General features: G+C 39.0%; 3 protein-coding genes and 3 long non-coding RNA genes across 11 annotated transcripts; 3 read left to right on the top strand and 3 right to left on the bottom strand.

The window, feature by feature from the left end:
• The first annotated feature begins 27,386 nt into the window (after positions 1 to 27,386).
• On the top strand, positions 27,387 to 34,008 carry LOC131301314 (cysteine-rich receptor-like protein kinase 43). Of its 2 annotated transcripts, XR_009191251.1 has the most exons (7): positions 27,398 to 27,611; positions 27,758 to 27,891; positions 28,275 to 28,485; positions 30,791 to 31,025; positions 31,127 to 31,277; positions 33,215 to 33,774; positions 33,823 to 34,008. XR_009191251.1 is itself a non-coding variant. In XM_058327515.1 (6 exons), the coding sequence occupies exons 1-6, from the start codon at positions 27,554 to 27,556 to the stop codon at positions 33,614 to 33,616; spliced, it is 1,191 nt and encodes a 396-aa protein (XP_058183498.1). In that variant the 5' UTR covers positions 27,387 to 27,553; the 3' UTR covers positions 33,617 to 34,008. The 2 variants fall into 2 exon arrangements, 1 of the variants encoding a protein (XP_058183498.1); XM_058327515.1 differs by having other exon boundaries at positions 27,387 to 27,611; positions 33,215 to 34,008.
• Positions 28,520 to 31,886, bottom strand: LOC131301315 (uncharacterized). The gene is made up of 2 exons (XR_009191252.1): positions 31,634 to 31,886; positions 28,520 to 31,449 (listed from the first exon to the last, which is right to left on the bottom strand). It is a non-coding gene; the product is annotated as an uncharacterized LOC131301315 (long non-coding RNA).
• Positions 34,009 to 48,373: 14,365 nt separating the features above from the next.
• LOC131301313 (uncharacterized) lies at positions 48,374 to 69,712 on the bottom strand. Of its 3 annotated transcripts, XR_009191249.1 has the most exons (5): positions 69,555 to 69,712; positions 65,411 to 65,506; positions 65,208 to 65,265; positions 64,806 to 64,883; positions 48,374 to 48,721 (listed from the first exon to the last, which is right to left on the bottom strand). It is a non-coding gene; the product is annotated as an uncharacterized LOC131301313 (long non-coding RNA). The 3 variants fall into 3 exon arrangements; XR_009191248.1 differs by lacking the exon at positions 69,555 to 69,712 and having other exon boundaries at positions 65,411 to 66,555; XR_009191250.1 differs by lacking the exons at positions 65,208 to 65,265; positions 69,555 to 69,712 and having other exon boundaries at positions 65,411 to 66,555.
• A 5,962-nt stretch (positions 69,713 to 75,674) lies between these two features.
• On the bottom strand, positions 75,675 to 92,320 carry LOC131301312 (uncharacterized). Its single transcript, XR_009191247.1, has 4 exons — positions 92,174 to 92,320; positions 91,293 to 91,529; positions 89,120 to 90,062; positions 75,675 to 75,924 (listed from the first exon to the last, which is right to left on the bottom strand). It is a non-coding gene; the product is annotated as an uncharacterized LOC131301312 (long non-coding RNA).
• LOC131301311 (uncharacterized) lies at positions 78,662 to 82,203 on the top strand. 3 transcript variants are annotated; one of them, XM_058327514.1, is made up of 3 exons: positions 78,662 to 78,738; positions 80,342 to 81,072; positions 81,827 to 82,203. In XM_058327514.1, the coding sequence occupies exons 2-3, from the start codon at positions 80,745 to 80,747 to the stop codon at positions 81,880 to 81,882; spliced, it is 384 nt and encodes a 127-aa protein (XP_058183497.1). In that variant the 5' UTR covers positions 78,662 to 78,738; positions 80,342 to 80,744; the 3' UTR covers positions 81,883 to 82,203. The 3 variants fall into 3 exon arrangements, 2 of the variants coding, with proteins under 2 accessions (XP_058183497.1, XP_058183496.1); XR_009191246.1 differs by lacking the exon at positions 78,662 to 78,738 and having other exon boundaries at positions 79,105 to 80,623; positions 80,812 to 81,072; positions 81,827 to 82,202; XM_058327513.1 differs by lacking the exon at positions 78,662 to 78,738 and having other exon boundaries at positions 79,105 to 81,072.
• Positions 92,321 to 96,128: 3,808 nt separating the features above from the next.
• LOC131301310 (protein PLANT CADMIUM RESISTANCE 2-like) lies at positions 96,129 to 105,027 on the top strand. Its single transcript, XM_058327512.1, has 4 exons — positions 96,129 to 96,688; positions 96,838 to 96,909; positions 103,019 to 103,231; positions 104,770 to 105,027. The coding sequence occupies exons 1-4, from the start codon at positions 96,472 to 96,474 to the stop codon at positions 104,844 to 104,846; spliced, it is 579 nt and encodes a 192-aa protein (XP_058183495.1). The 5' UTR covers positions 96,129 to 96,471; the 3' UTR covers positions 104,847 to 105,027.
• The last annotated feature ends 39,152 nt before the right edge of the window (positions 105,028 to 144,179 follow it).

Here is a 144,179-nt window from a genome sequence, read left to right as displayed (position 1 = left end):
ATCCTGGCTAGCTCTTCGGCTCCAAAAGCTTCCAAGGTGTAGAGTTCACTCTGTTCATCTACAAGATCTAACACATTATACCGGCGTCACCACCAATATACTATACCAGGGTCACCAAAGGGTAACACCATGAGCTACAAAAGCTCAATAGAATAATCTCATACCCTCTAACCCTTAACTTACAAACTTTAGGGCAAATTCTACTTAACACATGCATATCTGTCAAACAATTAATAATGACACATCCACATTTACTATTGTTGGTGTCCATTATTTTTGAGTTTCTCCTACGCGTCATTTCGTAGACCGTGTCACTAGTTTCACTTTTCATTAACCAAATCAATATTTTCAAAATTGATATCTTAACACACCCAATCTCGGTTCCGCCGTTCTGGTCTCCCAAGTATCCTCACAATGGTTCCGCCGCACCGGGTTTCCATTGGCACACTTTGCATTAGCTCCTCTCCGCGGATAACCAAGCCACACACCCAACCTCGGTTCCGCCGTTCCGATCTCCCGAGTATCCTCACAATGGTTACGCCGCACCGGGTTCCCATTGGCACACAAAACACACCACACAATGGGCTACCACGTCTGGCCACATTGCGGTTTCCAAAACATTTCACCTTTTCAAAACACGCATTTTCATCAACCACAACCTAGGTGTCATGTTTCTACTTTCTCGATTTTCGTGTCTCGTTTTCATGCAACGACTCCGCGGTAGGACTTTCCACATACGTAATCATACATCATTCATTGTGATCTTGAAACTAACTAGCAAGATCATCCAACTCTATATTACTAATCATGCTCAAATTCCTACTTAAAGCATAACGCCACATGTACCGACGCCTTTGGAGTGAAAATCACTTATGCTTTACAACAAGGCAAGTAATACAAACAGTTCATAATACATGCTCATAATCGTCCTAAGGATCAAAATACGCATACTTCTATCAACGATAAAGTCTTTATCTTTCGATAACTGCTCTTTCTTCCTTTGTGGGAAATTCAATACAACATATGTTTATTGAAGTAAAAGTCGATTATTCCAACATGCTTATACTTCCATTAGCGAAAATAAGTTAACTAATTAACTATCATGCATTTCAAACATTATAAGTGAATAGATAACCTTATATACTAAAAGATAAGGTATAAGAAGATTCTACGTTATACTTTCCAACATACGGTTCTATGTTATACGTTGAGTTTAGTGGACAAGGGACTCTACCTTTCTTTTTGGCGGTAGTGACGATTACAAAGAGAGTAAGTACGTCAGATGGAGTAACTTTCTACGGTAAGCTTCTGATAGCTTCGAAAGAGAAATGTTTCTCTCGAAACTAGTTCATGACTAAAACTACTAAACTTTATGGATCGAAAGGGTGGTTTAGGATGAGTTTATTGAAGAACTTTAGGAAGAACTCAAGAACACTCAAGAATAAGAAGAACAAAGTAAGAACACAAGGATTTTCTAAAGAGAGAAGTTGAGGGATGAAGGTGTGGGTTGAAATGGCAAGTAAGGGGTCCTATTTATAGCAAAACATTGAGCTCTCTCCATCCCTCTCTTGGCCGGCCCTATCTCTCTCCAATTCTCCCATGGATTTGCTCCATTGTGTTGTCCAATCAAGTCTTTCAAGCATGCCATGACTTGTCTTTTCCAATCTAGGTGTAAGAATAGGTAATTATGCAGATTTTCTGAGACTTAAAGGCAATCCTAGGTAATTATACCCTAGGTTGGTAAGTCTTGCAAGTAAGAAGAAAATGGTGGCTAGGCTAATGTGTAGTCTTCCCATGTTTAGTCAATCCTAGGCTAGGTTGTAGTTAATTTCTAGGATGGTTAAAGGCTAGGTAGTGTGCTTGAAATTGACTAGAAATGGGTTGTCAAGTCATAAATAGGCTTAAGGCTAAAGGGATAGCTTGGAGTGCACAACACACAAGCCAACACCTCATTCCTCTCTCTCTCTCTCGCTTTCTCTCTTTTTCTCTCTCTCTCTCTCTCTCTGTCTCTGTCTCTCTCTCTCTCTCTCTCTCTCTCTCTCTCTCTCTCTCTCTCTCTCTCTCTCGTACTATGTATGTAGGTATGTATATATATACCTAGAGAAAATCTAGGAAGTAAGCCTTGGAGGATAATTAATAGGTTTAGGGCTATTAGTCTTAGGTTGACATGCATGGCAAGGCTAAGTTTGCTTTTTTTGGAAGCAAAATGATGGCTTCCTATGGTCTATGATTTGTCTTGTCAAATCACTTATTCATTGGCAATCTAATGTCCATTGTCCAAGGGATAAAAATTTCCCTAACCATTATTGACCAATGGGTAATGAGGTAATGATGAGAAGTAAGGTCTTGATGTGACTCGACATGTAAGTATATGTATATATAAGTGTAAGACTAGACATGGTTAGGTCCAAGTAGGCTTATAAGGCTAGGGAGAGGTAATGATTAAAGGTGAGAATCTTAATGACTAGTTAATACCCAATAGGTAACATTTACCCTAGCAATCATATATATACACACATATATATCTAGGTGTACTTAGGTCTAAGTAGCCCTAATAGGTCTTAAGGAAGGCAATGATTAGGGTTAGGCTTCCAAAGGTAATCCTATGGACCAATGGTTAACCATTTCTTAGAAAGTAAGTCTATGGTCAAGTAGTCATGATTAAAGTAGGCTATGAGTGCTACTTTTGGTAGTATCATGATTACTATCTTTGACCAATGGTCCTTAAATGTTAGGGAAAGGTAACTAAGTCAATTGGTACTTAGACTTGCCTAACTAGATGGTTGGAAACAAATCCTATTACCCAAAGGATAAGAATTTCCCTAACAACTACCGTTCAATGGGTAAAGAGAAAAGATAGACTTGGAAGATGTAATGATGAGGAATAAAGTCAAGAATTGACTAGTCATGAAGTGCAATGATTACTTCCTAAGTCTAAAAGGTTCATAAGGTGCAAAGAGAGTTGAAAAGGTTCTTTTAGGGTTAGGAGAATGTAACTAGGCGAAGTGATAGTTAGGCTTCTCTAACTAATCGGTTGGAAGCTAATTCTACTTGCCAAGTAGGATTTCTAGCCAAGAAATACAATTTAAAGATTTTATTTACTCATTAGGAAAATATACAAGTGCTTCTATTAGCATACTTGTCTTTAGAAAATGACTAGATTGTCCGGTGTGGAAAGATATAATTTTATAAGTCTCAAATCTAATTATGACGGATTATTAGGAATTAAAAAGGATATTTAAATGAAATCCAAGTAATAAGAAAAAATTCAAATATTTAACGAAAATTTTATTTACCAAAAATCAGGGTCGTTACAATTTATCCCCCTTAAAATAATTTCGTCCTCGAAATTGGTGCGCTTGGCTACGGATCAAACATAGTCGCTATACTGGTCGTTGAATCATCGTCTATCCCCCTTAAGATAGGGGCAGGTCACCACCAATCCTTTACTGGCGTGATGTTGAGGTGATCGTCTTCGTCATTCGTTAGGTATCGCCATCCCATAACTTTTGTAGACTAGGTTGACGGTTATTCTCTCTCCTCGGGTAACGATAGGTTTAAGAGCGATCTTAAGGGTTCAGTTTCTAGCCCTATATAGGTACGCAATGATAAACAGTTTGGGATGAATCTTCCCATTCAAATGGTAGATTCTCAATTGGAAGAAGATGGGAAGTCAAAATACACTACATGGTTATAGGTACCCTCGTAGTGTTGATCAGACTTGGAAGGTTTGAACAAAGAGGGGGGTGATGTCAAGAAACGCCCATGCATGTCAAAAATGACCCTATTGGCATGTTTTAAGCCAATCAGCGATCTAATTAATATTCAAATACTCTGACAACCTACAAAATGCTTTGGCATCATACGGCCATTGTCTAAAGGCTCCGGCAGGTCCTAAAAGTATTTCAGAGTAAGACGACAGCATTTCAGGCATCCCTCACAATCCTTTTCATGTTTTGTTAATTGAATTAAGCCTCATCACTTGCTTAATAAGATGGGGTTGAAGTTCCTTTAGCCGTCAAACAATTTGCCTCGTTGTACGCCTTTGATGAAATTTCGACTGTAAATGCCAACGTCAAATGCAAAACTTCTACCAAGTCATCACGCAGACTTGTACTCTACAAACGTTTCCCACCTAACAATATTATACTTGTTTCCAAAACTAGGAAACAATGGATCAACTCGAACAAAATCACTTCAAAATCGTAACGCGTAAGTACTCCTTTCTCATTCAAGGGAAATTGAACATCAAGCAAGCGAGCCCTACGATATTTTAAAAGCTCGGATATTATTAGCAAATGCACTAAAAGAATCTATACAGTCAGGGAAAACAAGTCTTTGGCAGCGTCGACTCATGGTGGTAATTTCAAAGGTACGACAATCTTGAAAACAAATTTTGAAAAATCCAAGATAATCCTAGATGTCAGGATGGGAATGACTGATTTATGCTGCCCTCAAGTAGCGCAAGCTTTTGATAATACCTGGTTAGTTCAAGGAAGGGTACCCATCTCCTAAGGAGATTAGTTTCGACAATTTTGAAAGAGTTGTACTTGAAGGATCGTGTCATGCGAGTGAAATAAGGGGTTTTCCGAAATGATTTGAATATCATCCGAAATTATTGATCACGATCGAAATGGACGAGATATCAAGTGGACCAATCATCAAATCCCAGTTATTACCAAATGGCATTGCCGGTCATTATTGAAAGCGTCAAATAACAGTTGGAAAAGAAATTAGGGGTTATGATTCTTAAGGTTCAAGACTCAAGGGATCAATATCAAGGAATTACGAAAAATTCGAGGGACAGTGAAAGGTTTCTGGTAAGTGATAACGGTTAGGATCAGTAACACCATAGAGTGTACTACTGAGTTGAATCATTGGCCAATAAGGTTGGGTCACAAAAGATACCCAAGATTACGCCACTCTTGTCAATAAGTGTCGTAAGGAGTTAAAATGGATGATCTCATTACTTGAACCAATAAGGGTTTCCTTCAAAAGGATGTCGATTTCAAACAGAGATTTGAGAGAAGTAATGTAATTGGGAAACGATACGGAGATGACTAGCCGATTGATATATACTTCCTGCTAAGATTTAATCGACGAAAGTTTTTGTCGTTCCCTTCGAGCATTCCTAACCTAAACGAACTCTTCGATCTAAGTGTTCCCGGTTTGCATCTGGTATAGGTGGTTAGCGTCCGCAGCCCTCGAACAGTTTCATGCATTCCTTTATCGGTTTAAGATTCTAAGGATTCTTAAGGTGTTATGGGTCAGAATGGGAGTTCTGGGAGTAATGGTTGATTTTGCTAGCGTCAGACGTTGCGTTGAGGTGCACTTTCAACTTCTGCATTGATGTCGCCCTTGTCGTTTGCGGTGGCGGCCTCGCCGTTAGTGCTGGCATCTTGACTTGCTCTTGTAGTCTTTCCTTTTTAGTGTTAGGAGGGAGTTATTCTCAATCTAGTTTCCTAAGGGTGCGTAACTCAAAATCGCAAGGTTCTTACTCCTAGTGAAAGGACTATGAGGTGAGAAGAGACCATCGAGATGTTGGAACACGAATCGATTTTCGAAGTAGCAATGGAAAAGGAGAGCGAATTCTTTCATAGGAAGCAGTTGGATTTGGGCTAAGGTTCCTGCTGCTTGGGCCTAGGTTGGTTGGTTCTAAGAATGGCTACAATAACATAGTTAGACCTATTTTGCGTTAGAGGGTCCTCCGTTATCGGGTTCTAATCCGTGGTGCGTGTTCACCATCTACGAGTGGAAATCGCAAGGGGTGTTTTAGTCTGCTTAAATAATTTTCCTTTTGTAAATGGCGTTTCCTTCTAAAGGTTAAAAGTAGTTTATCAAGTAGTATGTAACAGTACTCTTTTAAATAAAGTAAGGTTTTCATAGATAAGCAGGAAAATACAATCATAAGCATAGAGTTCCACTATAATGGCAAGTAGGGACCTAAGATAAGATTTTACATACTCCTAATACAAGTTGAAACGATCCTACATACTCCTACTACATGATCCTACAGGTTGTCAGTAATGATTGATAGTCGGCCAGGACTCGTGGGGTGAGGGGTGGGCATCCTCCTTGTCGCACGCTCGACATCTATAATAATAAGGAGAATTATATCCTAGACTTAACGGTGTAAGGCGTAGGCGGGCACAAGGATAAGTATGTACATGAATAAGGATCAAGTATTAAAAGCAACATATAAGAATGAGTAACAACTGAAATAAGCATTTTTTATTATTAAACATAGCAAAAGTACAACCTAGGAAGAACAGACAACGTTGATCCTGATCTTCGTCATCCTACATCCTGAAGGATTACAACGATTACTAGATTTATTCTAGGTGCGCCTAAGTAGTATCTTTGGCTTTCACGGGTCTTTTGGAGTCTCGTCTTCTTCGAGATTCCCTTCACCTGATAGGTTCTCTTCCTTAGTCATCTCGTTGGCGTCCTTATCGCCATCGATTTCTCCCTCCTCATCACCAACCTCAAAGTTTTGCATCGAGGGTTGGACACCGAAAAACTCATGGAAGGCATATAGAATAGGAAACATTCCAGGAAACCAGGGGTCTTCTTCAACGGGAATAGGGGTATTCTGTTGTACTCTTACGAAATCTCGCTTTTCTGCGAGTTCAGCGGTAACAAAGTCGGAGTCCTCCACTAGTTGAGTTGTCATGGTTTCTATGGCGTTTTTGAGATGGCGAGCTCCGGCTAATAGGTCGACTAGGTGGTTCATCTACAAGAAAAGTGTTTTAAACCTCAATTAGTAATGTTTCAGACAGAGATTTATTAACACTAAGGAATGCTTTTGAGTTTCTAAGTTCCGCATTCGATCCTTGATTTAAGTTATCATCCAATTGTTTGGGAATTCCCAGCTCGGTGGTTCTGTCAATTTCCACACCTTGCTTCAATCCGAAGATTGTGCTGTCAAAATTCCATCCAATTTGGGACGGTAAACTTAATCTCAATTTACATTTGTGCAACGGTCAAACTATCTTATGGTTCTACCAATTCTACCCACGACCGAGGTTTTGAACCTAAAACTCTGATACCAAGTTGTAACGCCCCTAATTTTGGGAACGTTAAATAGACATTTTCATTGAAAAACTAAAAGAGTCTGGCTCGATATTACATCATAAACTTAACAAAAGTACTTTTATTCAAGAAAACAAGAGGGAACTAGGGTTTCTATCTACTGCTCCGCTTGTTCCTCCATCCTGGCCAGCTCCTCGGCTCCAAAAGCTTCCAAGGTGTAGAGTTCACCCTGTTCATCTACAAGATCTAACACATTATACCGGCGTCGCCACCAATATAATATGCTAGGGTCACCAAAGGGTAACACCATGAACTACAAAAGCTCAATAGAATAATCCCATATGCACTAACCCTTAACTTACAAACTTTAGGGCAAATTCTACTTAACATATGCATATCTGTCAAACAGTTAACAATGACACATCCACATTCACTTTCGTTGGTGTCCATTATTTCTGAGTTTCTCCTACGTGTCATTTCGTAGACTGTGTCACTAGTTTCACTTTTCATTAACCAAATCAACATTTGCAAAATCGTTATCCTAACACACCCAACCTCGATTCCGCCGTTTCGGTCTCCCGAGTATCCTCACAATGGTTCCGCCGCACTGGGTTCCCATTGGCACACAAAACACACACCACACAATGAGCTACCACGTCGGCCACATTGCGATTTCCAAAATATTTCACCTTTTCAAAACACGCATTATAGGGGGATGAAAACAATTGATGCCTAGAATTTCACCAATTGGTGACGGCTTCTCTTGCCTCTGCACTGGAACCCTAATTCGTCGTTGGAACACTAATCTGCAAAACAGACAAGGGGTGAGCGCACTTTTGCCTCTCGTGGCAAAGGCCCTTCGATGCCTAAATTAGAATTACGTACTAGTAGATGAACCCTAATTATCAGTAGGAAAACAATATGAATGCTTCGTATTGCGCACCTTTTTCCTCTAGGTTTACCTCATATTTATAGATTCTTGGATACTTGTTGCCCAAGTATTCGTGTTGCCCTAGATTTCCTACCTCGTATAGGAAATCAGAGTATCGTGGATTCTCGTTCCCTTATCAGTTTATTACTTTAGCTCATTAAGGACTCTTTTCCATAGTTGGCTGAACATCCCACTCTCGTTGGGTATCTTATTCTAGATCCTATATTCTCGGGATCCCATTCTTTAACGGAATACCACTGTTTCTGGACCCTTCCAGAGTGTTCCCTTTACTCCAACATTTGATTGGATTTCTTCCCTTGTTCGGCTATCTTATCGCCGAGCAGACTGCCTAGACCAGTCACTTCACTTGCAATTGGTCCTCTATCAATTATTTGGACCACTGCTCTTTTAGGAGCTCTCCTCTTGTTCGTCCTTCTCTTTGCCAAACAAGCTACCTGGACTAGTGACTTCTCATGTCACTGTTCTTTTATTAGTCTCCTGGTCTAATAACTTCTCATGTTAACTGGATCTAGACCCCGTACAACCTTCCTGGACCAATGACTTCTCATGTCACTGGTCCATATTGCCGAACACTGTCTAGCACGATGACTGCCCCTTTTATTGTTATACCATGATCCCTCTTACCACGTGTTCGGGCCCTCCTTAGGCCTGTTCGGGAATACCTCCCTACACACATTTTCATTAACCACACCCTAGGTGTCATGTTTCTACTTTCTTGATTTTCGTGTCTCGTTTTCATGCAACGACTCCGCGGTAGGACTTTTCACATATGTAATCATACATCATTCATGATAATCTTGAAATTAACTAGCAAGATCATCCAACTCTATATTACTAATCATGCTCAAATTCCTACTTAAAGCATAACGCCACATGTACGGACGCCTTTGGAGTGAAAATCACTTATGCTTTAGAACAAGGCAAGTAATACAAACAATTCATAATACATGCTCATAATCGTCCTAAGGATCAAAATACACATACTTCTATCAACGATAAAGTCTTTATCTTTCGATAACCATTCTTTCTTCCTTTGTGGGAAATTCAATACAACATATGTTTATTGAAGTAAAAGTCGATTATTCCAACATGCTCATACTTCCATTAGCAAAAATAAGTTTACTAACTATCATGCATTTCAAAAATTATAAGTGAATAGATAACCTTATATATTTAAAGATAAGGTATAAGAAGATTCTACGTTATACTTTCCAACATACGGTTCTATGTTATACGTTGAGTTTAGTAGACAAGGGACTTTACCTTTCTTCTTGGCGGTAGTGACGATTACGGAGAGAGTAAGTACGTCGGATGGAGTAACTTTCTACGGTAAGCTTCTGATAGCTTCGAAAGAGAAATATTCTCTCGAAACTAGTTCGTGACTAAAACTACTAAACTTTATGGATCGAAAGGGCGGTTTAGGATGAGTTTCTTGAAGAACTTTAGGAAGAACTCAAGAACACTCAAGAATAAGAAGAACAAAGTAAGAACACAAGGATTTTCTGGAGAGAGAAGTTGAAGGATGAAAGTGTGGGTTGAATGGCAAGTAAGGGGTCCTATTTATAGCAAAACATTGAGCTCTCTCCCTCCCTCTCTTGGCCGGCCCTCTCTCTCTCTAATTCTCCCATGGATTTGCTCCATTGTGTTGTCCAATCAAGTCTTTCAAGCATGCCATGACTTGTCTTTTCCAATCTAGGTGTAAGAATAGGTAATTATGGAGATTGTCTAAGACTTAAAGGCAATCCTAGGTAATTATACCCTAGGTTGGTAAGTCTTGTAAGTAAGAAGAAAATGATGGCTAGGCTAATGTGTAGTCTTCCCATGTTTAGTCAATCCTAGGCTAGGTTGTAGTTAATTTCTAGGATGGTTAAAGGCTAGGTAGTGTGCTTGAAATTGACTAGAAATGGGTTGTCAAGTCATAAATAGGCTTAAGGCTAAAGGGATAGCTTGGAGTGCATAACACACAAGCCCACACCTCACTCCTCTTTCTCCCTCTCTCGGCCTCCATCCCCCCCCCCCCCTCTCTCTCTCTCTCTCTCTCTCTCTCTTTCTCTCTCTCTCGTACTATGTATGTAGGTATGTATATATATACCTAGAGAAAATCTAGGAAGTAAGCCTTGGAGGGTAATTAATAGGTTTAGGGCTATTAGTCTTAGGTTGACATGCATGGCAAGGCTAAGTTTGCTTCTTTTGGAAGCAAAATGATGGCTTCCTATGGTCCATGATTTGTCTTGTCAAATCACTTATTCATTGGCAATCTAATGTCCATTGTCCAAGGGATAAAAATTTCCCTAACCATTATTGACCAATAGGTAATGAGGTAATGATGAGAAGTAAGGTCTTGATGTGACTAGACATGTAAGTATATGTCTAATAGGTCTTAAGGAAGGTAATGATTAGGGTTAGGCTTCCAAAGGTAATCCCATGGACCAATGGTTAACTATTTCCTAGAAAGTTAGTCTATGGTCAAGTAGTCATGATTAAAGTAGGCTATGAGTGCTACTTTTGGTAGTATCATGATTACTATCTTTGACTAATGGTCCTTAAATGCTAGGGAAAAGTAACTAAGTCAATTGGTACTTAGGCTTGCCTAACTAGATGGTTGGAAACAAATCCTATTACCCAAAAGATAAGAATTTCCCTAACAAATATCGTTCAATGGGTAAAGAGAAAAGATACACTTGGAAAATGTAATGATGATGAATAAAGTCATGAAGTGCAATGATTACTTCCTAGGTCTAAAAGGTTCATAAGGTTCAAAAAGGGTTGGAAAGGTTCTTTTAGGGTTAGGAGAATGTAACTAGGCGAAGTGATAGTTAGGCTTTTCTAACTAATCGGTTGGAAGCTAATTCTACTTGCCAAGTAGGATTTTTAGCCAAGAAATACAATTTAAAGATTTTATTTACTCACTAGGAAAATATACAAGTACTTCTATAAGCATACTTGTCTTTAGAAAATGACTCGATTGTCCGGTGTGGAAAGATATAATTTTATAAGTCTCAAATCTAATTATGACGGATTATTAGGAATTAAAAAGGATTTTTAAATGAAATCCAAGTAATAAGAATAAAATTCAAATATTTAACGAAATTTTTATTTACCAAAAATCAGGGTCGTTACACTCTCTCTACTTGTTTATGTGTTAATTTGGTATAAATTTTGGTGCTTGATCATAATTTTCATTATTGGGTTAACCCTTTCGAAATCTGGGTTAGCATGTTGAAAAATCTAGTCGCTACCGGTAGCCCATTTAGGGCCCTACTGGTAGCCAGACATTAGAACTAAAACTTTTGATTTTGCTACTACTAGCCCATTTAAGGTTCTACTAGTAGCACCGAAAAACTTTACAGTGTGGAATGTAAGGTCATGGTTTGGATGAATTGGATTTAGATTTATTGTGATTTTTGTTACTTATTTTCTGATAAATTTATCATCTTTGTGATAAGATCATCATAATTTTTTAATGAATTTATCATATTCGATTATGTAACGACTTGACCTAACTGACCTGCTAACTCTTAACCTAATCACGTGGCTCAAAAGGTTAACATCAAATTAATAATAGCTGGTGGGCGTCCTCATATAAACCATTAACTTCCACATCCTTCTGCTGTGGAACTATTGCCCAAGGTGGGTTATCACAGATTATGGTATACTGAAGATTTTCTTGATAAGATGTTGTAGATTTGAAAGACATGGTGTCACTGGTTTTTTCTCCTAACATTGAATTTGGATTTTTGTGATTGTTGAAACCCAATATTCATGATAGGTTTCCAAAAATATTTCATGGAAATACATGGGATATTAGATTATGTGGTTGTGCTATTCATTTAAAAAATTTTATGGAAGATTTGCAGAAGTATGTCATGAAGCTTAGCAAAAAAAGAAAAAGAAAAGAAGTATGTCATGAAAATAAATGGTATATTTGAAAGCAATGTGTATGTTTTATAGTAAATTTATGGTATACGATAAATTTATCATAAATGCAAAAAAATTATCATAATTGATAAATTTATCATATTCGTAAATTGGTAGGTAAAGTAATAAACAAAAGGTAATAAATGGAGAGAGAGAGAGAGAGAGAGAGAGAGAGAGTTGGGTAAGGAAAATATGTTCTTTCAGTGAAAGAATTGAGACTTAAGGGAGTGTGGGTGTGATGATAAAAAGATATATAGGGGTATAAAAGGGGAGTGTATGGCATGTAGGAGATCATTTTCTCCCATCTCTCTCTCTCTCTCATTCGTCCCCGTCTCTCGGCTCCTAATCTCTCTCTTGCTCTCACACACAAAACCTTGCTCCATCTCACAAAACCCGAAGGATCCATCTCTACTTCTATAGACACCCCAATCTGGACTTTCAGATTAGTTTACTTTCGGTTTTTGATTCCCTGATGATGAATTGGATCAAGAACACCTCGAAAATATCGAGTGTTTGAGCTTTTAGCGTTTGACACCCTTTTGAACCTAACCAAGCCTAAACCCCTTCAAAAGAGCCAAAAACCCTACTGGCACGTGTTGGTTGAGAGCCCGCGCGTGCAGATCAACTTGACAGGTGTTGGTCAATGGTCAAAGCTTGACCGTTGACTAACACGTGAGTAGGTGGTACACGCGCGCGTTGCTCCTAAACCCGCGCGCGCGGGTCAAGCTGCCAGGTGGTGGTCAACGGTCAAATCTTGACCGTTGACCCTCGCGCGCCAGGACGCAACCATCGCGCGCCAGAGCGCAACCCGCGTGCGCCGGTCAAACTGCCAGGTGTGGTCAACAGTCAAAGCTTGACCATTGACCCTCGCGCGCCAGGGTGCAACCCTCGTGCGCCAGAATGATTCCCGCGTGCGACGGTCCAAGCTGTCCCCATCACTTTTATCAGCTGGTAAGCTTAACCACCAAGTAAACCTCAGCCAGCCTCGTGAACTGGCAAAGCTCCTCTCCTTACACCAACCAGATTCACTTCCTTTTCCTCCTATATATATCCCCCTTTGTTTCTCTTTCAAAAGGTTCAAAAATTTTTGAAGAAGGGTTATACACACCATTCTCACACCTCATCGAAGAAAGAAGCTTATTCTTCCATCTCCACCTTTTCAAACACCTCAATCAAGCCTCAAATCTCAAAGCTCAAACTCTTTCAAACTCAATCTAGGTATAACGTACCTGTTGTTTTCTATTCTGATCCCTGAGGGGGGCTAGTAGGGCCAAGGCTGGTAATCAATACCAGTCCTGGTCCTAAAGCTAGCAAAGTTTCAAGAACCGTGCACTTGTATTCCCACGCGTGTTGGACTCACTCTCGGCGCGCGTGTCATGGGCAGCGCGCGACAGTCCAGGTGGGGATGGGGATTCTTGTTTGTTTCCTGTTTATTATGTTATAGCTCACTGTTAAGCATATTAACAACCAGTTTACTGCTTTTCTTTGTTAGAAATGTTAGCTGTAGTTCAATATGTATTTCTGCTATTATGGAGTACCCCTGGGATCATTCTGGACCTATCCCAGAATCCAGAAATATGTAAACCAAAGACTGGTTGAATGACCGTCAAGTGCGCGCCAGGGCACAACCATCGCGCGCCAGAGAGCGACACTCGCGTTCCAGAGCGCCATAAGCGCGCGCCAGACTGCCGCTGACTAGTGAGTGGCCTTGCACGGGTAACTTAGCTTTAGGCCATTATTTTGTCCTCACACTATTTATGGGGTGTTTTGTTAATTCGTAGGGCTCTTTCAGCGTTTAAACTATTTAGAATTGCTTATCAACTGCCTATAAACTGTTTGGTTTGTCCTGGGTGTGCACTGGTCATTTCTAGAGCCCAAAGGGTTTAAGAATAAGAGCTGTGGGTTTGAGCTCACTATTGCTCGCGTGTCTTAAAATTGCGCGCACAGGAGTGAAACAGCATGCAGTGACTTTTTTAGTGCATGCTAGTTTCTTCCTGCGCACGTCACTCCAAAATAGGGGTCTCTCAGTTTGTTTAAACTCTCACAACAGTCTGTTCTCATCTTATACTAACTGCTCATCCATGCTATTTATCACATCCTGCAAACATGTTACAGCTTTAATCACCATTAAATTGTTCCCCCGCTCTAATTGGCTAAAGAATTGATTAATCAAACAAAATCGCAAATATTTTCGCAAATGCCTAAGTAGAGACCGATCTCCGGATTGGACGATAGGGGTGCCTTAAAACCCTTCCCCTCTCGTAACCTGGCTCCTGAACCCAGATATGGTTATGACGGACTAATGCCTTCACCCTTTTTCAAATCAAACAGCACGGCGAGCGTTTCAAATTCGATTCCTTGGGTGTCGGACCTTCAAACCCAAGTGGCGACATTGAATTGAGCGCTTGTCTGCCAAAAAGCGCGCTCATCGATTCGCCTTTTTCCAGGCACGTTGCCCATAGTGGTGACTCTGCTGGGGATCGAATCAATATTAATCCATACTTAGAGTTTAATACACTTATGAACAATCCTTTTAAAAAGTCTGTCAAAATGGTGAGCTTCGCATTGACGAAGGTTGGAATGGTGATTTAACAAAACCTCGTGTTCGGCCAATCTGATCTGGGACTTTTTCAATTGATCACTTATGTAGTTTCCTCTAAAGATGGACTAAATAAAGTGAGCCAAATTTGAAAAGGCATTTTGCGAATTTGCGATTCTGTCAATTTCTTTTAGCATTCTCATTTGCATCGATGTGGGATAAGCCTCGTTGGATTGTTTTGGCAATCCGACACGGTTTACCGGAGCCCGGGGACCCCAAATGACCAACAACCTTCAACAATGATGAGTCATTTTACCGTTTGACTGTTGCTCTGCGATTACGCGGGCAGCGAAAGGTATATCTTGGCTCTAGTCTGAGGAACCTGTTACAAGCCAAAACCAGCCTTTGCATATATAAAGCACTAGCACTCTTCAAAATAGGACAAGTACCTACAGGGTAAGGTCTACTTGCATCTAACCCCATATACTGTCTACGTGTTACTGCTTTTCCTATCGCATGCACTATACATACATACCGTTTTGCGTAGGAGCATGTTTAGGGCGGCTTCTAGGTTGTCTCTCTTTCGAGTCTGTCTTATGCTTATTGGGACGCTGTCATGGCCCGATGAAGAGTCATGCATCTTGATGGTGCATGTTATCAATTTTCAAAGTCCTTAGATCAACAAGACTTTGGAATATCAAGACTTTCTAAGTCCTTGTCTACATAATTGAGGTTTCAAACAGAAAACAAGGAACAACGGAGAGAATGCTGTGATGCTTATACCACCTTGGTTATCATGCTCAGCACGTACACCGTTTAGGCTATGGCGCTGTGCCGCCTACGCCGCCCCGGTTAAGGTATCATGTCATCTACACCGAGTTGTTCTGACTCCAAAGTAGAAACTTCGAGAACGGAATAGTCAATGGCTTAGACTATTTTGACATCTCTTCATTTTATTTGATCTATTCAAAGGATACACCCTCAAAAAGATTTCTGAGGATTTTGGCAGCGTCCGAACATCATGAGACAGATTTGTCTGTAGTTGTAAAGTCCAGGAGGACACTGACGACGATGACGTGTGCATTGTATTTCTTTTTTTTGCAATTAACTGCTGCTACAGGAATGTCACTGAGCTTTCAATTACTTTACTATCTAGTTTGGAACCATTGCACCAAGCAAGAGGGTACCGAAAGGAAGAGCCAAACCTACTTGGGAACGTCTACCGGGGCTATTACATCTTCGCTTCCAAGGTCATATCGCCTTCCTCGTTCATCAATCCAGAATGGCAGCACAAATGGAGCTGGCTGACCTCAAGAAAGTTGTAGAGGAATTGGGTCAAAAGATGGACAAACAAATGGTTATGGTCCAGGGACTGGTTGGCCTCTTTACCTCCACAGCCCCGCAACTAGATATGGGGCAAGTCAAGGAACCCTCTCAAGCCTGCCACACTCCTGCGGTTGGGATTAAGTTATGCTCGAAGGACATGTTCAAAGACCTGGCTGAATTTCATGAGGCCAGGACGTACCCAAAGGAGGATGATGGGTCCTTATTCACGATCATTGCCGAAGGGGAGGAAAAGCCCCCGTGCCGATTTCAAACATAACCTCTACTGCACCTACCATCAAACGCCTGGCCATTCTACCAATGCTTGCTTCCGGCTTCGACATGCCATTCAAGATCTCATCGATTGTGACATCATCACAACCCCACCTCCATCAACAGTTGATACTGTCTCCAAATCCTTTCCTCAGCCCAACTTTGGCTCGCAAGTTGGTCAAATATCCACTATCTCCACTCAAATCAACCCTAGCTCCACCATATTCAACCCTATCCCCTATATCGTCCCAGAAAGCCAACCCAAACCAATCATATCCATCCCGTTCGATCTGGAGATTAACATGATGGCTGTAGGTCGGGCAATTGAGGTCTTCACTATCGACACCTGGGTTGACAGTAATGATGAGCTTACAAAGGAGCGAACTGACGGGCTGAGGTTCATTGATCAAAGGAGCACCGAGTAGGTTTGGTCAAAGAAGTTGAGGAAGCTGAAGTGTTGTCGCTTGGGCCTAACATCCTCTAAATTCCACCTCTCTATGAGGAAGCCAAGGGTAACTATAAATGTTGCATTTTCAAATCACGTCTATTTTGTATTGACACTTTTGAGTCTGAGTCTGACACAATGTCTGTCAAGTCGTCTAAGTCTAGCTTTGAGTCGGAGGTTGTGCCTCTTGGCCCTCTATGTCGTAGCTTCTATTAGAGTCTTTTGTTGTACTTGGCAGCCCCAAGGGGCTTTCTTAAGATATGCACTATCTTGCTTCTACGTACTTCGCTAGCTTTTGAATAAACTGTGTCAACCCTGATGACGAAGGGATAGATTTCAATGGGATCATCCCCAAGGACATGTGTTCCCTCGCCGAAAGGGAAGACAAAAGGCATGCTCAGCCTATTAATTGAAATAGTAGTTTTCAAATAAACTTGAAAGATGAGGTAAACCCCCAAATGGTTCAAACTGGTTCAACGCAATCCCCAGAGGAGCATTGTGCCCGGTCAGACAGGCTCAAAGAGTTCATCGACGTTTTGGCATGGTCTAACAAAGACATGCCTAGCGATGATCCCGAGATAAAGGAACATCAAATCCCCCTGCTACCGGATGCCAAGCCAAAAAACAGAAGCTCAAAAGGTCCAGCGCCACATACCATGTTCAATTTTGCAGGAACAGCATTCCGGCTTTCCGCCAAGCACAAGTTAGAAAGTTCAAAATTGGCCTGGGGCGAAGCTTGTCAACTGAAGCACTCTGGACTCTGCGCTATCAAAACCATTTTATCCTGGGCTGCGGCCATTTTATCGACCTCAACGACAACAAATTCAAATACCTTGGTCAACATGGATTAATTCAAAATCCTTTTCCCTGAGAGAAGCTCGTTGGCTGAAAACCCCAAGGGTGGGCAGTTCCAAGCAAAAGTTAGAGCAGCCTGCTAGATCAAAAACCTATGAAGGCGGTCTAGGCAAAAGTAAAGGAAATATTTGAAAGCTCGCTAGACCGAAGACCTGAATGGGCAGTTCTAGGCAAAAGTTAGAGCATAAAAGGTGAGGTAAAACACACGAGTGAACCTTGGCTTGAACTACGTTTTGACCTGATTCCCAAAATGGGATACGTAGGTAATCTTGCTTTGAGACTCGGTCATAATCAATCGATTTGATTCAAGGCTTTGGTACATTGCCGTGGTCGAGACGAAGATAGGCTACATCTGTGCAGAAGGGGGAAACCGTTCGTCTTTCAAGTTTATTTCAAACTACTATTTCAATTTCAAAGTTGAGCATAAAGCCTTAAAAGATTTTAAGCATAAAAAACAGAATGAAATGCTGGCGAGGCCTAACGGCTCACAGAAGCGAAGTCTGGTGTAAGCAGTCACAGCAGACTTGCATTCACGCGCGCTAGTTTAAGGTTCACGCGTGTTTGTTCAAAGTAGTGCGCGTTGGTTTCAAACCTGCACGCGCATATTCAATTCGAGCAACAATCAATAGCAGTCAGCTACTGCTTTTAAATGTCATTTAAGGGGCTTTTGCCAAGTTTTGTCATGCCATTCAGGTCATATGAAATTAATGTGGCTGCACGGGGGTGTCGGTTTCAGCCCAGGTCTATATGTGTCTTTATCTGCTTCTTATGTCCGTCTTTGTAGCATTTTTCGAAGTTTTTTAATCCATACTCGTTTCGGGAAGCTTTTCTCGGTTTTATTTGTTCATGTAGGTCTTTGTGCCTATTTTTGACCTTGCAAGTGTCAGTTTCACTTGTTTGGGGATATTTGAGTTTTGGCTCATTAATGCCCAAAATTTCATTATTTTCCATGTGTCTAAGGATTCGCATCATATCCTGGAGATTTTCTTCCTTTTTCGTTCAAGCTAGGCAAGTCTGTGCATGTGCACATGTTTGTGTGTCGACTCAGTTCATTTGTCAATGCAAATTGGATATTAGTGGTTAGTTTTTGTATTCTCTTAAACACTTGCAAAAGAGAGTTAATAAACTGGAAAATGCAATTTTTACATTGCTACCCTAGCTTCTGTAATCTACAAGCAGTAGAATCTCATCAACGGCAAGGGCACGTCAGCCCAAGGCCAAGCAAAGCATATCTATAGGGCTTGTTTGCCCAAGCATTAAGGAAGGGGCACGCATGCCCAATGCCACAGCTAAATGTCAACTGAGGCCCGCCGGCCCGCACAAGCGTCTATCTATCTGGGTGCGTATCTCAAAAGCAAAAGATAGTAAAGTAATGGGGCTCAATTATAGTCCTTAGGCATCGTTGTCCTCATAGGAGCCGCCCTTAGCTTTCATCTACATTGTCAATTTGTGCCTTTTGTTAGCATACATCTTTTGCATATTGTATATCAAATGTTTAAAGCAGGAAAATTCTATGCCGGAATCGCTTCTGCGGGATAATGCAAGTATGGGGGAATGCCACATGCCATTTTCCTTATTTCATTTGCCATGGTAATCATCAAGCACACTGCCTCGCTGTCCTTCTTTGCTGGCACTTAAAATGCACTTTAGGGGATCAAAATTCAACCCAATCCACAACAGCATGTTCATCCTGAAGAATGATCCGCCCATCCAAATCAACGACAGCCGGTCTTATCCAATGCTCAACAACTCAATCATTTAGACTGATGATTCGCCCATCCAAATCAACGACAATCGATCTTGTCCAATGCTCAATGGCTCGATCATTTAGACTGATGATCCGCCCATCCAAATCAACGACAGCCGGTCCTGTCCAATGCTCAATGGTTCAATCATTTAGACTGATGATCCGCCCATCCAAATCAACAACAACCGGTCCTGTCCAATGCGCAACGGGCTAGATCATTGAGACTGATGATCTGCCCATCCAAATCAATGACAACTGGTCCTGTCAAAATTCTCAACGGCTTGATCATTCTGCACACTGATCTTCCTGTCTCCAATTCAATGACAGCCGATCCTGTCAAAATTCTCAAAGGCTTGATCATTCTGCACACTGATCTTCCTGTCTCCAATTCAATGACAGCCGGTCCTGTCAAAATTCTCAACGGCTTGATCATTCTGCACACTGATCTTCTTGTCTCCAATTCAATGACTGCCGGTCCTGTTAAATTTCTCAACGACTTGATCATTCTGCACACAGATCTTCCCGTCTCCAAATCAACGACAGCCGGTCCTGTCCTATCCACAACGGCACGTTCATCCTGAAGTATGATCAGCCGGTCCTGTCCAATTATCAACAGCACGATCATCCTGAAGCATGGTTAACCATATCATTAATAACAATCAGCCACATTGTCTATCTCAGTCCATTCAGCGATAACAATCAGCCACATCGTCTGTCTCAGGTCATTTAGCGATAACAATCAGCCATATCGTCTGTCTCAGTTCATTCAGCGATAACAATCAGCCACATTGTCTGTCTTAGTCCATTCAGCGATAACAATCAACCATCATCTGTCTCAGTTCATTCAACGATAACAATCAGCCACATCGTCTGTCTTAGTTCATTCAGCGATAACAATCAGCCACATCGTCTGTCTCAGTCTATTCAGCGATGACAATCAGCCATATCGTTCTATCCATCCACCAATGATCAAAATATCGTTCGATGGTCCACCTATCCACAACTAATTGTTTCCTAGGAGAGTCCGCCTCGGCCTGCCCTGAATGATTACCTCTACATCAATCTAGCTTCAAGTGCATCTTCCAGCAGCCTTATTGCTCTGTCTCGAATGGTCTTTGATAAGGAGATTGGCTCTAATTCCCAACAGATGGAATTCAACCTGCTTGACATGACCTCCCCGTGTTTGTTGGAATGCTTTGTGCCGAGGATAGTTTGATCCCCAGCAACGACGGCCTGTCTCATCTAAATCTGCAGCGACAGCCTATCCTATCCAAATTCGATCAACAAGCGGTGATCCACTCATCCACTTCTACTTCTATCTCCGGCAATGGACCGCCCGTCCATTCCATCAATCAGGTTCCTTAAGTTTACTTGTCTACTTTGCTAGTATGCTTTGTATGTTCCTTAAGTTTACTTGTCTACTTTGCTAGTATGCTTTGCTCTGGATTGCCTTGAGGGGTGTCTAGAGCTCTTTGACATTACTTGTACCTAGTCGATGGTGCTTCAAGTGCTGTCAAAGAGGGGCTACTATAGACACCCCAATCAGGGCTTTCAGATTAGTTTACTTTCGGTTTTTGATTCCCCGATGATGAATTGGATCAAGAACACCTCGAGAATGTTGAGTGTTTGAGCTTTTAGTGTTTGACACCTTTTTGAACCTAACCAAGCCTAAGCCACTTCAAAAGAGCCAAAAACCCTATTGGCACGCGTTGGTTGAGAGCCTGCGCGCGCAGATCAACTTGACAGGTGTTGGTCAATGGTTAAAGCTTGACCGTTGACCAATGCGTGAGTAGGTGGTACACGCGCGCGCTGCTCCCAAACCTGCGCGCGGGGGTCAAGCTGCCAGGTGGTGGTCCAGTCAAAGCTTGACCGTTGACCCACGCGCATCGGTCAAACTGCCAGGTGTGGTCAACAGTTAAAGCTTGACCGTTGACCATCGCGCGCCAGGCTAACTCCTGCGCGCGACGGTCCAAGCTGTCCCCATCATCTTTATCAGCTGATAAGCTTAACCACCAAGTAAACCTCAGCCAGCCTCGTGGACTGGCTGAGCTCTTTTCTTTGTACCAACTAGATTCACATCCTTCTCCTCCTATATATATCCCCATTTGTTTCTCATTCAAAAGGTTCTAAAAATTTTGAAGAAGGGTTACACACACCATTCTCACACCTCATCCAAGAACAAAGCGTGTTCTTCCATCTCCACCTTTTCAAACACCTCAATCAAGCCTCAAATCTTAAAGCTCAAACTTTTTCAAACTCAATCTAAGTATAGCATACCTGCTGTTTTCTGTTCTGATCCCTCAGGAGGGCTGGCAGGGCCAAGGCTGGTAATCAATACCAGTCCTGGTCCTAAAGCTAGCAAAGTTTCAAGAACCATGCACTGGTATTCCCATGCGTGTTGGACTCACTCCCACGCACGCCTATCATGGGCAGCGCGTGACAGTCCAGGTGGGGATAGGGATGCTAGTTTGTTTCCTATTTATTTTGTTATAGCTCACTGTTAAACATGTTAACAACCAGTTTACTGCTTTTCTTTGTTAGAAATGTTAGCTGTAGTTCAATATGTATTTTTGCTATTATGGAGTACCCCTGGGATCGTTCTGGACCTATCCCAGAACCCAGAAATATGTAAACCAAACACCGGTTGAATGACAGTCAAGCGCGTGCCAGGGTGCAACCATCGCGCGCTAGAGCGCGACACTCATGCGCCAGAGCGCCATAAGCGCGTGCCAGACTGCCTCTTACCAGTGAGTGGCCTTGCACGGGTAACTTAGCTTTAGACCATTATTTTGTCCCCATACTGTTTATGGGGTGTTTTGTTAATTTGTAGGGCTCTTTCAGCCTTTAAACTATTTAGAACTACTTATCAACTGCCTATAAACTATTTGGTTTGTCCTGGGTGTGGACTGGTCATTTCCAGAGCCCAGAGGGTTTAAGAATTAGAGCTGTGGGTTTGAGCTCTCTGTCGCTCGCGTGTCTTAGAGTTGCGCGCGCAGGAGTGAACAGCATGCAGTGACTTGTTCAGTGCACGTTGGTTTCTTCCTGCGCACGTCACTCCAAAATAGGGGCCTCTCAGTTTGTTTAAACTCTTACAGCAGTCTGTTCTCATACTATACTAACTACTCATCCATGCTATCTATCACATCCTGCAAACATGTTACAGCTTTAATCCCCATTAAACTGTTCCCTCGCTCTAATTGGCTAAAGAATTGATTAATCAAACAAAATCACAAATATTTTCGCAAATGCCTAAGTAGAGACCAATCTCCGGATTGGACGAGAGGGGTGCCTTAAAACCCTTCCCCTCTCATAACCTGGCTCCCGAACCCAGATATGGTTATGACGGACTGGTGCCTTCACACTTTTTCAAATCAAACAGTGCGGCGAGCGTTTCAAGTTCGGTTCCTTGGATGTCGGACCTTCAAACCCAAGTGGCGACTTTGAATTGAGCATTTGTCTGCCAAAAGGCGCGCTCATCGATCCGCCTTTTTCCGAGCACGCTACCCACAACTTCATCTATAGAACTCAACCTTTGACTCGTATCACGTTGGGTGAGGCTCAGGAAGAAGACCTCGGTTGATTTCAAAGGTTTGGGGCTCATTCAAATCTCTTGGGTTTCGCGCCTTGAATCGAAGTAGGGATTTCTCTAGATCTTTTACGTGTTTATACGTTGATTAAGTGTAGAAATTGTACCTTGGATGGTTGGTTGTTTTGTTGTACTTGCTTTTGAGATTTCTACACAAAATCGCCGTTCATAACGTCTCCATATCGATACAAGTGTTGGTGTATCGATACGCTGAAGGAATTTGCATTCCAGTAGCTTCAGAATCTGTCGTAACGTTCTCATATCGATACAATTATTTTTGTATCGATACCCCAAACTCTCCCGTATCGATACTCCATGGCTTTCTGGGCAATTTTGCCATGTTGCTCCGATTCGACCATTTTGACTCCAGATCACTTCTAAACCCTTTTGGACACCTCCTAATCTATTCCAAGCATGTTCAATTGACTTCCTTTAGTTCATTGAAGTTATCCTTGGTTCGTTGGCATTCCGTTAGTAAGAAATGAATAGGAATTCACTTGATTAAAACCGTGTTAAAATGTAACTTGTTGATGGATTGATTACTTGAGAGTGTTTGTGGCATAGTGGTAATATTGTTGGCATAACGTATGATGTTCCTTGCATGAATGTGATCATGAGAAAGACGTAGTTTGCATATTACATAAGAAAGTAGTTGTTTGGGTTGAAAGTTGGTTTAGGGAGTCTCGTAACGCAAGGGGTGGTAATACGGAGACTCAATTGGGTCTCGTAGCACAAGGGGTGGTAATACGGTGATCCAAGTGGTTAGGGTTCTTCGTAACACAAGAGGTTGCAATATGGTAACCCTCGTGATGTTATGTTGTAACGCAAGGGATGGAAATATAGACAGTGGAAATTAGTGGTAGTGGGTCGCGTCGAAACCATAATGTTGCATAAGTCCTATGAACAATGTGGCTAATTGTGTTAAAGGCATGTGTTAGAATGATCAAAATGAGTGATTGGCATGCCTATGAGTTGATTGCTACCCATTGGTTGAGTTATACATTCATGCCTCCTTCCTTTTGCACTTATCATCACATTTGCACATAGAATTGGTGAAAGATTTTTCTATTGGGCTAGTGTAGCTCAATCTAATCTTTCTTTTCAGGACAAAATACCGGACAATAGATTGCTTGCATTCATGTGCTCGGACATGAAGACTTTTTGGAAGCTGATTTTGCTTTAGTTACTTAAACATCTTGTAATGACTTACTTTTGGCAAAGATGAGTTTGTAACTAATTGTTCTTAAATTACTTTTTGACTAAAGAGTTTGAAATATTCTAAACAGGTCCGTACTTGTATATAAGTTGATTTGAGCCGTGGTGCCAAGGTTGTAACCATCTAAACTTGGGGACTTATTTGTAAAGTTAAAATGGGAACATAATAATTTAAACTAACTAAGATGAGGACTTAAATTACCTCTAAGGTTCAGAACACTAATAGTTAAGTTCCCAGTTTTATAATTCAATTCATCCGAATTACGACCATGGAACAGTTGGAGACTTTCTAATGATGAAATGTTTAACGTAATTGTTTTTTCATCACCCTTTGTTTGATCAAATCATAGTCGATAATCTTTTCATAATGTCTTTTAACTTGGGTTAGGTCCTAGAGGAAACATCTAAAGGTATTTCCTTTCTTTGGTGGGGTGAATGTGTAACGCCCCGATTTTTGAAAACGTTAATTTAAATACAGTAAAACCAAGTGTAGTATTTATTTAAATAAAAAATCATAATTTCATCTTGCAAACAAATAAATCTTGAATCGAATTACATTTATACTAAAAAAAGGGGGGGTACTATGGTAAATTCTACTCTTCAAGGCGTCCGTCTTCTCTGCAACAACCTGTTCCACATAAAATTCTCCCTGTTCGTCACCTAGGCCTGGCATAATATGTCAGGGTCATAAAAGTAATACCGTGAGCTTTTAAGCTTAGTAGCTAACTCTTACCCTAATGTCCCTTACACTAGCAAAAATATCACATAATTTTGTATAGTGAATTGCAGAAAACAGTTCATCACATAAAATCAAATCAACAAATGAAGTGTCAGTGTCTTGTCAAAGTTTATCATCATCGCAACGTATCGTAATTCGTGTCCTCATTTTTCAAGTATCGATTCCATTTTCCATCCTTTTTTTCTCGAGCACTGGTTCCGCTGACTATCTTTTAGGACCTATCGGTAAATTCAGATTTTGCCACCCAAAAGCATTAATTCCGCTGACCGTCTTTTTCAGGATCTACCAGGCTCTCAGTCTTTAATCATTTCACATTTCTCAACACACATGGCACTAGATCCGCTGACCATTCTTTCAAGACCTACCGGGCTCCTAGGCCACACACGCACATCTGAGCCATGGTTCCGCCGACCATTCTTTCAGGACCTACCGGGTTCCTATGCTCACATATGCACACCCGAGCCATGATTCCGCTGACCATCTTCAATGGACCTACTGGGTTCTCATGCTCACACAGTCATCAACCCTTTTCACATTTCAACTTCCCATTTCTTTTCGTATTTCGTTTCTCGTTTCTCATGTCTTATAAACATGCATCATTTTCTCATGTTTACCAAAAAAAATATATATATACATATATATATATATATATATATATATATATATATAATATATCATGCGATAACAATACATCCTAATTCCATTCATTTTTATGTTCAACAATATTGGAGAATCTAATGTCGCAACTTTACCAAACAAATTATAACCTCTCCAGTCAAGCCATCAATTGAACAATACAATAATGGTATCAACTTTTCAACTAAATCATGCATGCGAGTCAATCTGATTCTAATTCCAACTATCTAATGTCAATGGCTTTACTTTAATTTAACTAACAAATTTCCAGGAACAATTTTCTGTATTGATAACTTCTCATATTTTCAGCTTTTCAAAGTCATAATACTTAACGATTCCAACATGTGATTTTATAACTAAAATTCTAATTTTCTTTTCCCAACAAATAATGCATATTATACATTATATTTAGGTAAGTAGATAGGAGGTTTCTACCTTGCTTCTAGGCAGTAGTGGGTTGAGTTATGTCGGGTTGGGTTGGAATGCAGCAACACAGCTTCGTTCGATCTCGGATTGATGGGAAAAAAATCCTAACTTCCCTCTAAATATAAATAAATATGGTGTTTGGTGGTGATGTGGCGAAGAAAGTGGTGATGGGGTGGACAAAATCAATTCTCCTCTCTCCATCTCGGCCCACTTTCTTTCTGGAACTAGTGTGTGTAAATAAAATTGGAGAGATTTTTGGTGTCTAGGAAAAGTGTGAGAGGGTTCTCAATTTATAAGCAATTCCTCATCTCTCTCCTCTCCCATTTATTTCTATCTTATCTCCTCTCTTATTCTTTCTTTCTCCCTACGGCACATTCTCTCTCTCTCTCTCTCTCTCTCTCTCTCTCTCATTTATTTCTATCCTATCCTATTTCTCCTTATCTTTCTCTTTCTTTCCCTCCAAGTATATATGCATATATATATATATATATATATATATATATATATATATATATATATCTACTTATATAAATATAGCTAGAACATGTTTAATATTATTTTAGGTTTTCTAGGTTTAGACTACTAGGTCTAATTAACAAAATAAATTAATCAAAAAAAAATTTCAATAAAATATTCAATTTTATTTGAAACAAATTTGGCTGAAAATTCGGGTTGTTACAAGATGGTTGTGAGTTTCAAATGGAAAAATTGAAGAGAAGGATTGTAAGGGGATTTGAGGTATGGTTGTTGGAAGATGATGTTAAATAAGAAAAATGATGTGAAAATCGTATATAGTTTGGGTTAGTTTATGCTATAGGGATGGTTATTGGAAGATGATGTTAGATAAGAAAAATGATGTGAAAATTGTATATAGTTTGGGTTAGTTTATGTTATATTTTATGTCTCCAGACCAATGCCAAAATGCCACTTGTTTTTACTAAAAATATCATTTAGTCTATTTAGATAAGGAAAATGAGTTGTTTTGAATAGTGTTTTTTTAAATTTATACTAAATACCGAAAGTTCTTAAAATACCGTTTAGTCATTACCATGAACTCACCCAAGTAGTAAGGAGTTGGGGCGTTCTTGTCAATCTATCCATGAGAATTAAAGGGGATTTATGGCTACCAATATTAGAAAGGGCAAAATAGGGATTAAAAAAATACAGTTGCTTTCAGCACTTTCCGTTAGTCAATGGATGATCAACTGACGGAAGGGGGCATCTGATATGAAAAAGGGAACCAGAAGGGCGGTAAATGAAGTTTTGGAAAAAAGTATAGGATGACAGTGTATTTGTTAGATAACACAGGGAAGGTTAGTGTAATTTACCCATAATGACGCATATGTACTAAACAACATAATATGGCTTTGTTCAGTTGGTATTTTAGTTTAATAGATGAAAAAATAATAATTAAAAAAATTGATATTTTAGTTTAATAGAGAGATGAGAAAATAATAATTAAAAAAATAAAATAATAATTAGAATAAAAAATAGGATAATGATTAAAAAATTAAACTAAAACTAAATTAAAATCGTAACTAAACATAGTGATCATGTTTAAACGTCGTACGTCTTCGCGTTTCAGAAGCAGCAGACAAGTCCATCGGATGACCTTTCAAAAAAAAAAAAAAGAAGGAAAAGTACAACCGAAGACCTTGATGTCAACACGATGTTTCTTGAGCATAGAAAGAGAGAGAGGGAGAGAGAGAACCCGCTCTGTTTCTTGAACATAGAGAGAGAGACCCAGCACCATCTTCTTCCCACGCACAGAAATATTAACAAGACGCAACTCAATCTCAACTATCTCCCGAGGCTCCTAAAACCTGAAACTTTCATAACCCTCCCCTTAATGGGTTTGTAAATCACAATGACTAAATCAGGCACCTTCATTCAATGCCTTCTCAAGCCTTTCAAATCTAAGAAAGGTATTGCTCTCTCTCTCTCTCTCTCTCTCTCTCTCTCTCTCTCTCTCTACTTATATATACAGATTTGTCTTTCAGTCTTTGAATGTTGTGTCTGTCATAGTTTTATGTGATGCTCTGTTTTTGTGCTCTGGAATTCGATGAATCAGACAGAAGTGACGACTTAGAGAAGATCGCCGCGCGAGAACAGAAGCAATTCCCATTCGAAACCCTAGTTTCCGCTACCAAAAACTTCCACCCCAATCACAAGCTCGGCGAAGGCGGATTTGGACCTGTATTCAAGGTAATCACCTCAAAATTGAGTTAATTTTAGGCATACATATTGGTACAGAGTAGTGTATATGTATGTATATGTGTATATGTTTGTGAAATTTTTAGAACACTTGTGAATGTTAAATCCTATCTTGTTGGATATAAAAATTGGATCTTAACATAACGTTGGGAGCACTCCCCGCTCTCCGGCTTAACCTATTTTAAGTGGGTCGGAACTCATTCAATCTATATTGGGCTTAAAGTGATGCGGCGTGGACTCCACAATAACTCCCCCAACGAATTGAGCCTTATGCATAAAGCACAAACTCAAAACGGAAATTGTGATGAACACCCAAAAATAGAGATTGCAGTTGCGAGAAATGGCATATGATTGTTGGGTTTTTGGATATGTAGGGGAAATTAGAGGATGGTAGGGAGATTGCGGTAAAGAAGCTGTCGCAGAGCTCGAGACAGGGGAAGAAAGAGTTCACGAACGAGGCGAAGTTGTTGGCGCGTGTGCAGCACCGCAACGTTGTGAATTTGTTGGGGTATTGTGCACACGGTGCGGAGAAGCTGCTCGTATATGAGTATGTTGCTAATGAGAGCTTGGACAAGCTTCTCTTCAGTAAGTCCTCTTCTCCTTTGATCCTTTTAAATATGGATTTTGAACATTCTTTGTATCTCATTGGAGCTGAAATTGGGACACTAAAACTGAATCTAAAACCATTAGAGTTGCAATTGGTGACTACTATTTTGATTTTCTGCCATCATAGTTAGGCGCCAAGCTTCAACAATGTGCCTACTTGTCTATTGAGTGAATGAGTACAAGGAGAAGGCCAAAGATCCTTTGTTGCCATAATACTTGCCCCATGTTTCTAATGCACTCAGAGGCCGGAACTAGAGGATACGGTGTGAATCTCAAAACCCACGAATCTCAAGACCATAGTTGTCGAAGGCACGCCCAGGTGTGCACCTAGGCGTGAGGCGAGGTGCACCCCCATCACCTTGTATGACCCCAGGCGAGGCAACTTGAATAAGGCGCAGACTAGGCAATGAGGCGTGAAAAGACTCGCTTCTCTCAAAATCGATCCCGGCCCTAGGATTTTGTTGTCCAGGTTAAATTTTTACCTTAGGCCATCGAACACAAACGAAACAGAAGGGCAAATCGACTAGTCCTTAGTTGATCTACAGCCAATCTTCTTCAATCCTCTCATCGATCTCTCTCATCTGCATTGATCAGTCGTCCAACTTGGAGAACTTCAGTCGATACGAACATCAAAATAAATCTTCTCTAAGAGTGAGGAAGGGGGTCTTTGAATGCCTTGGAAAATTCTATAGTCTAGAGTTCCATTCTTCCATATATAATAAACCATAGCAGCTCAAGCAAGCTTCCTAACTATGCTGCTGAAGGATTTACCTCTGATTTTCCCAATAAGCCAAGGGACCTCAACACTCAGCTATGCGGATCCTTAGAAACACCACATAGTTACCGTACTTGCTTCCATACATTCCTGGAATAGTTGCACACAAAGAAGATGTGAGAACTGAGAAGTAGTTTCCATTTCTTGTTGGCAAAGAGAGCAGGTTGTTGACAGGGAGGAGGGAATGATCCCCCAGCCTGCAAAGTTCATCCTTAGTTCTCAATTTCTTAATAGGCATCCAAATAATATGTCTTGGAGTATATATGGGAAACCAAAGCAACTTATGCCAATGTGCAATTGGGCAATGAATTCAAATGGCATCCCATGTAGTTGCAGCAGCATAAGTAGAGGAAGTAGAGGCAGTCCACAAGACTTTGTCAGCCATAGAGCAATTAGGAGCAAGGGATGGCTATAGAGAAGGGGGGAAAGGCCACATTATGTAAAGTCAGGGTACCTTAGCTGAAAGAGAAACAGAAAAGCGAGAAACGGGAAAACAAAATTTTGAATTTTAGTTTTTTTTTAACCCGTTCATTATTTAGGACCATTGTCATGCATAATTATCTTGTTCTGCATGCTTGTTGCTTTGGCGTTCCCTTTATGTATAACTAATTTTGTTGGTGCATTACTACTAATTTTGGGTTTGAGTCCGTATGGTACTAGTTAATGGTCACTATTTCATTATCGACGAGTGCTTTTCCTTCTGTTCTCATTTTCCCTAAACTTTCAGTTACTTGTCTGATAATTTTGGTTGTAATGTGGCATCAATCTTGGTCCATGAAAGTTCTTCTTCTTCAATGGTGCAAGCAATACTTTTCTGTTTGGTGTCTTGTTAAACTGGAAAGAGCAGTAATTTTTGTTTCTTACTGCCAGTGCTATTTTGCTCACTGTTTGGTAGTTTTAGGTTCTTCTTCGATTTGGAGCAAAGGACCAAGGAGTCCAAGATGTTAATCTGAGTGGGTGAGGCCAAGCACCTTTTGGTTCTTCAGTTGGCTGTGCCTAGTTTTGTAACTCTTGTGTGTGCATTTGTATTTTTGTGTTCTTAGTTTGGTGTTCATAGTCCTTTTCATTCACTCTCCAGCCTTGTCAAAAAAATCATTCACTCTCCAGCCTTGAATAACTGCTGAAATTGGGTGGCACAATCTTGGCGTGACAGTTTTGATTAGCTTTATACCTCATATATCTGAACAGTGCTTTGTTAAGTATCTAACGAGTGCTTTTTCATTTTGGACTACAGTTGGTGAGTGGAACAGTCCATGACATTACGACGGCCTTAGTTTATATGTATGTCATAGCATCCAATGTTTTTTAAGTTCATGATCAATTACAACTTCCTTGTGATTGCAATTAACAGTCAACTTCCTTGTGATTGCAATTAACACTCAAAATTGATATCATTAGAGTCACTGGATGCAGATGATGTTCTTAATTGGCTTTATAACTAGGTTGGAATGGATTGAAAAGAGATGACTGATAGTTATAGTGATGCTAATTTTGATGGTATTGATTCAGAGTCTGGAAGACCAGATGTGCTGGATTGGAAGCGGAGGTATGACATTATTCTTGGCGTTTCTCGGGGCTTGCTTTACCTTCACGAAGACTCACATAGCGTAATCATCCACCGTGATATCAAGGCCAGCAATATCCTACTAGATGACAAATGGGTTCCGAAAATCGCTGATTTTGGCATGGCTCGCCTCTTCCCTGAAGATCAAACGCATGTCAATACCCGTGTAGCTGGTACAAAGTATGTTTTCAAGGATCTTAGCTTTCTTACTTAATTTCGACTGTAATTTAAGCTGTTTGAATTTAATATCATATCTAATAGACGCGTGCACAATGACACAGTGGGTATATGGCTCCTGAGTACCTCATGCATGGGCGTCTATCTGTGAAGGCAGATGTATTTAGCTTTGGGGTTGTGGTTTTGGAGCTAATAAGTGGTCAGAAGAACTCGACTTTCAACCTGAGTTTAGACAGTCAAAATCTACTGGAATGGGTAAGTACTTCCATCTTCTTTTGCGTACTTTATTTACACTGATAAGTTCTTGTGTTGTCGTTCTACGTGGAAACCACCTTATCACTGAAAAATATTGTTGTCCAATTGCCGTTGTATTTGGACAGCAATAAAATCTGCTGTAAAGTATTGGAAGTTTTATTTTACACCTTCTCTATTATAAAACAGAAAGGTGTGGGGACAAGTTGTTGGAACGGCTTAGATTCATTTGATCCAAAAGCTGTAGTGCATTCTCCCACTTTCTGGTTAAGTGTCCACGGTTTTCACCTAAATCACATAACTGTCATCCCCTTTCAACCGGGATGCGTAGTGCCGTAGGCACGGGTTAGCACTAGTACATTAATATATAATTACATATTGTTAATTATTGTGACTTGTTACTACTATTTCTTGATATTTTGGTGGCCGTAGCAGCCTTTGTATGACCAGTGGTTGACTAATACTCTGGTAGGCGGAGAAAGGTCTCCATCATTTTGAGCTGGCCTTTTAGCTGTGCTTTTTTCTGTGTGATTGACTACCCTCCTATCTTCGTTTGATTAAATTTTTCCAGAAAAAATTTAAAAAATTTTGTCAAAACAAAAAAAAAAAAAATTCATTGTTCGCATTGTTCTTTTTGAGCAAAAGGATCCACGAATTTGAAGAATTTAAATTCCGTGTTTTCTTGAAGTGAGTTCTTTTCCAAGAAGATTTCGGGTTATCTAGGAAGTGTTTCAGGAAAGTATTTCCGAAACAACTATCAAAGAGACCAAATTTCGAGTTTGTGAGGGTGACCTACTTGGTAGAATTGGTTGAAGGAATCTGATGCAAATAAAATCAGGAAAATTGAAGGCAGTTTTTAATGTTTCAGAAGTGTATTGAAAAAGCAAGTACTCTATACTCCTTGTTGAATCTTGATTTTGACTCAACAAGGTCTATTTGGGCCTAGTTCCTGTCTGTGGGTTTGTTTACATCATCAAGTTGATTGTTTGCATCATCCAAGCCATTGTTTATATCGTTGACCCCAGAGGGGGTTTATAAATCAACGTGACTTTAATCAAGTGTTGACCTTTCTCAATTTAGCAGTTGATCAAACTTGAACTGGTCAAAATTCATAAAAGTCCAAATTATTTTAAAAGCCTGGAAAATTCGGATTCGAATTCTGGGCAAATGGCGCCTATATATATATATATTATATTATATATATATATATATATATATATATATATATATATATATATATATATATATGGAGTTCCCTTCTATTAAGGACCACCTTAACTTAATAAAATAAGGACCTCCCTTTCCTGATAGAATTTCGATGTTCCAAGCCGCTCAATGTGTTCAGAATGTGATTTTAAGGATACTCGCGAGAAATCAGCAAAAAAAAAAAGACTGGAAACGCTTCATCCGAGCAGTTTTTGTTTGTTTTTTATCGAACGGTTCAAATAAAAACTGCTCGGATGAAGCCCTTCCCGGTCTTTTTTTTGTTGTTGATTCCTTGCGGGAATGACTGGGAAGGGCGTCATCCGAGCTGTTTTTTTTTTTAACCGTTCAATGAAAACTGCTCGGATGAAACCCTTCCCGGTCATTTTTTTTGCTGATTTCTCACGGAGACCCTTAAAATCACGTTCTGATCACTTTGAGCGGCTCGGATCATCGAAATTCAATCGGGAATGGGAGTCCCGCATTTTAATAAAATAAGGGATCTCTAACCGGAACCTAACTCTCTCTCTCTCTATATATATATATTCCGAATTTGGTCTAAAAGGTGGTTATAACTTTAAAACTTACCTCGCAAGAATAATAAAATGGGTAACGAAATTCATAGGTGATGTCGGAAACTTTGGAAGTTCATGATTTAGACAAGTTCTCACATAATTAAAATTAAATGTTGCTTTTTGAAAACCACGTTCAATTCACAACTATCACTGTGGATGCAGGCATATAAGCAGTACAGGAAGGGGAAGAGCTTGGAGGTTATGGACCCTAAACTGGCTTCATCCGCTGTCCCCGATCAAGTAGCAGTGTGCCTGCAGATAGGGTTACTTTGCACCCAATTGGATCCACAGGTACGGCCCACCATGCGGCGTGTGGTGGTAATGCTATCGAAGAAGCCTGGAAGCCTAGAAGAACCGACAAGGCCGGGGTACCCTGGTGCCAGGCACAGAAGATCGGGTAGGCCTGCCACGTCATCATCCTCAACCGGAACTTCCAGCGAATCCAGTTCCCAAGCGTTCGGTTCTACTACTAATAACAATAGTGCCAGTGCCACGGCAAGTACGAGTACATCCTATTTGAGAAGCCCCCGGTTGGACCCTCACGGGAAACGCCCAATGCAATGATAGGGCTGTATTTATATAGGGGATTTTGATAATATTTTGATGGTGGCCTTCTTTGCGGTAATAAGATTGCTCCATTGTGGTCCGATACATGGAAAGTGTCTTTACGGTTAAGGGGTACAAAGGCTACGTGCATTTGACCCTCTCCAGCCGCAGCTTTGGTTGGTACAAAGGCTACGTGCATTTGACCCTCTCCCGGCGCTCTTAAGTTTTGTTTTTTTCGTGACTTCATGTATAGCAGTTTTGTAATGCTGTTTGGTAGGTGTGTAAATTTTGTAGAGCAATATGATTAGAGACGAATGACAAATTGTGGTTAGGGTACTATTCTTGAAATATCCACAGACCGAGTATAAAAGCGAGAGAAACCAATTGGGCATGGCTCTCATTTTGGTCCGAATTTTCCAATTGGGTCATTCTACTCTGGAGCTCCATGGCTGGAGGCTGGGGTAAGATCGGCTTTTCACCCGTTCTGTGGTGGGCTCTTTGAAACTGTTTGGTTTATTTCTAATTGACTAATATGGGTTTTCGGACTTCTCCATATTTCTGAATGAGTCTCCTAAAAATGTATTCTATTTTCTTTTTATGTTTGGTATTCCAGCATTTGTTTAGGGACATTTGTTTAGTGAATTTGTGGTAAACTCTACCAATTATGGTGCCAAGAAACTCTTAAAAACTTATTTTAGTTTCGGTATTTTAGCCATTAGTTGAAAATTGTCCACCGTAGTTAAGTTTGGATATATGGAAATCAAAATCCCTTGACCAGTTATTTTCCTTCTAATTGGCTATAGAATAATCAGATGTTGATGTAGAGGAATTTGCTTTGCATTTTTTCTCTTCAAAACTTGATAACCTCAGTTTTTGCTTCATAGGAACAAGATTATTATTCTTTGCTAAGTATTGTACGTACCAGATTGCTCTTAGACAACCATCAACTCTTGTTGTAGCTTTCGTTTTACATAATGTTCCTACCTTGTAGAATCTCTTGACTTGTTCAAAAGTTTGACCTACATCTTGGTTTTTCACTACCTGTGCCGTATTATTTAAAATGAGTTGATAGTAAAAAAATGCACTAGATGATAGAAACCAACTTGTGAAGGCTTCACAGAAAGTTAAAGGGAATTGTTCTAAGCTGAAGTCATATTTGCAAAATTTACTTAATTGGGGCAATGGATTTTCTTTAAGTCTTATTGTCCACAAATTTACGTTTCCATTACAAGTTTGTTGTGTTACAAGTAGTAATTGAATATCTATCAATTTTATTTAAACTTCTTACATTAATTCATGTCTTATTTAGAAAGAGGTAGAAGTTCAATACTATAGTTTTATATGGAAGTGGTAAACCTGATATTAGAAATTGAAAGTAATAATAATATTCTTCAATCTAATTACGGTATGTTGCTGGTCATGCACGCACGTAGTTGCTCTAATTATTCACCGTAGAACATGGAAATCATTTGGAAGCAATACTTCATTCCGTGGTTGGCTGGACAATTATCTTTCGTTTGCTTTAAAAGGGCATCTTTCAATGGGTGGTTATGAGATCTTTATTCCTGGTTATGAGATCTTTATGCGCTGAATTTAATTTGCTTTTGGATGTGGAATCTTCATGAGTTAGTTTGGGTGACATCTTTTAGTGTGCATGACTAAAAATTATATATATTTCTATTTTCAACAAGACTCTAGGCCGTTTTTCTCTTCAAATCAATTAAACACAGATCTAAGGAGCTTCGTATTTGTTGATTTTTGGGCACTTCATTATACTTGAGGAGGTTTTTGAACCGAGACCTAAGAAGAAGAAGAAGAAGAAGAAGCAAACTCAAAGTATGAGGCATTGATCACGAGGCCAATCCCTTTCGGGTTTTGCCGCACTAGCTATAAGGCTATGAAGATCAGTTTCAGAGCTCAATTTCAAAGACCTTGATCTGATTCGTTTTGATCGTACACACAAATCTAAGGCTTTACCCTTTATCCACAAACCGCAAGAAAGAAGCATGAAACTCAATTTCTTGGTCGCCGATATTTTGGCACGATTTTTCCAATTGGGTTCTTACATTGGGGAGCCTCAAGGCTAGGGAATGACTCGTGGGTTTCCACTTGGTCAGTGTTAAACTTCAAGTCATGATCGTTTACAAGTAAAACAATGTTTACATTCCTCGCTTTGCAGAAATTTAGGGCTTAATCGAGTCATCACTCTACCACTATGTTTGCAATGGTTGCTTTAGTTTACTCCCGGCCTTTCTAAAAACTTTGCACAGAATAATGGCTAGATCAGGAAAGGTATAAAAATGGACATTACACCACTCTTTTCTTTTATTTTCTTTAGTTAATTTGTTTGGTAGGTGCTTTGCATTAAATCTTTAACTTCTTCCCATTGATGTTTATTTGTTTGATTATTTTTTTCCCGTCTGCAGTGATAAGAAGAAGTTTTGAGTTGTTTGGATTTCTCTCGAGCGTTGATTTTGGCCTTTCCTTTTTTCCCAGGTATGTTTCGGTAGATTGTATAGAGTGCATGCTGATCAAAAACCCAGTGCGATGGTATTGGTATGATGGTGTTTTACATTTCCTATGTTTTCTCTTCTCATTTTTGTCTGGTCGATGACCAATTTTATACAGCTGTTGCTTCATTTTATTTTTGTTCCGGTATCTACTAGTCCTACCGATGGACAAATCAATTGCATTGCAGATGCATGAGGTTTATATTCTTTAATTTTATATAGCTGTTGCTTCATTTTATTTTTGTTCCAATATCGACTAGTCCTACTGATGGACAGATCAATTGCACCGCAGACGCATGAGGTTTACATTCTTTAATATCTGGACACCACAATAGTGCCTACATAAATAGATGACTTTGTTGGTCATAAATCATTTTTGCACATACCCAGTGTAGAGAGATTTTTTGGCTATGCATCTTGATGTATTGACCGGTGTCTATTGCTTGGTTCAGTGCTATATATTAGACGACAATAAGCACATATTGCTTAAACTGAATCGTTGGAGTAGATATGAGAAGATTATTTGTCACGGCAAATTTCAATAGGGAATTAAGCTAGAGTTGGGGCAAGGTCATTGATATGAGAAGATCATTTGTCAAGAAAAAGTTGCCCGACAATTAGGAACAACTATAAGTTGCCCTGAACCTTTGAGTTAAAAACATGGATGTGTTTTTACTTAACTTCAAACCCATTTTTAAGTAATCTTGATTGATGGATGCAGTAAAATAAGTCTCCACTATTAGTGCCGAGTCTTCAGACCAATGGAACTATTTCATTTCAGCTGATCCCTTTCTAGCACTATCTTCACTCAATCTCATTCGAGGAAGCAATTTTGAAAACTCAGAGAGAGAGAGAGAGAGAGAGAGAGAGAGAGAGAGAGAGAGAGAGAGAGAGAGAGAGAGAGAGAGAGAGATTTTGTTTTGCTTTCTCAAGTTGGTGAAATAGTGATAGAGTTGTTAGCTTTCTATGGTAATGACCATAGCCACTAACTAGATGTAATTGTTAAACTTTCTGAGTGCCCTCCATTGGCATATCTGCATATGTCCTCTATCCAGTTTGTGTTTAATTAACAAACACAATATATATTTACACTTATCAAAACAATGGGCATAATAATCGTGCATCGCATGTGGCATTATTCCTAGTTATATACTCAATAAAGGACCTTCAATGAGTTACCATCTATATGCAAATCAAGTTCTTTTGTCTTTTTAGAATTTTTTTGAATGGCCCTTTTCTTTTCTAGGATGAATACTCTTATTTCAATTTGTTACTATATTCCTGAAATATGCGTGCATCAAGAGTCTCTAAAGGACCTTTAATTAGTTCATTCATTTACTTTGTAGCCAGCATCTGAGACACTTTTTTTTTTCATTCAAAGAGTAAACTTACATTGCTGTTCAAAAATAAAAGAGTGACCTCACAGCCTAAAAAAAATGAAAAAAAATGCGAAGGCCTAATACAAGATCAATTACAAATGGCAAAACGTAGATAGCCTCCTTGTAGTTTGGCTTTTTCGCACTTTACCTCCCTAACATTTGAAAATAAAACCCAACTTGCCTCCTGGTACTTTTGGAGTAAAATGCAATCAAAATCTACCTTTTTGGGAGCCTTTTCATTTCCAATCTCATAATCAGCGTGTGTGCTATGCCTTCTGTCAATTGGATGGCCAAAACCATGAGAAGGCAAGTTGTTATTTCTAAATGTTAGGGAGGTGAAGTGTCAGAACACAATGTTATGGAGTAAAATGCAATTAAAATCTAAATAAAAAGTTAGATGATTAGATCGAGAACTTCTAGATATCAAATTGAGCTGATTTTTCGCAAGGGCTCTTGATAAAATATTTAAAATTTAATGAACGGCTTGGATCGTTTGTGTGGGACCCATAGTGGGCCCCACATCACGATCAGTGTCATGCTTTCGAATTTCAACATAAATAATAATACTTTTTCCAATACTAATATATTATCCTCACATACATACATACCCAAAATGTTATGCCAAACATTATCTTATAGACCAATACCCTCACATATTAATGCCCAAAAGAGAAGATGTTATACATCTTTTACAATCCTTTATAATTAAACATGTTATAACGAAATTATATATTTCTTTAGCTCAATATACATTTTGCATGAGACGATAACATAACTAAATACAAGGCTATTAGAATGACACCCGACTTGTCCTCCAAGCTCTCCAAGCTATATGCCTTGTTGGGTACCTGAAAATGAAGGGTTGAGTATACACTTGCTCAGTAGAAAATCTCTAACCACCTCTATATGCTTATGGGAAGATGAGTGCTAAGGGAAACACTTTCATAAAAATAAAAATAAAAAATGGTGTGACTAGAAATAGAATATGTGACTCAATCCCAACTTTTAAACCAAGCATACATAGAACTTTATCTCACATACCAATCTTCTTAACCTCGCACGTACACCTTTCACCTAAAATCTCTATTGGCCATTCTCAATATCATATCTCGTTATTACCTTATGCTTTCAATGACTTAGAAACATTTCGGGTTCTTTAACGACCATTTTCTCTTTCTTATCTCACCTCACCAATCCACGAGCCTTGCTACCAATACTGACTGGAAACCCACCGAAATCGTACCGACGGCCGCGCCGGGCCGTCTCCGGCCACCGGACGGTCGATCTGAGCCGTCCAAAAATTCTAAAAAAAAAAAAAACAAGGGGGCCTACGCGGGAATCAATGGCATCCGACGTGTATATACATATATACAAGAAAAATAGGGTGTTTGGATCAAGTACCTTACACAAGTTGGATGTCGTTGATTCCCGCGTAGGCTCCCTCGTTTTTTTTTTTTCAGAATTTTTGGACGGCTCAGATCGGCCGTCTGGTGGCCGGAGACGGACCGGCGTGGCCGTCAGTACGATTTCGGTGGGTTTCCGGTCGGTACCAATAGGTTTTCTGCCAATCCACATCTCAACTAAGATACACACCCTACGTATAAAGAGGAGAAATATAAAGCGAACGAAGACACTTCGAACCCAACCTCCATAAGGCACCAGAGAACTCACACGACTACCCTGTCTAATCTTTTAAATATCAGGTTAACACTTATCGTATCCTCCCTCATGTCCTCTTCATCACGTCATCTTGTTAGTGTTGATATATCATTATTCAGTCAACTTTCTCACCCACAAGTTATATTCTAGCCTCATGTTTTCATCTACCCAAGATTTTTTCACATTGAAATTTCTTTTGTAAGTATGACATGCAGATACCCTTTATAGACTTCCCACAATGTATCACACCACCAACTATCAAATGAGCATTCATACGAAACAAGTTACTAAATTCTATCTTTCGCGCTACTAGCATCTGACCGACGCCTAAGGACTCAATCTTATGTAATGTCATCAGTACAATCCAATATAAATAGTTCAACAATATCAGCATCAAGGTACTATCTAGTTTATCCCTCATCTTTACCCTTATTATCACACTTTTCATTTCAACATTAGTCTAACATTGTTGGTTATCAAAACCCTTTTCATATAAAACTTTCCTTTTTGATTGCAAAATAATGTAGAGGAACACAAAATTAGTATAAATCAAGATCCGTTGATTCGAGTTTGAATACCGGAGTTTGTTGATTTGTGCCCAAATACCGGAGTCCGTTGATTTGCTCAAGAATGCCAGAGGATTTTATTTTAAAAAAAATTTCTTTTCCAAAACATCAAGTGAATCCAACCATTTTCTAAATACCAAGTAACACATAGCACAACCAAGATTATCAGAGTTCCACACCTAATGCTCATTTCATTTTTTTGGTGCATCATTGTCATTTCATCATCATGTACCTCGAGCAATTGCTCCTGCCGAGTCAATTTAAGGATCTCGATATCCTCTGCCTAGCACCTCACTCTTTGGCGGGTCTAGAATAAGTTATGAGCAATTGCTCATGCCGGGCCAATTAAAGGATCCCGATATCCTCTGTCGGGCCAGTTACAGGATCCTGATATCCTTCACGTAGTAAACCAATCCTTAGTTCTCATAAGTCAAATCACTTCTACATCAACTCATCTTAGTGCATATCAATACCGTAACAATATATATCCTTTATACCACGCAAGTTTTTACATGATTAGTTATCCCCATTTCTTGTTTCAATATGTATACATAGCCATCCGTTTCACAACACGTTTCTCATAATTCTCATCATTAATCTCGTCACCAACCCATTTATTCTACTACTAAGTATCTACTAGTTAGTCACAAACTCAACTTCATGCAGGTAACTAGAAACAATTTCACCGTTCGATTTATAGTTCAAGAGAAAAAGAATAATTGTACCTCACGTTTCCATTTCATAGATATAATTAATCATCATTATTCAAGTATCCCCATTCCAATTTTAATATACGATCAATCATCTCACCTCATCCAACAAATACAAGTATGCTCATTAAGAAGACCTAGAAGTGCACCAAATCACACGTGAAGTTCGAATATAACAAACCACCAAAATCGATATGGAGTCTAACAACCAACCTATCGTATTTTAGCTATAACTTCTTATAGGTTCAGAATTTGATCATGAGACTACCGCCATTAGATAGTAGATTTTCCGTATATTAATTTTGATATATAATATGCCCCAAATAGATTTCGGATGATAAGGTTATGCTCGTCCGAAATTTTTCCAAAAAATGTAGATATTTCAGCTTCTACCGATAAAGAATCAAATTTTTAGTTTCTACCAGTAGAGAAATATTCTTACTTGTAGAACTCAATTCCAACCGGTAGAACTTAGGTTTTTCAGCGCGCAATTCCTAGTTTCGATAGATTTCTCCCAACAACAAATACAGTCATTTAAACACCCTTGGACACATCAAACCAACATATAAACACATAAAGGAGGAGAGAAATCCCTACCTCATGGGTTTTGAGCAAAACCCCAAAGATCCAAACAAAACCCTAACTCAAAAAGCTTTGAATCAACCGAATACTCCTATTCAAAGCTAAGACCCGCGAATTCAAAGCTCTAGAACACTTAAATACGACAAATATACGATGGATCTTTGCGGGTTTGAGGTATTGAGAGTGTTCTGACGTGAGAGAGAGTGAGAGAGCCGAGTGAGGGAGAGAACGAAAGAGAGGCGTGAGGAGAGAGAGAAGAGTAAAAATATATTTTTTTCTTCTCCTGACACACATATATATAGGCACAACTACACCTCTCACCCCCCAAGTGCACAACCATATCATCCACTCCCACAAGTTTCATACAATTACACAAAAGCCCTCACACAATATCATCCACATAATTATCTTAAACACATTTAAAAATTATAAAGCAAGAAAAAATTATTCCGGGTCTCTACGATCAATGCACTATTCATCTGTGTCAATAGCACCTCTGCTCAAAAACTCAGACAAAAAACACACGATCGCATACAAAACACAAGAAATTTACATTGTTCTCTAAAATCAAGTACATCTACGGAGAGTGAGAGTTCAATTATATGAAGTAGAGAGATTACATTATTGTGATATAGATAATCAAAATACTCAAAATGGGATGGTGAATATTGTTAGAAGATAAGAGTGTAGGGCAAAGTACACTTTGACCCTCGGTGATTTAGGTCATCTGTGGATACATTCTTATGGTTCAAAAGTATGCACATAGTCATGTGCGGATACACCCTCTTGGATCAAAAGTGTGCAAATAACATCCTTGTGGTTTGTGAGTGTGCATATAACACCCAATTCCATCTATAATAACATCAAGGGTGATAGACGCGCATTAAAAGTCCGATATGCCTTCATCTTCTCCCTTCATTCATCTTCTTCCTTGAATCTAACCATTCCATCCTCTATACTAAAAATTGGATCTGAACTGTTGATATTATATAATTTGATGAGTATTACATCCATACCAAAATTTAAGTCCATCAAAAAATGAAAACCTCATGGTCAAATTGAAATTTTTATGAATTAAAATTTTAAATTTATCATTCATTTTAACAAGAATTAGATCATTGAGCTATTGATGTCTGATCAAGTTGATTTTTTACAAAGATGTTATATTCTATGATTAATACATTACGAACAGCTCGGATAAGATTTTGGTTAGATTCACGAGGTGTGTGAGACCAATACACCTTTGTTAAAATATAGACAGAATTAGGTGTTACGTGCACATTTTACAATCATAAGGGTGTCATATGCACACTTTTGAATTATAAGTGGTGTATTCTCACAAGACCCAGACCACAGAAAGTCAAAGTGGACATTGCCTTAGATTGTATTAGACAGAAATTGTGGATAGTGAATGGAGGGAATGCCTAGTGAATGGGGGGAGGGGTGGTTCGTGGTGGTTAAGGGAGGATTTTCGCAAGGAGACGGTAGAGAGTTGGGTGTGTCGGTAATGATGGAGAGAGAGAATAGTAGTGGAAGAGTGAAATAATCCTTCTCTTTTTGCAGCTTGAGAAAAAATAAGAAAAAAAGTGCATGAGAATGAAAGAAGAGGTGCAATAATCCTTTCCCTTTCAACCAACTAAATCTAAATAATGTTTCAAAACCCGTCGCAATTTGCAAATAACAATGTAGTTCTCCCTCTGTCCCAATTTGTTTGTCCAATTGTTGAAATTCGCGTCTTTCAAAAATATACTTATATCTTACATTTTATAATATTTTTTTATGATTTTGAAGATTTTGTATAATAAAACTAATTGAGATCTACTAAATAAGATCCTTATTGTATATTAAAAACATTACGAATTGAAAATTATAGACAATTTTTGTAGAGGTCAAACACTCTCAAAAAATTAAAAATGGGACAAACAAATCGGGACGGAGTGAGTAACATATAATACCTGTAACAACCCTGATTTTTAGTAAGTAAAAATTTCGTTAAAAAATTAATTTTTTTTTAATACTTGGATTCGCTTCCAAAAAATTCCTTTTGTATTTCTCATAATCCGTCATAATTAGATTTTAGTCTTTTAAAATTATATTTCATGGCTAGAGATTCTACTTGGCAAGTATAGTTAGATTCTAACCAATTAGTTAGAGGAACCTAACTACCAATTCACTTAGTTATGTTCTCCTAACCTTAGATGAGCCTTTTAAACCTTCTTGAACCTTATGAGCCCTCCAAACCCTAGTGGAACCCTTTGGACCTTTAACCTTTACCCATTGGATGATAAAAGTTAGGGAAACTTTATCCATTGGACAATAGATCTTTCATCCAAGATCTTTTGATAGATTTGTTAAAGTACAAGATATAGTTATATATATGTATTTATACACATGCCTAAAGGATATATGGTATTATTCTAGTGTATATAGTACCTCACCTTTTTATCCATTGGTCAATAACCGCTAGGAAAATTATTACCCATTGGATAATAGAATTAGTAAGTACTAGGGTTTTATTTAATAATCATTTCCTAGATTTCCCATGTGATGATGTATTTATATAAATATAAATGTGTGTACTTTATAATATATACCCTAGATTTCCCTAAGATATCCTAAGTACAAAATCTAGTATTTTAATAAGAAACATGTGCCAATTTGGACTATTTTAATGGGGAATTTTGATCTTGTAATTTTTTATTGGATTTGGAAATCTACCTAGATCTTCTAGGTACAAATATGTCATTATATATATATATATATATATATATATATATATGTACATAGTACACTAATATAATATTACAACAAGAACATGTGCATATTCGATTATTTTAATGGGAAAATCTTAATACTTGAAATCTATTAGATTTTATGGTACAAGTATATATATATTATTTGTTCTTGGAAGTATTATATATATGTATTAGTACTGAGAGAGTGAGAGAGAGAGAGGAATGCCGAGAGAGAGAGGGAGAGGGAGAGAGAGAGAGAGAGAGGGAGAGAGAGAGAGAGAGAGAAAGAGAGAGAGAGAGAAAGAAATGTACCTTGTCTTGATCTTTCTTGATCTTCTTACATTGTACTTGACTAGAATACAATCCATGGATATACACTTGTTCAAGCAAAAATCCATTCACATTGTCCTTGTATGTACAATTGCCAATATTAAACCTTGTACCATCCTCCTTTCCTCCACCAATCTTTCCATAATCCTATTCAAAGTACCAAAATCTAGCCTTGCATGCCTAGAACTAGGTAGGAGTTGTACAAGCAAGCCATAACCTAACCCATCAAGCTTTCAATCAAGCTTGACAAGTTAAAGAAAAGTGAGATATAGAGAGAGAGAGAATTCGGTTGAGAGGGAGAGAGAGGGAAGCCTTGGTCTATAAATAGAAGGCCATTCCAAGCTTAAACTCACACCTTCTCCATATGCTCCAACTTCTCTCTAGAAATTCTAAGTATTCCTAGTTCAAAAGTCCAAGTTTCTTGTTCTTTCTTCGAAGTTCTTGAGAGATACCACCAAACCACTCCAAAAAGGCTTAAGTAGTGTAGTCAAGACTTAGTTTCGAGAGAACCTTTCTCTTTCGAAGCTACCATAAGCATTCCGTAGGAAGTTACTCCGCTCGATCACCGACGTACTTTCCGTAGCCGCCCTACCGCCAAGAAGTAAGGTAGAATCATCTTATCCCCTATCTCTAAGTATATGTAGAAACCCTAGTCCACTTACTCTACGTAAAGTATAGAATCGTATGTTGAAAAGTAGGAATGTCCGTAAGTTCAAAGTATAATTTTCTTAATTGTTTTCGTTAAAGTAGATAAGGTTATGACGTTTGAAATGCATGGTAGTTAACATACTTATTTTCGCTATATGGGAGTTTGAGCATGTTGGAATAATCAACTTTTAACTTCGAATAAACATGTTGTTTAGAATTTTCCATAGAGTAAGATAGAACAGTTTTTCGAAAGATTGGAATATTATCGCTTGAACAGAAGTATTCGGAATTTGATCTTTAAAAAGGGTTATGAGCATGCTTACGTAAATTTCTTGCATTACTTGTGGTATAATATTGAGTTGGATGATTTTGTTAGTTTAGTTCCAAGTTTTCAATGAATGATTTATGATTAAATGTGAAGTCCTACTGCGGAGTCAATGCATGAGAACGAGACACGAAAATTGAGAAAGTTAGAAACATGGCACCTAGGGTGTGGTTTATGAAAAGGCGTGTTTTTGAAAAGTGAAATGTTTCGGAAACCGCAATGTGGTCGGACGTGGTAGCCCTTTTCGCTATATGGGAGTTTGAGCATGTTGGAATAATCAACTTTTAACTTCGAATAAACATGTTGTTTAGAATTTTCCATAGAGTAAGATAGAACAGTTTTCGAAAGATTGGAATATTATCGCTTGAACAGAAGTATTTGGAATTTGATCTTTAAAAAGGGTTATGAGCATGCTTACGTAAATTTCTTGCATTACTTGTGGTATAATATTGAGTTGGATGATCTTGTTAGTTTAGTTCCAAGTTTTCAATGAATGATTTATGATTAAATGTGAAGTCCTACCGCGGAGTCAATGCATGAGAACGAGACACGAAAATTGAGAAAGTTAGAAACATGGCACCTAGGGTGTGGTTTATGAAAGCATGAGAACGAGACACGAAAATTGAGAAAGTTAGAAACATGGCACCTAGGGTGTGGTTTATGAAAAGGCGTGTTTTTGAAAAGTGAAATGTTTCGGAAACCGCAATGTGGTCGGACGTGGTAGCCCATTGTGTGGTGTGTGTTTTGTGTGCCAATGGGAACCCGGGATGGCGGAACCATTGTGAGGATACTCGGGAGACCGGAACGGCGGAACTGAGGTTGGGTGTGTGGCTTGGTTATCCGCGGAGAGGAGCCAATGCAATGTGTGCCAATGGGAACCCGAGACGGCGGAACCATTGTGAGGATACTCGGAAACCCGGAACGGCGGAACCAAGGTTGGGTGTGTTAAAAACGATTTTGAAAAGGTGATACAGTTATGAAATGTGGAAAATGTTGACACGGTCTACGAGGAGTCGAGTAGGAGAAACTCACAAATCTTGGACACCAACGTTGATTGATTTTGGAATGCGGATGTGTCATTGTTATTTAATTTGGCTAGATAAGCATGCACTATGTGGAAATTGTTGATTTTATGGTGTATTGTTTGTAAGTTAAGGGTTAAAGGATATGGGTTATTCTATTGAGCATTGTAGCTCACGGTGTTGCCTTTTTAGTGACCCTGGCATATTATATTGGTGGTGACGCCGGTATAATATGTCAGACCTCATAGATGCACAGGGTGAACTTTACACTTTGGAGGCCTTTGGAGCCGAAGAGCTAGCCCGGATGGAGGAAGAAGCGGAGTAGTTGTTAGGAACCATAGTTCCCTCATTTGTTGGTTAAAAGTACTCTTGTAAAACTTTGTGATGTAATAATGAGCCAGACTCACTTTGTTTTTGTAATAAAATGTCTTATTAACGTACCCAGAATTTGGGGGCGTTACAATACCATTGATACCAGCCTTGTGGTACTAATGGATTAGTCTAAAATGGTTTGGGTGATAGAGAGGTCCAACATTTGAGTCACATAATTGATGCCATCTCGATATTTGTCTTCTGCAAAGTTTGGCTGTGTTGCACTGACGGTGGAAGCTACGACTCTTATGCGTTTAAGCTAAATCAATTTATCTTAAAGATAGTCGTTAATATTTACTTTCGTATCATTTGTTTAGCCTTTCGTCAATGTAATCATTCATTGCAACTAGAGTAATAAAAAAAGTATAGAAACATAATATAAAAGTGAAAAAGTTACAGATAAGACGACACTAAAGACAAAAAAAAAAAATTGTTTTAATTCTTTTTTTCTATAGTGATTTTTAAAAAAAAATTCTGGTCATTTTTTTACTTTCTAGACTCCTCACATCCAGACGAATGGTCAATCCAAAATATTTAACGTGAATCCAACAAAAGTTTACAAAATAGGAACAAAACTATCAGATCTAAATTTTTGGTCAAATAAAGCCCCTTCCATGGCTTGCCACATGATTGAAATCCCTGTGATACATACACTCAGAAGAGGGCTACTACGCTTGATAGCTCTTCCCACCCTTTTCATGATAGCAATGCTACGTATCCAACTCTCGACCACAACTGTAACCACAAACCTCACATTTGTAATACCCGTCCCGGATATTTAGTGTGTAATTAAATTTTGAATTGAATTATATGTTTACAAGGCTGAACTGCATGTAGTAGAATCTTGAAGGCCTTGTATGTGATTTATGGGTTGGAGTATAAGATGTATATGGTTTCGCTTGCGTAGGATGGTTTTTCTTGTTGTGTTAACAAAATATCTTGGGGAGAAATATCTCCCCATGCCCATATCATTTTACGGAGAGAGAGAGAGAGAGAGAGAGAGAGAGAGAGAGAGAGAGAAGAAGAAGAAGAAGAAGAAAGGGGAATAGCCAGGGGATGATTCTTCTTGGCTTGGGTTGAAGTCTAGACTTGGTAAATTCATGTTCCCTTTACTTGATTTCATATTCTTTATGTTGGATAACATGATTTAGAGGTTAAATTCATGATCTAATTGTTGGTTCTAGGAAGAACTTGGGTTGGGGTTAAAACCCATTTGAATTTTTTGATTTTCATGTTTGAAACTTGCTTTGATTCATGAATTTGATGTTCTTGGAGTAGCCCTTTAGTTCTAAGAGTTTGAGCATGATTTTGTGAAGTTTTGATGAGAAACACTACAACAAATTCTAGATTTTGCTAGAAAAATTTGTCACTACATGTTAGTTTTTTGTCACAATAACATAATGGTGACAAAAAAAATTTGTCGCCCCTTTGTCACAATAAGCCCATAGCAATAAGTTTATTGTGACAAAATCTCAAACTCATTACAACAAACCAAAATTTATAGTGACAATAAGAGTCTGTCACAAAAAGTTTTAATAGTAGTGACAAAATATTTTGTCACAATTTGTAATCCTTTTGTTGCCATTAGATTGAAGTTTGTCACAATAAAATATTCATACAAAGTATAAAAATATTATTGTGACAAACGAGTTTGTCCCAAAAACTCAAGTTTTGTGACTAGAAAGTTATTGAGACGAACCAAAGTTGTTAGAAGTGGTAGTCTAATTTCATCATTATAAGCTTGTGGTGACAAAATAGTCATTCGTCACAGAAGTATTGGATCTATGGTCACAATAATTTTGTCGCAATGTCATCATTAATTTCACCTCTATTAAAACAAGTTTGTCACAAAAAGTTCTGTCAAGACACCATTTGTGACAATTAGTTTGTGATAGACGTGCTAGACAATTTTACCAAAACCTTCCATTGATAAAAATATTGTCTCAACTATACAAGTTCACGACTAACTCACAAGCTAGTTGCAAAAGCCGTACATAATTAGCAATCTCATAACTTCGATTCACCAAACACAAATTAACAATGTGTGTTAAACAAGTATTTCCTCAGAAGACGTACATTTGCATAAAAGAGATTCCAAGCAAAGCAAGCTATGAAATAGTCATCTATTCTAATCATAAACAATATGATAATTGCCTCAAGTACTACAAAGAAAAATAAAAAATTGTTTGAACTAATACCTAAAGACACCAAATACAACATAAAGACTTGAATTCTTTGTAAACAATCAGTTTCAACATGTAGCCATCCTTCAAATTTTCAATCACCTGCAATAAAAAGAGTCAAGCTTAACTTAAGTTAACAACCATAAAATGAAATATCAACCATACTGTAAGGAGGTATTCCCGAACGGATGTTAATAAAGACCGAACACGTGGTACGTGGGACCATGGTGTAAAAACGGTAGGAACAGTCATTGTGCAAGACAGTGGTCGGCGATATGGACCGGTGACATGGGGGGTCACTGGTCTGGGAAGTCTGTACGAGGTCAAGGTCCAGTAAACACGAGAAGTTATTAGACCAAGAAACTAATAAAGGAATAGTGACATGTGATGTCACTAGTCCAGGTAGTTTGTTCGGCAATGAGAAGGCTGAACAGAAGGAGAGCTTCTGAGAAGACATTGGTCCAAGTAATTGATAAATAACCAGTTGCATGTGAAGTGACTGGTCTATACAGTCTGTAAGGACCCGTAGTTTCGTTTAATAAAGTTAAATTGTTTCGCAAACGATAATTTCGAATAGTATTTGGATAATTGTTTGAAATGTTCAATGTGTAAGAGTTTGAAAGATTTGGGTGAATGGGTAATATGCATTTGTGTGAGTATATAAGGGAGGAGTGTGAGAAATACACTTACACCCCTCATTCTCCGCTCTCGGTCTCTCCCTCTCTCACTCACCCCTACCCATTTTTCCACCAAATCACCTCAAACCCATAAAACCCAACCTCCAATCCTTCATTCCCTCGTGTATTCCAGTCCATATTGCGTTGGTTTGAGCTCGGTGGAAGCGTATTTCATCCAGTTTCAAGATTTGAGGCTAGGGCTTGGAAATTCTTTAAATTCGTTCTTCGATCCTTGAGGTAGGGAGTTCTAACTTTCAATATATGTTTATGACTTGTTTTTATTGCTTGATTTGTGCCATTGATCGTGGTTATTGTTGTTGATGTTGTTGTAGTTGAGAAACCCATGAAAATCTGCAGAAAATCTGCTCGAACAACCTTTGTTATCGATACCTTAACCTTTGTTATCGATACCTTTGTGTTCCAAAACCCAGAAAATCACTTGTTATCGATACTATTTGCCATTGTTATCCATACCCTTGCATTTGGAACCATTTTTGACCAAATGGTATCGATACCTTTGTGTTAGGTATCGATACTTGTTGCTTATCTCCAGTTTTCACTGTTTTGCTTCATTTTTCACCGTTTTGGTTTCTAGTCACTTCCAACCTACCCAAACACTTCCCGAATGATTCCTTAACTTGATTACTTGTATTCGAAGAACTCATTGTACGTTCCCATGACTCTAATCCTCGTTTGGACATGATTTCATGAAATTGCTTTATGAATGAAAGTTGGATTGAATGGTATAAACGTGACAAAAAGATGATTTTTGAAACATTACGGACACGGCGAGACATTTCAGGACATCCCGAACGGGTAAAGAGCCTGGCAGAGGACATCGGGATCCTTTAATTGGCCCGGTATGAGCTTTATGCTCGTATTTGATACTTCAGGACATCCCGAATGGGTAAAGAGCCTAGCAGAGGACATTGGGGTCCTTTAATTGGCCCAGTAAGAGCTTCGGCTCATGACACATGTACAAGACACGTTTGACATATGGTGTTTTCAAAGTTTGTTCTGTAAGACACATGATTGGTTTTGAAAATGTAAAGTTGGAATCGGATTATTGTTGCTGCCCTTTCCGTTGGTTTTGGTTGCCATCTTTCATCCCATGATCGTTCCTGCATTTCATCTGCATACATTGTTAGATTAGAGCTTTCTACTGGGCTAGTGTAGCTCAAACCTTACATTATATTTCAGGTACTAACCTTGGGCAGTAGTTGTATGCTTGAGTGCTTGAGCATGGACACTCTTTTGAAAGCTAACATTGAAGAAGTTACTTAGCCATTTTTGTAAATCATTTTTTGGAAGATGTATTTGTAACTCCATTTGATACTTTTGTTGAATTTGGGGCCATTGAACCGATAATGTACCTTTTGTAAATATTTGGACATTGAAGTGTAATTTATGGAAATGGACTTGTTAAATCCTTTTGGGGTATCGTACGGATAATTGCGAGGTTTTATTTATGAAAATCCTTTATCATTATGTTTAAAACCGAGGGTGTGACATAGTCTGTTCGGCAATGGGATAGCCGAACAAAGGTAAGAACTCCAAACAAATGATGGAATAGAGGAAACACTCTGAAAAGTTTCAGAAATAGAGGTGCTCCATAGGGAATGAGATCCCGAAGAAATAGGATCAAGGAAAGATACCCAACAGTAGTGGGATATTCGGCCAGCTATGGAAAAGAGTCCTAAAAGGACTAAGGTAATGAATTGATAAGGGAACGAGAACCCAAGATATTCTGGGTTTCCAATACGAGACAGGAAATCTGGGGCAACACGGATACTTAGGCAGCAAGCATCTACGAATCTATAAATATGAGGTAAACCTAGAGGCAAAGGTATGCAATTGTGATTGCATTCGAGTTATTTACCTACTGATAATTAGGGATTATTACTAGTACGTGATACTAACTTAGCCATCGGAGGGCCTTTGCCACGAGAGGCAAAGGTGCGCTCACCCCCTTGTCTGCTTTGCAGATTAGGGTTCCGACGATGAACTAGGGTTCCGATGAAGAGGCACGTGAAGCCGTTGCAATTTGGTGCTGTTCTACGCACCAATTGTTTTCATCCCCCTACAATTGGCGCCGTCTGTGGGAAGCGAATGAATTCCCTTGAAAAATAACCATGGCAGAAGCAGATCCAGTCACGCCGCATATCGAGAAGGACCCGGCTGATGGGGGAAGAGATAAATCCCCACCAGGTGCTCCGAAAAAGCCTACCGGCGAGCAAGGCAGAAGAACGACAAGCAAAGGTCATCCCCTGACCATCCAAGATGATTCCAAGAATAGGGAGGGTAGGACTGCTATAGGCTCCATGCGAAGGAGCAATTCCTATCGAAAGGAAGATTCGATTGCATATTCAAGGAGTGTGCACAACATTGAAGACATCCTCGATAAGAAAAAGCAAGAAATCGAGGAGTGTGCTCAATTGATAAAAAGACGAGAACATGAGATCCGATAGCTAGAACAGATCCGAGAACACCCTGAGGATTTTGGACTTTCACAGGGACGTTCCAGAGAAAGTAAAGGGGGTATGGTAAAATATAGAGAGGCTCTTTCACGAGGAAGAAGGAGCAGAAGCAGAAGTCCTTCTTCAAGGAGACATAGAGCTTCTCCACGAAAAAGGAAAAACAGGAGTAAGAGCCGAACATCGGAGCGGCAAAGGGCTTCTTCAAGAAAAAGGAGGAGTAGAAGCCGAAATCCTACCTCTGAAGAGGAAGGAACCAGAAAACATCATAGGGACAGGTACGAGAGACCTGATTCCGATTGGGAAAGGATTAGACCCAGCAAGACAAAGGGACGAAAAGAAGAAGCCATGACTGCAAGAGAAGCAGCACGAAAAACACTCAAGAATATTGCATCCTCCCCTTTTGCAAGAAGGTTACAGGAGGCCAGGCTCCCGAGTAGAGTGAAACACGGAACATTCAACCTCTACGAGACAGATGCTGATCCCGTAGCACTTATACAGCATTATCAGCAGGCAATGTTTATGCATGAAGGAGACGATGCAATTATGTGCAAAATGTTCCCATCAAGTTTAGGGAAGGTAGCTTTGTCTTGGTTCCATAAGCTGGCTCCACGCTCCATTCGGACATGGGTACAGTTGGCCGAAGAGTTCACTGCTCGGTTCTTGATGAGCAGAAGAGCTCCAAAGACTTTTGAGAGTCTCTCCTTTATGAAGCAAGGAGAGAATGAGCCGATCAGAAACTATGCAAAGAAGTACTAGGAAACTTTCAACGAGATTGAAGGTTGCAGTGAGGAGTACGCAATAGCTGCATTCAAGACCGGGTTGCCCGTTTAGGGGGAGCGGCGTAAACCTTTAAACATGAGTCCAGTGGAAACGCTGGCAAAATTAATGGAACGGATAGAGCAGCACGCCAGGAACGAGGATGATATACTCCGGGAGGACGGCAAAGTGGTTGCCGAGCAAGTTAAGGGGCCCGCTAAGAAACCAGGTAAATTGGAGCCCAAAACATATCGAGAAAAGAAAAGATTATGGGTAGGCAAAGAAAGAGCAGTATAAAGACAAACAAGCTCCTGATCCCAAATTTTTCTTCTCTATTGCCACGGTTTGGAAAGAGCCCATCTATAGGATTCTTTATCGAATAAAGAATCAGCCTTACTTCAAATGGCCCCTAAGCCTGGGTGGAGATAAAAATGCAAAACGTGTTACAAATCAGCACTACAGTTACCACAAAGATTGGAGCCACATGATGGAAGACTGTGAGATGTTTAAAAGACACCTTGGCGATCTGGTCTCTCGGGGCTATCTCAAAGAGTTCATTCAAGAGGACCCCAAAGATAAAGGGAGAGCTATGGAGATGGGTTACGAACAGAATTCTAAAGGGATAATCCATATGATACATGGATTAGCCACGCCATATACAAGGAATGAGGTCAAACTGCTTCAAAGACAAGCTAAGCATAACCAGCATGTTATGCGACTGGGAAAAAAGAGAGGGCGAGAAGACGACACATGCGATGAAGGCATAGTTTTTACAGATGAGGATCTGGGAGAAGTTCAAGTGCCCCATAACAATGCTTTGGTCATAACCCTACGAATTGGGGAGTATGACATTGAAAGGATCCTGGTGGATTCAGGGAGCTGTACCGAGGTTCTTTATTATGATGCCTTTAAGAAGATGGGATTGGCACAGACGGATTTGGAACAGTCAATAACACCCTTGGTTAGGTTTGGTGCGGGAGCAATTTGGCCCCTTGGAAAAGTGACCCTGCCTGTTCGGGCAGGGTCAGTTGTATTAAGAACAGACTTTCTGGTAGTAGATGTTCCGTCCTCCTATAATGCTATTATAGGTAGAACTTGGTTGCATAAGATGAGAGCAGTTTCCTCAACTTATCTCCAAATGGTCAAATTTCCAGGATCTAATGGGGTTGAAAAGATCAAAGGTAATCAGAAGGTAGCACAACAGTGCTTGGTTTCCATTATCAAGCAAGCAAAGGTCCACCAGGTTCACACGGTAGAAATACCGGATCAACCGACTATCGAGGACGTCGGAAAGAACCCAGCTGAAAGAGTAGTTTAGGGCTTAAAGAAGATACAAATCAACGAGACTGATCCTGATAGGTATTTTCTAATTGGGGAATCACTGCCAGCAGAGGAAGAAGCTGAGTCAATTAGTTTTCTTAAAAAATATATTGACGTATTTGCCTGGACACCAGAAGAAATGTCCGGGGTGGATGCAGATATAATCTGCCACCACTTGAATGTTGATCCACAGCATAAGCTAGTCATTCAGAGGAAGAGAAGGGCAGCCGTGCAGCATGTTGATGCTGTCATCGAAGAGGTAGATCGTTTGCTGGAAGCCAAAGCAATTCGGGAGGTTTACTACCCAGAGTGGTCATCCAACACCGTGGTAGTAAAAAAGAAAAATGGAAAATGGCGTGTCTATGTAGATTTCACAGACTTGAACAAGGCATGTCCAAAAGACAGCTTTTCTCTTCCCAGAATTGACTAGTTGGTTGACTCAACTGCTGGATATGAACGGATGAGTTTCCTCGACGCATATCGTGGATATCATCAGATTGCTATGTTTTGGCCTGATCAAGATAAGACTTCCTTCATTACACCACGAGAGTTGTATTGCTATAGTGTCATGCCCTTCGGACTAAGGAACGCAGGGGCAACGTATCAAAGGTTAGCAACCATCATGTTCAAAAGGCTGCTTGGCAAGACTATGGAAGTTTACATAGATATAGTGGTGAAGAGCAAGACCAGACAGGGACATTTAGCTGATTTAAGGGAAGCCTTCGAAATACTGAGGAAATACAAACTAAAACTTAATGCCTCGAAGTGCGCATTTGGAGTTGGTTCTGGAAAATTCTTAGGCCACCTCGTGACTGTGAGGGGGATCGAGGCGAATCCCGATCAAATAACGGCTTTACAGAAGCTACAAAGTCCCAAAACAACGAAGGAAGTCCAAAGATTAACTGGGATGGCTGCAGCCCTAAACAGATTCATCAGCCGATCAAGTGACAGGTGCAAACCCTTTTTTTAGCTGTTAAAGAAGAGGGAAGGATTTGAATGGGGAGCGGAGTGTGAGCAGGCTTTCCAGGATTTGAAGAAATATTTGGCTGAAGCCCCACTTTTGTCAACTCCAGAGCCTGGTGAGTCTTTAGTTTTGTATTTGGCTATTTCTGAACATGCTGTAAGTGCAGTGTTAGTAAGAGATAGAGGTTCCGAGCAAATCCCTGTCTACTATGTAAGCAAAACATTGCTGGATGCGGAAACGAGATATCTGCCCCTTCAGAAACTGATCCTTGCAATAAGAACAGCCACAAGGAAGTTGCCACATTATTTCCAGAGTCATAGGGTTGTAGTTTATACTGAGTTTCCATTGAAATCACTACTCCGAAAAGCAGACTTCTCGGGAAGAATCTCAACTTGGTCCGTTGAGTTAAGCTAAATATGACATTGAATATCGACCGCGCACGGCAATCAAAGGTCAAGTATTGGCAGATTTTGTGGCAGTGTTTTCACCTGTAATAGCACCCTTGCCTCCTACGAGAAAGGAGAAAGTGGCTGGATCACCATCTAAGGTAAAGGAAGCCATAGCCGAACAGGACTCCCTAGAATGGAAACTGTTCGTTGACGGATCAGCATATAACACTAGTTCAGGAATTGGGATTGTACCTTTTCCTCCTGAAGGAGTAATGTTGGAGTTATCTGTTCGGCTTAGTTTCAGTGCTTCAAATAACGTACCAGAGTATGAAGCACTCTTGGCAGGGTTAAGGAGTGCAAAGGCCCTTAAGGTAACAAGAATTAGGGTATATTGTGATTTACAACTTGTGGTGAATCAGCTGTCCGGGGAGTACGAAGCACGAAGTGAGAAGATGGTAGCTTATGTAGAGGTAGCCAAGGATTTACTCGAAACCTTCGAAAAGGTTTACATTGAACAAATAAGTTCTGGACAAAATGCTCATGCTGATTCCTTAGCTTGGTTAGCTGCAGTTGTACCAACTGAACTTAAGAGGAGGGTGGCCATGGACTACCTTAATGAGCCCAGCATTGGAAGGAGTGTTGAGTTGGTCTTGGACGTGAACTAGGGACCAAGTTGGATGGATCCAATTGTGGTGTTTTTACGAAATGAAACACTTCCCTCCAATAAAAAGGAGGCCCATAAAATCAAGACCAAATTTGCAAGGTATTGGCTATCCCCAGAAGGGAAGTTATATAGAAAGTCCTTTACTAGACCCTATTTGCTTTGTGTACATCCAGAGATGGTGCAAAGGTTTCTGCACGAGATTCATGAGGGAACATGTGGAAGCCATGCTGGGGGTAGATCCATTGCCCACCGAGCAATTACCCAAGGATATTGGTGGCCACACATGCAAGAAGATGCAAAGGTGTATGTGAAAATTTGTGAAAAGTGTGAGAAATTCTCACCAATGATCCGAACACCAGCCGAGGATCTGGTGCCGTTGACAAGCCCTTGGCCATTTGCCCAATGGAGCATGGACATCGTGGGCCCACTCCACAAGGCAACTGGGAATAGGAAATTCTTGTTGGTGGCAACTGACTACTTCACAAAATGGATTGAAGCAGAGCCACTGGCCAAGATAACTGAGCCAATGGTAGAGAGGTTCGTTTGGAGGAACATTATTACTCATTTTGGGGTACCCTACTCGTTGATCACGGATAATGGGTCCCAATTTCAGAAGAAGTTCAAGGCTTTTTGTGCCTAATATGGGATTAGGAATTATTACTCAAGCCCAGCCTACCCACAGAGTAATGGGCAGGCGGAAGCATCCAACAGAACCATACTTGACGGGATCAAGAAAACGTTGGACAAAGCAAAGGGAAAGTGGCCCGATGTGTAACGCCCCCAAATTCTGGGTACGTTAATAAGACATTTTATTACAAAAACAAAGTGAGTTTGGGTCATTATTACATCACAAAGTCTTACAAGAGTACTTTTCCAACAAGGGAGGGAATTAGGGTTCCTAACTACTGCTCCGCCTGCTCTTCCATCCTAGCAAGCTCCTCGGCTTCGAAGGCCTCCAATGTATACAGCTCACCCTGTTCATCTATGAGGTCTGACACATTATACCGGCGTCACCACCAATATAATATGTCAGGGTCACCAAAAGGTAACACCGTGAGCTACAACGCTCAATAGAATAACCCATACCCTCTAACCCTTAACTTACAAGCAATAGACCATAAAATCAACGATTTCCACGTAGTTCAAACATATTTGACAAACAGTAAGACATCCACATTCATTATCCAAACTAATGTTGGTGTCCATAATTTTTTGAATTTCTCCTACGCGACTTCTCGTAGACCGTGTCCCCATTTCGTAATCATATCAACATTTTCAAAATCGTTTTTAACACATCCAACCTTGGTTCCGCCGTTTCGGTCTCCCGAGTATCCTCACAATGGTTCCGCTGTCCCGGGTTTCCATTGACACACTTTGCATTGACTCCTCTCCGCGGATAACCAAGCCACACACGCAACCTCGATTCCACCGTTTCGGTCTCCCGAGTATCCTCACAATGGTTCCGCCATCCCTGGTTCCCATTGGCACACAAAACACACACCACACAATGGGCTACCACGTCCGACCACATTGCGGTTTTCAAAACATTTCACCTTTTTCAAAACACACCTTTCCATTAACTACACCCTAGGTGTCATGTTTCTACTTTCTCGTTTTTCGTGTCTTGTTTTCATGCATCGACTCCGTGGTAGGACTTCATATGTAACCATGAATCATTCATTGAAATCTTTAAACTAACATGATCATCCAACTCAATATTATACCACAAGTAATGCAAGCAATTTATGTATGCATGCTCATAACCATCTTAAATGATCAAAATATGAATACTTCTATCAATGATTAAGTTTCTATCTTTCGAAAATCGTTCTTTCTTCTTTTGTGGAGAGTTCAAAACAACACATGTTTATTGAAGTAAAAGTTCATTATTCAACACGTTCATACCACCACTAGCAAAATGAGTTTGTTAATCATCATGCATTCTAAACATTATAAGCGATAGATAACCTTATCTACTTAAATATACTTCAAGTTATACTTTGAACTAAAGAGTACAGACATTCTATTTTCTAACATACGGTTTTATACGTGGAGTTAGGGGACAAGGGGTTCTACCTTACTTCTTGGCGGTTGGTCGGTTTTGAGAATAGGTCGTCGGTTTAGCGGATCGGCGGCGTAACGGCTCCGATTTGCTTCGAAAGGAAAAGAGATGGATTTTCTCTTCCTAGAAACAACTTTGTTAACTAAACTAGTCTACTTTAAAGATCTAGAGGTGGTTTTTGGAGGTGGTTTGGTGATAGCTCTCAAGAACTTCAAGAAAACTCAAGAACTTGAACTTTGGAACTTGGAAAGCTTAGAAATTCTAGAGAGAAGTTGGAGCAAAGAGTGAAGGTATGAGTTTAAGCTTGGAATGGCTTGCTATTTATAGGCCAAGGCTTGTCTCTCTCTCCTCTCACCCGAAATCTATCTCTTTCTCTCTCTCTCTCTCTCTCTCTCTCTCTCTCTCTCTCTCTCTCTCTCTCTCTATATATATATATATATATATATATATATATATATATATATATATATCTTTGATTTTTTTCACTTGTCAAGCTTGATTGAAAGCTTGATAGGTTAGGTTATGGGTTGCTTGTACAACTCCTACCTAGTTCTTAGGCATGTAAGGCTAGATTTAGTACTTCTTGGGTTGGTTTGGAAGATTTTATGGAAGAAAGTAGGGTTGTACAAAGATTTATTGATTAATAAAGACAATGGAAGGTAGATCTTGCTTGGAGAAGTATATAACCCAAAATTGAAAGGATGTAAGAAGATCATGGAAGATCAAGTTAAGGTACAACCAAATCTCCCTCTCTTTTTCTCTCCTTCTCTTTCTCCCTCCTCTCTCTCTCTCTCTCTCTCTTGTACAATATATGTATATATATATATATATACACACACACACACGAGTATGATCAAGTATATATAAAAGTACATAGGTACTATGTGATCTACTAGATTTTCAAGCCATAATTTCCTATTAAAATAACCTAATATGCACATGTGTACTTTGTAATATTTATATATACATGTCCAAGCATATATATATATGTGTATATATATATATATATATGTATGTATAAATAAGTACTATGCAATCTAGGTAGATTTCCCAATATCCAATAAAAAATTATAAGATCAAAATCCTTTATTAAAATAGTCCAAATTGACACATGTTCTTATTATAAAATTAGATTATGTACTTAGGAAATCTAGGGTATTAAATATACTAGGTACACACACACACACACACACACACACACACACACACATATATATATATAAGTATATCATCACATGGGAAATCTAGAAAATGATTTAATTAAATAACCTTAGTACTTGTTGGCAAGACTAATACTATTATCCAATGGGTAATAATTTTCCTAGCGGTTATTAACCAATGGATAAAAGGGTGAGGTACTATATACACTAGAATAATACCATATGTCCTTTAGGCATGTATATATAACCATATATAGCTATACATGGGTACTTTAACAAAATCTATTAAGTACTTTGGTAGAAAATCTAGGTTTTCTATTGTCCAATGGATAAAGATTTCCCTAACATTTATCGTCCAATGGGTAATGGTTAAAAGGTAACTAAATGGATTGGTAGTTAGGTTCCTCCAACTAATTGGTTAGAAGCTAACTATATTTGCCAAGTAGGGCTTTTAATAAAGAAATGAATTTTAAAGAGTTAAAATCCAATTAGAAATCAATGAGAAAATTGTAAAGCCATCCAAGAGAAATTAAAGAATTTGAATAAACAACGAGATTTTTATTTACTAAAAATCGGAGTTGTTACACGATGAATTGCCACTGGTCCTATGGGCACACCGAACAACCCCGAGGAGGTCTACGGGAGAGACCCCCTACTCATTAGCGTATGAAACGGAAGCTGTTATTCCATTGGAGGTGGGCTTGCCAACCAACAGGACCACTTTGGTTGAAAGTGGGGGCAATGACAGAGCCCTAGAGATTGAACTGGATCTTGCCGAGGAACGGAGAGAAAGGGCTCTAGTACATCTAGCCTCGTATCAAGAGCAGCTGATGAAAAGCTATAACAAGCATGTCCACCCTCGTGAATTTGGTATTGGAGAGCTTGTGCTTCGAAAAGTGCTCGGCCATACTAAAGTCGTTAACGAGGGAAAATTGGGGGCCAATTGGGAAGGCCCCCATCAAGTAACTGTGACTCTGGGCATAGGGGCTTATCGATTGGCGAACCTGGACGGGAACCCGGTGCCAAGGCCTTAGAATGTTCACAATCTAAGAAAATTCTTTGTTTAAAAAGACTTTAGTTTATTTTCATTCTGTTTTAGGATGCACTATATGATTCTGTGGGAATTATGAATGCAATTCCCTAGTGTTTATTTTCATTAGTTGCAAGGGGTACGAATAAACGCCCCCTTGAGTTCAGAAATTATGAATAAAGTTACCTTTCTGCAATATTTCAATTACTCTGAAATATTGTTTTGCTTACTTCTGATATTTGTTAATACGAACAACGGCCTTGCCATCCCTTCTTCGTATTGGGGAGCAGGGAACGGGTATACGAATAAATACATGTGTTAACTATTTAAGTACGAGAAACGAGAATCTTATAGATGTTTGAAGTATGAGATACTTGAAACAACAAACGTATAAAATACGAGCTTATTTTCCTAAAAACGAGAACATTTGGGGTGCATATGAAAGAATGCAAATTATTCAAGCACGATGACTTGATCAAATTTTCAAATAAATTTATGTGCATGCGAACATATGCAACGCTATTTAAGTACGAGACACTTAATACGTCTAAGTACGAGAAACTTAGGGACTTCTCCAGAAGTATGAATACACTTAGGATACATACGTAAACGAGCGACACGTGCGACATTCAAACTAAGTATGAAACACTTAGATGCATACGCAAACATGCCAGATAATCTAAACAGTACGAAAAAACTTAGGAATTAAATGCTTAGGGCAACAAAAGCCATGAAGGTCCAAGCAACCAATATCTAGGCCACGAAAGGCCACGAGATCAAAACTATTGTTAAGCCACGAATGGCTGAATACCTGTATTATCCAAACAGTAAGAAGTACTGGTGCCACACAGGGCTAGAAAACTACGGTCTCACAGGACTTGCATAATTGTTCTACAAAATGAGAGTAGGGAAGGCAACAAACTCTTACTCATTAATCCAAGTTCTGGATTTCTGAAGCGGTCTCACTTGGGACTTCAGTATTCTCTTCCATACTGTTCTCTTCCAGGTTGACAGGAACATTTGTAACGCCCCGAATTTTGGGTACGTTAAAAAGACATTTTATTGAAAAATAAACTGAGTCAGGCTCTTTATTACAACAAAGCTTAAAAGAAGTACTTTTATTACAAAGAAGGGAACTAAGGTTCCTAACTACCGCTCCGCTTGTTCCTCCATCCAGGCTAGCTCTTTGGCTCCAAAGGCCTCCAAGGTGTAAAGTTCACCTTGTTCATCTATGAGGTCTGACATATTATACCGGCGTCGCCACCAATATAATAGGTCAGGGTCACCAAAAAGACAACACCGTGAGCTACAACGCTCAATAGAATAATCCAAACCTTCTAACCCTTAACTTACAACAATACATCATACAGTCAATAATTTCCACATAGTGCATGCTTATCTAGCCAAATTAACTAACAATGACACATCCGTATTTGAAAATCAATCAACGTTGGTGTCCAAGATTTGTGAGTTTCTCCTACGTGACTCCTCGTAGACCGTGTCACCATTTTTCCACATTTCATAAACGTATCACCTTTTCAAAAATTGTTTTTAACACACCCAACCTCGGTTCCGCCGTTCCGGGTTCCCGAGTATCCTCACAATGGTTCCGCCGTCCCGGGTTCCCATTGGCACACATTGCATTGGCTCCTCTCCGCGGATAACCAAGCACACACCCAACCTTGGTTCCGCCGTTCCGGTCTTCCCAGTATCCTTACAATGGTTCCGCCGTCCCGGGTTCCCATTGGCATACACACACAACTCCTATAATGCCACCCAAAACCGGTCATTATGTAGTTTCAAAATATTTCCTTCCTCGGAAAAACACATTTTCATCTTCGTTAACACCCTAGGTGCTATGTCTCTACTTTCTTGGTTCTCGTGTCACGTTATCATGCATAGACTCCGTGGTGTAGGATTTTCCGCATAAACAAGCGTTTATCGAAACTCAAAAATGAACCCAACAAGATTATCCAATTCTAGATTACTTAACATGCTTGAATCACCAACAACGAACATCATGCATTTCATACATTCCCAACAAAAGATAACATTATCTACTTTAAATAAAATGATCAAAGTTACTTCCTAATGAACTTATATATAGAGTTAGGGTACAAAAACTACTTTATGCTTGGGATAGTAGATAAGGATAACTACTGTTCTTCTTGGCGGTGGTCGGCTACGAAGATTTGGTCTTCGATTTTGGAATTCAGCGGCGTAACGGCGTCGGTTTGCTTCGAAAGGAAAAGAGATGTACTTCATTTTCCTAGAAACAACTTTACTAACTAATGTGGACTACTTTAAAGATCTATGGGTGGTTTTAAGAGGTGATTTGGTGGTATTGCTCAAGAACTCAAAAAAACTCAAGAAAATTAGAACTTTGGAAGCAAGAACACTTGAAATTTCTAGAGAGAAGGAAGAGCAAAGCTTGAAGGTGTGAGTTTGAAGCTTGGAATGCTTCTATTTATAGGCCAAGACTCTCCTCCCTCTCTCTCTCTCTCTCTCTCTCTCTCTCTCTCTCTCTCTCTCACTTTTCTTTCACTTGTCATGGTGGATTGATAGGTTGATGGGTGAAGTTAAGGCTTGCTTGCACACTAACCACCTAGTTTTAGGCTTGCATGGCTAGTTTAGTACCTTGGATGGGTTTTTGGAAGATTTGTTGGAAACAAAAGAGACAATGGTACAAGATTTGGTGTTTAAAGAATAATTGAAGGACAAAAGGTGATGGATTTGGAAGATATTCAACCCAAAAGTTGAAATGGTGAAAGAACAACAAGGTACAAGTCCCATCTTCTTCTTCTTCCTTCCTCCTTCCCTCTCTCTCTCTCCCTCTTCCTCCCTCTCTCTCTCGGCCTCTCTCCTCTCTCTCTCTCACGGCCTCTCTCTCCTCTCCCTCTCTCTTTCTCTCTTGTTAGTACACCCCTATTTATACATATATATATATATATATATATCTAAGAAAGACTAAGTATATAATATATACAAGTACATGGTACTAAGATCTAAGGGTTTTGAAAGTCAAGATTCACCCATAAAACTAATACAAAAGGTATTAGTACTTAATTAATAAAATAGTGTACTTTGTACTCTCGAAAATCTTAACAAAATATTAGTTTAATAGACCTAGTACTTAGTTGGCAAGACTAACCTATTGACCAATGGGTAATAAATCCCCTAATGGTTAATAACCAAGGGATAATAAATGATGAGTACTTTAAATAATAAATTAAGTCTTATAAAAAGACTACATGTCCTTTGCATGAGGTAAATACACATGTGTATATATATACATGTACTTAATAAGATATAATAATGGAATAGGCTATTGTCCAATGGGTAAAGATTACCCTAACAATTATTGTCCAATAGACAATAGCTACTAGGGGACTTTTATGGTAAAATAATCAAAAAGTACTTTCAAAGCAATTATAAAAGTCTATTTCAAGTACTTTACCCAAATCTTTTATTGAATCCTTTTAATATAAAGAATTGGGTTTCTATTATCCAATGGATAATAGTTCCCCTAACTTTTATTGTCCAAAGGATAACGAATAAAACCAAAACAATAAAAGAAAATAATTTAGACAATTTCTAATCTAGGGTTTGAAAAGGTTCAAAAGGGTCAAGATGGGCAAAATGGTCCATCTGTGGTTAGGAAAAAGTAACTAGGTGACTTCCTAGTTTGGTTTCTCCAACAAGCCGGTTAGAAGCTAACTAGACTTGCTAAGTAGGGCTTAAAAGTCAAGAAACGATCCTTGAGGGGCTAAAGTGTAATTATAACCAACTACAGGAAAATAAAAGAAAATCAAAGCAATCCAAGCAATTTAAATAATAACTTGAATAATAAATAACTTTTTATTTATTAAAATTTAGAGTTATTACAACATTGATCTCCTCCCGAGTAGGTGTACCACCAGCAGTAGCATCTTGTGACTCAGTTGGGGTGTTTCCCTCGACATCATCAAAATCATCAATTTGCTGCTCGATGTCCTCAATTGGATGCTCCTCTGATGCATGAAAGGCTGAAGCATGGCTGCTTGGAAGATCGTTTTCCACCCAAAGGGGGGAATCTTCAGCAACTCCCACCTTTGTTAGGCACGCCTCCCAGCACGCAACCCAAATTTGATCTTGAATAGCCGGCATTTGATCCACATAGCTAGCTGACTCCATCACAATTACATAGCTTGCAATATGTTAAAGTTTAAACAAATTGGAATCACTTCATTGAGATGACACACTCAAACAATAAAAACTTGCTAAACCAAAATTGTTAATCGCAATTGTTTCTCAAATTTAAACTATTAACTCATAATTCTGTTATTACCGAAAAAACAATCCTAGTGGAATCATTGTAAGTGCTGGCTTTTCTAAAGCACATAAATTGAATTAAGTGAAATATTAAAGGTTGATGCTCCAAGGCTAGATACCAAAAGAAGGCCTCTAAAATGTCCCGAATAGACACAATTAGAACTGGGATGTGAGGGGAAGGAGAATGGGATGACCTAAGGCATCAAATGATTGAAAAGAGCCTTCAAAAGAGGGTATGGAGATTTTGTAAGCAAAAAATATCTGCACGGTGAAGGTATAATGTTCTCTAGCATTCTATTGAACACATAGAATGCAAATAGAAATGGGAACATAGTTAAAATCTCAAGTGAAATGAATGTTCACAAAGACAACTCACCCCACCAATGAAGTAGCAATAGGCTTTGTGCACTTCTCATATGTTGAAGTTTAAATTCCCCCATAGTTTCTCTCCCTACTAACAAATGAATAGTCAAACTTCAAATTGGGAAGTGAAATGTGAGAGTTCTAAAGCCCCATAATACACTTTAATATACAGGTTACTGTCGAATCCAAACTAAATGGGTAGTTTCTTCATTCGGCATAAAAATCCCACGAAAATCAGAACCAATTTCAAATCGTAAATTGTAAACAATAGGTCATTCAAGCCCTAAAACCTATTTTAAATATGAAATCCGAATCTCAAACCAAAAAGAACATATCCCAAAAGAGAATGTCAAATGAGAAATATAAATATTGAATACCAATGACGAGTGTAAAACTGAGAATCATAGAAAGTTACCTTTAAAATCAGGGGCACTAATATTCGAGTGACAAACCCCATATCTGAAATATGATTACTTTACAAAAAAAAAAGAAATACAAAAATTACGGCAAACCAGTATATATTTAACAAGATACAGGGTAAGAAAATTAGGGCAAACCTTTCAATTTTGGGTTTGAAATTGGTGGAGGGAGAGAGGGAAAGTGGTAGAAAACATGTACCTGGGGAGCTTGCGGTGCTTCGGTGTTGCTTCAAAGCCGGCTCGGAGAGTTGGGCTTCACGGCATGCCGGCAAACAGCCAATAGAGAAGAAGGTTGCTTGAAGACAGAAGAGAAATAGGAGTTGGATTTATTTTTACACGGTGCAGTTACAAACATAACATTTCCTTTTTGTTTTTTGTATCCCGCCAATCCGAATTTCCGTAGCCCGCTAAAATCAAAACAAAAGAGGCAAACGAAAGTTTTCCCCCAATATTGAGAAAAATTGAAAATAGTGGATCGCCCATAGGTTCAAAATTTGGCACCCATATTTTAAAATATGGGAGTATCATGCACCAATTGCTATGGGAGGCCACTCCAGGTTGTTCACTAGTTTCCGGGTGGTCTTGAACAAAACATCATGTTCAAATTCAATTAGATAAATTCAGGTGCTTTCATTCATAGTTTTTCTTCAAAAAAAACTTTCTTCATTTAGGATTTGAAATTTCCAATGAAAATTGAAAGATTTGATCAAGCATTTATAGTTACAACTTACAAGATTGAGCTGATTTTTTTACTAGACAACCAAAAAAAATTAATTTAAAATTCATCAACGGTTCCAATTTGTGTAGGACCACATAGCGGGCCCCACACAGTTATCAGGTTGGATTTCATTCTTAAAATCACAAATGTCATTAAATGATATATCGACTGCTCTGCAATTAATTATTATATTTGTACGAACAATCTACTCCATAATATGTAAAAGATAACCGGTTCAGATTACAAATGAAAGCATGGGGACAATTGGGGCAACATAACAGTGTAATGCATGTGAACTCATTAAATGTGTCCTAATCATGTGGACATTGATACTCAATTAATTTTGTTTTTGTGAGACAAATATATGCTCCGTAAGATATACATCCAACGGTTTGTACGACGGTTCTAAAAATTAAAGATGATTGATGTTGAGTACGTGTTCATACGTTTGACATATGTGATCTGAACTTAAGTATTATGCTGCAAGTTTAATGCATATATAGTAGCCACATGATTGAAGACAACCTTGATGATCAAGACAGTTCATTATGTCGTGTCTATTCACAACATTATTCACGCAAAATTTTGTGTCGTTCGGGTAGCAATACCCCATTCATCAAATCACATTTCATTCTTCAAATCACTCATGCCATTGAATCATATACCTGCCACTATACAATTATATTTTGTAGTTTGTTTGAATGATCTGATCCATACTATGTATAAGATAAATGGTTCAGATTGCAAACGAATGCCTCGATGGGGCACAAATGGTTAGGGTGTAATGCATGTGAACCCACTAACATGTCACAATCATATGTAAGATGACAAGACTGATTTGGCTTTTATATGCTTGGTTAGATATAAAATCCCAACATTTCAGATAATCGGTTCCCAAAATCAAATAACCAATGATGTTGAGTATTCATATATTTGACCTTTGTGATCTGAACATAAGTCTTGTGTTGCAAGTTGAATGTGTAGTAGCCACATGTTTGCAATACAACCTATACAATCAAGATCGTTCATTTTGTTGAGTCCATTAATAACATAAGTCATTCAAAATTTTAAGTTCATCGGGTATCGTAACCCCCACATCAAAGACGCACTTCATTCATTGAATCATTGTTGTCATGCAGCCCACACTACAGGGCTATAGGGGGCAATCCGTCTATCCATTTTGGTGACGGACGACTCGGATTTTAATCCGAACACTGAACAGTTTGGATCAATATTAGCTCGGATTAAATTCATGCCGTTGGCATCAAATTGGATAACCAGATCGGCCGCCATACAACCCCTGCCGTGCGGGCTACACTGCAGGATTTCCCTATGACTACCAGTACGCGAATATGTTTACTTTTGATGCCAAGCAATAGTATATTCCCCTTCAAGGAATTAAATGTTGACTGATCGTTAACTAGAGTAATAATTTGTCGTTACAGTAATTCCTATTGTGAAAAAAATTTTATTTTATTTATCAGTGACAAAATATTCCGTTGTCTATTTATAGTTAAACTTTAATGCCAAAAATTAATGGGGACAAAAATACAATGTAGCAAGACTCAATTCCACCAAAAACAATAAGATTCATGCCATGGTTGTTGTGACTAACTATCGTGACAAAATTAGTATCGTCACCATAGCTCTTCGTTTTAATTTTGTTGCCACAAATGGAATTTTGTCACAATAACAATATCTATTGTGACGAATAATTTTGTTGCAAGTATCTATACCAGTGCCATGAAATTTTTTTTTGTCTCCATAAGTGCAATCGCAAACCTTTTGCAACAAAATAAATTGTAGTAAGAATAATATCCTTTTGTGACAAACGAGTTCATCACAATATTTCAAAAATAAATCTTTGTTGTGACAAATTATTACGTCACGAGAAAGTTTCCCACCATACTTGTTGCGACAAAATGTTGCAACGAAATTGATTTTGTTACAATAACTCTGCCTCATGTGGCTTGATGCTACAAAATGAGATTTTGTCATAACATGTGAATATATTGTGACAAAATTAATAAGTTGAATTTTCGTTGAAAACCCAGTTGGTACCTGTACCACTTTTTAGTGGTACCAACTATTATATGCAAATGGGATGACAGGTAGAATGAATAACAGAAGCAAGGTACGGTATCTCAAAGGAGAAACAAAACACGACTAGTAATTGTCCCAATGTCGACGACATAAATGAGGTACCATGACTACACACCAAGACTCTAGTTCAACCACGAGGGCTTACTATCTACACGAATTTCTCATGACTGCTACTGCCCCTCATCTTATTTCGAATCACCAATCCGATATCTTGACTTATGAAACTATCATAATTAAAGAATCGCAACGCCAACGTCTTTCATACCACTCACACTTTCACAATGATAGCCTCTTTTCATTCACATCATGTCACAATTTTCTTATCGTTCTGTGTCATGAGCACAAGCTCCTGCCGGGCCATTTAAGGGATCCCGATACCCCCTGCTAGGCACCTTACCTGTTGGTAGGTCCTGAATACATTATGAACATTTGCTCCTGCCGGGCCATTTACAGAGTCCCATTACTCCCCACTAGTATCTCCCTCACTGATGGAGCTAACTCAAGTCACACATCATAGTTCACCATACCACAATTCCTCCGATACACTTTACAATTTAGTCATTCATCTCAATCACATATAGTGAAATCACAACGAAGGCTTATTCACATAGTAGTAGCAGCAGTAGTAATAGGGATAATTCCACTTTAGTCAACTCGCTATCATTACACCATTAATTTTTCATATATGCATTCACATACCGCATATCAAAGGTAGTTGCTTATAATGATTCATAGATTTTCCCTTTGCAACTCTCTAAATCGTACAAGCTGCATGAGAGATGTACCACACATCAAACGTAATAGAAATGTCTCTCGTAACCCCCCCCCCCCCCCCCCCAACGTTGTTTAGCTTTAAGGGGTGTCCTACGTGTCCGTTTCTCGCATCGCGTGTCAACACATATCACTTCTGTCCACTTATATTCATTACGTTTTCTAAACTCTTGTTTCGGTGTCTTTAGACTCCTACGGAACCCGACGTCCACCATAAAGCCTTAAGCATATCACTAACCTCGTCAAACCATTCAATTAAGTACTCAAGAGAACCTAAGAACATCTGTGTCTCACCCAAACGATTCTAATGTAAAAAGATTACCCAACGTATACGAACATGTCTATCTTATTTTGGCTACCGAACCTTATCAGCTTAAAATTAGGCTATAAGACCACCACCGTTAGAAAGTAGATTTTTTGCACATCAATTTCGATATATAATATGCCCAAAACAGAGTCCAGATAATAAAGTTATGCCTATTCGAAATTTTGCCAAAAATGCAAATTTTTTTCAATCCCTACCGGTAGGACACAACCTCCTACTAGTAGGAGACCAAAATTTCTCAAAAAAGACACTACTGGACAGCGTTTCTACCGGTAGGGCAAAAACGCCTACCGGTAGGACCTGGGTTTTTAGTGCTCGATTTTCAAATTTCACAAGAACAATTCCAACAACGAAACCAACGATCTAGGGCACGATTCAAACATCAAATCAACACATAAACATATAATAGAAGTGAAAAATCCCTACCTCAAAGTTGAAGAACGAAACACAAGCTCAATCAAGCAAGCCCTAACTTTGAAAACCTTGAATTAACTGAATACTCCTCTCCAAGCTAAACCCAACGAAATACAAGCTCAAGATCACGTGCGGAAGGTGGAATGAAGGTTAATCTTCATGGGTCTCGAGTTTAGAGGCGTGATTGAGAGAGAGAGAGAGAGAGAGAGAGAGAGAGAGAGAGAGAGAGAGTTGCGTGGGAGAGAGAGGACCGAGAGAGAGACGTGAGTGGGAGAATGATTCTCTACCACTCACTCTCACATATTTATACCACCACACCCCAAACTTCCAAATTCTATCACATTCAACCCAAATCACATATTCAAATCACATTTTCTCTTTACCTAAATATTCTAATTTTATTCTAACATTAAAATTGTTGAAATTAAACACGGGTCTCTACATTTATGCGGACCTGATACATAGTAATGCAAAAGTGCTAATGTTTAGCACAAAAATGTTCCTCGCGGTGTTAGAATTGAGCGCGGGCGTGCTAGGACTAGTCGCGTCCAACGTAAATGACTGAGTGCCCTTTTCTGACTTCGTAACTGTGAAGGCAATAGTGTTGTGATCTTAAGGGCGAGATCACAATAGAGGTTCGTGGTTTGCCACAACGATAGTGGACTTAATAATTTCCTAACCGTGTAGGAATGAAAGAACAAGGTAAAAGAACTTTATTATGTCGAAATAATAAAGTTTGGTGCGAGAAAGATAAAAGGGCAAAGTACGGATTACCTCACTGTGGTTTGGCCTTTTGGCAAATGACCTCCCTGAGATTTATTAATGACCAAATCACCTCCCTATGGTTTTGGAGTAAAGCGCAACCATAACTCAATTAACGTTAAAGCTGAACTGATTATAATACCCTTGTAACTTGTTCCTCTCTTTTTTTCCGTCTTTTCTTGGCAAAAAAAATTAAATTGAAATTAGAGGAAAAGGATAAAACTCTTTTCTTGTTATGAGCAGGAACTTCAGCATCAATTGCTTATTTTGCCATCAGCTTTTATCAATTATAATTACAATCTCAATCATAATCAACATCCCAAAAATGAAATCAATTGCGAAGTATTTTCCGACTGCAAACACCTGACACCTGGTACATCACCGACCGACCCCATTCAACTCTGTCAGCAGCTAATTGCAGCTCCAATCACCACCAGCTAAATACCTAGCCCCATTGAATCGAAAATGAAACATAAAGCAATGCAAAAATCCCCAATTTAAAACCCCTAACTATCATAATTACTCAAAATTGCATTTTTTATACGAAACCCTCAAAAGATTTAGGGGTTGGAAAACTACTACACCATAGTTTGAGGGAGGAGAAGATGAAGTTCGGTGGGCTAAACGTTAGAGAGGAGGCGATAGAGGGAGGACGGGAACGAGATTCGATTGCGTCGACGTCTGCATCGTTGGAGTTGAGAATTTCACCAGCGTCATTGCAGTTGAGAATCGTCTGTGTCGGAGTAATCCACCGACTGGGAAAGCTTGAAAGGAAAGCTGGGTTCGGCAGTGTGTTGACGTCCACGTCAGAGTCGTTGGGTAAACCGTCGGTGACTCGGCGGGTAGAAAGAAAAGGGAAGCTTTATGTTCCTTTTATAGTTGATTAATGGAGTGGATACAGTTCTGGCGATAGTTAAGGAAATGGATATAGTTAAGGTAAGGAAGTGGATAAACAAAAGGAAGCCGTCGGCGATGGGTCGGAGTAAACCTGGATAGCGTTTTGGGTACGTTTAAGGAAGAAGATGAGAGAAGGATAATATAGTCCTTTTACAATTGATTTTGACTTTTCGTATTATTTTTCTTTCCCAATTTCAAACCACGCGCGTGGAGTCCAGTTTCTGTTAATTTAGATGGAAAATGTAACGGTTGCCTTTACTTCAAAACCATAAGGGGACAATTTGGTCATTATTAGTAAATCTCAAGGAGGTCATTTGTCAAAAGGCCAAACCACAAGGAGGTAATATGTACTTTGCCCAAGATAAAAATACAATTTACTTGATGAAGTAAAATGTATTGAATTGATTGAAAAGTAAAGATAAAATGCTATGCTGGAAAGACTTTGGTTTGTAAGTGATGGGCTTCGTGGTGTTGGAACCATTTTTCTGTCTTGATTTCTCATATTTATAGGCCAAGATCCATACGGTTTTGGCCTCACTCGAATTTCCCACCTTTATTTGGTGATGACAAGTGTCCCATGAGCCTCCAATTTTCCCTCAAAAGTGACAGTTATGAGAAGTTAATCCACGTCCATCTTCTTTGCAAATAAAGAAATTATAGATAATCGAAAACATGGGAAAAATAACCAACCCACTACCTAATCTCCTTTAACTTACACGTGGAATCTCAAAGTAATGGGCTATCTGCCATGAATTCTCCCCACATTTTGTGGCATCAATAGGATCATGGGCTAATTGTTTCTCCATGGAATGCCATGTGTCCTTCATTTGTACAGTGTGCCCACTAACAAATCATAAACCACCATTTTCTCCCATGTAGATCACGGCTATGAATAGCCTCTAAATCAAGTTTATTAAGTTGGTTGTCACATTTCTCTTTCCAATAGTGACCTGAGTTCGAGTTTCACGGAAAGTAGGTTTGGAATTCAGGGCTATAGATAGCCTCTAAACCCCTCCCGTCGACTAACATACTAACATCTCACTAACCCCCGCTAATGTATACCATATGACAAAAAAAAATATGGCTTGTATATATATATATATATATATATATATATATATATATATATATTAATTACATGAGCCACCACATAGAAAATTATTCAGCACATCTCGCTTCACTTAGACAAAAATTATTTGGGCCTTGTTCCAAATTACAAAATTAATGTGGCCCACTAATTTTTAGCCTAAGAAACTCATAAATATCAGTCCAATTTGATTAATATTAAATGGCCCTCCAGTGCTGACCAAGAGTTTGGTGCAAAAAATGAGGGTGTAAACAGCTACATACATAACACTAAACACAACTTCTCACATATATGTGGGGCCGACACATTCTAGTGGTGTGGACCGCACATGTATGTAAGAGATTGTATTTGATGTGTTGTGTTTGAATTATTGTGTTCCTAGCATTTTTGCATAGCAATGAGGCCTCGGCTAAAGGTGTCAAACGTGCCTGTCGTGCTGTGCCGTGCCATTTTCTTCCGTGCCAACCGTGCTTCGTGTCATGCCATACCGTGCCCATTTACTTCATCGTGTCGTGCCGTACCGTGCCTGTGCCGTGTCATACCGTGGGCCATTTTGCTTTGTCAGGTCGTGCCTTTATAAAATCGTGTCGTGTCGTGCCGTGCCTGATTAATTAATCGTGCCGTGCCTTTTTTTGTCGGGTCGTGTCGTGCCGTGCCTTTTTTTGTTAGGTTGTGTCATGCCGTGCTTTTTTTTGTCGTGTTGTGCCGTGCCTTTTTTTGTCGGGTTGTGTCATGCCGTGCTTGTTGGTTCGTGTCGTGCCGTGCCGGCCCTTAATCGTGTGTCGTGTTGTGCTGGCCCTTAATCGTGTGTCGTGCCATGCCATGTTGTGCCATCAATTTTCGTATACACATCACCAACTGGCAATCGGTTTTCGTCTAAAAAAAAATCTTCCCAAAAGACACACATTCTGGTGCCCAGTGCATCGGTGCCTCTAATGTTCTTAAGTTTGTATATCGTAGTATTCAATATTTCAATCCTAATGAGTAATGATTATCCAGTGTCCTACGTGCAAGGTGCATCCCCCTAGAAAACACAAGCTCTCACAAATGTTATATTCCAAATTAACATTAGTAACTAACGTTGTTGCCAATGGACTGTAGCCCAGTTGGTATCTCCTCGTCCTCCTCATGTGGGAGGCCAGCATTCGAGCCCGGGATGGACGTTTGGGATTCAGTATGGGTAGTCTTTGAAATCCATACTAACATGTTGCTAAGAGAGAGAGACAATAGCATTACAATCAAAGAATCACCATGAAATTCAATGTTGTTGTGGAGGTTCGGATGGGTGAGACTTGGGACCAGAAAGCAGATTTTTCACATTTAGTAGAAAAGCTTGGTGCTCATTCTCGACCAGATCAAAAGCTATTTGAAATGCGAGCAGAGCATCATCCTTATTTTCAGATCGTAGAAGTATTTTCATTGAGAGAACTTGAATGAAGAAGCCTTCAATATTGTTTTGGTGTAGGATCCCTAATTCAAACCTCTTTTTGTTTTTATCCACACAAACTTACATTGTTGTCCTTTGAATATGTGGAAGGAAAATTCTAAAATCAACCCATTGGGCTGACAATAGTGAGAGTGTGAAAATCACTACCCATAATATAATCGAAAAATGCTACTCAAGGTTATGTATTCCACATGTAAAGCTTAACACAATAACATCCAATCCATGATAATCTGTTAGATATAATTGATTTTGATTATGTTCTATGACAAAATTAATTTATGAAAAGCTTTTTATTTTTCGACAAGTAATATGGTTGGCCCTGCATAATTCATTTTCAATTGTATTTTTGGACTACAACACATTTTGATACAGTGTCGAAAATGAATCTTTTAAAAGCAACAATATTGATCCTTGGCCCAAAACTCTTTTAATTGTGGCCCTTGAAATCCCTTTTTAAGTAGTAGTACTATTAGATTTTGGACATAAGCTCTTTCGGCCATATCTATTTTGTTGCCTTCTAGTTCACTTCAGTCCAATTAAATGAAAGCTAGAAAACCAAGCCCAAATTAGTTTTATCGCAAAGTGGTCGATCGGTTTTGAGATTGGTCCACCGACAGAGATTTCAATCTCAGTATTTTGTTCAACTGCTTTTGTTGACTTGAGAGCTTGGGAGTTAATACTCGATGTTGAAAAATACGGCTCAACATTTCTCTACTACATTCAAGGAAAGACAATCACCTTGTTTGAATTTCATTTTTGAAAGTTATTTTTGATGTAATGAATGAAGAGATAGAAAGAAAAATATATTGAGAAATGTGTAGAAAGTAAAATGAGATGAGTTGAGTTGTGAACCAAACAAGGTGAATATCTCTACAGGTGTACATTTTATGGCTCAACGTTCACTTGCAATAAATGAAGATCAATATCAACAGAAATGAGATTTACATCTCAACGGAAAAATTTCAACTGTTCAAATATTCAAACTATAAAATGGAAGAGGTTGAGCATCTACAAGCGATACAAAACAATATTGAAGAACTTTTCTTAAATTCCTTTCTCTGAGACAAATGATTAGTTTAAAAAAAAATAAGAACTAAGAAAATTAACAACAATTTCAAAAAACACAAACAAAAAGACACGTCCCTTAATTTAGGGAAAAACCATGAGCTAGCAAAAGTATCAAATCTACCAAGTGCCAAAACCGCCACCCTCAACAATAACTCCCTTGGTAGAATTGACCCAAAACCATACATGCATATATACTATTAGGTGAATAAGACTGGAAGATGCCACAACCGTTGATCTGATTATTTCCTCTGCCGAAAACATGCTGGCCAAGAAAACTCACTTCTAAGGTTGTAAATATAGTAACAAGCAACAATCTATACGGTATACATAGAAGAAGCATTTATTTGAAAAACAAAAAGAAAACTATTTGTCGATAGCTTATTTACACCAGATTCTGGACATGACTCTATTTGAAGTTGACATTACAACTAAACAAGATACATTAGCATAGAACAGAGCTATCTATTCATAAAACTATAATCTGGGAGGAGTTCACTGGGGAGGGCTAATGTTGTCAAGGATCCAACACCAATTTAATTCCTTTCTTGCCAGATATTCAGGCATCTCCCAACTTCATTTGTAGATTCATATCTGTTTAAATGGACAACAAAAAGATTCTCATCAAGGCACGCCAGTATTGCAGTCCACGACAAGTGAATATATCACCAATTTCAATTTTTGGTTGCCTCCCAGTCCAAGGACATGTTTCTTATAGTGCAAAAAATTAACGCTCATGCAATACAATCAAATAAACAGCTAACAAACTAACAACAAACTAACAGGCTGGAGGGGCTAGGCCGCCACCTCAACTCAGCAAACAGAATATGCGAGGGGTTATGCCACCACCTCGGCTAAGCAATGCAATCAAATAAAATTAACTATACTAACTAAAAACAAACTCAATATTTAGCCTGGCTTCGTTACACCTCAGGTTTGGCATAAAACCAGGTTAGAGGTATCCACCAAGCTAAATACAAGCTACAAACACATAAACTACTAGAGATTGGATAGTCAATGACTCACTGTTCACCTTTCGAGAGCGAGAGAGAGAATGGATTCTGGAATGTTGGAAGGGCACTTGCTGGATCGAAAACAGCTACCACAAAAGCTATCCAAGTACACTATCCAATATGCACACATCAAACACTACAAGAAATCCGGCATTTTGCGAGGAATTTTTTAGCGAGGAAATCAATTTCCTCGCTAAAGGAAGGGTATTGGCGAGGAAATTACAGTTTCCTCGCTAATGGGACGACAGTAGTGTTCTATTGCGTGGAAGGCGAATTTTCCTCGCTATTTCCTCGTCGCTAAAGAGTATTTGCGACAAATTTTCAAATTTCCTCGCTAATAATGTACATGGGAAAAATGAATTTGCGAGGAAATACAAAATTTTGTCGCCAAAAGGCTGTAGAGTTTTTTTGTGTCAAACTTATTTGGACGCTAAAATTGTAACCATTTTGCGAGGAATTATGTTTCTTGCAAAATAGTGGTTATTTGTGAGGAAATAAAGCATTGGTTGCTAAAAACCTATATTTAGTGAGGAAATCAATTTCCTCGCTAAAAGAAGGGTATTGGCGAGGAAATTACGGCTTCCTCGCTAATGGGACAACAATGGTGTTCTATTGCGTGGAAGGCGAATTATCCTCGCTATTTCCTCGTTGCTAAAGAGTATTTGCGACAAATTTTCAAATTTCCTCGCTAATAATGTACATGGGGAAAATGAATTTGCGAGGAAATACAAAATTTTGTCGCCAAAAGGCTGTAGAGTTTTTTTGTGTCAAACTTATTTGGACGCTACAGTTGTAACCATTTTGCGAGGAATTATGTTTCTTGCAAAATAGTGGTTATTTGTGAGGAAATAAAGCATTGGTTGCTAAAAACCTATATTTATTTTTTGAGGGGAATTGTGTTCCTCGCTAAAAGCCTATAATTATTTTTAAGGCTCTCAGTAGAAAATTTTCTCATCCCTGCTTCCAATGGAAGCGGGGGCTCTGCTGTGCCTCATGGCACAGCACCCCCTACCCACACCCCCAAACGGTACCGTTTGGGATTAAAAAAAATCTTAAGTTTTCAATTTGCAATCCTAAAGAGCAGAAACGTGATTATAAGAACCTTAGAGATAAAATTTAATTATGCCTCTTTAGAATAATATGATCAGAATAATAAGATCTTCACACTGGTTCAAACTGATTGAAAATTGGAGCAGTAAATTTTTAACCATATTTTTTAATATATAAACGGTCTAAAAAATTAAAAAATAATTGTGGTAATTTTTTAACCATACTTTTTTGTGTGGAATGGATATTTTCCTAGCTAATAGTTGTCAGTAATACTTTGGCGCCAAATTTTCCTGTGGGCAGGAGAAAAGCATTTTGGGAGGCAATAGGAAAAGGCCTTGCGAAAGCCGGTAAACATTTTGCGAGGAACTTTATTTACTGCAAATTTTAGTCACTAAAAGCCTAATTGTGGTATTTGATACTAACAGTAAAAGCATTTTGCGAGGAAATGTGATGGTTGCAAAAAAGTTCAAAAAAAAATATGAGTATTATTTAAGTGTGACCCTTGGTATTTTTATACTATTGTTGCCCTTTTTTAAAATAAATGTCATTATATCTTAGTTTTACAAAAAAAATTGAAATATAACATAATAATATTACATAGTAAATAATTTTTCAAAGTTTCGCGAAACACGGATTAATTAGATCATTCATTAAAATTAATCATATGTTCGTTAGACACTTGATCGGACGAGAAATATCATTTTTTCAACAAATTCGCATCTCAATGAAGGGACTTTTAATACCTAATCGAGCAATAATTTTACATGAATGATTTAATCAATAAGCACAACAAAATCAACGATTTCGATCATCATGATTATGTCACGACCATGTGGTTATTGTATATCAGCAATTGCAAAGACTTAGTTTACTATCCATTGCGTCCCAATGAAGGGGCTTTCTGAACTCAACTGAGCCAAAAATTTACATGATTGCTATAATCACTAAGCCCCACAAAATCAACGATCTTGATCGTCATGATTGTGTCACTGTCGCGTGGCTACTGTACACTCAACTACTGCACAAGATTTAGTTTACTATCAAGTAAGTTGAACGTATAGATTATAAAGATTAGTGTCAAGTCTATTTTCATAATTGTCGATCTAAACAGTTAGGATTTCACCTTTTACTAATTACATCATTTCTATTAAAATTTGAGATAATCGGATATTGACAAACATATGATCAGAAGACATTAATGCGTCCGGAGGCATTAAAGTCTTTATGGTGCATCACTCGAGCCCATATTGTGGTCTTTTTTTTGCCATCCGAACCGTTTATCTTTTACATGACATGAATTAGATTAGTTTGTACTAGCATGAAGTTAATCAAGTATCGTTAGACGTTTGATCATAACAAAACATATCGTTTTATCAATGAATTTGTATCCCGATCGATGAAGCGGCTTACTAAACTCGATTGAGCCAAAAGTTATGTGACTGATTTCATCAACAAACACAATGAAATTAACAGGATTGATTGCTAAAAAAAATTTATGTGAGAGATTATGTTTGATGTTGTGTTTCAATTATTATATATGCAGCATTGTTACAAAAGAAATTAATATTTACAAAAGAAAATCATTTAGCGAGGAATAATTTTCGTCTGTCATTTGTCCAAAAATTTCCAATTAGTGGCGGGATTGGGAAAAAGGAGTGGCGCGCGGGAGGGGAAAAAAAAAGAGACAAAAGCGGCACCGTTTGGGCAAAAAGGGAATGCTAGTCCTACTTGTTTCCTTTCTCTCTTACGTCTCATAACCCCCTCTCTCTCTCTCTCTCTCTCTCTCTCTCCTCTTCTCTTCTCTTCTCTGGTGAAGTTGCAGAGAACACTTCAATGAATCTGTGGTAACTCTTCTCTGAGATTTTAGGTACACTGGTAAGTTTTCATCTCTCGTTTCCCATATATTCCTGCAAACATCCTAAATCCCAGTTGATTTGTTGTGATTATTTGGGGCAAAGGTCTCATAATCTTACACACACACACACACACACACACATATGTTTATCCATGGATCTGTGTATATATATGCACTTATATGTTAGTATTTCTCCAATCTATAGTCACAAAACCCCATCAATGCACCGACTCTCACAATAATGAAAAGCTGAAACCGAGCAAAAAAATAATAATGAAAAGCTGAATACACTGTGAGGAAATCAAGAATCTTGAAACCACATGTATGGAATTTTTTTATTTTTTTTGCTGAAATTAAGCACATGCAAAAGAGGCCTCATTTATTTACTCTATGTCTTTGTCTTTAATTAATCTATGTCTTTGTATTTAATTACTCTATGTCTTTGTGTTTATTTACTCTCTGTCTTTATGTGCTGAAATTAAGCACATGCAGAAGGGGTATTCAGTGTGGGGTTCTTTGAGTGTGGGGGTTTCAATTTCTGGTGCGGTAGCTGTGGGAGTACAGGGGTTTCAATTTTTGGTGTGGGGGCTAATTGGGGTTGGGTGTGTGGGAGTACGATTCTGAGGGTGAAGAGAGGTGCCATGTCTTATACTCAAAGAATGCAGCTCATTATTGATATGCTCTCCAGAATCTATACTGCTGGTTTTGGAACCTACATTGTTGGTTTCTTTGTGGCACCTATGGCAAAAATGTTAGATATGGGATGGACTTCCGGTGGAATGTTGGTGAACTACTCTGTTCTATGGCTTGTGGCTGTTCAAATCACTTGTGGCAGTCCCTTTCATGTACACTGCGGTTATTTGTCTCCCTTTTCATGGGGGTTGTTTTCCTTTTCTGTTTTGTTTGTCTGCTAGTTGATTGCTTATCAACCGGCTTTTCGATTTTTTTGGCTTGATATTTTTGGATAGGTGCCAACCTTGTTGAAAAGTATCCAGTGCGTCTTGTTGCCATTTTTTCTTTTGGGACTATCTCTTGTATTTTGTTCTCCTCTCTCTTAATATATCTTTCTTCTTCGCCATTCAAAAAAAAAAAATATTTTGGGGGCTTTGATTCTGGTGTTGTGGTTGGTTATGTGGAGTGCTTGGGAGATGTTAGGGGCTTCTATTCTGTCAATGGAACTCAGCTAGCACGACCAAACTGGTGCTGGATTTATATTACCATCTGCTATTTTTGTTGTTGCTTATTCTGGAACTAAAAGAATTTGAGTTGGATTCATGTTCTCTTTTTTTTGTGATCATAATTTTGAGCATTTGATATACTATACGAAAAGTAAATAGTAAATCATACTTGATGAGAAAGAGGTACTAAGAAAGTTTGAGATCTTTGGAGAAAACCAATTTTAAACACTACATTGAACTGCCCTTAACTTTCTTTTATTTCTTTTATTAACCTTGTAGAAAAAAGAAGAAAATCTAAATAGATTACATTACTTAATCTTTTAAACGTCAACAGCAATGTAAATTAACTTTAATTTAAGGTATTTTCTTCCCTTATATTCAATGTTCGTTCAATTTTATATATTGTTTGATGGTTGGTCTATTCTTATTCTTTGTCGTCTTATAGATATGCAAAGACGTCTACTAGAGGTGGAGGACGAGGAGGTCGTGGAATGACAAGTCATGGAATAACTCCTCATGGTGTGACTACAAGATCAGTGCTTACTCCTATTGTGAAATTTACGCCAAATAATGATGTGACTACAAGATCAGCAATTACTCCTGCTGTGTAATCTAAGCCAAATAATGATCCAGAGCAAAGAACGGTGTGAATCCTGACCTTCCTGAGACTTGGAAGGAGACTCATTACAGCCAAAAGAGACGATGTCATAGTTTAGAAACTGTATATGTAAGTGGAAAACATCTCATAATGTATTAGTTTTATCTTCTAGAAAAATTTGTTTTGATTGTCTAGGCATAATTTACTGTGATATTTGCAGAAACAGTTAAAAGATGTTCATGATCAAGCGATGGCAAATGGATTTGTTCCTTTGACAGATGAGGAGCTCTCATGTACAGTCTTTGGACCCTTTTCAGGATACGTACGTGGTTTAGGACATGGTCCCAAGCCTAGCCTAACAAAATCTGGCCAAGCTTCTCGGGCGCAACTTATAAGAGATGTTGAAGAGGCTAAAGAAGAAGCTACAGCAGTGCATAAGAAGTGTGAGGAAGCTCTAGTTGAAGCAACACAAGCTCGTACAAATGCTGAGCAACTAGCAGAAACCATGGCTAACATGCAATCCCAATTAAATTTCTTGTTACAGCAAAATGGTCGCAACATGCCTTCCAATGATGCTAGTGAGTATCTATTCCTTACTTTTTTTATACATGCAAAGACTGAAACTCAATTGAAAAACTTAGGTCCTTGAATATCAGAAACAGAGTTTTAGTTGTAAGAAATCTGCGTATAAGTGCTGGAATGATGTTTCCAGTGCTAGAACTGTCGTTTCAAGTGCAGAAACTGGTTTTACATGCTGGAAATTAGGTTTAATAGGTAAAAGTGTGAATCAAAATGTTGGAATGAGTCCTAGTTGCTGAAACTGGGAATTATCTATGCAGGGACATAACCTTTTACAAGTTAGTTTAGAATTTCTAGACCATTTATTGCTTTCATAACCTTAAAATCACGTACCAAGAGAATGCCGATAACTTTTCACAATGTGTCTTGTATTCTATTGTTTCTAGATGATATACCTTGAAACTTCTACTGCATAAGTTCAACCCTCCGACTTGGGTTGGTAGACAGTGCCGGCCAATTCTAATGATTGTGGTTCGATTTTTTGTGGCCTTGATTGAGCACGTCATATTTATGTGCTGAGGGGAACTAATGGCAGAGAGTTGGTTTTTTACTCTGTTGTTAGAACCCCCTTGGAAGAGCTACGCTAGTATACTAATATACTTTCCTAGCCTAGAGTGAAAGACTTCTAATGAGTATAAATTTTTTTATAGAAATTTGTTGGGATATTCATGTTTAGTAGTGATGGTATATTGTAATCAAATAGTAATCAAGACTAGAATTTCTAAACCTTTCCATTTTACTACATTTATGTAGATTGCTCAACGAATGATGGTGATCTTTTTGTGGATGAAAATGCAATGGAGTACTAGATGGGAAACCAATGATGTTTGGAGGACAAAGCCGCTTTTTACCTTTTGTTTTTTGGGACTTCTAGATGGAAGAAGGATACTTGAAGGATGCAATTAGTTTCTGGTACTCAACAGTACATAATTTGGTATTTCATTGTTGCCTTTTGTTTAAAGGACTTCTGGTACTTGACAATATGATATAGTACTTCATTGTGGAGGATATTGGAAGGAGGCTTTTGGTATTTAACAGTACATAATATAGTACTTCATTGTGGTTTTTGTATAGATACTTGATATTATGTTTTGGGAATTGAGGTATCATGTTTTGACATTGAGAATTGTTTTAATACTCCTGCAATTATTTTTGAGTTTGATGGATTGTGTTATTTGAATAATATAGCAGATCATTGTACGACAAGAAGCAAAAAAAGAACAATTACCAAGGGGTTTTTTTGTCGCTAAAAGAGTAATTTGTGACAAGAAAATTATTTTTTATTTGCGATAAGAAAACTATTTTTTATTTGCGAGGATGAGTTTCTTTGCAAATTGTATTTCTTCTTTTGGGATAAAATTTTATTTCCTCACCAAAAAATAACTTTTTGCTAGGGAATTTAACTTGTCGCTAGTGGGTGCACCATTTTGTGAGGAAATGCTTAGTCGCTAAACATATATATTCGGCGAGGAAACATGTGTTGTTGCTACTTATGGGTCATTTTGCAAGGAATTTTTTTATTGCTAAACATTTAAATTTTGCGAGGAAATTCGGGTTGTTGCTATTAAATGCACCCTTTTTGTGAGGAAACATGTGTTGTTGCTACTGAGGGGTTATTTTGCGAGGAATTTTTTTTGTTGCTAAAAATTTATATTTTGCGAGGAAAGTCGGGTTGTTGCTATTGAATGCACCCTTTTTGCGAGGAAATAATTTGTCGCCAAACATGTATATTTGGCGAGGAACGGGATACTTATAGCGACTAATTTGTTTTACATTAGTGTCAAATGATATTCCTCGCAAAATGGGTCATTCAATAGCAACGACCAAAACATCCTTGCAAAAAATAACCCTTTGGCGAGGAAAAAATATTCGGTCGCAAAAAAGAATCTGAGACTACCCATTTGCGAGGAATGGACGACGAATGAAATTTTGTCGCAAAAGCCCTTTTGCGAGGAGAATTAAGCAGTTAGCGAGAAATATATTTCCTCGCAAAAGGCTTGATTTCTTGTAGTGAAACAAAATCCATGAGTAAGTGCGTAAACACAAGAATTTTTATGATTAAAATCAAAAGTTAGGTGTATCAAGAATGTAAGGCCCTCTCGAATCTTTACTGTTTTTTTTGGGTAAATTCGAATCTTTACTGTTCTTAGATTCAAAACCATTTGAGTATAAAATGGTTTTAACCAGTTTTGTTGAGAAACTGAATGCTCCTGTAACGACCCTGATTTTCGGTAAATAAAAATTTCGTTAAATATTTGAATTTTATTTTTAAATTACTTGGATTGCTTTTAAAATTTCTTTTTAATTTTTAATAATCCGTCATAATTAGATTTTAGCCCTTTAAAATTATATTTCTTGGCAAGAAGTCCTACATGGCAAGTAAGGTTAGTTTCTAACCGATTTGTGGAGAAACTGAACTACCAATCCACCTAGTTACGATTCCCTAACCCTAGATGGACCTTTTTGACCGTCTTTGAGCCTTATGAACCCCTCCAACCCTAATTGAACCTTTTAGACCTAGAGAGGTCATCATTATACTCCATGTCTAGTCATTTCAACCTTAGTCATCATCATTATTCCTTTACCCATTGGATAATAAATGTTAGGGGAATTTTTGTCCCTTGGATAATGAAAGCTAGATTTGCCAATATGTTTATATATTTGACAAGACAACTCATGCCATCATTTTGCAACTTAGCCTTGTCATGCATGCAAGCCTAGGAAGAATAGCCTTGAACCTAATTCCCCTTCTAGACTTACTTTCCTAGATTTTCCTAGATGTACATATATACATATATAACGATATATGTAGTCATATATATATATATATATATTCATTGAACAAGAGAGAGAGAGAGAGAGAGAGAGAGAGAGAGAGAGAGAGAGAGAGCCGAGAGGGGGAGAGGAGAGAGAGGCCGAGAGAGAGTGAGAGAGAGGGTGGAATGTGTGCATGTGTTTGTACACTTGCACAAGCTACCTCTTTAGCCCTATTTTAGCCTTAAGTCCAATTGACTAGACAAATCATTCTAGTCAATTTCTAGCATAGAATCCTAGCCCTAATCATCCTAGATTTGATTCCAAAGTAGCCATTAATCATCCTAGAAATTGGCTACAACCTAGACCTATGAATGACTAAACATGGAAGGCTATGCCTTACCCTAATCAAACCCTACCGTAGACTTGTAAGACTTGCCAACCTAGACTATGATCACGTAGATTTACCTAGAAAGCCTAAGATCCTACTTGATTTTATAGCCTTATGCCTAAAGATTGAATTCGACAAGTCATGGAATGCTTTCAATCATGATTTGCCCTTTTAACCATTGGACAATATTTGCTAGGGAAAATTTTATTCATTGGGTAATAGAAGTTAGTTTGACTATAAATAGCACCCCATCTTTGCCATTCAACTCACACCTTCACCCATTCAACTTCTCTCTCTAGAATCCTTGCAATTGTTCTTTGTTCTTCTTGTTTTTAAATTGTTCTTGAGTTCTTCTTGTGTTCTTCAAGAAACTCATCCTAGGCCGCCACCAAACCGCCACTCGACCACCTTTTCGATCCAAAAAAAAAGCTTAGTAGTTAGTCCAAGATTTAGTTTCAAGAGAAACCTTTCTCTTTTGGAGCTACCGGAAGCCTACCGTAGGAAGTCACTCCGCCTGATTATCAACTTACATTTCTTAGTCGTCACTACCGCCAAGAAGAACGGTAGATTTTCTCTACTCAGTTCCCTAAGTATAAGTAAAATATTCTTATCATCTATCTCTAAGAATTTCGTATGATGCTTGTACGTTAGAAATACATGAGAACTTGAAAGGTGTTTTTCCTTAAAGATGAAAAGGAAGGGGAGTATGTTGAACATCTCAACTTTATTTTTCAGAATAACGTATGTTGTTTAGAACTTCCCAAAAAGGAAGAAAGAACGGTTTTCAAAAGTTAAGACTTTACCATTTGATTAGAAGTATTCGTATTTTCATATTTAAGATGGTTATGAGCATGCATACATGAATTACTTGTATTACTTGTGGTAAAGCATAAGTGATTTTCACTCCAAGGGCGTCCGTACATGTGGTGTTATGCTTGAGCACGATTAGTAATATTGAGTTGGATGATCTTGCTAGTTTAGTTTTCAAGATTACAATGAATGATTTAAGATTTTGTATGTGGAAAGTCCTACCGCGGAGTCTATGCATGAAAATGAGACACGAAAATCGAGAAAGTAGACGCATGGCACCTAGGGTGTGGTTAATAAAAAGGCGTGTTTGAAAATGATGAAATGTTTTGGAAACTGTAATGTGGTTGGACGTGGTAGCCTATTGTGTGGTGTGAGTTTTGTGTGTGTTCCAATGGGAACCTGGAATAGCGGAACCATTGTGAGGTTGTGTGCGTTCCCATGGGAACCCGGGGCGGCAGAACCATGGTGAGATATGGCTTGGTTATCCGCGGAGAGGAGCCAATGCAAATTGTGTGCCAATGGGAACCCGGTGCGGCGAAACCATTGTGAGGATACTCGGAAACCCGGAACGACAGAACCGAGATTGGGTGTGTAAAAAATGATTTTGGAAATGTTTAATGGTATATGAAAATGAGACACAGTTTACGATGAGTCGCGTAGGAGAAACTCAGAAAGTTATGGACACCAACGCTAGGAAGATAGCGAATGTGGATGTGTCATTTATTCATGAGTTATGTGACAATCATGAGTTTGTGTGCTATATCTATGACCTGCTATTTGTAAGTTAAGGGTTGGTGGGTATAGGATTATTCTGCTGAACTCTTGTGGCTCACGGTGTTACCTTTGGTGATTCTGACATATTATATCGGTGGCGACACTGGTATAATATGTCAGACCTTGTAGATGATCAAGATGAACAGTACACCTTGGAGGCTTTTGGAGCTAAGGAGCTGGCTAAGATGGAGGAGCAGGTGGAGCTGTAGATAGGAACCCTAGTTTCCCTCCTTTTGTATAATAAAGTACTCTTGTGAGAATTATGATGTAATATTGAGCCAGTCTCTATTTTGAAGTTTCAATAAAATGTCCTTTTAATGTTCCCAAAATTCGGAGCGTTACAGCTCCAATCCTTACTATTTCACGTATTTAATTTTGGTATTCAAACAGATCAAATTGCGTATGTTGTATGCACCATTTCCAGCACATAAGCAGTAAGCACCTGTAACAACCGTAATTTTTTTTCATTAATATCATTATAGGTATTATTAGTAATAATATTATTACTTTCTTAATACTATTTTTTTTTTTAAAAATATGCATGCAATTATGAACATGCATGCAATATTTTTTTTTCTACACAATGCATGCATGCACATGCATACACCTCTTCATCTCCCTCACCTCACTCTCATGCGGCCTCCTCATCTCCCATAGCTCCATCTCTCTCCTGTAATTACTCCCACCATTTCCTTAACCTCCAAGAAACCCAAGTTTATTCCCCCTTGCTCCAAACCAAAATTTGCTTCACCACCAAGTATAATCCGAGGTAAATTCGTTCCTATCCTCCTCATGCTCCCTCCCTGGCCTTAAAATTGTTCTTATCCCGTCCAATTCATTGCCCAAGAGATCAAACCTTCATAAATTCAATCTTATCACCTCTTCAAAATTTGCCTATAAATACCCCACCACTTCGACCCACAAGCACACCTTTGCAACCACCATCCTTCACTGAGTCAAAAAAGAAGAGAAAAACTGAAGGAAACCAAGCTCCAAGCTATGGAGTTTTAGAGAGAGAAAGTGAGAGAGAGAAAAGTGATTTTGTGCCTAGACCCAACCAAAACTCAATCCAACGTTTCCAATCACCTCCTACACCCCAAAGCAACACCAAACAACCTTCAATTCAATCCCAAGGCTCCCCCTCGGTCAAAACCGAAGTCAACTTCCAAAAAATCCAAAGTTTCGATTTTGAATCAATTCGATCCAATCGAGGTATTATAATCCATTCCAACCACTCTTCTAAGTATATTAAGTGTTTATATGCTTAACCACATGCCCCGAACGAACCCATGCATCGAAACCATGACGAAAAGACAAAAAAACGAAATCTGTCGCGGACCTTGCGGGCCACAAGGTCAACCCGGCCAGACCTTGCGGCAGGTACTATTTGGTTCGAAATCGTTTTGTGACCTCCCGAACACCATTTTTGACACCCGGACTATTTTTCCTAGACTTTTCACACCTCAAAGATCATAACTTGTTAATATCATATTTTTTTTATTTTATTCTCTATTTATTATATTTTATTCTTGTTTTCTTTTTAAGTTTACAAACGAAAAATCTTTGCGACCTTCCAAAGAATGTTTTTACCACCCAAACTATTTTTCCTAGACTTCTCACATCTCAAAAATGATATCTTGCTAAATTCATAATTTTTTTTATTAAATTTACTATTTATTATTATTTTTAAAAATGTTTCCAATCAAAATTACTTTACGACCTTATAAACCTTGTTATTAATGCCCGAATAATTTTTTTAGACTCTTCACATTCCTAAGATGAAACTTTGATAATCTCAGTATATTTTATTTATTAGATTATTTACTATCTATTTATTTTACTTTCGGCAACTTTCGTTAATATCTTTATTTTAAATAATTTCGCGACCCTCCGAATCCAACTTTTGATACTTGAACATATTGCATAGGACTGTAGGACTCGTTTTAAGGTCATGCTACTTCACTCAATTTTATCATCTTTTTTTTTTTTTGTATTTATCATGGTTATTTATCTATTTTAAATTCTTAACTAAAACTAGTATAAGCCTAGGCTTACTAATTTTTGACCAAAATTAATATTTTCCTTCTTAATAATTAGATAAAAGTTTCTTGCATATTTATTAACTTTTTGGCCATACAAGACTAAGGGCAACGGCCCATTCATAAAAAGTTATGTGATTGCATTGCTTGTTATTTGTTTTAGTTATTATTCGATTAATTGTATATTGCACCGATACCATTGCTCGTTATTTGTTATTATATTGCACTGATACTTGATTTGAATACTAGATTGGACCCTAGAGACATGGGATGGTATGCGAATAGAATTCACATAGACGATGCTAAGTTAATGGAAAAATGGTAAAGTGTTGAAGTTGTGAGATTGTGGATTATGATTTGGCCATGGCTAAGGGTGACCTACGGGGCCCGGTGATGTTATTGTGGTGACCCTAACGTATGGTACGCCATGAGAAGTTCCAAAGGATAATCGTGCCTTGCAAGGCCAGCAAGGGGGATTGTCCCATGACACGATCATAGTTAGTGACTTAAGTATGGTGGCGACCATAACGTATGGTACGCCATGGAACGTTCCAAAGGGTAATCGTGCCCCCCGCTATGGTCTTAAATGAATTCATGCGAAGTACATAACTTAGATGAACTCGTTTAGAACCTCATATGCAGGACAAGCAGAGGGGGTGGGGATTTTCTTTGACACGGTCATAGTTAGTGGTTATGGGAGGAAAGGATCTCGCGGATGAGATCTTAGATCTCACATAGGGTTAATGGATAATAATAAACCAGTTTATGTGAAAAATCTCTGTTTACTTCTTCACATCATTATTATCTTGTTACTAGCTAACTGTAAAGTAAGAGGGGTAATTGGGTTGGATTATACTACGGGGTGAACTCTATCACTCAGGTACGGATTGCCTGGCAACCGTGCCAGATTTTGCAAAAAACTAGGAAGAGACACAGGACCCCGAAAGCAAGCAGTTCTATACGGAAGAGAATCTAGAGGTGGGAGCTGAGCCAGAGTACACTTGGGATCCGTATTAAGCTTAGAAGTCGTCTCTGTTATTTTGTCTATTTCATTACCACAAAAACTATTTTTAGCATTTCCACATTGGTTGGTAATAAATGAATCTTATGTTGAATTATCCGTTTTGGATTTTTGAATTTTAATTTAGTAAACTTTCAGAAAATTTTATTTAATGCCTCCGATTTTTATTCTGAAAATCGGGGCGTTACAGCACCATTTACTTTAATTGAGGGAATCATAAAAAAGCCATGGATACAAAAATAAGTGAGAAAATCCACCTTCTACATTTTGTTGGCATTAATTTGCTTCAGCCTTCACATGGTTTGGTCCTTGGCGTCTACAATGTCCTACAAAACAAGAACCAGCACCAGCACCAGCAGAAAATAGGTATATGAAAGCCAAATGAACAAGGAAAATGAATAAGAAAATTGAATTCTGCTTAGATATTAGTTCTTTTTATCATCATAGCAGAAAATTGAAATGGATGCAACGTTAAGTTGCCATTATGGCCTTCATAAGTTGCAACACCACTTCATAGTTCATAACAATACGGCTCAAACATTAGTGTTTTTTTTTATCATCATAGCCGGAAACAGAAATGGATGCGGCAATGTTAAGTTGCCATTAAGGCCTTCATAAGTTGCAACACAATCACACTTCACTTAGCCAAAAATTGGGGTTGTGTCTGTGGCTTATTCATTTCAGACTAAAAGGAGACACACACACCCCACAACGCATGCAGGCAACATCCACTTCAGTTAAGTGAAGCTAAATAGACCACAAGGCATGCAGCAAAACTTAGGCTCAGCATATTAGTTAAGAAAATACATCATAGCCAAAAATTGAAGCGGGGGCAACATCATGTTGCCCTGTAAGGCCTTCATAAGTTGCCACAACATCCACTTCAGCCCACTTACTGAAATGAATAAGCCACAAACACAAATGCACAATACTAAAATGAATAAGCCACAGACACAACCCTAGCAGAATAAATGAATAATAAATTCAAACCAAATGCCAGTAGGTCCCCCTAATCACTATCGATATCAGAGTCTGCAAAATAGCCTCTGAATTCATCTTTAGCTGAGCATTTTTGAATTCCAAGGTGTACATCCTCCCAATCTTTCAAGCAAATGAGACAGTCCAAAATGTCTGGAGCTAGTCTGCTCTTCCTTTCATCCAACACTCTTTTACCTGTACTAAAAGCAGATTCAGATGCCACTGTAGACACGGGAGGGGTTAGTAGATCATGTGCCGTGATTGAAAGAATGGGATATTTATCTCATTTTTTTCCACCAAGCTAAGACATCAAAATCATGCCTGTCGTTTGCGTTAACAGATTCTAGGTCCAAATATTTCTCAAGTTCAATGCGTGAAGTTACAGTGCTACTTCCTATTCCTAAATTTGAACAAACGAAATCCCAAAATTCATCATTGGTACTTGTAGAAGATGTTAAAGGAGTAGCAGTACAGGTAGCATTAGAATGAAACTTAGAGTCACATTTAGCATACATGGTAGTCAATAAATCATTCACATTAGCAGAAGAAGGTAAAGTAGTAATCCTTAAATTTGTACCAATCTCTCTTAAGAGCAAGCTAACACCTTGTAACTTCATCCTAGGGTCCATTATTGCAGCTTACATAAATATTGGTGGCATTTCCTCATAATATTTTCTGAATTTTCCTTCCATATCTATACAAGCATGTGCAAAATTTGGATGTTCCCTATGTTTTCGAAAATTGACACTGATATTGAAAAGATGATGAAACACAATACAAGAAGTAGGATAACGAACACCAGAACAAGCTACGGTAGCAACATAAAACACTTTCAAAAATTTCATGAACTCAAAACCAATTTCCCAATCAGCTGGAGTTAAAGGAGTACCACGACACGGTCGATACCTCTAATTAACAAAAGCAGATATTGCATCACTATATTTCCTACAAGACTTTAACATAATGTAGGTCGAATTCCAATGATTTTGAACATCAGAGTTCATATTTTTGGGTTTAAGATTGTAAAATAATATGCCCAATTTATCAAATTCTTGTTGCCTAGATGGGGAAGTAGCAATAAAAAGAACAGCATCTCTAATTTTTTTAATCTATGGTGCTATATGTTTCAAACCATCTTGCACAACTAAGTTAATGACATGACATACACATCGCAAATGCAATAATTCACCAAAATAAGGAGTCGTCAAATTTCTTATAAACAATGGAAGTGTAGCAATATTAGCGCTATGGTTGTCAAAAGTAATGCTATAAACTTTATCAACAACTTCAAAATCCCTAAAAACACCCATAATACTTTCAAAAATCTGTTCAGCATCATGAGGAAACTCCACTAAATGGAAAGCAATAACTTTTTTTTGCAAAGTCCAACAAGAGTCTATATAATGAGCAGTCACACAATATAACCACGATTATTTATACCAGACCACGTACCCATGAGTAGCGTCGTGACTTTTTTGAATCGCTAAGGCCTGAATTTGCAGCTGCAGGAGTAGAACCTGTTGGAGTAGCAGTAGAACCTAAAGGTCCTGTTCCACTTCCACCACCAACAATGTTTGAAGCAGCCTTCTCACCTACAGAACCCATACCTTGTGGTGCAATAGGGATTCGTGGTAGTTCATCAGAAGAACCTGAGTGGGAGTCACGATCCTCCCCATTTCCAGCATCAATCTACAAAAAAAACACCATAACAGGGGTTATTAAAAGGGAAACAGTGCATGTGTGTACTAATATACGAAATTAGTGTAGGTGTGTGTGTACAAAATCAGTTTCGACAAATTTGTTGAAAATAGTAACAAAAGTGAAAAGCCCTAATTTCTTGTAATTACTCATTTCAGAAATTAGTAACAAAAGCCATTTCGTAGTCCTAATTTCAGAAATTAGGTTAGTAACAAAAGCCCTAATTTCTTGTTACTAACTTTAGATTAGTAACAAAAGCCATTTCGTACACCCTAATTTCAGAAATTAGTAACAAAAGCTCTAATTTTGTAACCCTAATTTTAGAAATTAGTAACAATTAACAAAGCCCTAATTTCAAAAACTAGGTGAAAACCCTAATTTCAGAAACCCTAATTATTTGGCTCTTCCAAATAAACCCAAACTGGGTTTTTATTCAAAAATATTGAACTTAACACATCAATCATGAAGAGAACCTAAAACGGGATGCATGTCAGCATGTGGTCAACAAACAGGAAAACGAAAACAATAGCAAGAATTAACAACATGTTTTCACATCAAAACACCAAGTACTTGCAGTAAAACGGGCCAAAGCCGAAGATTGTAAACGAAAACAGGCCAAGGTTGTAAATACTCACCGTTTGAGTGTTGTGTGTCACCGGAAACGAAGAGAGACAGAGGTGAGTCAGGCAAACTCAGATCTAGTTGTAGATCTAGGTTTTGAGTTGTTTGAGTTGCTGAACTGCTGAACGGCAACAACAACGGAACGGAAACGGTCACCAACTCACTGCTAGAAACAGCAAAGGTAGTCACCACCAGTCAGTGGTCACCGACTAGGGCTTCACTGTTTGAGAGTTGAGAGAGAGAGAGAGAGAGAGAGAGAGAGAGAGCGCCTTAGGCGTTGAGAGGGAGAGACGGTGTGAGAGTGAGAGTGAGAGTGAGAGAGATGTTGAGAGTGAGAAATGAGAATGAGAGAGAGACGTTGAGAGAGTCAGTCAGTTAGAGAAAGACGTTGAGAGAGTCAGATGAGAGTGAGAACAGAGCGACTGAGAGAGAGAGGGTTGCTAGGGTTGTTCTCAGTCTCATCTCTTCCTATTTATACCAGTGCCGTGCCTGATCATGTGCGACAGTCGGACCATAATGCATATGCACTCAATAAAGAAAAAATCTCGTAGAGTCCTATCGTGCATCACTCAAGGGCCGCCCGAGCTGTTTGTTGAAAATCCGAACCGTCTACCTTTTATATGGGAGTGATTATATCATTCGTGCAAAAAATGAAGTAAATTAGTTACCGTTATATACTACATCGCACATAACAAAAAAAATTCCTATTAATGAATCTACGTCCCGATGAAAGGGCTTTCAAAATCCGATAGACCCGAAAATTTGCAAGAGTGATTAAAACACCAAGAACAACGAAATGAACGGTATGGATCGTCATACTTGTGTTGCAATTGTGTGGCTAGCGTACATTGAACTATAGTGGAATACATTGGTTTAGAACCAGATAAATTAGATGTATAGATTTGAAAGGTAGTTGTAGACTCATTTTTTTGAATATTCGATCTAAACCGTTATGATTTAAGATCTTGTCAAATTTATCATTCTCCCCAAAAACAGGTGATAATCGGATGTCGGAAACCACGTGATCAGAACACATTCGGTGCTTCCAAAGACGTTAAAGTCCTATAATGCACCACTTTAGGGCAGCCCGAGTTGTTTTTTGAAAATCGGAACCGTCCACCTTTTATGTGGGACTATTTATATCATTCGTGCAAAAAATGAAGTAAATTGGTTATTGTTATATACTCAATCGCACATAACAAAAAATTCCCTATCAATAAATTTACGTCCCGATAAAAGGGCTTCAAAAACCCGATAGACCTGAAATGTGCGAGAGTGATTAAAACACTAAGAACAACAAAATGAATGGCATGGATCGTCATACTTGTGTTGCAATCGTGTTGCAATCGTGTGGCTAGCGTACAAGAGGCCCATTTTTTTAAAATAGAATTATATAATTTATATTACTTGTTCTAATTACAAGCACAAAAAAGATTGTTGGCCTTGATGGTTTGAGATGTGTGTCAAGTCCCCAAGGACTTGGGTTTGAACCCTATAGAGATTATTTTTTTAAAATCAATTTTTTTAAATTAGTTTTTTTCTTATTTATTTTCTGCACATATATATATATATATATATATATATATATATATATTTATTTATTTAAAAATCTTTACTAGATAAAACGGAATATATATCAATATATGTGTAGTAATTGGTATATTATCATGTTTGAATTTTGATTCAAAATTTCTTAATCATATCAAATATTTTAAAAGCTTATTTTACTTAAATAAAAGAAAAAGATTAATAAATTATTGGATTATCAAAAAATACACACAAATAAAGTAAACTATAATATGAAATCCCTTGTTTATTTAATAACATATTTTTTTTGGTTTTTCCATGCCTCATGTCGTGCCCATAGGGCCCGCCCTGAGGTGAAGCCCGAGGTGCAGCCGCTTTAGGCCTCCAAAATTCGGGCGAAAACTGAGCCTCATTTTTCATAAGACGAAAATATATTATATATAAGTTATTCCGAATTCTAACACAAGTAGAGTTCCAACATCAGTGGTTTATGCATATTGTTTAAACTGAGGTCCCTGTTTCAAGTCCCATGAGGGCCATTTGGCAAATTTTCTTTTCTAAATTTTTTTGTTGGATCTAGGTGAGACTGCATCTCTTGTATTAGTTGTGCTTCAGTTGTTTTAAATGTTACTCACACTAAGGGTTCAAATCTTTTGCACACTACTATAAATGTTTGGATAAGTTTTCTTTTTAATTTGAATTTAATTTTTAACTTTTAATATCTAGTTCACAGAAAAGAAAAAAAAAACACTTTTGACTATATAAAAGCATAATAATTACTTCAAACTCAACAAAATTTGATAACAAATGTTTAAAATAATTAATTCTCTTATTATTAAAAATAACATTTTTATGATTAAAGTTCATAATATAATTAGTCAAAAAAAACACAATGTATGAGCGATACGTTTGATTCATATTTTTTCTAATGGTATAAATTGTTTTAAAATTTTATTTTAGTTAAATTATGAACCTAAAAGTTTAATCTTTTAACCTTATATTAGACACATACATTGAATTTTTTCGTTAAAAATATAGGGCCTCATTTTTAGAATTCGCTTTATGCCTCTAAAATCTCAGGACCGGCCCTGTGTGCCAATGTCGTGCCGTGCCGTGCCGTGCTAGAACCGTGCCGTGCCATTTCGTGACTTGTGCCCCATCCCACTTCCGTGCCGTGTCCGTCTAAGACCGTGTCGTGCCGTCCAGTGCCAAGCCAACTTCCGTGTCGTGCCCGTGTCGTTCCCCCTCACTTCCGTGCCTTGTACCCGTGGCGTGCTGTGCCGTGTCTAGCTAGAACCGTGTCGTGCCATGTCATGACTCGTGCCCCATCCCACTTCCGTGCCATGCCGGTGCCGTGCCCGTATAAGACCGTGTCGTGCCATGCTCGTGTCGTTTCCACTCACTTCCGTGCCGTGCCGCCGTCAAACGTGCCGTGCCAGTGCCGACCCGGCCAATTTTACACCTCTAGGCGTTAGGGCCGGCCAGGGGGTAAGCCCCGCAAGTCGGCCGGCTCGGGCAACCCCCCGGCATAGGGCAACAAAAAAAAATTTGTATGTATACAAAAAAAAATAGAAATCTAGCAAAACATATATTTAGGGGCATCATCCAAAAAATTTTCTACAAATTTTTAAAAAAAAGTAAATATGTATGGTTTCCACCTACTTTAAAAAATTATGATACTTGAGAAAATTAGGAGGGTAAAATAGAGGTTTTTATATACTTGGGGTAAATAACAGATAAAAAAAATTAGAAGGGCAAATTATTAAGAGGGAAAATTAGGAGGGCTATCAGATAAGAAGAGAAAAAGAAAAGGGACGCTATAGCCAAAACGAGAAGGGACAGATGATGTAATTCAAACTAAATTGACAATATAATCTTGTTTTTGTCCTTTTTTTTGTTGCTTGTATGTCTTTTTTATATATTTAACACTAGTGGGCAACGAGCCCTATTATTCGCAATAAAGATTTGCAGACAACCACATAAGGAAAAACTCGTTTAGGCCCATTCCAGATCCCACAAAAATCTAGAAAAATATTCATAAATTTTTTAATATTATTTTATAGGGCTCTGTAAAAAATCAGCTCCAACGGACTTCAGTAAGTGTTACTTTTGAATTCATATGGGCGAATTGAGCAGTTTCGCCCCAACGAATCCAAAAGTAATACTTACCGATCGATATCCCTTGGAGCCGATTTTTTACAGGGTCCCTAAAATAATATTCAAAAAATTTTGGATATTTTTCTAGATTTTTGTGAGACCCGGAATGAGCCCAAACGCATTTTTTCTTACGTGGTTCTTTGCAAATCTTCCTTGCGATTAGAAATTTTGAGTGGACAACCAAGCGAAAGGTCGGGTTTGGACAACCCAGATGTCGGGGCCGGCACTGCTAGGCGTATGCGAGAGGCTTGTATATGTGGTTAATGATTGTGTTCCTATCATTTTCTGACTTGGCAAAAAATTCATCTCTCTACACAATGACAGAGGAAGCTTCCATGCTACTCACACATCTCAACATGGAGTGTCACAGACGCTGGTGGACCTTGACCCGTCTCTCTCCGTTGACCCCAAAACCGCACACTTCCCCCACACCGGCGCCCCCACCCCCCCCCCCCCCCCCCCGCCGCCGTCCTGTACAACAATACAATAAATTGATTGATATAAATAATCTCCAACCCCATTGGACTTCCCTATTCCAAACTACCATTCCCCTTTTTCTTCTTCTTTCTCATCCCTATCTTCAATATCATCGCACACCTCACAGTCACACACCCCTCATTTTCCAATCATGTATACCTCAAATTCAACCGAGTACCAGAGATACTTGACCACTGTGCCGCCTCCGCCGCCGCCCCCCTACGACCAGCCGGCCGAAGGCATCCCCGTCGATTCCGCTGATAATTTCTACAGCGAGAACGTCCCACAGATACCGGTCCCAGTTCGGCCCAAACCACTGGTCCCTTGGTCCACAGGACTCTGTGACTGCTTTGATGATGTCAATAATTGTAAGTCAACTCTGTTACAAAGTAATTAGATTTTTTGTTTTTGAACTGTTGTTTCTCATTGGCAAGTAAGTGGATTTTGTAAGAGATTTTCGAGTCAATTGGGTTTCTTAAAGATGTGTTTTTGTTTGTGCTAATTTTGTTGATTGTAGGCTGTCTTACTTGCTGGTGTCCGTGTATTACGTTTGGACGGATTGCTGAGATTGTGGACAAAGGGTCAAGCTGTAAGTATTAATTAAACTGAGGCTACAAATATTAGTACTGTACAAATTTGTGAGGTATTCGAAAAAAGTTATAATTTCACCCATAATTATGTTGAATTCAGGATGTGTCCATGGTCGTTCGCTATGCTATTATGATAGCAATTGATAAAGAACTAGATTATGTAAAGTAAATTTTGAATACGTCGGCTCTTACATCGGGAGTTTGGGTTTGTGTGTGTTTAAAGGGTTCACTCTACCTCTCCCTAATCAGCAATTGTCTATGTGAGTTTGGTAGGTGAAATTACCTTCTTGCCCTTCCTAAAAAAAACTAAGTCGTGCCCACCCGTTGTGGAGGGATTCGACCTCTGGTGTAGGCCCCTTGGGCCCGCTGTAGTTGTGCTGCGTTTCGCGGCGAGGCTCTTGGGCATGCGTCAGTTGGGCTGGCTCCTACATCGGGAGTTTGGGTTTGTGTGTGTGTTTAAAGGGTTCACTTTACCTCTCCCTGGTCAGCAATTGTCTAGCTGAGTTTGCTAGGTGAAATTACTTTTTTACCCTCCCTCAAAAAAAAAAAAATTGAATATGTCAAGCAAAAAATTATCTATCCTACTTTGGCTCCAGAGAGCGGACAGTAGTTTTTTTTTTTGGTCAAGTCAAATCTTATATAGCTCAAATCAACCAAGAACAAAAGGACCAAGTCCAAGTACAACTTCTACAAACAAGAAAGCTAAAAGAAACCAAAATCCTATACATCCCCAAAACAACTAGGGGAGAAAAATTTCCCTACTAATTTTCCAGCTAACAGCAATGTCACAGTTTTGGAGAGAAGCTTTGACCCCTCTCCAGGAACTGATACAAGCACGAACATCATCAATTATCACACCTTGTAAAGAAGAACAATCCTGGCTTCGGTTGAAAGACTCCACTATTTCGCTCCCTGAGCCTCCCTCCAAAGCCAATAGATTGTAGTAGCCAAAGATAAATTTAAAATCGTATGCACCATAGCATTCCCCTTGTGAAATTGCTTAGCCCATCTTAGCACATTCTGCAACACTAGTGACCCACTGATAATCCCATTACGAAGCAAAATAGCATACCAAACTTTAGTAGAATAAGCACAAGTGAAAAACAGATTGGAGTGGGATTCATCCTCCCTAGAGCAAAGGACACAAGTAGGATTCACTTGAATGCCCCAGGAAACCAACCTATCTTTGGTTGTTAAACACTCCAGAACTGAAAGCCACTGGATGAAAGCCCACCTCGGGGTATGAAATTTAAACCATATGATCATATGCCAAGGGAAAAGAGGTTTAGGTGTCCTAAAAGCCTGCCAAGCAGACTTCACAGTATAGACCCCACTAGATGTAAGGTTCCAACGACAAAATCAGCAGAAGTAGGGTCGGTGATGAATGTCACAGGCGTTGCTCTAGTGATTTCAAGAATTGAGGGATTTCTCTGTCGTGGCCAATACTATCTGTTCATATGAATGATAGAACTAACCTTAGCAGTCAAGGACCTCCCCAAGTTATGAACTACTTGCTCACCAAATTTCTTGTAAAGGGGACCTAAAGGATGCCAATTATTGAGCCAGAAAAAAGTATTAGCCCCATTCCCAATCTTGTATGTTATCCAAGGATGCACTTTGTCACGTAACTTTAGCAATTTTCTCATAGTCCAAGAAGCATTTGGGGGGATTCTAAGACCCCAAATACTCCTATCTTTGATCACATATGTATGTATTCATTTCACCCAAAGTGTATCACTCTTCATGCATACTGCCCACAAGTGTTTGACCATTGAGGCCCTATTCCAATCCTTCATAAGCCTAAAGCCATGACCTCCTTCTTTGGGAGCACAAACATCTTGCCAAGAGATTTTAGCACCTGTACTTTTAAGTGTCTGACCATTGAGGCCCTATTTCAATCCTTCATAAGCCTAAAGCCAAGACCTCCTTCTTTGGGAGCACAAACATCATGCCAAGAGACTTTAGCACTTGTACTTTTTAACTCTGATCCAAACCACAAAAAAACCCTAAGCAGTTGTTCCATCTCTTGAATAACTTTCCGAGGGAGAATAAAAATGAAGCCCAATAAACCTGGATACTGAACAGAACTGATTTAACCAATTGAGCCCTCCCTCCATAAGAAAGAGTTCTATTAAGACTGAATTCTTAACAGAATTTTGTTCTTCAATTGAGCACAGTCAGAAGCTTTCAATTTAGTAGATATCAGAGGGACACCAAGATACTTGACTAGAAGAACACCCTCAAGGACAGAGAGGATATAGTGTAAACGACATTTAGTAGTAAAATCCACATCAGCAAAAAAAAAAAAATAGAACTCTTGAGCATATTGATTTGCAACCCAGAAAACAAGTGAAAATCTTTCAAAACCTCAGCAATTATTGTAGAAGATCCCTCCTCAGCACCACACAAAACAAATATGTCATCCGCAAAAATTAAATGAGTTAACTACAAAGAATGGCATTTAGGGTGATATCGAAAAGCTTGATGTTGCACCTTATATTGGAGAAGTGCTGTGAAAGCCTCCATCACTAGTAAGAAAAGGTAAGGGGATAAAAGGTCTCCTTGCCTAAGACCCCTTTGGCCAGGGAAAAAACCCTCCAGCTGCCCATTGATCATAACAGAGAACATGGAAGTAGTTATACAGTTCTTCACCCATTAAAATCCATCTTAACAGCACACCTAGGAGATCCCCTAGATTTATGATAATTTTTCACTAGTTCTTGCATTAGAAGGACATTTTCCATAATACTACGACCCTTAACAAAAGCAGATTGATTGAACTAATGATACTTGGAAGAATAGGCTGCAGTCCGTTGGCAAGAACCTTAGTAACACACTTATAAACCACATTGCAACATGCAATGGGTCTATAGTTTCTCACAGTTGAAGGAGAAGAAGGCTTAGGCACTAAAGTAATAGCAGTTGCATTCCATTGCCGAATATCCCCATCAAGGAAAAATTGTTGAACAGCTTGAATCACATCCTTCTCAACTAAGTCCTAATTTTCTTGAAAGAAACCCGAATTAAAACCATCCAAACCTGGAGCCTTATTCTTATTGTCGACCACATAACCAATTTAATCTCCTCAGCAATTATATGTTTAATCAACTCTACCCCCATTGCTCTAGTGACTTTCTGATTCAAAGCCATACCCAAAACCTATTTGGCATCTCTTCTCTGACTAAAAGGAGTGCCTAGGAGATCAGTATAGTAGCTCAAAATATCTTGCTTGACCTCAGGAGGAGTATTAATGGGGGTGTTTGGGAGCCTACTTTCTGGCTTTCCATTTTCAACTTTTTGGCTTTTTGACTTTTTGGTCAGAAGGTAATTTGAATCTGGTAGCGTTTGGATGAATATGTGCAGAATTTATTTTGTAATATGAGTAGTGTTTGAGAGATATATGATGAATATGAATTATGGGTTGGTTTTTTGCCATGTTGCCCTTGGTTCTTTATTATTATTTAAAATTATTATAAATAATTTTTTTACTAATTTAATTTATATTTATATATTTTTTGGGAACTAAAATTTTACCAGTCTTGAATTTTTTATTTGGTAATTCAAAATAATTAAATATTACCATGTAAGTAGTTTCATAGAAATAAGAGAACGATTAAGTTAAGGAATCACTAAAATAATAATAAAATTAACAAAAAAAAAAAGCACACAAACTTTATTATTAGGAAACAATTAGAAGTACCAATTGAAGAAAAAAAAACACATGTACACTGTACCGCCAGTTCCAACACATGAGTGTGGGTATTTTCGTAGTCTAACTGAAAATTGGATAATCCAATAATGCAAAAAGCTCCTCTGGACCAGTTTTTTACTTCTCTCCTTAAGCAAAATGAGCAAACTCATTCTGCCAAACTACATTTTGAAATGAGGTGCCAAACACCCAAAACAGCAAAACCCAATAATGAAAAGTAGGTACTCAAAATGTGTTTTCAAAAACACATTTACGAAATGAGCTGCCAAACATTGATAATGTAAAAAGGCAAAAATGAGAATGGGAAAAAGAAGTCACCAAACACCCCCAAGTCTGACCCCAGAATTGTCCTATAAACTGAGAATTTTATTTCTAAGACAATGTGCTCTCATCTTTTGGTGGAGGAACTTAGTGTTCTGATCCCCCAAGGATAACCACAAAACTCTATACTTCTGTTTTTTAAAAGATTCTTCAGCATAACTAAGATCAATAAAAGAAACCAACAGTTCGAAGGGGGTGTTTGGCAAGTAGATTATTGGATTTTTGGATTCCCATTTTCGGATTATGGGTGTTTGGCAACAGATTTTGAAAATGGATTTTGGGAGAATGAATTTTCGGATTATGGGTTTAGGAGCCAAAAACCAAAATCTGGGTTGGAGGAGCTTTTGGGATTCTCATTTTCGGATTCTGAATTTTTATTACGAAAATACCCCTAATACTCCCATCATTTTACCAAAATTGCCCCTCCTTCCTTATCCACTTTCCTAACAGCAACCATGAAAGTAGGGTCCAACGTGATGATCGTAACATGGACGTTGTAAGGGCATCTATGCGAGATTTCATCATGGAAAACAATATACGCTAGGTCACCTCGACACTTTCGAGGTTGTGTAATGTTGTTAAACATGTGTGTTTGTTTTTTTCATTATGCTTGTAGGCGTGGTTTGTGTGTGTTTTTTTTTTGGCTTCGGATTGTACTTTTTAATTTTTTTTATATTTATGTTATGTGTTTGTCGTTAAATTAAAGTGTTACTTGTAACATTGGTCTTATTATTTTAAATCTAAAATACCAAATAAAAATACCAAATGTCTTCCTTAAATTTAAAAAAAACGAAAAAAATTACGTATCAAAAATAATTATGTTAACACAATAATATAACGGCCAAAGGCAAACAGCAGATTTGAAAAAAAAATACAAAAAAAAAAGACAAAAACAAAACATTACTTTAGAATAATAATGGACTTCAATAAACGGCCCATAAAAACTATTCAACAATAAAGTTTAAAAAAAATTAAACAAAAAAACGGAAGTGACTGTTATAAGAAGACAAAGGGCAATATTGTAAAAATGCAACCCATAATTCATTCTCAACAATCATCTACCAAACACTACTACAGTTTCAAAATACATTCTGCACAAATCTCCCAAACACTCCTATCATACCCAAAATACATTCTGCCCATAATCCAAAAAACCAAAAAACCAAAAAGCTGAAAATCAAAAGCCAAAAAATAGGTTGCCAAACACCCCCGAATCCTTTTCTTGGTCATGCAATTGTTGATTTTGGGGGAAAGTTGCCAATTGAAACTGCACATCAGCAAGAGCTTGCCCAGCCGTATCCACTCTTGCAGAAACATGAAAAAAATAGGACGTATTGAAAGATCGTAACACAGGCTTAATTTCTAACCGTAGTTGTTTGGTCAAATTCTCCATAAGTCATGTGATTTGATAAATTGTTTTTTTTTTTTGGAAAATGACGGTCCATAACGTGTTTTGATAATTAATACCCGCCAAGGACATGCTGAGAACATTTGTTAATGCTAAAAATATTTTTAGCGAATATTAATTATCAAAACACGTCTTTGACCGTCATTTTCCCTTGTTTTTTCCTTCATTCGGAAAATGTTAGACGATGGTGCCACAGGCTCTGGCTAGGCCACTGAGGCCTTTGTCTAAGGTGTACCATGTTTGAAAGGCCCAATTTTTACAACGTCCGCTTCTTATTTTAGTCCAAGACCCAAAAAATGAGGACAATTTTGTCTTTAAAGTAAGTGCTTACCTGATCAGAAACATAATAAATATTACTCCATCCGTTCCTTATTTAGAGTCCAGTATTTTATTTTGAGCTGTCCTTTAATAAGTATCCATTTTGTAAAGTTAGTGGATAAAAGTTGGTTCATTGTCTATTTTGTCCCTAAAAGTAGATTCCATTTTGAAAAGTTAGTGAGTAAAAATGTAATGATGATGGGTAAATAAGGGAAGTGGAAGAAAAAATTGATGTGAAAGGTATAATGATGATGTCTTTTTAATAAGTTGGAGTTACGAAGCAGTATATTTAAAAAGAGACGAAGGGAGTCCATGAATGACTTTCTTTTTTTCCCCCATGCGGTAAATGCAGCATGTGGAACAAGCGGAGCACTATACACATTAATAACGTGCGTGACTGGGTGTCCGTGTTTCTTCTCGTGCTTCTACCGTGCAAAGATGAGGCAACAATACTCTCTGCAGGAAAACCCTTGTGGTGATTGCTTGCTTCACTGCTGCTGCGAGTCGTGCGCCTTGTGTCAAGAGTACCGTGAGCTCACCAATCGAGGATTCAACCTCCCCGTCGGTATACTATTTATAGATGCTTCTCTCTCTCTCTCTCTCCACACACATGTACGGAAAATGATAATATGCCAAAATAATTTTTGTTAATGTCTAAACTTTAGTACAGAAAGCCTTGTAACCAAGTGCAGTCATTCTACAATTTTAGAAACACTCATATGATAGAGAGGAAATAAACAAATTTCTACAGATTTAAGGGGCCATTCTATGTAGATCATAGAAATTTCCCAAAAATTACTACTAATGATTGGCAAACAGTTGAGTGGGTATATCGCCATCATATGGTCCAAGGGCACCTGCACTATGGATTGAGGGGGCTCTAGTGAACACCCTCGGTTTAAAAAATGTACAATTTATTATTTTTAGTTTTAGTTTTTTTGTATTGTCGGCACTGAATTATTTATATGTAGTTAAAGTAAAAGAAAATTCACTTAAATTTGTAATAAGTAGATAATGTAGTAAACAAAATAAAATAAAGTAGGCATAGTTATTTTCAACAACAATATACATCTTCAAGGACCCCTCTTCTTTCCTCTCTCTGTTCACTTAGACACCATTTAACAGAAATGATATTGGTAAATTTATTTTTTTTGGACTAGTGGCTTCCATTTCCCCTCTCAGAATATTTGTAATTTTGGTTGAACCCATGTGTTTGGTTGTGTAAGAGCATCCACACCGGTGTTTACCATTTCACCCTTGCCATTTTCATTTTTGGCCAATGAATAGTTTCATTTTTTGCCAATGAATATGTCATTTTGCCAAAAAAAAAAATATATGCAAGCTATATACGATAGAAAGGTGTTGATCTGTGCCCTAATAATCGAGTTTGACAAGGCTCTAGCTAAAGTGACCGCAATAATTTTACACACAAACACTTACACATATACACACACACACAAAGGGAATGGGCCCTACACATATTGGAGGTGTACCATGTCTAGTGTGTGTATAAGTGTTTATGTGTGATTGTAGCATTGTTGAAAGTGATCGATCAAATGTTTCCTTTCATATTCTGATATTCACTTTATGTGCCTACTCTTCTTTTGTCCAGTTAAAAGCTTACAAATAGTTTTTGTTTGAAAATTGATTTTCACGCTATCCTTTTGTCCAAATGCACTCTATTCTTTTTGTCTTCATTCATGTAGAATTACAAAATTACCCTTCATATATTTTTCCTTCACATATGAAAAGAGTAATCATGTAATTTCACATAACTATAAACAAACAAAAAAAGAGTGCGTTTGGAAAAAAAGAGGAGTGTGAAAATCAATTCTATATTTTTAGAAAATTTTATTTTACGATATCCTATATATTTTTAGTTTATGCCAATATATCTTTTAAGTTTTTGCATGACCTATTGTTTTTAACGCTTTCGCACGATCTTTTTCGAAGAACATCTGGACTCGCGGTTCTAAACAAGCATTTACTATATATTTAAGCACATAAATCAAATTGTAGATGGGACTGTGATTCAACTGATGAACGTGTTGATGCATGGTCTATTAATTTGGTGATTTTAATTTCTTTGTAAAATTTTCTTAGGATGGCATGGAAATGTCGAGAAACAAAAACGGGAAGTGGAAATGGCACCGGCGGTTGAAGAAGGGATGAGCAGATGAAAGGGGAACATAGAGTATATACGATATTTATCTCTTTTCGATTCTCCTCTCTATCTATGTACGCATCATAATTTGTAACTTTAATTGTTGAACGTAAAATGTACAAGGGACGAGCAGATAATTGTATTTTGTAATGTTGAATTGTTTACCACTTCTACTACTACAGATGCATTTGCAATAATGCTAACGTATCCTCTCTCACTCTCTCTCAAAACCAGATCCCTTCTTCCTCTTCTTTCGCCCCCGCCGCCCCGGGGGGAAGACGCCCCTTCCTCCTCCCCACTGGGCCTCCGTTTCTGTTTTTCTTCCCTCTCTCTCCTACCTCCTCCCCTTCTCCTCTCCCTTTACATTCCCTCCTCGCCCTTTTCCCAATCGTTTTGGTTTTGCCGCCGTCAGTACTACTGGGTACGACGGATTTTTCGGCCTAATGGCTTGGCGATCTGTTTTCTTCTATCCTTCTGGGCTCCCTCTAGTTCTTGTTGTTGGATGGTACTGGGTTCTTGCTTAATGGCGAAGTGGGGCCGTGGCGGAAGGCGGTTGGGTGTTGTTGGGTGGCGTCTGGTGGTCGAGGGGGTGGGTTGGGGCTCTGTTTTCTTGTTTTGTTTTGCAGGTGATGGTGGATCTGGTTTGATGTTATCTTGTGGATGTGGGAGGTGGCAGTTTGAGGGGTTGGATGCAGCGGAAGGGAATTGTAGTGGCCCGAATAAATGGGGCTCCGTACTGACTCCGGAGATATACCACCGAGCTCCGTACCTACTCCGGAAGCATATTACCGAGGGCTCCGTACCGACCTCGGAGACATACCACTGAGGGCTCCGTATCGACCCCGGAGACATACCACCTAAGGCTCCGTACCGACCCCGGAGACACAGCACCGAGGGCTCCCGAGCAAGCCTCCTATGCCTAATGAGACACATCATCGAGAAGAATCCTCTCGAAGGGCTGACCTGGCCATGTGCTCCGTAACTGCCTTATCTGGTGCGTCATCTATGATGTCACCCAAGGCGGTTATCTGAGCGTGACCTCCACGCGCTAGCTTGGAGGCCAAGTAAACCTAGGTCTATAAATACAAAGGGATACTCATCTTCGAGAGATATGCCATTCTTCCCTAACCCTAGATCTATATTCCCCCCTGAGGTCTGACTTGATCGTCGGAGGGTCACTGGGCTATTCCAGCCCTAGTGACTTGTCGCAGGTCCAGAGGCAGGGGAACGGAGCAGCGGAGGAGGAATATTAATTCAGGTCAAGGTCCCGTTAAATCGTACCCCTACAATTGGCGACTCTGTTGGGGATTAGTCGTTCTCTCTGATGTTCGCTCCTTCCCTTCAACAACTCTCACCTCGCTTATAAGCGTTCTTCACGACGGAAATGTCGAGATCCGAGAACCAAAGAGCGGCGACGCAATGAGAGAAATTGGTGAAGATCAAGCGGCTCTTCCACCTGTCCTCCAACTCTTGCTCCGGCGGGGGCTAGGACCGTCTGTTGCTCAACAACGTACGCATCCGCCAAAAGAATCAATGGCCTAGGCAGTCCGTAAAAAGATCGCCTTGCCCCTTCCAGGGAAATGGTTCTTTGGGAGAAAACGGGCTAGCATAGAAGGCGTCCACCGTGCCCCGAACAGCAATCAAACCAAGATTCAAGGCAGAAGTTAGCTTTCAATAGGCTCGGAAGCATCCAAACCTTTCCGTGCCTCCTTCGTGCCACGGTTTCCTGAAGCTGAGCCTACGAATCAAAGGAACCCTTCCGTGCCTCCTTCGTGCCTTGGTTTCCCGAAGCCGAGCCCTCGAAGCAACGGAACACTTCCGTGCCTCCTTCGTGCCTTGATTTCCTGAAGCAGAGCCCACGAACCGACGGAACACTTCCGTACCTCCTTCGTGCCTCGGTTTCCCGAAGCCGAGCCCCCGAAGCGACGGAACACTTCCGTGCCTCCTTCGTGCCTTGGTTTCCCGAAGCCGAGCCCACGAAACGATGGAACCCTTCCGTGCCTCCTTCGTGCCTCGGTTTTCCGAAGCCGAGCCCCTGAAGCGACGAAACCCTTCCGTGCCTCAGTTTCCTGATGCCGAGCCCCCGAAGCGACGGAATCCTTCCGTGCCTCCTTCATGCCTCGGCTTGGTTTCCTGAAGCCGAGCACACAAACAGATGGAACTCTTCCGTGCCGCGATTTCCCGAAGCCGAGCCCCAAAGCGACGGAACCATTCCGTGCCTCCTTCGTGCTTCGGTTTCCCGAATCAACGGAAACCTTCCAGTGCCTACTTCGTGCCTAGGTTTCCCGAAGCCGAGCCCACGAACCGACGAACAACGAGTATGAGGCTCGACACATCTTTCTGGGGCTTCGTACACATTAAAACATTCGGCCGTACTACTCGTCAACTCCTCCCAAACCAATAAGAGGTCGAGAGAAGTTGAAGGGCTATTGTAGTGGCCCGAATAAATGGGGCTCCGTACTGACTCCGAAGACATACCACCGAGCTCCGTACCTACTCCGGAAGCATATTACCGAGGGCTCCGTACCGACCTCGGAGACATACCACCGAGGGCTCCATACCGACCCCGGAGACATACCACCTAAGGCTCCGTACCGACCCCGGAGACACAGCACCGAGGGCTCCCGACCAAGCCTCCTACGCCTAATGAGACACATCATCGACAAGAATCCTCGCGAAGGGCTGACCTGGCCATATGCTCCGTAACTGCCTTATCCGGTGCGTCATCTATGATGTCACCCGAGGCGGTTACCTGAGCGTGACCTCCACGCACTAGCTTGGAGGCCAAGTAAACCTAGGTCTATAAATACAAAGGGATACTCATCTTTGAGAGGTATGCCATTCTTCCCTAACCATAGATCTATATTCCCCCGTAAGGTCTGACTTGATCGTCGGAGGGTCACTGGGCTATTCCAGCCCTAGTGACTTGTCACAGGTCCAGAGGCAGGAGAACGGAGCAGCAGAGGAGGAATATTAATTCAGGTCAAGGTCCCGTTAAATCGTACCCCTACAGGAATCTTTAGGTGGAGGTCGGCTGTAGGTGTGAAGGATGAGAGGCTCATGGCTGCAATGCTCTAACGATCGCACTTCTCTTCTACTAAGATTTGGTTCGTTCTGCCCTGGCTATGGTATGTTTAGGCGGATTGGTTCGTTCTTTGGCGGCTGTGCTTTCACGGGTGATCTGCGGCGGAGAGTTTGGTTGTGGTCTGTTGCAGATACGGCGTGGGTGGCAGCGGCGGTGGACGGAGGTGCTGATGGGGGCGGCTAGGGTTAGGAGTTGGGGTTGGTTTTGAGCTTTGCCCATTTTGTTGTATTTAAGTTTGTGTTGGTTTCTTACCAACCTTGGGTTGTTAGGTGTTTTTTCCTCCTGGATGGGTTTATCCTATTGGGCCTAAATCAGTACCTCAATGTGGTTAAGAGAAGAGGGTCTTGGGTGATCAAGCCGGTATACCCAAAACCATATTAACTTTGTATTTTGTGTTATGAATTAATGAATCTTTTTCTTTTTTTTTCCGATCAATAATACTAACATATCAAGATTAATATCTATAGAAGTCTAATTCCATCGGAAAGTGTTGTTCTCTACTTTTTGGACATCAATGAAAATTCACGATTTATAGCATTCCCTTTTATGAAATCATAATGGTGTATCATCATGTTATCTTGTTCTACATTTTCAATCTCGGAGCAATTAGAGGTTTGTTCAGCCGTTAATTTTAGAGTCCTATAAATAAATGACGTGCGTGCAAACTTGTGTGACCTAGTTATAAAAGAAAATATATTTTGGTCTGCAATAATAAAATCATTAGTTTGGCCATCTCTATGCATTATCCACAAAATACAAGCCAAAAACATGTTGGAAAATGGAAGAATAAGATGGGTAGTCATATGGTACACACTACTTATTAGGGGGTGTACTGTATGCATTATGATTTTAAAACCTTGGATTTCAAAGTGAATAATCCGAACCACCCATTTATTAAATCAATTAATAAAATAAAAAAAAGGCTTAGCAGGTAATAAGTTGTTCTCTCCTCTTTGACTTTCTCTGCCTCTCTCTCATACATAAAATATTACAAATTATATAACATAACCACAATTGTTATGATAACATAAAAAATTGACACTTTCTTACCACAATGTGTCGTATCAAAAGAAATCGATCAAAAGATATTAGATAAAAGACCAAAATATGTCGTAGCACAATCAATAATTATTATACCTAAGCAAGATATATGTGTAAAATATCACAAATTAAATATCGTATAACTTGACATCCTAACAGCCTTGATCAATCATTCTAAAAATACACTCACTAACGACATTTCGATTGTACATTTAATTTTTATTTGATATGAAATCTAGTCCTCTGTTGTAGTTGAATGTAAGGTAGCCATGCAACTGTGACACAATAATGACGATTAAATCCGTTGAATTTTTTATGTTTGTTGATAAAGTCACCTACGTAAATTTTTGCCTCAATTAGGTTTAGGAAGCTCCATCATCAGCACGCAGATTGAATAATAGAATGATATTTTCCAACCAATTAAGTGTCTAACTATAAACCATCAACTTCATTCTTGGTATGACCTAATTGATATTATGTAAATTGTAAAAGATTGACGATTTCGATAAAAGATAGATGATTTCAATATTATTTAGATTGTACTTCCACAACCTAGGACCACCATTAAATTTGGATTGATATGCATAGGGTGAAGGTTTGGCACCGATGCACATGTCAAATATATAGTGCCAATTGTTAAGTGCACCGCCCTGAATATTGATAAGATTGAGTAGTAATATAATTAATTTTACCAATTACAAAAAGGGGAGTAATTTTCACACTCTATTTTTTGATATTCACACTTATTTTTTTGTACTCCATTTTAGTGTCGAAAGTGTATGTATTTGAGACAGTTGGATAATTATTTTTTTAGTGACATCTCATTTTTCCACGAAGGAATTTGATTTTTTGAATTAAATTTTGTAGAGAAAGAATTTGACTTAGACTAATATTTTGAGAGGAAATTGCAGTTGTATTTGAAAAATTGGGTATAGTACTTACTTTTTGGTGAATTTCTTGGATGAAAATTTTGAGCGAGAACGTCATTTTTAGTTTAAATTATTGAGGTATTGTGTAGGAAAAATTAAAATTTGAAAAAATAGTGCGGAGGGAATTGAAAATTAAGATAATACGGTGGAAATTTTCAAAATTTGAAAAAATTATGTGGTGGGAATTGAAAATAATTAGGTTAAGTTTTGTAGAACACATTGTGCTAAGGTAACGACAATCTATGGTATTGTTATAATACTTGTGATTATTTTATTCAATATTTGGTATTTAATTTACATATATATTTTGCTTCAGTATAACTATTGTGAATTTTTTATGACATATTTTTATTTTGTTCTGGAATATATCATAAAAAAAATATATGACAGGTTGTGGTAAGGTAATGCCACTTTATGATTTTATTAAAACAATTATGGTTATATTATTTAATTATGGTATGGTATTTTGCCGATTATAACTATCGTTAATTGAACAAGCTAATTGAATTTTTTTTATATGACACGTTGTGGATATGAAAACATCAATTTATGGTGTTGTCGTAACAAATTTGATTATATTACTGAATTTGTAGTATTTTAGACATGTCTTATTATGAAATATTTTAATCAATTTCTTTTGGTACGACACATTGTGGTAAGAAAACGTCAATTTATGGAATTGTCATAACAATTGTGATTTGTTATATAATTTGTAGCATTTACTTATGTTTTTTTTATACGACACGTTGTGGTAAGAAAATGACAACTTTAGGTGTTGTCATAACAATTGTGATTATTTTATAAATTTTTTGGTAATTTACAAATATTTTTGGTTTGGGTATAACAATTGTTGATTTTGGTACGACAATTTTTTATTTTGTTATGGAATATCATACGAGTTAAAGAATTTTTTGTACGACTTATTGTGGTAAGATAATGCCCATTTAAGGTGTTGTTATAACATTTATGGGTAACATTATTTAATTTTTGATATTGTACGCATATATTTGGTTGGGATACAAGTATTATAGATTTTGGTACGAATAATTATAGTTACATAATAACAATCATTTTTAATTATGGATAACCTGCTAGTGATCTGTTCAACAGGTAAATTTTAAAGTACAAGTCATAACTAGCATCATAAATATGCATTAGAAAACCAAAAATCGGCAAAATGAAAATCACAAATTGTCATAATTTAAACATACGGTATGCCCTGTGTATTATAGCTTTCTCCTTATTTGAATATTTTGATGATCCTAATGCTTTGAAAAAGAAGGGATGTAACAACTCTGATTTTTAGTAAATAAAAATCTCGTTGTTTATTCAAATTCTTTAATTTCTCTTGGATGGCTTTATAATTTTCTTGTTAACTCTAATAATCCGTCATACTTATATTACATCTCTTGGCTAGTATAGTTAGCTTCTAACCAATTAGTTAGAGAAACCTAACTACCAAACCATTTAGTTACCTTTTAACCATTACCCATTGGACGATAAATGTTAGGGAATTCTTTATCCATTGGACAATAGGAAACCTAGATTTTCTACCTAAAGTATTTAATAGATTTTGTTAAAGTACCCATATATAGTTATATATTATTATATATACATGCCTAAAGGACATATGGTATTATTCTAGTATATATAGTACCTCACCTCTTTTATCCATTGGTCAATAACCACTAGAAAAATCATTACCCATTGGATAATAGCATTAGACTTGCCAATAAGTACAGGGGTTGTTTATTAAATCATTTTCTAGATTTTCCATGTGATGATATACTTATAAATATATATGTGTATGTACTTTATAGACTTAATACCCTAGGATTCTCTAGGTACAAAATCTAGTATTTTAATAAGAAACATGTGTCAATTTGGACTATTTTAATGGGGGATTTTGATCTTATAATTTTTTATTGGATATTGATAATCTACCTAGATTACATGGTACATACTTTTACATATATATATATATATATATATATCTATGTACTTGGACTTATATATTTATTTATATATACTTATATTATTACAAAGTACTCATGTGCCAAATTGGAATTCTTTAATAGGGAATTTTGATTTGGAAATCTAGTTAAAGATCACATAGTACCTTGTACCTTTATTTATATTCTTGGTCATACTTATATATATATATATATATATATATTATACAAGAGAAAGAGAGAGAGATAGGGCCGAGAGAGAGAGAGAGGGCCGAAGGAGAGAGGAGGGAGAGAGAGAGAAGAAGATTTGGATTGTACATTGGCTTGATCTTCCATTGTACTTCGACTTGATTTCAATCTTGGGTTGTATACTTCTTCAAGTAAAATCCCTTCACATAGTCCTTATTTGTACATCTACCAATATAAAACCTTGTACCATCCTACTTTCTCCACCAATCTTTCCATAATCCAATCCAAAGTACCAAATCTAGTCTTGCATGCCTAAGAACTAGGTAGGAGTTGTACAAGCAACCATAACCTAACCTATCAAGCTTTCAATCAAGCTTGACAAGTGAAAGAAATCAAAGATAGGAGAGAGAGAGAGAGAGAGAGAGAGAGAGAGAGAGAGAGAGAGAGAGAGAGAGAGAGAGATTCGGATGGGAGAGAGAGAGGAAGGAGCCTTGACCTATAAATAGCAAGCCATTCCAAGCTTAAACTTACACCTTCACTCATTGCTCCAACTTCTCTCTAGAATTTCTAAGCTTCTTTTGTTCCAAAGTTCAAGTTTCTTAAGTTTCCTTGAAGTTCTCGAGAGCTACCACCAAACCACCTCCAAAACCACCCCTAGATCTTTAAAGTAGCCTATTTTAGTTAACAAAGTTGTTTCTAGGAAGAGACAATCCATCTCTCTTCCTTTCGAAGCAAACCGGAGCCGTTACGCCGCCGATTCACAAAACCGACGACCTATTCTCAAAACCGACCAACCGCTAAGAAGTAAGGTAGATTAACCTTATCCCCTATCTCTAAGTATATGTAGAACCCCTTGTCTAATAACTCTATGTATAGAACCGTATATTAGAAAGTAGAATATCCGTACTCTTTAGTTCAAAGTATAACTTGAAGTATATTTAAGTAGATAAGGTTATCTATCGCTTATGATGTTTAGAATGCATGATGATTAACGAACTCGTTTTGATAGTGGTAGTATGAACGTGTTGAATAATGAACTTTTACTTCAATAAACATGCGTTGTTTTGAACTTTCCACAAAAGAGGAAAGAATGGATTTTTGAAAGATAGAAACTTATCGCTTATTTAGAAGTATTCGTATTTTGATCTTTAAGATGGTTATGAGCATGCATACATGAATTGCTTGTATTACTAGTGGATGATCTTGTTAGTTTAAAGATTACAATGAATGATGTCGTAAAAGAAAAATCCTACCGCGGAGTCGATGCATGAAAATGAGACACGGAAATCAAGAAAGTAGAAACATGACACCTAGGGTGCGGTTAATGAAAAGGCGTGTTTTGAAAAAGGGTAAATGTTTTGGAAACCGCAATGTGGCCGGACGTGGTAGCCCATTGTGTGGTGTGTGTTTTGTGTGCCAATGGGAACCCGGGATGGCGGAACCATTGTGAGGATACTCGGGAGACCGGAACGGTGGAATCGAGGTTGGGTGTGTGGCTTGGTTATCCACGGAGAGGAGCCAATGCAATGTGTGCCAATGGGAACCCGGGACGACGGAACCATTGTGAGGATACTCGGGAAACCGGAACGGCGGAACCGAGGTTGGGTGTGTTAAAAACGATTTTGAAAATGTTGATATGGTTATGAAATGGAGACACGGGCTACAAGAAATCGCGTAGGAAAAACTCAGAAAATCATGGACACCAACGTTAGTTTGGATAATGAATGTGGATGTGTTATTGTTTGTCAAATATGTTTGAACTATGTGGAAATCGTTGATTTTATGGTTTAATGTTTGTAAGTTAAGGGTTAGAGGGTATGGGTTATTCTATTGAGCCTTTGTAGCTCACAGTGTTACCTTTTGGTGACCCTGACATATTATATTGGTGGCGATGCCGGTATAATGTGTCAGACCTCATAGATGAACAGGGTGAGCTATATACATTGGAGGCCTTCGAAGCCAAGGAGCTTGCTAGGATGGAAGAGCAGGTAGAGTAGTAGCTAGGAACCCTAGTTCCCTCCCTTGTTGGATAAAAGTACTCTTGTAAGACTTTGTGATGTAATAATGAGTCAGATTCATTTTGTTTTTGTAATAAAATGTCTTATTAACGTACCCGAAATTGGGGGCGTTACAAGAGATGTGCACGCTTGCCATCACCAAACACTTGGATGACACCGAGGTTAGAGCAGGGACTTTGAACTCGTGGGCTCGCGACCTGTCGCCCGAGGTTTGTGGTCTATCGTCTGATCTAGGTTAGTTTGGAATTGAATTGGGCTTTGTAGAACAAAGTTATTCTGGGATGGGGTTTTTTTTTATTGCTTCCCTCGCGAAGCACTCTTGGCCACATAGAGAGCCACAAAGTTATCAACACTTCTCAAAAAACTCACACCGAGTTCATCAATCAAAGAAAACAAACAACACCCACAAAGGGTGAGAAAGTCCCGCGAAGGGAGAAAGACCCGCATAAGGGGAAACACAGCTGAAAAAATAAAACGCAACCAAAAAGAAAAAAACCTCAGAATCATCATCCACCAAGCTAGATCTCCTACTCTGGTGACTCAATCACGCAGAAAACAACTCCGCGCCCACATTCGCAAACCTTAACCACGAACCCAAGATGCACCACCAGTGATGAGACACCGACGACTACACTTTGAATATGATGGAGGAGGTGCGGCGGCAGAGGAAATGGGGAAGCCGAGGCTTCTGGAAGCATGAGGGGAGTATGAGGATGGAGAGTGACGAAGGGAAGGAAAAAGAAAAACGATTGGAGGCCGACGGAGAGAAAACTCCAAAGGTGGAGAACACCCACTTTGCATAAATTGGGCATACAGGCATTCCAGCCCATTTTAGTTGAAGGACGCGCTCTTTGTTTACATCCATTAGTTTGTAAGGGATTCAATATTGGAAACCCTAAGGGGAGGAAGGAAGGGGAAGGGAGAAACAAAGAGGTATGACGGCTAGGGTTAGAGAGGCTCAAGAGAGAGTCTCGGATGGAGGTTACAAGAGTGTAATAACATAATCAATTTCCATATTGAACGGGGCAATTTAGTTAATTTCTCGTATTGAATGGAATAATTACCTAATTAATTTTCCATGTGAATGTGATAATGGTGATTTTTAATCACAGAGTAGTTCCCCATATTGAAGATTGGTTTTTTTTTTTTTTTTACACCAAACTATGTGGGCGTCCTCGTACATTGCACGAGTACCATGCCCGTAGTGAAGAACTTGGTGAAAAGTAGGTCTAGTAATTTACATATTTATGTACATCGAAAATTTGGAAGTTCTAAACACAATGCCAGATTATATACAAGCTTTGTGTGTATGTTTCTCGTTACATTCTTGACTTGGTATTTATGGAAGGTCTACACACCAAAAGATCTTCCACCACATCAAGATGTCTTCAGAAGATCCCAAGCAAAAAGGGTTGGAAATAATCCAAACCCCATTCTCTCTCTCTCTCTCTCCCCCTCGTCACACACACAAATACATATGTGCATACACACATAAATACATAAACATGTCTATATATACACACAGAGAGAAAGATATCAGAGATCAACAAAAACAAAAACAGATCAGAGACCAGAAACGCACAACCAAAGGTAGTTGAGATCAACCAAAGGGTTGCTGATAAAAAAAAAAGGTTGTTGATTTTTCTAGGTATTGCCGTTTCGAGGCATAGTTGTAGAGCCGCGCAGAAGTCGGTAGGGAGTACTCTTTTCTTTCCCCTTCCGGACCGATCTGATTATGGGGGCTTGAAGAAGCATTCGGGTCGAGATTTCGAAAAAAGTTTTGCCGATTCGAGTCTTGTAGAGAATTGAGATCGGTTAGTTGAAGTAAGAGCTGGGTGGGCGCCATGGCCGGTGGAGCGCAGCTGCATCGTCGATGGATGAGAGAGAGAGAGAGAGTTTTTCTCCAAGTTACTACAGCTATAAGTTACCTTAAGTCCATATAAGAAAGCACTACAGCTAGCCCACCACACATGGCCAGAAATCGTGCGTGCCACCACACATGGCGTGTGAAACTACCAATACGGACAACCCACAAAGCCGAGCAAATCCAATTGAAGGGCACAATTGGAAAAATTGGAGGACGAAAATAAGGTACTCCCTCCGTTCTAAAATGTTTGTCCGGTCTGCAAAATGGGGTGTTAAAACTAATATAATTTTTACAAAAAAAATCAAATTTTTTTTAATAACTTACTAGATATCAATGAGTATTTTTAATTTGTGAAAAAAGTTTGAATTTTTTTTTGAAAAAATTGTATTATTTTTATCACTCCGTTTTCCGGATCGGACAATCATTTTGGGACGGAAGGAGTATTTGATTTCACCCACCGTTCTTTTTACTCAAGGGATGGGACATTGGCATTTGTTGATGTGATTGAAAGGTCTCTTTCGCAGCCATAAAAATGGCATTCGCTTCCCAGTATTATTTACTCCGAAAATTCCCAGCAACATTGAGATTCCGTTCCAAAACTTGAATAAGTTCTTATTTTTTGTTTAATAATAAGACTTGTTTCACAAAATAAGAAGTAAATACTTATTTTTTGGTTAAGGCAATTTTAAGCTCAAAAATTATGTATTTACGCAAATAATTTTCTTATCAATATGAATCTTATTTGATAGATCTCATTGAGATTTTTAATACGGTGCAAAAAAAAATTGAAAAATTATTTTTTCATTTACGTTATTTTTGAGTTTGAAAATGTGAAATAAGCTACTTATTTGAGTTTTTTGGAACAACCCTTCTTATTTTTCTTTGAAAAGTTTCAAAATAAGTACTTATTTTTAAGAAGGTTTCTGGAACGGAGCCTAGTCTTTTCTGCTCCTCCATTTTTATTCGTAAGAGACGGTACAAACACGGTTCAATTCGACAGACAGTCCAAACGATGCTTCTGCGACTGAGTTTTACCAAGCTACACTGGGAGAGAATGCCGACAAAACCTCCAGCACCTCCGGTGAAGCAGCGAATTTGTCTTTAGGGTATATGCGGGTCTTTGTTTGTTATTTCTTACTCCCTCTGTCCCCTTATTATAGTCCAGTATTCCATTTTGGGCTGTCCCTTAATAAGTATCCATTTGGTAAAGTTAGTGGGTAAAAGTTAGTACATTGTCTATTTTGTCCCTAAAAGTATATTCTATTTTGAAAAGTTAGTGAGTAAAAAGTGTAATCATGATGGGTAAGTAGGGAAAGTGGAGGAAAAAGTTGATGTGAAAGATATAATGATGATGTTTTTTTAATAAGTTGGAGTTACGAAGTATGACATTTAAAAAGGGACGAGAGAGTAATTCTTATAGTTGTTGTTTCTATGTTAATCTCAGTTTCTGTTCTTGTTATTAATTTCCAAAAATTCAATAGAACAGTTTTCATTATTGGTTTCCGCTATTGTTTTTCCTACTATCTTAAAAATAGTTTCGTGATCACCAATCAGTTTTGGGGGTAAACCAATTTCGTGATTAACAAACTAGAGGTGCTAAGAAAACCGACGGGCACGCGGGACAATTCGAGCCATTAAATAATTTTAAAATAAAAAATTGAGTGGGCCCCGTGAAAAATCAACTAAATTCGATATGTATAGATGCTCAATCCAATCACGTATCGGATTAAGCTGATTTTTCACGGGCCCACTCCGTTTTTTTATTTTTTTGGTCTATTCATTTATATTACGTCAACGAATCTATTCATTTGTGGTCTACTCAAACTTTTTTAGGGTTGGAATGTAAAGGTCAGAAAGATAACGTGGTAAATACAACGAGAACACTTACGACAGGGATATCGCAGGAGCATCCGCAGTGGAATAAGCAAAAGTAAATAATCAAAATATGTCACATCAGATTTTGATTATCTATTTAGAGGTTGCTAAAGTTAGCAATGTCAACTCTTACACTGGTTATTTTTTGCTCATAATCAAAACCAATGAGACCATTGCTTCCTTCCCTGAGTTTTCTCCAAACTTTTCTCCTTCATTTCACGTAAATCTTTTGAAAAACTAGTTTATGTTAAAAACAGTTTTAAAAAATATATATATTTGTTCTTGAAAAAACACAGTTTATTAAACAGTTTTTGGAAGGAAAAAAACAGTTTAAGTAAAAAATAGTTGGATAACAAAATGGTTTATGAAAAAAAAATGTGTAAAAAAACAGTTTTGTGTAAATAAAATTTTAAAAAAGAAATTGAAGAAACAGTTTTTATTAAAATTTTTAAAAAAGTTCATATAAAGACTTGGTTTTTTTTTTAGAAAAAATTTCTGAAAAGAATAGTAAGAATAGTTTTTTATAATTATTTTTTGAAAACATTGTTGAGAGAGAGAAGATTTTTGTGTAATAATGAGTGTACTTGATTGAGAAAATGTGGAATCACTAAATTTGGTTATTGCCAAAAGGTTGCTAGTTTTGATTATTCAAAAGCCAAAATTTGATCAGTTGCTAAGATGTTGTTAAGTTTGGTTATTCCAATGTGAACACTTTTTTGAATAAATATTGCTAATTTTAGCAACCTTTTATTTTGTTTATTCCACTTGAAAGAGGGCAAGATGTGGGCAACGTGCCCGGAAAAAGAAGGGCGGATCGATGAGCGTGCGCTTTCTTTGGGTAGACGAGCACTCAATTCAGAGTCGCCACTTGGATTTGAAGGTCCGACACCGAAGGAACCAAACTTGAAACGCTTGCTGCGCTGTTTGATTTGAAAAAGGTAAAGGCACCAGTCCGTCATAACCATATCTGGGTTCGGGAGCCAGGTTACGAGAGGGGAAGAGTTTTAATGTACCCCTCTCGCTCAATCCGGAGATCGGTCTCTACTTAGGCATTTGCGAAAACGTTTTGCAATTCTGTTTGATTAATTAATTCTTTAGCCAATTAGAGTGGGGGAACAGTTCAATGGGGATTAAAACCGTAACAATTTGCAAGATGTGATAGATAGCGTGCATAGATGAAATATTAAAAATAAATGAGATAAAATCCAAAACTGCGACCGAATATCAAAACAGTGTGCCTTTGTATGAATTTGACACAAACAATGGCCAACTTGCATGCATGGATCTGCATGCATGCAAGCCCACCATCGCACGACAAACCCATACAATTGCGCGCGAGTTGACATCCGTCCAACAGGTTGAGTTTTATCCCCTTTTGGGCTCTGGAAGGACCAGTGCACACCCATGACAAACCAAGCAGTCTATATAGCAGTTGATAGACAGTTCTAAGCAGTTTAAAGGCTGAAAAAGCCCTACAAATTAACAAATCACCCCATAAACAGTGTGGGGACAAAATAATGGCCTAAAGCCAAGCTACCCGTGCAAGGCCACTCACTGGTCAGAGGCAGACTATCGCGCTACTATGGCACTCCGTCGCGCGATGGTGTGCTCTGGCGTGCGAAGATGTACTCTAGCGCACGATGGTGCACTCCGGCGTGCGATGCTCGCGCCCTGGCGCGCGATGGTCTGAGCCTTTTGACCAGTGTGTGGTTTATATGTTTTTGGGTTCTGAAACATATTCAGAAAGGTTCCAGTGGTACTCCATAACAGCAGAAATGCAAATTGAACTATAGCTAACAATTCTAACAGAGAAAAGCAGTAAACTGGTTGTTAACATGCTTAACAGTGATCTATATGTAAATAAATACACGAAAACAGCAAGACACCAATTCCCACGAGGACCATCGCGCGCAGACTGGAACAGTCGCACGCGTGAGTGGCTCCATTGCGCGCTGGTTCTTACCACAACGGTTTTTGAAACCTTGCCAGCTTTAGGATCAGGATTGGTATTGATTACCAGCCTTGGCCCTGCCAGCCCCCTTCAGGGATCAAAACAGAAAAATAGTAGGTATGCTATACCTATGGTTTTGAGGTTTGAAATGTGCTTGAGCTTTGAGTGTGAGGGTTGTTTGAGTGGTTCAATGATCGTGTGATGGAGGGGCAAAAACAAGCTATGTTCTTGAGGGTGTATGAGTGATAGAAGAGACAAGGGTGGGTGTAACCCTTTTCATAAAACTTGAACCCTTTAAATGGATGAACAAATGGGGTATTTATAGGGAGAGAGGGAGGTGAATCTAGTTGGTGCAAAGAGAGGATCTCAGCCAATCCACGAGGTTGGCTGAAGTTTGCTCGATGACTAAGCTTCCCAGCTGATAAAGGTGATGGGGACATCTTGGACCATCGTGCGATGGAGTCAGTCTGGCATGCGATGGTGCGCCCTGGCACGCGATGGTCAACGGTCAAGCTTTGACTGTTGACCACCACCTGGCAGTTTGACCATCACGCGCGGGAGTCAGTCCGTCGCACGATGGTGTGCCCTGGCGCGAGATGGTTGTGCCTTGGCGCGCGTGTACCACCTACTCACGCATTGGTTAACGGTCAAACTTTGACCATTGACCAACACTTGTCAAGTTGATCTACGCGCGCGGGCTCTCAACCAATGTGCGCCAGTAGGGTTTTTGGCTCTTTTGAAGTGGCTTAGGCTAGGTTAGGTTCAAGAGTTTTGTGAACACTCAAAGCTCAAACACGCTATCATTCCCGAGGTGTTCTTGATCCATTTCATCATTGGAGAATCAAAAACCTGAAAGTAAACTAATCTGGAAGCCTAGATTGGGGTGTCTAAAGTAGCCCCTCTTTGACGGCACTTGAAGCACCATCGACTTGGTACAAGTAACGTCAAAGATTTCTAGACACCCCTCAAGGCAATCCAGAACAAAGGATACTAGCAAAGTAGACTTGTAAACTTAAGGAACTTGATTGGAGGAATAGACGGGCGGTCCATTGCTAGGGATGGAAGTAGAAGTGGACGAGTGAGCCACCGCTTGTTGATCAAATTTGGACAGGACAGGCTGTCGCTGCAGATTTTGGATGGGACAGGCCGTCATTGCTGTGGATCAAGCTATCCTCGGTACAAAGCGTTTCAACAAACACGGGTAGGTCGTGTCAGGCAGGTTGAATTCCATCTGTTGGGAATCAGAGCCAATCTCCTTATCAAAGACCATCCGAGATAGAGCAATAAGGCTGCTGGAGATGCACTTGAAGCTAGACTGATGTAGAGGTAGTCATTCAGGGCAGGCTAAGGCGGACTCTCTTGGGGAATAACTAGTTGCGGATGGGGGGACCATCGAACCATATTCTGATCGCCGTTGGGGCCTAAAAGGACGAATTCTGATCATTGTTGATGAAGTGGATGCGGACGAATTTCTGATTGCCGTTTGAAGTTGTGAACAGGAACGATATTCTGATCGTCATTGACGGATTGAAAGGATGATTTGGCTGACCGTCATTGATGATATGGCTGATCATCGGGAATGACTGCATCGGACGATATGGCTGATCATCGTTGATGATATGGTTGACTATCGGGAATGACTAAGTCGAACGATATGGCTGACCATCGTTGATTATATGGCTGACCATCGGGAATGATTGAGTCGGACGATATGGCTGACCGTCGTTGATGACTGAGTCGGACGATATGGCTGACCGTCGTTGATGATACGGCTGATCATCGTTGAATGATTAAAACGGACGATATGGCTCACCGTCGTTGATGATATGGTTGATCATCGGGAATGACTGCGTTGGACGATATGGCTGATCATCTGGAATGACTGCGTCGGACGATATGGCTGACCATCGTTGAATGATTGAAACGAACGATATGGTTGATCATCGATGATGATACGGCTGACCATCGTTGAATGATTGAAACAGATGATATGGCTGACCGTCGTTGATGATACGGCTGACCATCATTGAATGATTGAAATGAATGATATGGCTGATCATCGTTGATGATACGGCTGACCATCGTTGAATGATTGAAATGGACGATATGGCTGGCCGTCGTTGATGATATGGCTGACCATCGTTGAATGATTGAAACGAACGATATGGCTGACCGTCGTTGATGATATGGTTGACCATGCTTCAGGATGATTGTGCCATTGATAATTGGACAAGACCGACTTTTCATACTTCAGGATGAACGTGCCATTGTGGATAGGACAGGACCGGCTGTCGTTGATTTGGTTCTGTAGGAGATTGCATCACAGCCCTTTGGTAAACAAATCGCATGATGGCTACCATTCTGGCATAACTCCCACAAACTGGCCACCTTCCTGTTTTCAACAGTTGATATACACAATATGCAAAGATGTATACTAACAAAATGCACAAATTGAAATTGCAGACCCTAGTTAAGGGCAGCTCCTAGGAGGACAACGATGCTTAAGGACTATCACTGAGCCCCAGTACTTTATACTGCCTTTGCTTTTGAGATACGCACCCAGACAAAGAGACATTGAGTGGGTCAACGTGCTCAATTGCTATAGTAACAGCATTGGACTGCGTGCCCTTCTTCGATGCTTAGGCAAACGTGCCCCAAAGATATGCTTTGCTTAGCCTTGGGCCGACATGCTCTTGCACTTAACGAGCTTCCACAGCTTGTGGGTTACAGATACTAGGGCAGCAATGTAAAAATTGCATTTTTCCAGTTTATTGACATATAAACCATGCGTTAATGTCTAATTTGCATTGATAAGTGAACTGAATTGACATAGACACACATAAATGTACAGACTCCCTAGCTCGAACAAAAAGGGAGAAAGAGCCCCGGAATTCAACACGGACCCTTAGACACATGGAAAATAATGAAATTATGGGCATTAACGCGCCAAAACTCACAATAGCCCTTCAAACAGGTGAAACTGACGCTTATGTGAGGTCAAATAGATGTACAATGACCTGTACAAACAGACAAAATCGGAAAAAGCATCCCGAAGTGACATTGGATTGAAAAACTGAAAAAAATGCCACAAAGACGGACATAAGACGCAAATGAAGACACATATAGACCCGGACTGAAATTGACACCCCCACGCAATCACATTAGGTCCACATGACCTGCACGACATGACAAAATTTGGCAAAAAGCCCCTTGATTAAAACTCGAAGGCTGTGGTTGTCTGCCATTGTTTATTGCTCGAATTGAATACGTGCGCATTGAACAAGCGCACGTGAGTATCGAACTAGCACGCGTGACTGCAAAGCTGCTGTAGCTGCTCAAACTAGACTTCGTTGAACTTAGAATAAACTATGAGCCGTTAGGCCTCGCCAGCATTTCGTTCTGTTTTTTATGCTTAAAATCTTTTAAGGCTTTTGCTCAGTTTTGAAATTGAAGTAGTAGTTTGCAATAAATTGAAAGACAATAGGTTTTCCCCCTTCTGCACAGATGAAGCTTGTCTTGTTCTCAACCCTTTTCGACCCTTGGTGTGCACCAAAAATGTCAACCATGGACCATGTTGATAGAATATGACCGAGTCTCGAAGAGAGATTGCCTACGTATCCCACATTCTGGGGAATCAGGTCAAAACGTAGTTCAGGCAAAGGTTCACTCGTGTGTTTTACCTCTCCTTTTACGCTCTAACTTTTTCCTAGAACCGTCCATTCGGGTTTTCGGTCTAGCGAGCTTTCAAATATTGCCTATGTACTTTTGCCTAAACCACCATCATAGGTTTCTGGTCTAGCAGGCTTGCTCTTACTTTTACTTGGAACTGCTCACCCTTGGGGTTTTTAGCCCAACGAGCTTCTCTCAGGGAAAAATAGCATTTGAATTGATCCAGGCTGACCGATGTATTGAATTGTTGCTGTCAAGGTCGATGATCTTTGGCTGCAACCCTAAATAAAATGGTTTTGATAGCGCAGGGTCCAGAGTGCTTCAGTTGACGTGTCTCGCTCCAGGCCAATCTTGAATTTTCTAACTTGTGCTTGGCGGAATGCTGTTCCTGCAAACTTGAACATAGTATAAGGCGTTGGACCTACTGAGCTTTGCTTTACATGGTTTGGCACCCGGTAACAAAGAGATTTGATGTTCCCTTATCTCGAGATCAATGCTAGGCGTTTTGAGAGACCATGCCAAGATGTCGATGAACTCTTCGAGCTTGTCTGACCGGGTGCAATACTTCTCTGGGGATAGTGTTGAACCAATTTGAACTATTCGAGGGTCTACCTCATCTTTCAAGTTTATTTGAATCTACTATTTCAATTAATAGGCTAAGCATGCCTTTCATCTTCCCTTTCAGTGAGGGAACACATTTCCTTGGGGATGATCCCATCGAAATCTATCCCCTCGTCGTCGGGTCGACACAGTTTATTCAAAAGTCAGCGCAGTACTTAGAAGCAAGATAATGCATATCATAAGAAAGGCCCTCGGGGTTGCCAAGGACAATAAAAGACTTGAATAGAAGCTATGATATGGAGGGCCAAGAGGCACAACATCCGACTCAGAGCTAGACTTAGACAATTTGACAGACACTATGTCAGACTCAGACTCAAGAGTGTCAATGCAAACTAGACGTGGTTTGAAAATGCAATTTTATAGTTACCCTTAGCTTCCTCACAGAGAGGTGGAATCTAGAGGATATCAGGCCCAAACAACAACACTTCTGCTTCCTCAGCTTCTTCGACCAAACCTACTTGGTGCTCCCATGAATAACAGACCTCAGTTTGTCAGTTCACTCCTTTGTAAGCTCCTCATTACTGTCAATCCAAGTGTCGGCAGTGAAGATCTCAATTTCCCAACCTACAGCCATCATGTTAAGCTCCGGTTTGGACGGGATGGATACGATTGGTTTGGGTTGGCTTTCTGAGACGATATAGTGGCTAGGGTTGAATATGGTGGAGTTGGGGTTGATTTGAGTGGAGATGATAGATATCTGGCCAACCAGAGGGTCAGAGTTGTGTTGAGGCAAGAAGTTGGAAATGTCATTGGGCTTTGGTGGAACTTGAATCGTGCCATTGTCAATGAGATCTTGAATCTCCTGTCAAAGACGATAGCACCCGTCAGTGGGATGGCCAGGCATTTGGTGGAAGGCACAGAAAAGGTGAGGTTTGTAACCAGCAGGTAGGACTTTTGGTGGGGAGGTTGGGGTCAAAGGCTTGAGATGCCTGAATTTGACGAGTTTCTCCATCACTGCGGACAGAGGTGTCTCAAAGATAGAGAAATTCCGAGGTTGGGTTCGGGCCAGGTAGCTTTGGGCGTTTTGAACCTGATTGACATCGATTGTATGATTGGGGTCAAAAGCTGAAGCATCGCTCCCACTTGTAGCTGTATTGGAGTAGCCGCCGTTACCGAATAGCGCACTACTATTTCTAGAGTAAGCCCTCGGTTTAGCTTTCTATGAGGAGGACTCTCCCCTAGGTAGAATTCCACTCTGCAGTGCATCCTTAATGGCTAGGCCAGACTCGAAGAAAGTCTCAAAGTCGGCAGATGCTTGAACCAGCACGAGGTGCTTGGCATAGTCAGGTTGAAGATTGCGGGAGATGATGCGGAGTTGATCCCTCTCGCTCGGGCGATCAATCATTAATGCGGCTTTGGCTCTCCACCTCTTAACAAAATCCGCAAAGGACTCCTTTACTTCCATCTTGGTGGATTTTAACTCCCGAGTGGTCATCTTGAGTTGAGAGTTGTAATTGTACTATGCAACAAAGGCAGCCCTAATGTCCTCCTAAGTTCTTCTTTTGGAGATGTCGAGCGACATAAACCAATGAAAGGCGGGCCCAGAGAAAGTCTGTGGGAACAGCTGAGACATAGCCTCATTTTCCACACCCAGCAACTTCATTGCAGCATGGTAGCCAAAGAGATGAGTCTTAGGATCACCACTCCCATCGAACTTGACCAGGTTGGGCATTTTGAACTTCTCAGGGAGCCTAGCATTAGGGTATAGGCAGAGATGATCCAAGTCTATTCCTCCTACGCTGATCTTCTCGGATTTTGAGACAGCTTCTTCCAGCCTAGCCATCTTGGTCATGAGAGCTGCCATGTCAAAGTCTTGAACAGGCCTAACAGCAGCAAGGTTCGGGTTTGGAACAAGCGCATGAGCCTCTCTAGGAATGGGCTGAACAATGAGACGCCCTGCATGATTTGGATCCTCGACAAATACAGGTTCTGCATGTACATCCTCATCATCCTCGCCTTCCTCTTCTGGTGGTGGTGGAAGACGAGTGTTAATAAGGTCATTCAAGCGAGTGATGTTAGCATCTGTCTGAGTAGCCCTTTGCTGCATAACAGTGATACTATTCTAGAGGTCCATGAACATGGTTTCCAGAGTGAGCGGTTGCGGCTAATCTGCCATGACAGATTTTTCTGATGAGGTTGAAGAAGAAGTTGATGATGGGGAAGCCGGCGGCGTGGCTTTTTGCAAAATCGATGGCGAACCCGACTGTAGGGCGGCCAACAGTGAACCTGGAGAAGCCTCCGTTGCAACTGACAGGGAATCTAGCCTGACAAGTCTTTGAACTGGATTCTGAAGACATTCCCAAGTAGGTTTGGCTCTTCCTTTCGATACTCTCTTGTTCGGTGCAATGGTTCCCAACTAGACAGTAAAGCAATCAAAAGCTCAGTGACGTTCCTGCAGTAGCAGTAAATTGCAAAAAGAAATGCAACGTACACGTCATCGTCATCGGTGTCCTCCTAGACTCTACAACTACAGACGAGTCTATCTTATGATGTTCGGACGCTGCCAGAATCCTCGGAATTCTTTTTGAGGGTGTATACTTATTTGAATCGACTAATACTAAGAGATGTCAAAATAGTCTAAGCCTTTGACTACTCCGTTCTCGAAGTTTCAACTTTGGAGTCGGAACAACTCAACATAGATGACATGACACCTTAACCTTGAACGTGGCGATGTATAGTGACTTCGCACTTCAACCTGGGTAATGGCAGTGACACAACATCCATACTTTGTGGTTCCTTATTTTCAGTTGAAACTTCAATCGGGCATGAGCCAAGGACTTAAAAAGGTTTGATTTCCAAAAGTCTCACTGATCTAAGGAGTTTGAAAATTAGCAATGTGCATCATCAAGATGCACGACTCTTCATCGGACCATGGCAGCATCCTAATAAGCATAAGACAGACTCGAAAGAGGGACAACCTAGAAGCCGCCCTAAACATGCTATTATGCAAAACGGTATCTATGTACAGTGCATGCAATAGGAAAAATAGTAACACTTAGACAGTATATGGGGTTAGATGCAAGCAAATCTTACCCTACAGGTACCTGTCCTAATTTGGAGAGTTTTAGTGCTTTGTATATGCAAAGGCTGGTTTTGGCTTGTAACAGGTTTCTCGGACTAAAGCCAAGATATACCTCCTGTTGCCCGCGTAATCGCAGAGCAACAATCAAACGGTAGAATGACTTATCATCGTCGAAGGTTGCTGGTCATTTGGGGTCTCCGGGCTCCGATAAACTGTGCCGGCTTGCCAAAACGATTCAACGAGGCTTATCCCACATCGATGCATATGAAAATGCTAAAGAATCTGATTAATGGAACAGAATCGCAAATTTGCAAATGCCTTTTCAAATTTGGCTCTCTTTATTAACCAATACTTAGAAGAAACTACACGAGAGAACAATCGGAAAAGCCCCAGTCAGGATGGCCGGACACGAGGTCCTATTAAATCACGATCCTTTCTTTAGCAGCACGAAGCTCACTATTTTGACAGACTTTTGTGGAATTGTTCTCAAGCGTATCAAAATCTAAGTATAGATCAATATTGATTTGATCCCTAGCAGAGTCGCCACTGTGGGTAGCGTGCCCGAAAAAAGAAGGGCGGGTCGATGAGCGCGCGCTTTATTTGGGCAGACGAGCGCTCAATTCAAAGTCACCACTTGGGTTTGAAGGTCCGACACCCAAGGAACCGAACTTGAAACGCTTGCTGCACTGTTTGATTTGAAAAAGGTGAAGGCACCAGTCTATCATAACCATATCTGGGTTCGGGAGCCAGGTTACGAGAGGGGAAGGGTTTTAAGGCACCCCTCTCGCCCAATCCGGAGATCGGTCTCTACTTAGGCATTTGCGAAAATGTTTTGCGATTCTGTTTGATTAATTAATTCTTTAGCCAATTAGGGCGGGGAAACAGTTCAATGGGGATTAAAACCTTAACAATTTGCAAGATGTGATAGATAGCATGCATGGATGAAATATTGAAAAATAAATGAGATAAAATCCAAAACTGCGACCGGATATCAAAACAGTGTGCCTTTGTATGAATTTGACACAAACAATGTCCAACTTGCATGCATGGATCTACATGCATGCAAGCCCACCATCGCGCGACAAATCCATACAATCGCGCGCAAGTTGACATCCATCCAACAGGTTGAGTTTTATCCCCTTCTGGGCTCTGGAAGGACCAGTGCGCACCCAGGACAAACCAAACCGTCTATATAGCAGTTGATAGGCAGTTCTAAGCAGTTTAAAGGCTGAAAAAGCCCTACAAATTAACAAAACACCCCATAAACAGTGTGGGGACAAAATAATGGCCTAAAGCCAAGCTACCCGTGCAAGGCCACTCACTGGTCATTAGCAGACTATCGTGCGACTATGGCATTCCGTCGCGCGATTGTGCGCTTTGGCGCGCGAGGATGTACTCTGGCACGCGATGGTGCGCTCCAACGCGCGATGATCTGAGCCTTTTGACCAGTGTGTGGTTTACACGTTTTTGGGTTCTGAAACATATTCAGAAAGGTTCCAGTGGTACTCCATAACAGCAGAAATGCTAATTGAACTATAGCTAACAATTCTAACAAAGGAAAGCAGTAAACTGGTTGTTAACATGCTTAACAGTGATCTATATGTAAATAAATACACGAAAACAGCCAGACACCAATCCCCACGATGACCATCGCACGCAGACTGGAACAGTCGCGCGCATGAGTGGCTTCATCGCGCGCTGGTTCTTAGCACAACGGTTTTTGAAACCTTGCCAGCTTTAGGACCAGGACTAGTATTGATTACTAGCCTTGGCCCTGCCAACCCCCCTCAGGGATCAGAACAGAAAAATAGTAGGTATGCTATACCTTTGGTTTTGAGGTTTGAAATGTGTATGAGCTTTGAGTGTGAGGGTTGTTTGAGTGGTTGAATGATTGTGTGATGGAGGGGCAAGAACAAGCTGTGTTCTTGAGGGTGTATGAGTGATAGAAGAGACAAGGGTGGGTGTAACCCTTTTCACAAAACTTGAACCCTTTAAATGGATGAACAAATGGGGTATTTATAGGGAGAGAGGGAGGTGAACCTGATTGGTGTAAGGAGAGGAGCTCAGCCAGTCCACGAGGCTGGCTGAAGTTTACTCGGTGACTAAGCTTCCCAGCTGATAAAGGTGATAGGGACATACTGGACCATCACGTGATGGAGTCAGTCTGGCGCGCGATGGTCAACGGTCAAGCTTTGACCGTTGACCACCACCTGGCAGTTTGACCATCGCACGCGGGAGTTAGTCCGTCGCGCGATGGTGCGCCCTAGCGCGGAATGGTTGCGCCTTGGCGCGCGTGTACCACCTACTCACGCGTTGGTCAACGCTCAAGCTTTGACCATTGACCAACACTTGTCAAGTTGATCTATGCGCGCAGGCTCTCAACCAACGCGCGCCAGTAGGGTTTTTGGCTCTTTTGAAGTGGCTTAGGCTAGGTTAGGTTCAAGGGCTTTACAAACACTCAAAGCTCAAACACGCTATCATTCCCGGGGTGTTCTTGATCTATTTCATCATCGGGGAATCAAAAACCGTAAGTAAACTAATCTGGAAGCCCAGATTGGGGTGTCTACACAAGACATGAACTGAGGTCGCCAGCCATAAACTTACTGATTGTTGAACCAATTGCCACCACCCATTTTCTGCAATTCTGCTGTTTCCACCCTTTGCAATTCTTGGGTTATGAAGTGGTACCTCCTAATTTCGTCCGGGCAAGTCATGAAAAGCGTTCGGGTCCTCACATCTCTGAAAAGGTTATGGGCTTTTGCCCACGACGTTGGATCTGTGTAAAACTTAGGGAGTAGCAATAGCTTCTCACTGCATTTTTTATCGTTGGAATGTCAGGGGTAGAACGGTGGACGGAGGAGGGAGAACTTGCATTGTTAGTTGAGTCACGGATTTGTTGCATGCAAGCTTCAAGTCTTGAGCCCATGGTACCCTTTTTGCCTTTGCCTTTCTTCGTAGCCGATCCATCAACACGCCTCTTTTTGGAGACATTTTCCAGTGGGTGCACCAACTCTTGAACCTCAGCATCATTATCCAACAATGCATCAATGTCGTCCACCTCCAAACTTATAGTACGCTCTTTCGGGGCAGCTGGAACTGAGCCTGAACTAGGTGTGTGCATATGCTCACCAGTAGCTGTGTTGCTACCAAAAAGGATGCGCATTTCCTCCTCAAGTGGCAAGGGCTTTTCCTTGAACTTGATGCAGTCATGATGGCGCTGCAAATATACATATCATTTAGGGAAATGATTTAAAAATAACCTCTGTATTTTGTACAAAATCTGCAGGATGATGGGAACTATCTCATCCACAACTGCTATTGAGTGATCATATTCCCATTTCTTTAGTTCACACAGTAAAAGGAACTTATCATAAAAAAGGGAAAAGAAAAGTGATTCTTTGGAGGACTGAGGTAGGTTCCTGTTCCATTGTGATCGAAAGTAAAACAAAAGTTGTTAAAGACAAAAACAATTATAGAAGTTGTATTCAGATCCTCTTGTCTTGAATTTTTGTCAACTTCGTCTATATAACTTATATTTCTTTTATTCTTTTTGTCAAGACGGAGATATATCTAAAAAATATAATGAAATGATTTTAAAATATTCACCAAATAGCAACACTAGCGACTGTTTCTACATAGTTGAAGAAAAACAAATTCAAAAGGAACAATACAGTACTTGAAAGAAATTGGGAGGATGGAATACCATCAGCTTGAGATCCCACCACTCCTCTGATGCTGTAATAGCACCCGTGTTTGGATCCCTACCTAGTCCGCTTTCACCTAAAACCAAGTGTTGCCATAGCTGCCACTCCTTTTTCAGAACACCCCATTGATTCTTCAGTCGGCTTCTGTCATAATCCTTTCCCCTTCATTCATTAAATTTCTTAACAACATTGGCCCACCCAACCTTGGTAAGTTGGGTTCCTTCTTTGTACCCAGCACCTTCCAACTCTTCCACACATGCTTGGATGAAGCACTCTTTGGACTGTGCATCCCAAATTGCTTTCGTTGCTGCAGTTGCCACTTTTTTTCCTCTCAAAGACGTTTGAGTGGAAGACATGTCTACAGTAGTGGATATAAACAAAATTATACGTTTTGAATAAAAAGAAAGCACAACTATCCATGAATTGAAAGGTACAACACCAAATGATTCCTTCAATAACCACCAATCACAAAGGGAAGTTCTATTGGAAGCAACCTATGCGAATATTACATATATGTACACGTGTTTTACTTCTTTCATCTACTATTTCATCGTCGTATTGTAGGTAGACAACATTCATACTATCATCGCAAATAATTACCTTAACACAATTCCAGGTAAGGAAAATGGTACTCAGGTTCAACACATAGGTAATAAGTATGACTAAACAAGCCAACATTTATACTCTGAATTAAATTAAAACTACAATAAGTTTCTGCTACATCTTGCCAATACCCAATACAACATAATAATGACAAAAAGTTGGAAAATTACAAAATGACATGGGCATCAATACTTAGCTAACACATAGCCATACTATAATATGAATTTAACGACATCTCCCATCTTCATTTGAACACGATGACCCCCATCGCGATAACGAGGCATATGGCCAAAAACTTTGTCAACATCTGTGAATACTCCAATTGTTGTCGAATGATCATAACCTCTTTCTCAAGTGCTACAGCATCATCAATCACCTTGGACGCACAGACATTGGACGCACAGACATTGGTATATTCAATCGATCCCCAACCGCCAATTTTACTACTGCTTGTCCATTCCACGGGGAGGCACCAGTCAAAGAACCCACACCAAGCTGCCCTCTCCTTATGACATATAAAATACAATTCTCCTTTCGACTTCTCACTCTTTTCAACAACCTTAATTTCAGCCCTTATCCCACAATAACAATCTCTTGCCTTATACAGAAGTTTAGGGGTGTTGGTAACCCCTTTCTTGGTCTCACTCTCCGCTCGGTAATAACTACTGCTCGATGACATTTGCCTTAAACAAACAGGAATATTACTACGGATTAGTACAAAATAATTACTATAGAATTTTTTTTTTAAGAACTGAACGCAGGGTAGAATTTTTTTTAAAAAAATCTGTAAACATTAACCAGTACCGTAAACCCTAAGTCGGAAAAATAAAACCCTTGTCAAATCTCTCTCTCACTTGCTCTAATCTAATAGATCTATAACAATCTACGCACAGATAACCGATGCAGAAACATCCACTGAAACCCTAACCTCTTCAACAATTTCAAGCCGAAGAAGAACAAGAATACCTGAAGATTGGGTACAAAAAGTTGATGAAAAGTGGTGTAGATCTGCTCCGGCAACACACCATGTACGACCACGACCCTTTCTCCGAGCTTTTTTGTTGTGAAGTGCTTCTCGTTTCTCCTCTCTGCTCTTCTCTCTCTGGTCTCTCTCTCTCTCTCTCTTCTCTGGGTGTCGGATGTGTGGTGACCAGATGAGAAGGGGAAGTGGATAAGGAGGGAGGGGCAAATCTGGTAAAATGAAGGGAGTATTAAGGGTATGTTCGTAATAGAAACTCAAAATTTGAAAATGGGAATCCGAAAAATCCCTCCAACCCAGATTCTGGTTTTTGGCTCCTAAACCCAAAATCCGAAAATCTATTCTCCCAAAATCCATTCTCAACTTTAGTTGCTAAACACTCAAAATCTGAAAATGAGAATCCAAAAATTTCAATTGCCAAACACCCGCGAAGAGTAATGAAGACAAACTTTTGGGACAATAATCTTTTCGCAAATTACAACCTTTGTAGAGCACCCGTTTCTGTTACATTTGAGTTTGACTCTTATGTAGTCTTTTTTTTATGTCATGTTTGAAGTTGGATCTTATAAATGTAACATAGTATTAATTTGAATTTTATGTGTTGCGTTATAGTTGAATTTGGATTCTTTCAGTGCAACTCAGTATTTACATGGTTTGGACCATCGTTGGAAGTGCCGCATGCACGGGCAATTCGTTAGTGAATAAAATCCAGAAACTATAAAATGTCTTCTATTTCACTCTTCCTAAAACAACTCATTTCTATTTTGTATTTAAAGATGAACAAGTAACGCAAGGGCGATGTGGCATGCATTACACCTTTCTCACTCGTACCAATAAATTAAATTACCAAACTATTTCTTTTCTCACCTCGCAGACCAAAGGTTTTTTCACAAGCAAAACATAGTCACCCTCTTAAAACCAAGCCTATGGGCTCGCAAAATTATTTTTAAAACACTTGAACTATTCTTTTGGATAATCCAAAAGGTGACCCGGCATACCTAAATTCTATGTCTGGTGGCAATTCTGAGTTATTTCCAAAATCTCTTTTAGAACTCAAACTACGTTGGACCTGATTCTCCCACACCCCAGGGATATCTAGGCAGTTCTCTAAGAGCTCGGTCCCAATCCATTTTCTACTATTCAAACATATTTTCTATAAATTATCGGATATCCCCTTTTATATAAAATACAAAGCTCTTCTTCAAAACTACGTTGCATTCATAAAAACAGGATCTCTTCCTCCCTCTCATTTGACCCCTAAAAAAGCCCGATGACACGCGAGGGTAAGATTTCAGGCACAACACTAAGTTCATCTATGGATATGGAAAAACCTTTCCATGAAAATTTATTTTATTTGTATTTATGCGTCTATAAATTGATTTCCTTATTCAAATGCAATATTGACTATCTTATTACTAAACTCTAAATTAGGACTACCTTGGAACCATACTATCATGATTGTCTACTCATACAAATACAAATCATTATGGAAATTGTAACGCCCCGATTTTTGGACATGTTAATTAAATCATTTATAATTGATTTTGTAATCCATAAAACTGATTTAAGAAATAAAATTTTATTAAACAGAGTTTAGCATCGAAAATCTCGAATACCAAATTCAAAACTACTTAACTGTCTTGCAACCCAACGAAATAAAATAGAGTTTGACCAATGTGATAACACTTTTGAAAATTCAAATACTTTAAATTAATAGAGCTTCTAAGGGTAAGGCAACTAAGGCTCAACAAACTCCCCTTCCTTAGTTGGGAGGTCCTCACTTTGGTATGAATCGTCTTGCAGCGGATTCTATCCTTCGGTCTCCTGATTAACTGGCATGAAACGCCAGCCTGACGGCACTATAATGAGTTTTGAAACTCAGTAGATAATCTCAACCCTACTAACAAGGTACAGAATAATAGCACATTGTCCTTTTCTTTACTATCGATTGTCTTACATAAAATCTAAGGATCCTCTCCACAAGGTCATTTCCTCCCACATCCACCAACTTTGACAGTCCCATGGAATAACTCTCCCTTTATTTTGTCTTGCACCAGCGTTCTAAGCGAATGCTACTAAATGATGTACTCAATCTGGATTCACCGACAACCATAATAAAGGAACAACTCACCATGATAACTCAGCATTAGGGATCGTACTATCTTATTGCCAGGATCCTTTACCGTCTCCCAACTCTACACACTGGTATTTTACCATATCTCTAATCTACACACTGGTATTATACCGTATTCAGGGACCTTTTACCGTTTCCCAAAATACTGTACCTGAAATCATTTACCGTCCTTCACACACACATTCGATACTGTACCACATTTAGGATCATTTACCGTATCCCAAATCCTGTACCCGGAGTCCTTTACCGTCCTTCACACACTCTGAGTACTTTATCGTACTCAGGGTCCTTTACCGTTCCCCAACTCAACTAAAGGTACTTTACCGTACCAGGGTCCTTTACCAGCACCAAACATCCTCAATCAACTTTACCATTTTTATCTTTTACTTATCAACGTCTATATATTCACTACTCGAAACCATCCCATGAACCTAAGTCCATTCTAGCACGTACAACATGATACAATCAATAATAGCTCAATTCATAACACAATAAATTTCAATAAGATAACAATATAACAATCGATGTATACGAATAATCAAACATGTAAGAAATTTGAATTGGGCCAAAGCCTTTTGGATTATTAAGTTTTATAGAACAAGTATGTTCATTTATAATTAAAATTCTTAAAATCATTATAACTAAGATAATGTTATCACATTTATAAATGGAATAAATCTATTATTTGTGACTTCTAAATATTATACTAATATTAGCAAGGACAATGTTATCATAACTTATTTATCATTTTCAGTTGCTAATGTTACACCCTAGTGGTAATATAAGAAAATGTTATTGGGCCAAAATTGGTGCCGACTGTAACTTAATATATTTATTTAGGCCAAAATAGTACACTAGAGTAATTAGGAAGGCCAAAGTGTGATTTTAACAAGAGAAATTTGAAACCCAGTTCGTTGGTTTCACTGGTCATTGCCGAGAAAACTAGAGGAATAACCATTCTGGCACGCAACGTCGAAATCAATTTCTTTTATACCGGAACATAAAAGTCAATACTTAATCACATAATATACTTACGAGGAAGTAGGGGAGCGATTATTCTACCTTTAATCTGGACAAAATGATTCGGTGGAGTCCGGTGGGTTTTTGTTTTGTAGCGAAAGATCGGTATTCTAGTAGCAACTTTGGACTGGAATAACTTGACCAGAACTCTGCCATTTCGGACAATTCTTGTGTCTAACGCGAAGCTCTTGAAACGCTCTACAAATTTTGTGAAGAAGTCCAAGCCCGAACACAAATCTAAGTAGAAGAAAAATGGAGATTTAGAAGGGTCGCTGAATCTACCGGGAAATCAGAATCCGAGAATTTTACCAAACTTTGGATGGTAATAACTCTATCAATCCTTGACCGTTTTGGTCGATTCTTGGGTTGGAATTGAAGATCTCGAGCCCCTCTACAACGTTCGTGAAGTAACTTAGGCCTAAAAATGACATCAACAAGGAAGAAACAGGCCATGAATAGAGGTACTTGATATGGTTGAAAAAAATAAAATGGTGTCCTCTCTTTTCTTTTTCTTTTTTTCTTCTTTTGGTAAAGAGGGATTTTATTACAAAAAATGAGACAATATACAAAGGAACTAAGGGGCATACCCCAGCAAAACTAGAAACCAAAACATAGAAAATAACAAACAAAGGACTAGCCTAACTATTACTAACTACATAACTTTCTCTGAGATGTGCCAATCACTACATAAGATTCTATTCACAGGGCTACGACCACAGTTTTTCCAAGAGAACACTCTATCACGCACGTCTTTAACGATCTGCTCATAAATGGAGTCCGGACAGTATTGTTTGTTGTCAAAAATTGAGTCATTCCTAGCCTTCCAAATGTAGTGATTTCTTCTCTGTCTCTCTTTCTCTCTCTCAGCCGAACAAAATGGGAATGGGAAAGATGGGTTTTGTTTTGTAGTGGACGTGGAGTAATATAGGGAGAGTAGTGGAGAAAAATGGGAGAGTGGGATGATATGGGTGAAGGTGATGGAATGTGGGAGGGAAGTGAGAGAGATAGAATCAGAAGAGATAAGGGAGAGGGGATGGGAGCATAATCCCATAAATTGTGGGATGGGTATATTATAAATATATATATAGACAAACACGTATATTTACAAGCTAATTAATAATGTATATGCTAAACTAATTTTAAACACCAAAAATTAATCTAGGTTCTAGTTTAATCTATTACACTTTTAAATAATTAATCGATTACTATAAACTATTTGATTAAAAATAATTTTTTTATTTGAAAAAAAATAGGGCAAAAATATGGGTCATTACAACCTATCCCCTTAAAACAATTTCGTTCTCGAAATAAGATTGTGTCTCTTGTATTGAACAATCATTAATCGTTATCATAGATGATTGCTTTCATGCTTGCTCCCTTTTTGCTGAGGTTGGCTGAGTACTCAGACTAAGCGAATAGTTTTGTCTTGTATGTTCTTCTCTCTAAGATGAAATCTATATTAGTGGTTTTGAAAATTGTGTATTTTGCATAACATCTTTGCGATTCGTGGCTGTAGTTTTAATCGATGAGCCACCTTTCCTCCTCTTTGCAAAATTTTGGACCATCAAATGTATGATGACATCATCTTCCCTTTCTTTCCAAAACGAATGATATTAAGTCACAGCTTAATCTAAAAATATATATCGCATCAAAACTCAAAGATATGGACCTTTTGTCGATATAGCTCATTAATTGGTCGAGTCTGAGTGGTTAGAAGTCATTGTCGTATCACCTCTGCTTTCTCGGTCATCTCTTGAAATTTGGGTCCCTATTTTTAAAACAAAGCAAAGCGTCCTCAACTTGAAAGCGCTTTGACGTGAAATTTTTGAAGGCTAGACCATTAGTGCAAGGTGAACAAATTTTCTTCCGAAGAGTGCAGTAGAATTAGTATATTCAAGATTGAGTTGTGAAACCAAGAATTTAAAGGTGGCTATGATCATGTTAATAAAAGACAATTGAATTGAAAGTTACATGACCAAAATAGTGATTTCTCATGGGTAGATATACGAATGAGGCAGTGACACCTTAGCTTGGAAGAACACGACACTTTTGTAACCAAAGGTTCACCTTAAAGGAGTGAGTTTATTCCAACAAGATTTTGCAAATGGTTAATGAGGTAAAGCAGATGAAAAATCGAAGACATGGTAATATTGAACAACGTCGGCCAAGGGTTTCAGAACAAGTATCGAATTTTGGGTATCTGTAAATGGTTTCAAATGTAGAGCTATGTAGGATACTAGCCCTTCAAAAATAGTACAAGCCATAGTTATTTCAAAGGTTAAATTCCGCCAATCAAGAGTGGTCACACAACTCAAAAGGGGAGGGGCATCACCAAAATATAAGTATTTTGATAATTGAAAACTCCAATGAATGAAATTGGTTTGGGCTTCCAAAGTTATGGTTTTGCATGGCAAAGAGATATTTAAAGGTGATGGCTTGCAAGAGAGTCAAGAGGAAAGGGGGAAAAAAAAGGGAGTGTTCTCATGCAAACACTTAATTGAGCAACCAAGAATCACCAAAATTGGTGCTAGTATTATAAATCATTGAAGAATTATGAAGTACGCAAACATACGAGTGATTATGAATGTTATTAACATATCCAAATGGGCCAATAAGATCGTCACCATGTAATCTTATCTACAAGAGAAAATTTGAAACATGAAAATTGTGAGGGATACTCAACTTACCAAAGAGATGTGTCACAAAGAATTTAGTATTTGGAATATATAAAAATCTCAATAATTTACGTTTTAGTTGGATTTGTAGCTCTATAAATGAAAGGTCACTACGAAGGTGAATTTGAAAAGATTCCAACGAGGTTGAAAATAGTGATCAATTTGAATAGGGTTAGTTGAATGAGAATTGAGAATTACAATCTTTGGTTGGCAGTCTCTTCTATCCCCCTTAAATGAGTAAGACGTCACCTGTGAAAAATGATCCTTCGCTTCTCTAATTACAATTGATAATAGCGTGATGGGCTAATAGCCGATCCTTGACATCAAAGTCAATTCTTTTTATGACCTAAGAGTCACAAGCCAAACGTAGGCCTAAGACTCCTTCTCCCATGGTCTATTTGTTCTCAGGGATGAGGGGCGTACGGAGCTTGAGGCTGGAGTGTCAAAATAGCTGTAGTAGCGATTGCGCGTAGCAGTTGTTAATCTTACAAATTCCTAATGCACGTTAACTCTGACATTGATGTTAACATTGTTGTAAGGGTAGCAGCATTCCGGTCAACGTTGGCGTCTTGGTCATTGATTTGAGCACAAATTCTTGTGGCGAGGGGGTTTCTAACTTTTGGTTCTCCAAAGGTATCGCGTGCAAGGATTTTAAAATTGAAATGGTAAAGTTTTGGTTTCACGTCTAATGACATGTAATGATTTCCAAAAAAAAAAAAAATTAGTATAACTAGTCAAATCCTATTAGCACAAATATACAATAGGCACATAACACGTAAAGCCTATGAGTTAGTCAACATGTAGTGTAACGCCCCCAATTTCTTGGTATGGTAATAAGGCATTTTATTACATAAATAAAGAGAGTTTGACTCATTATTACATCATAATTCTCACAAGAGTACATTTATTCAACAAGGGAGGGAACTAGGGTTCCTAACTACTGCTCTGCCTGCTCTTCCATCCTAGCAAGCTCCTTGGCTCCAAAGTGTACAGATCACCCTGTTCATCTATGAGGTCTGGCACATCATATCGGCGTTGCCACCAATATAATATGTCAGGGTCACCAAAAAGGTAACATCATGAGCTACAACGCTTAATAGAATAACCCATACCCTCTAACCCTTAACTTACAAATAATAGACCATAAAATCAACGATTTCCACATAGATCATGCATACATAACAAAACGGTTAATAATGACACATTCACATTCAATATTCAACTAGCGTTGGTGTCCAAGATTCTCTGAGTTTCTCCTACGCGACTCATCGTAGACCGTGTCACCATTTTCCATTTCTCATATACCAAATCATCATTTCCAAAAATCGTTTTTACACACCCAACCTCGGTTCCGCCATTCCAGTCTCCCGAGTATCCTCACAATGGTTCCGTCGCATCGGGTTCCCATTGGCACACTTTGTATTGGCTCCTCTCCACAGATAACCAAGCCATACACCCAACCTTGGTTCCACCGTTCCGGTCTCCCGAGTATCCTCACAATGGTTCCGCCGTCCCGGGTTCCCATTGGCACACAAAACACACACCACACAATGGGCTACCACGTCCGGCCACATTGCGGTTTCCAAAACATTTCACCTTTTTCAAAACACGCCTTTTCATTAACAAAACCCTAGGTGTCATGTTTCTACTTTCTCAATTTCTGTGTCTCGTTTTCATGCATCGACTCCGCGGTAGGACTTTTCACATACGACATCATTCATTGAAATCTTTAAACTAACAATATCATCCAACTCAACATTATACCACTAGTAATACAAGCAATTCATGTATGCAAACTCATAACTATCATAAAGATCAAAATACGAATACTTCTATCAATGATTATGTTTCTATCTTTCAAAAACCGTTCTTTCTTCTTTTGTGGGAAGTTCAAAATAACACATGTTTATTGATGTAAAAGTTCATTATTCAACACGTTCATACCACCACTAGCAAAACGAGTTTGTTAATCATCATGCATTCTAAACATTATAAGCGATAGATAACCTTATATACTTAAATATACTTCAAGTTATACTTTGAACTAAAGAGTAAGGACACTCTACTTTCTAACATACGGTTCTATATGTAGAGTTAGGGGACAAGGGGTTCTACCTTACTTCTTGGCGGTTGGTCGGTTTTGAGAGTAGGTTGTCGGTTTTGCGAATCGGCGGCGTAACGGCTCTGAAGTGCTTCGAAAGGAAGAGAGATGAATTTTCTCTTCCTAGAAACAACTTTGCTAACTAAACTAGGCTACTTTAAAGATCTAGGGGTGGTTTTTGGAGGTGGTTTGGTGGTAGCTCTCAAGAACTTCAAGAAAACTTAAGAAACTTGAACTTTGAAACAAAGGAAGCTTAGAAATTCTAGAGAGAAGTTGGAGCAAGGAGTGAATGTGTGAGTTTAAGCTTGGAATGACTTGCTATTTATAGGCCAAGGCTCCTCCCTCTCTCTCTCCCACCCGAATCTCTCTCCCTCTCCATATCTCATTTTTTTTATTCAACTTGTCATGCTTTCTTTTAAAGATCAAGACCTAGTTCTAGGCTTGCATGGCTAGATTTAGTACTTTGGATTGGATTATGGAAAGATTGGTCGATGAAAGGAGGATGGTAGAAGGTTTTATATTGGTAGATGGACAAATAAGGACAATGAGAGATAGACTTTGCTTGAAGAAGTAAATAGCCATGGATTGAAATCAAATCAAAGTACAATGGAAGATCAAGCCAAGGTACAATCCAATCTCTCCTTCTTTTCCTTTCTCTCTCTCTCTCTCTCTCTCTCTCTTTCTCCACCCCTCTCTCTCTCTCTCTCGTACAATATATATATATATATATATATATATATATATATATATAAAAGTACATGTGTACTATGTGATCTTCTAGATTTTCAAGCCAAGATTTTCCTATTAAACTATTCTATTTAACACATGTGTACTTTGTAATATTTAAGTATACAAATAAATATATAAGTCTAAGTGTGTGTGTGTGTGTGTATATATATTAGTACGTCTCCTGTAAGGACCACTTTATTTTAATAAAATGCGGACCTCCCTTTCCCGATTGAATTTCGATTATCCGAGCTGCTCAATGTGTTCAAAACGTGATTTTAAGAGTACCCGCGAGAAATCAGCAAAAAAAATGACCGGGAAGGGCTTCATCCGAGCAGTTTTTGTTTGTTTTTTATCGAACGGTTTAAACAAAAACTGCTCGGATGAAGCCCTTTCCGGTCATATTTTTTGCCGATTTCTCGCGAGTACCCTTAAAATCACGTTTTGAACGCATTGAATAGCTCAGATCATCGAAATTCGATTAGAAAATGGGAGAAATGAGAAGGTCCGCATTTTAACTAAAATAAGGACTCTCTCATTTGAGACTGACTGTGTATATATATATATATATATATATATATATATATATAAGTACCATGCAATCTAGGTAGATTTCCAAATCCTATAAAAAATTATAAGATCAAAATTCCCTATTAAAATAACCTATTAGGCACATGCTCCATTAAAATATTAGATTATGTACTTAGGATATCTTAGAGTAATATTTTATAAAGTACATACACATATATATATGAGTATATCATCCCATGGGAAATTTAGGAAATGATTTAATTAAATAACCTTAGTACTTATTGGCAAGACTAATGCTATTATCCAACGGATAATAATTTTCCTAGCGGTTATTGACCAATGGATAAAAGAGTGAGGTACTATATACACTAGAATAATACCATATGTCCTTTAGGCATGTATATATAACCATATATAACTATATATGGGTACTTTAACAAAATCTATTAAGTACTTTTGGCAGAAAATCTAGATTTTCTATTGTCCAATGAATAAAGAATTTTCGAACATTTATCGTCCAATGGGTAATAGTTAAAAGGTAACTAAATGGTTTGGTATTTCGGTTTCTCCAACTAATTGGTTAGAAGCTAACTATATTTGCCAAGTAGGGCTTTTAATCAAGAAACGAATTTTTTAAAGAGTTAAAATCCAATTAGAAATCAACGAGAAAATTATAGAGTCATCCAAGGGAAATTAAAGAATTTGAATAAACAACGAGATTTTTATTTACTAAAAATCGGAGTTGTTACAACCTATCCCCCTTAAACAATTTCATCCTCGAAATTAGGTGTACGCTCGGATTCGAACAGGTGAGGGCAGTTTGCTTTCATGGTTTCTTCTCTCTCCCATGTGGTTTCTCCAGATCCATGGTGCTTCCACAGAACTCGTACCAATTTAATGGTCTTGTTTCGGATCACCTTCTCACTTCGGTCTTGAATCTCTATGAGTTCTTCCTCATATGTCGTGTCTTCTTCGATGGTGATGTCTTCCCAATTAAGAACATGGGTGGGTAGGGCGAGATACATGCGAAGCATTGAAACGTGAAACACGTTATGCACTCTATCTAGCTGTGGTGGCAGGGCTAGACGATACGCAACCTCCCAATCTTCTCTATGATGTTGAAGGGTCCGATATAGCGTGGGGATAGTTTTTCCTTCTTCCCAAATCTAATGACTCCCTTCTTCGGTCTGATCTTCAGGAATACATGATCTCCTACTGCAAAGGATAAAGGTCGGCTCCTTTTATCCGCATAGCTCTTCTGTCGGCTCTGAGCGGTCTGGATCCTTTGCCGGATGGTTTTGAACTTTTCCGTGGTCTCTCGCACTATGTCAGGCCCAATCAATCCTGTCTCCCCAGCATCTGTCCAGCAGACTGGAGATTGGCAGGGTTGACTGTATAGAGCTTCGTATGGCGCCATCTCGATACTTGCTTGGTAGCTGTTGTTGTAGGCAAACTCTACCAATGGTAAGTGTTGTTCCCAATTCCCAGAAAAATCCAAGGCAGAGGCTCTTAACATGTCTTCCAATGTCTGAATAGTCCTCTCCGTTTGTCCATCTATTTGCGGGTGGAAGGCCGTACTGAGCCTTACATCTGTTCCCCACGCCTTCTATAATCCTTTGCAGAAGTGTGATACGAAACGTGGATCTCTGTCAGATACAATCGAGATAGATACCCCGTGTAGACGTACAATCTCTTGAATGTACAGTAGGCTCAACTGTTCTACGTTCTCTGTCATCTTGACAGGTAGAAAATGCGCAGATTTGGTGAGTCGATCCACGATCACCCAAATAGCTGTGTTGGACTTAGCGGTTCTTGGTAATCCAGTGACGAAATCCATCGAAATGTGCTCCCACTTTGAGCTCAGAATTGGTAAAGGTTGAAGGTCTCCTCCTAGTTTCTGATGTTCGGTTTTGACTTGTTGACACACCAAACAGGTAGATACAAATCGGGCTACGTCCTTTTTCATTCCTTCCCACCAGTACGTTCTTCGTAGGTCATGATACATCTTTGTACCGCCAGGGTCAACTGCGAAGTTTGAATGGTGAGCTCCTCGGAGTATAGCTTCTCAAAGGGTTCCAATATTAGGTACGAATATCTTTCCCTTGAATCTCAGGCTGTTATTGTGGGCACACGCCCTTGAAATTTTCGTTTGTATTTTGAAAATCGGGTGCGCCCCTTTTGGAGAAGCGCGATGAAATGCTTCGATTCAGAGTCGCCACTAGGGTTTTAGTGGTGAAATACCCAAGGAACCGAACTTGAAAAGTTTTGCTGTGTTGTTTGATTTGAAAAAGGCTTGTAGACTGGTCCATCGTCACCTTCGATAACTGAGGTTCGGGAGCCAGGTTACGAGAGGAGAAGGGTTTTATGGCACCCCTCTCGCCCAATCCGGAGATCGGTCTCTACTCGGGCATTTTATAAAACATTTGCATTTTTCTCTCATTAATCATTTTTTAGCCAATTAGGGCGGAGGAGCAGTTTAAAGGGGATTTAAAACTGTAACAAGTTGCATTTATGAGACAATGTGATGGATGATTGATCTAACAAATGTAATAGATTGAGAACAAGCACCTGTGAGCGTTTCAGATAAACTGGAACACACCGTCCCAGAATGGGGCACGCAAGAGGAAACTGTATGCACTGGCCAGGCCGCTGCATGC

The sequence above is a fragment of the Rhododendron vialii genome, chromosome 9a, assembly GCF_030253575.1.
Source record: "Rhododendron vialii isolate Sample 1 chromosome 9a, ASM3025357v1".
Taxonomy (NCBI): Eukaryota; Viridiplantae; Streptophyta; class Magnoliopsida; order Ericales; family Ericaceae; genus Rhododendron; species Rhododendron vialii.
The sequence above is the reverse complement of the archived record's forward strand: the minus strand, read 5'-3'. Positions and strand labels throughout refer to the sequence as shown.

Coding starts and splice junctions, on each gene's coding strand:
- LOC131301314 (XM_058327515.1), top strand. CDS start 27,554: ATGACTAAATCAGGCACCTTCATTCAATGCCTTCTCAAGCCTTTCAAA. Junction 28,486..30,790: donor CTTGGACAAGCTTCTCTTCA/GTAAGTCCTCTT, acceptor GTATTGATTCAG/AGTCTGGAAGACCAGATGTG. Junction 31,278..33,214: donor GTCAAAATCTACTGGAATGG/GTAAGTACTTCC, acceptor CTGTGGATGCAG/GCATATAAGCAGTACAGGAA.
- LOC131301310 (XM_058327512.1), top strand. CDS start 96,472: ATGTATACCTCAAATTCAACCGAGTACCAGAGATACTTGACCACTGTG. Junction 96,689..96,837: donor CTTTGATGATGTCAATAATT/GTAAGTCAACTC, acceptor TGTTGATTGTAG/GCTGTCTTACTTGCTGGTGT. Junction 103,232..104,769: donor AGGATTCAACCTCCCCGTCG/GTATACTATTTA, acceptor AAATTTTCTTAG/GATGGCATGGAAATGTCGAG.
- LOC131301311 (XM_058327514.1), top strand. CDS start 80,745: ATGGCAAATGGATTTGTTCCTTTGACAGATGAGGAGCTCTCATGTACA. Junction 81,073..81,826: donor CATGCCTTCCAATGATGCTA/GTGAGTATCTAT, acceptor ACATTTATGTAG/ATTGCTCAACGAATGATGGT.